The sequence below is a fragment of the Ursus maritimus genome, unplaced genomic scaffold (assembly GCF_017311325.1).
Source record: "Ursus maritimus isolate PB19 unplaced genomic scaffold, ASM1731132v1 scaffold_8, whole genome shotgun sequence".
In the NCBI taxonomy this organism is placed as follows: domain Eukaryota; kingdom Metazoa; phylum Chordata; class Mammalia; order Carnivora; family Ursidae; genus Ursus; species Ursus maritimus.
In genome coordinates, this window is record NW_024426996.1 from 45,354,898 (window position 1) to 45,478,197 (window position 123,300).

The 123,300-nt window shown below is 34.3% G+C and overlaps 1 protein-coding gene across 1 annotated transcript; it reads left to right on the plus strand.

The window, feature by feature from the left end:
* Positions 1–45,088: 45,088 nt before the first annotated feature.
* On the plus strand, positions 45,089–119,353 carry GABRG1 (gamma-aminobutyric acid type A receptor subunit gamma1). The gene is made up of 9 exons (XM_008701439.1): positions 45,089–45,192; positions 58,149–58,297; positions 74,728–74,795; positions 93,212–93,432; positions 94,241–94,323; positions 98,057–98,194; positions 98,311–98,463; positions 108,416–108,627; positions 119,084–119,353. Exons 1-9 carry the CDS (start codon positions 45,089–45,091, stop codon positions 119,351–119,353), a joined length of 1,398 nt encoding a protein of 465 aa, XP_008699661.1.
* The last annotated feature ends 3,947 nt before the right edge of the window (positions 119,354–123,300 follow it).

A 123,300-nucleotide genomic window follows, 5' to 3' on the forward strand; every position in this document is an offset into this window, starting at 1 on the left:
ATTCCTATCTTGCTTTAAATGTTTACTCTGGTCTTCAGTAGAGACATATCGTTCTTTTAAAAAGTTATTTCATGTTACGTGGTATATTTTAAGGATTATCTTGTCAGGAAATCTCTTAACATGCACTGTGGATGAAAAAAATGAAAAAAGAAAAGAGGAAAGTGAAAAATCATCTATAATCCCCTCATTACAGAAATAACTACTGTCAAGAAATCTTTGGATTAGAAAACAAAATTGCACTTAGTAGTAAGAGAGATGAAATTTTAGAAAATATAAAATCCTTTAAAACTTTCAGAATAATCAGAAAGTATTCTGATCATCAGAAGAACCATTTAAAACTCTCAGTTCTCACATAGTGTTATAGATAGAAACCACCAAAATGTGCACACAAATTGTCATAGAATATGGTCACTCATCCTTTTGGCACCCAGGTCCTCCTTTGAAATACAAAAATAGTAAGCCCTAGCCTATCTCTCTCGTGGATGTTTTAAGGATAAAATTAGATTATAAATGTGGTGGGTCTTTGAAATATCTTCCCTTGCTGAGTACTTCCCCACAACTATATTTTATTACTATGGCCTCTGACCTTTATTCTCACTTGAGAATCACTGTGTCTAAGTCGGGGCTCTCTTTGCCTCCTTCAACACAGCATGGAAAATCGCCGGACTACATACTCTCTAGGCTAATTTCTCATTCAGTACTATGATTTCTGGGAAGACATAAGTGACAAAGTTGCTAGGGAGAAAAAGGGATACAGAAAAATGTTGGAAAATAGTTTTAAGATGTTGCCATAGGTCCAATCTGCCCAGGTCCGTGCATCTCCCCTGAGTGGTAAGACTGGTTGGCAAATGATGAAGCACTGAATTATTTCCTACCCCCTATTTACTTTCTTTATTCTTGGGGCTCTCATTTTACTATTTCCCATTTTGTTTTATTTTCAAACTCTCTTTATTCCTGTATCTTTTCTACCAGTCTTTAAATATCTCATTTTTTTCTCGTCATTGTCTTATCTGATATCTTATTTCCACAAATAGTCTCTTCATACTGTTGTCCATATGCACTGATTCTACTTACTTCCCTCCTCAGGTATACTTTCTTAAAATCAGTTATGAAAGTAATATATGCAGTAATAACCATTTCAAGTTAAAAGAATTTATAATTATAATCCAGAATCTCAGTCTCACTTCCCAAAGTAATATTTTCAAAGTCAATCTCAGGTCCTAAAGTCCACCCATTGTCTCCAGGCATATGGCCCTCTCTCAGATCCTCTCACAGAGAGAGCTGAATTTTTCTAGGTGGGGCAGAGGAGCTCTGGTGCTTTGTGTCACTTCTTACAGGGAATGTCTGCCTTTTTATTTTCTTAATGGCTCATCTTTAGATCAGGACAGACTCATTTCCCTTTCGGTTAACTCAAAGTTGACCATCAGAACCCTAATTAAATTTGTAAAATCCATTCACCTTAGTCATATTCTATCAGAAGCAAATCACAAATTCCACATACATTTAAAGAGAAAGGAATTGTACAATCCTGTGGTTTTCAGAAGCTAGAAATCTTGGGAGCCATATTAGATAGAATTCTGCCTACCATAGATTCCTCAGTGTAATGTTTGCATTTGACTCTGTTTATGATGGTTTTTCTATAAATATATCAACATTTCATGTAAACTAAATTAGATAAGTCTTTTTCTTTCTATCTTTTGGATTTATGTCTTGTTAGTAAATCTTTTCCCATTCAGATATATGAGAACAACATATATGGTGGGGTTTTTTTTTCAAGTGTTTTTACAGTTTTATTTCCTTCTTTATTTTTTCTTATTGCATTTTTTGTATTCTTTGACACATCTAGATCTTTCTTTTCTTTTTTTCTTCCTCTTTTTTTGTAAATGTTGTTACTTGAAGATCTTCCCAATTGCCCCAGTGCTATTTATTTATGGATTAATGCATTTTTTACCTGCTGGCTTTAAATGTCACCTTTATCATAATAAATGTTGTGAGCAGTTCGTTTTTTGCTAAAAATCTCAATTCTATTTCATAAATCTGTCTATTTTTTTCTGCATCAAAAGAAAATACTTTTTTTAATTTCTGTGGCCTAATACATGTATCTACTGTCTTGGAGGAGTATTATCCACTATTTTCTTTTCTTGTACTCAGAATTTTCTTGGATATTTCCAAATGTTTATTTTTCCAAGTATATTTCAGAAACAGTTTCCCTAAGTAAAAATAGTATTGGTAATTTTAATAGGGTCATAATATGCTATAATAATTTATTAATAATTTACACTATAACAATATTACATGTTATATTGATGAATAATGGATTTGATTTAGTTAATTCTTTTGTATCCTTTAATAGTTTTACTTTTAGAGGTCTTTATGCATCGGTTCAGCAGATGTCCTGAGCTTTACTTTCATGTTTGATTTTATAAATGGAATATTTTTTCTTATACTTTTTTAAAGAAGTTGTTTATTTCCACTGATTTTTGTAAAATTACTTTGTGTCAACAATCATTTTTAAATGTCTTATTTTATTTTTAATAGTTTTTCATTAAATATTTTGAATTTTCCAGTTATATAATCAAATAAACTGGATGTGTTGATATTTTTGCCTCTTTCTTTTTTGACTATATTTCTCTTTATTCCTCTCTTGACAAATGACATTGGAAAGTACAGCCCCCAAAATATTAAATAATAATTATAGTTTTCTTGACTTTTTTTATCATGAGTATTATTTGTCAGAAATTAATCATTGTGCTAGAATTTGATCTAAATATATACATTATGAAACCAAATAAATAACCATCTGATCTTTCTTTTTTTCCTTTTTTTGTCATGATTTTATTTTATTTTACTTTTTAATGTTTATTACTGAAGTATAGTTCTATACAATACACAATCCTCACCAGGTAAGTATAGTTACCATTTGTCACAATACAGTGTTATTACAATATTATTGACTATGTTCCCTATGTGGTACTTTTTATCTCCATTACTTATTTATTTTATACCTGGAAGTTTGTACCTCTTAATCCCCTTCACGTATTTCACCCACTTCCCTACTACCCTCCCTTCTAGCAACCACCAGTGTGTTCTCTGTATTTATGAATCTATTTTTATTTATTTTTTTGTTTTTAGTTAGTTTTGTTTTTTAGATTCCACATGTAAGTGGAATCATATGGTATTTGTCTTTCTCTGTCTGACTTATATCACTTATTATAATATCCTCTAGGTCTACCCATGTTAGCAAGATTACATACTTTTTTATAGCTGAGTAACTTCCATTTTTATATATGCAGACATATATAATGATATATTTATACTTAAAGGTTATATATATAGATATAGATATATCTATATCTCATTTCTTCAACCATTCATCTATTGATGGATACTTGGGTCATTTTCATATCTTGGCTATTGTAAATAATGCTGCAACGAACATAAGGCTGCATATATCTTTTCAAATTACTGTTTTTGTTTTCTTTGGGTAAATAGTAGCAGTATCACGGGATCATATGAAAATTCTATTTTTAAGTTTTTGAGGACTCTCCATATTAATTTCAACTCTGATTGCACCAAATTACATTCCTACCAACAGTGCATGAGGGTACCTTTTTCTCCACAACCTCACCAGCACTTATTATTTCTTATCATTTTGATTCTAGTCATTTTGACTGGTGTGAGGTGATATCTTATTGTAGTTTTGATTTGCATTCCCCTGATGATTAGTGATGTTCAGCATCTTTTCATGTGTCCCTTGGCCATCTTTTTCTTCTTTGGAAAAATATCTATTCAGGTCCTCTGTCCATTTTTTAATCAGCTTGTGTTTTTGGTGTTGAGTTGTACAAGTTCTTTATACATTTTAGCTATTAACTCTTTACTGAGTATTTCAACTACTTATTGAATTTCTACGTATCTTCTCTCATTCATTAGGTTGCCCCTTTTTGTTTCATTGATGGATTCTTTTGCTGTGCAAAATCTTTTTATTTTGATGTAGTCCTGATAGTTTATTTTTGCTTTTGTTTCCCTTTCCTGAGGAGCCATATTCTCATATAAACCTGTTGCTAAGGCTGATATCCAAGAGATTATTGCCTATGCCTTCTTCTAGGAGTTTAATGGTTTCAGGACTCACATTTAGGTCTTTAATGCATTTTGAGTTTATTTTTGTGTGAAGTATGAGAAAGGGGTCCACTTTTATTCTTTTGCATGTGGCTGTCCAGTTTTCCAATACTATTTATTAAAGATAATATCTCTTATCCTATATATATTCTTGCCTCCTTTGTTATAGATTAATTTATCATATAAGCATGGGCTTATTTCTAGGTTTTCTATCCTATTCCATTGAGCTATGTGTCTATTTCTGTGCCAGTACAATACACTTTTTATTACTATAGGTTTGTAGTGTATCTTGAAATTTGGGATGGTGATATCTCCAGTTTTGTTCTTTCTCAAGATTGTTTTGGCTATTCAAGATCTTTTGTGGCTTCAAACAAATTTTAGGATTCTTTGCTGTAGTTCTGTGAAAAATCCTATTGAATCTGCAGATAGCTTTAGATAGTATGGGCATTTTAATAATATTATCCCTTCTAAGTCATGAGCATGGTATATTTTTCTATTTGCTTGTGTTGTCTTCAATGTAAAATTCATATTTTATGTATAAAATTCAAGTGTAAAAATGACAACACTTATTGATTTTACCATATTGGACATCTATTACCATAGATCAGTTTTAGAATATGTCACAATCCCAATTTAATACTACTTTTTAATTTAAAAAAATTGGAGTGTTTGACTACCAATTTTCCACTGTGCTCTTTTGCCTTATAATTTAATTTTTCTTAATGTTTTGTTAGTTATTTTATAATTTTAATCTTTATTTTTTTATTGACCAAATTTTTTATTAAGAAATAAGATATATTTAATGTCTCCATATTACTTGGGGGTGTATTTAATATTTATTAAATGAACTGTTATTTTCATTTTACTGTCTTGTATTTCCCAGGAAATCTAGAATCTAGAACATCAGTCACAGTTCTGGTATCGCCTATCTCTCTTTGCGCTATTTCTATGTTCCTCTAGCATTCTCCTTCCTCTGATCTTTTACATAATTTGTTTTTTGAGGAATTTATTCTTTTCCTTATTCTTTTTCTCTCTTTTAAAGCATATTTTGTTTGGGTATCACTCATCTACATGGCTTAATTACTATTCCTTTGCTGATAGCCTCATATCAACATGTTCACCTTGCACCCTTTGCCAATATGCACACTTGTGCAACAGTGTAGGAAGCTCTCCCTTGGAATAACATATAGGCAATTAAACTGAACAATGTTCGGGATAGAGTTCATTGAGTTCTTTTGCATCTTATCTCCTTACATCCCTCTGCCCTTTTTGCTCTTTGATCAGCCAAATAGATCGTAAGATACTAACTCTGTTACCTGCTTTACAAGGTTTTTTTTCTGTGCTTTGGGAATACTAGTTTAGAATGTGCTCTGCCCCACTTCTCTCTTCATTCATTTCCCTTTTGTTGCTACTCCGTTGTCAACTCCCTTTGTTTACATAATTTACAGAAAGACATTTCAGTGTGTGGTTAAAGGCATGGCCTCAGGCACCAGACTGCCTTCTTTCAAATCTGATTCAGTCACTCAGCTGTGTGATTTTGAGTCTCTCTGTGAGCTTAATCTCTCTCTGCCTCATAAAATAGTACATTCATTACAGGGTTGTAATAATGATTTAATCAGAAACGTATAAAGTAACAGTGCCTGCCAAAAAGTAAGAACCCAGTAGATGTTTGCTCTTATTTTAGGTCCTATGTAATCTATTTCTTATTACAAAATCCAAAAGGCTCTGGAAACAAGAGTTTGGAATTTATTTGGCAGGAAAATCAGACCCAACTTGCCCTATGCTTATTTGGAAGCAAGATCTGACTTGAATTAACGTGGTACTATTATTTACTAATTAAAGTGAACATTTACATTTCTTTGCTAAAATAGAAATATTTTAAACACTGGAGTGCTATCCAAATCCCATCAGAGATGTTACATAACACACTATATAATCACCGTATTACCTTTCTAAAATGTGAAAAATTCTGAAGTTGGAAACACATCTGGCTCCAGGATATCAGAAAAGGGAGCATGAACTATATTATAATTTAGACCTTAGATTCAGTATCACCTTCTTGTCAAAGCCTTCCCTGAATTCCAAAACTGATTTAAAAATACCTCTTACATGCTGGTAATTTTGTCTTAAGTTAACCCCATCATAGCACTTTTGAACTATTTTATTTGCTTGTAAAGTGTGGTCTTTACCTGGCAACTGGTAGGTATTTAGTAATTATTTATTGCAGACTATCTGAATAAATGTATTGGATAGAATATCCCAACACCAAAACAGTCATGTTAACATTTATTTAGTGTCTGTTGGGGATTAGATTTGATGCTGGGATAGTAAGAGCAAACGAGACACAGAATCGGCCTTTGAGTCAATTGTAATACAGTGGTTGAAACAAGAACATTGGCATGTAGGTCACTTCAAAGAGATTTATGCTTTGATAACAAAATCCACAGGTATATTGGGAAATTTGAGGAAGTATCTTTGGGATCATGGCAATATTCCCTACGAAAAAAGCATATTTGAGCTGAGGGTGAAGGAGGAAAAGTTGTTAGCTCTACAAAGACAGCACTCTGAGCAGTGAGAGCTAATGAGAAAAATTCGAAAGCCTGACATTGCTAGGTGAGTTTGAGGAATCAGAAAGCAAGATGATTTCCTGGAGACAAGGAAGGGTAGGAGAGTCAGGGTCAATTGATATATCTCCTGGAGACTAATTAATAATAATTGTTTTGCATTTGTAACTGGGGGAGCCAAAGTTCTAGTGAAACTGTGCTTGAGAATAAAAAACTGTGAGTCTGTACTAATCAACTGACTCTTCTAGTGAAGGTACCATAATCTGAGATTGTCTTCAAATTTAACCTTAACTAACCAGGGTTATTTCATGATCAATATCTATAAACTTTGGTTTCCTTATCTGAAAATTTTACTGCTCAATTTCTGCCTCTTACAAGGATGACATGAGAGGAAGTGCAAAATTATTTTTGTCTAAATAGAAGACTATAAAAAATCCGAGGTACAATAAATGTCTAAGTCATTATCAAGACTACTGAAGATTAGTACACCACCCATTGCAATAGTTTTGTTAGCAATATTCTGAGATAATATTTTAAAAGTTCAAATTACTGTTCTGAGGAAGGTTAACATTAGGGCTTCCTAGACAAACCTTAATATGAACAGCTAGACTAGTAAATTTTAGAAAGGAAAATATGATCACAATTAGATCTCTGGAGAAATCCTCTATGTTGTTGGCTTTTATAACTCCTGTATATAGCGTTCAAACTTATCCTATTGAAAATACAGTTATTTTAACAATATTGGCAACTTGAGGCATTTGAGTTAAAGTAGAAAAAAGGGATGACAAACACAGGGAGTGGACATTAGACCCCGCTGTAAATTCTATTTTCTTCTATTCTGGAATTGTAGGCTTCTGGTTCATAAATTCAAAATTGGGTATTGAAAATACAGATTTGGATTTTTTTTCTGGAATATTTGGAAACTTAATTTCTTCTTGTAAAGAAAACAATGAATTGTGTTTTAATATTTGATTCCTAGGCATAATGCTAGCTTTTAGGATTTAAAAGAACCACAGTAAGTCAGAGGCTATGTCCAGGTGATACCAATCAACCAATGGAAAACTGGTTGTATTGAGCAATAAGATAACAAATCTGTGGATGAATATAGAAACCTCCCTTCCCTATATATATTTTTACAAAATCTTTATTGGATGCTTCAACACTACTCAATATTAAAATGAGGTTATATCTATAAAATTATGAAAGGCAGAAGGTAATAGGGTACTTACTTCACTGAAGCAACACAGGAAAGGTAATTTATTTGGACATTACTTTCAACGAATTGATTACCAAAAGTTCAGGGTAGAAATCATGAAATCAAAAGTTTCATAAATGATTTTTTTCTTTTTAAGTGTATGGAGTCAATAAAACATAAGTTCCACAAGGGCAAATACTTTGCATGTGTTTTATTACACAAAGAATCCCCAGGGCCTGCATGTTATTTGGAAACTGACATGTGCTAAAAAATAAAATAGAACGTTGAATGAATAAATAAAGAATAACCATATAATGGGACATTTAATAAAGAGGCAGGAGTAGACTACTTACATGTTTTTGATAATTACCTTACTTAATCCTCACAGTAAGTCAATGAGGTAGATGTTAGTATCCTCATTCTATAAATGAGAAAATTAAAGCACAGGTAGAAAGTACATCATCCAAGTGTATATATATATGTAATATTTATGTACATATTATATATTATATTATGTATATTATATATATGTGCTTGTACACATGCACATACCTATCATCTTCCCTCTTACCTACCTGTCCACATGCCTCCCATCATGTCTAAAAGATAGTAGATGCTCAATAGATGTAATTCTGCTTCTCCATTTCTCTTATTAAAGATCCTATATTTAACATGCAGATTAAATAAAATCTTACAATGAATTAATATTTAGCTCAGTATAATATTCTAAGTTCATCAGATGATTTGAACAGTGAAACTTTCTCTCTCTCCCTCTCCTTTTCTCATATATGTAATAATAATTGATTTGTCTAGGTTTCTTTCCCAAAGACTTATAAAAAGATTTTTGTGTCTCAAAAATTATAGCCACCTTACTTGTTCAGAACTTTTATTCATTTCTATGAAAAACCCAACATTTCTCTGTATTTCACACAAATTACAATGTAATATACTTTACACATTATTTGAATCTGTATCTAGGGATGTCGAAAGACCAAGGGTTTAAAAGATAGATACAGTGAATCAGAGAGCGAAGGAGATATAAAATTTAAAGTAATATATTCATGTTGATTGTGCTAACCTTTCCCCACAGACTTTGAATAAAATTACTTCTGGAAAAGAACGAGTGTTCAGAGGCTTTAGGTTGTTGAGAAAATGAGGTCAATACATAAACGGTGGTTAAATGTATCCATAAAAATGATGACTGAAAATTCTGATATACTTGAAGGAAGTATTTATCAAGTCATATAGAAGATTTTCTTATAAAACTTAGGTATCTTAACATTGTCTATTTGGGGATTCTTTAGCAAGGCATATTTAAATATCTCAATATATCATTTTCAGAACTTATTCTTTATAAATAATTCAACTACTTCACTGTGATTTGTGGTCATTTGGAATAGATTTTAGGTCTTTTTGCCAAATATTGGGCCAAAGGTAGAATCTAGTTCATCTTTATTTTTCCAAAAATAAAAAATATTACAGATTTTTTAGAACAGAAACAAATCTGTTAGATAAATTGTGTCACTCAGACTGATTGCAAACTGTTTACTATGATACCACTAGCCAAAAAATACAGAAATTTTAGCTTTTTATGTAATACAATGCTTTGAAATGTTTTAATAGTATAATTTAAGTCATGGTGAATTATTTTGAGCCACTCCCATACACAAAGATTTTTAGGTCAAGTTGAAAAATTATCTCACGTATCTTTGTGGTATATATTTAGTTTTTCTTCCAAGTTTGATGTGGCTGTGTGATTTGCTTTGGCTAAAGTAATGTGTGTTTTTTTCTAAATAGAAGTGTTAAAATCCAGTGCATGGTTAATTCTATTTTATTCCTTCTGCTACAGTGAACTTGGGAACATGTCAAGCTGGAATCCTTGTCAGACAAGGTCTTTGAGTGACTACAATGAACAGAGCTCCTTTGCTGACCTAGTATGCATATGTAACATACATGAGAAATGTACCTATTGCCCAATTCTGCTCTTGTTTATTTCTGCATTATAATTTAGCATCTTATGACTGGTATGCTATTTGGGAAAAATATCGTTTATGTATATGAATGGCATTTATGTGTATTTAAAAGCATAGAGAAAGTTACACATGAAAATGAGTGTTGGTAGTTTTATCTAAAAAAAAAAAACGAGACACATATGGTGTTGGTAATTTTATCTAAAAAAAAAAAAAAGGAGACACACTGTGCTATAGTACCTAGGAATAAATAATTATTGTGATTTATGACTATGTTAATTAAAATCTAGTCTTCAAGGTTGTTGACAGAATTCAACCTAACAATGATTGTACAGCTAGTACAGTACAGGGGCATGGTGGGCACTCTTACAGAGGACACTCTTCTTTTTTTAGCTTTCCACCGGTAAGGCTCTAACTAGTTTTTTGAGCAACGATTTAAAACTTGACTAAAACCAGTATTGACTGTGAAAAACTTAAATTACTGAATTCTCAGATTACTGCATTAATAAATAGCCCTCACTCGCAAAAGATTATTAATTTTTTTCTCTTTTCTTTCTTTTTTATTTTATTTTAATGCCAATATAGTTAACATACAGTGTTATGTTAGTTTCAGTGTACAATATAGTGATTCAATAATTCAATACATCAAAGGGTTACAGTTTTTAATTAAAGCATAAAACCCTAAATTTTCAGTGATCTACTCCCTCTAGGATAAAATAATCATATTAGGTGGGTTTGTATGTATTGATCACTCACAAATTAATATAAATATTAAGTCATATGTGTATATGTGCCATAAAATGGTTGGTATGTCTGTTGATATATGATATATGCCATGTTTTCTCATAGCTACTTGCTTACACACAAGATGTTTAACACATATTCACCAAGTGCCTGATAAACTGCCACATACTACAATCAGATATAGTTGTTACTCCTCCAGAAGTGTCCATTTTTTCCACAACATTATGATTTTCTGGATTCATAAAAGAAGCTTCATTAACAATTTTATATATTTTAATGTTCAAAATAATGACTGATACTTAGAAATGACAGAAGCAACTAAACCTGATTGGGCTTTAACTTATTTCTGTATTTGACTTTTTTCTGTGATGAAACTGGCCATTTGTATCCACAAAATACCTAAAGTCTGACATAGTTCTGCCACATTTCCTCCTGCCATCACTTTAATCTTGACCTTTATCCTTTCACAGAAATTACTGCAGTAACTTTTAACTCACTGACTGCAGTCTGTCCCCCTCTTCTTATTAATTCTGCGTTAAAACACTGGAGTAAATCTCCTGTCTCTACTCTGTAGAATAGAATGAGCACAGCAATATTAGGGGACAGCACTCCTAAGACTATCCTTAAATCTCTCCCATATTTCTACATCCAAGTGGTATGAACCAAATATCCCTATGTCACCAGAGTGGTCAATGGCTGACCAGTGTCATAGCAAAGGTTTGTCTTTCTATATGCAGATTAAGTTCCATATTAAGTAATTTCTTCTCTCACTGAATCCTTAAATAACTTTTGTCCCATAAACCTCATTTGGTATTTATTATTTATTGCATGGTATTATGAATTCTTTTGTATTGCATCCTCACATTACATCTGTAACTAAATTTTAAACTCATAGAGAGAATGTTTTGTATCCTCCCAAAATAACTATGACACTTAATGGATATTTATCAATTTAATTCTAAAAATTGATATACTTTTTCAAAAAAAAGAACATTGAAAATTGTCACATTAGAAAGAATGTATATGAGAATTACCCTTGAAAATGATAAACTTATAAATAAATACATCCTGAGACTTAAAAAAAAACAGTTTTTATATTCTCTAATATTCAGAAAGTTTTAGTAGTCTCAAGATCTCTTTTTGGGAAAGCTAGTTAAGTAAGAGAGTTGATCTCTCCTCTCCAATGCCCAGCCTTCACCTTTTGGCATTTATAAATAATTATCCAAGCAAGGTGACTTCCATTTTAATGTGATACTATCTCAAAATGGAGAAAAATAAAAAAGATCCCCAAAATATCTTTTAGAAGAGAAATATGGTTAAAAATTTTAAAAAGAAGGAGAATGAAGGAACGGAAAGAAAGAAAGAAAGAAAGAAAGAAAGAAAGAAAGAAAGAAAGAAAGAAAGAAAGAGAAAAGAAAGAAAGAAAGAAAAAGGAGAATGTTTACTTTTGTCTGAGCAAACAACAAAGATAAAGTGGTAAAAGACTGCATTTGTTAGTGAGCAAATGGAGCCTCCATGTTAACAAAACAATGGAAGATGTGGTTGTAAACTTAGCTACAAAAATAAAGATAGAAAAAGATGAGAATTTATAAAATGTAAGGAACATAAACAGAATTTCAAGTCAAATTGTTGCCAGTGTGTGGGGAGTTAAAATTGCACATTGGGGAGGACCATGTCTTTCCCACTCTCTTGCACAAAGCTAGAAGCAGGAAACAGCAGAGTTAACATGTTAAAGTCCCAGATATTTTATGAGCAGAGTCAGTCTATTTTCTTCTCTAAGAATCTGGGAGGCCAGTGAAAAGAAGAAAGAAAATTCTCAGTCTACAAAGACTAACCACCCAATTGCTTAAATACTAGATGTTAAAAAGTAAGTCCTACAAATGATCACATACCTCTTGTTCTGTTTCCAGATCACCTTAAGAAATAATTTCAGGTTAATTTTTGTAAAAGATTTGGTAGCAGAAAGATAGAGTTAGTTTTGAGACTTTTAGAGAGATGACTAAAACTAATTTTTTTAAAAAGCTAACTAAATCTAACATAACAGTAAAAATGCTTTCAGAAAGGAATTATAAAGCAATTATATCATTTCCCTTCTCCTGGCACTAACCAAGGACAAGGACAGGATTCAACTCTGGTGAATCTTAGAGTTTATAGGCTAAAGACCCAGATTCCCCCTTGCCCAGTATACAGGGAGAACAAACTTGTTCCATGTTAGAGATGGTGTTCAATCATGAAGATGGTAAAATTTCAGTTCTTCGATTGGATTCCTGCTCTTGTGAGTATTTGGAAGCCCAAATTTGCCTTTGTTTTACCTCCTCACACCTCATTAAATTTCTGTACTGTGTAATAATCCCTCTCTGTCCCTCTTTCCTCCACTCTATCCAGTCCACAGGTTTCCTAAATTTAGATTGCTTGTCTCATTGTTCAACTGTAAATGCTCTTTCATGCCATGTGCCCAAACTAGAGATGATGGCTATGTGTCAAGTGACATAGGTCTCTAGTCAAGTATCAAGTCTTGTCATAGACAATTAACAGCCAGCAAGTTGGTTGCTCAAATAACACTGTTCACTGTGCTTGATAACAACACTATTTTTTGCTTTCTTTCAAATGGAAAGAACAATGCATTACTGTGAAGGATCTCCACATTTCCTATTCTCACGGCTCATCTTCAATAAAAAATATTAAAATATAATAGTGTCAGTAGCAAGATTTGTGTTTATACCAATAATGTGCTAAAATTACAAAGTATATGTGGCTTTAAATACTTCCATGTGCCCTAAAAACATGGAGATAATCCAATTCATCAAGAATACTCATCATTATAGCTGTGTGAATAGTACCTGGGAAAAGTTCATTGAACTTTCCATACTTACAAATGGTAGATCAGCAATTAATGGCGTGTATTAAATGCCAGATGGTGTGGAGAACACTGTCAATGCCCCAATCCACTGAGTTATTGCTCTTGTGACACAAATACTTGTATTTGGATCTTATTCTCTCAAATTCTCATTCTCTATCTTCTTTCTTTCTCTTTCCCTTTCTCTCTCTCTTTTTTTTTTTTTAATACAGAGTATGTTTTCAGTTGTGTGTATGTGTGTGTGTGTGTGTGTGTGTGTGTATACACACACATATGCTTGTTGTTATTTTGTTTCATTTAATATACTACATATGTATCTTTATTATAATGTAAACACATTGGCATTTTTATGTGTTTTCAAAACTGTTATTTCTCAACCTAAACATCCATAATCTGTTATTTTTCATAGGTCAGTCCCAGGTGCTAACCACGTTAGTGGTTCTTAACCTCTAGATTGCCATTATGTTATCTCCCTTTGTGCTTAGTACTTGCTCATCCTTAGCGTTGGATCCTCTCGTTTGGTTTTAGGTCAATTTTTATTTCTGTTATTCTTACGGGTCTGCCATATTGGCCATATCTGTAAAAGGAAGGCCATTTTTTCCTGTGTTCCATATTACCACTATTTACATAAACTATATTTATACATAATACTTCCTGGGAATGTGCAAGAGATTTTCTATTTAGGAAAAAAAGTGAATTCTGTTCACTATAGCTTTTTTTCTCTCTCTCTTTTTTTTTCTTTTATGCTCAGTTTTTAGTTTTTTTCTGTTTTATTGTTCCAGGCATATCTAGCCTTTCCTTCACCCCAATGCCACTTCTACCCAACTATCTCTCTAGTCCACAAATGCTATCTGCCATTATTTCTCTTTCTTAAAATATTTTCTAAAAAATTTTTGCTTCTTAACCTTGATGCATGACATCTTGAAATAATTACCAGTAGGTTTCCATGTTGGAACTTACCAGAACTAGAAGTACAAAGAGTAATTACAAAGTTTCAAAAATTGTTGCAAATCTAAATTGTGAAACATGATGCCCACTATTGCTCTAATGTACATTGCCTACTTTTATTATTATCTTTCCATTTGAGAGTATTTCTATATACTTATAAGCTAATTTTAGTAGTATTCACATCTTTATATTACAAGGATTTCCTATTCCAGAATATAAAATATTCTAATTTATTCCAGTTGTCTTATATGTCTTTAATTAAAGTGTCAGCAGTGTCTTTATATGGACCCTACACATTTGTAAGTTTTTTTTTAAATATTTTATTTATTATTTGACAGAGAGAGAGAGACAGCCAGCGAGAGAGGGAACACAAGCAGGGGAAGTGGGAAAGGAAGAAGCAGACTCCCAGCAGAGGAGCCTGATGTGGGGCTCGATCCCAGAACGCTGGGATCACGCCCTGAGCTGAAGGCAGACGCTTAATGACTGAGCCACACAGGCACCCCACATTTGTAAGTTTTATTCCTAAGTTTTTCATAAATTTGTTGCTATTTTTTTCACTTAATTTCCTCTATGTTGCATAAAGTTATCAATGTTTATATATCATTATTTTATTTGGTCACTTTAACACTTACGTAATATGTACTGCTATATGCAATGAAATTTCTAGTTTCTGGGGACAAAATAGTCCTTGTTCTTATAGAGTTTACACATCAGCTTATATGATGCACTTAATGACAGTTACAAATCTTCCTTTTCAATAGATATAATGTATGTGTCTTATCAAAGTACTCCCAAGTTCCCCCTCAATTTCTCCGTAAATCTTAAACTGCTCTAAAAAAATGTAAAGTCAATTTAAAAAATACTTCTAGAATAGTACTGAATAATAACATCATTCTTATCTAGTTCTTGACCATAACTGAAAATGTATCTAATTTTACATCAAGTTTGAAGTTTTTGATAGATTTCTGATAGATATTTTTATTACCTAAACAATTTACATTTAATTCTAAATTGTTACTATTTCTTTGTAATCACAAATGCATGTTAAATTTTCTCGAATACTTTTTCAATATCTATCAAGATTAAATGGGATTTCTCAACTGTATTCAGGAAGGATAATTAACCCTCTCTTCATTCCTGCAATTAACCATATTGTCATAATATATGATTACTTTAATCAGTTTGAGATTTTATGTCATAATCATCAACCATTTTAAAATATGGACTGTGATTGATAGCTTAATGTCTTTCATTAGGCTTAAAAAGTAATTTAGATTTTAAACTCTGGTTTAACCATTTTACATTGTAGCTAATGTTTACTGTATTCTCTATCTATCTCTTTATTTAAATTGCTTTGTAAAAAAAATCTGCCTTACATTCTCATGGAATTCTTTCAGAACTCTTTAAATGACAAGCTGATGTACTAACAATTAATATTTGAAGACTACTTTTTGACTGAAAATACATTTTATCTTCCAAAGTTAAATTATTACTGGGAATACAGCTTTTAGTTGGAAATAAATTTCATCCAGAAATTTAAAGACATTATTCTATTTCTAGTATCTAGTGTTGAAAAAGAGAAATTTGATGCAAATTTTATTCTTATTCCCTTACAGTTAATATTTTCTTTCTCTCTTAAAGCTTTTAAATCTTCTTTCATCTTAAGATTTCTATAATTTTGCCAGTTTGTTACTAGGTCAGAGTTAAAGGAAAGAATGAAATAATTCTCAGCTTTTGATAGATTCTTTCAATCTGAGGACTAGCTCTAAGGAAATTAACCCGTTAAAAAATAAAACAAGGGCAACAACAAACAAAAGCAACAAGAAAAGCAACATACATTTCTCCTCTTCCATTTTCTTTATTCTCTTCTTAAGGAAAACACATTAGATAGACCTTTAAATATCTCCTTTGGACTCATGCTCTATGTTCTGAAAAATTTCTGATTTTTCCTTTCAAGTAATAAATTTTATTTTTAGCCAAATCCATCTTTATTTAACTATATTTTTAAATCATAAGTGTATTATATTGGTTAATATTTTCTCCTTTATCCTAGCAGCCTTTTTTTTCTGGATTAATTTTTTCCCAAATCTTCTCGGAGGGACACCTGGGTGGCTCAGTCAGTTAAGCTTCCGACTCCTGATTTCGGCTCAGGTCATGATCTCAGCGTGGTGAAATCAGGCCCTGCTTGAGATTCTCTCTACCTCTCCCTCTGCCCCTCCCCCAAGCTCATATGCACAAGTGCATTCTCTAAATAAATTAATTAATAAATAAAATCTTTTTAAAAAACTTCTCTGAGGATTTCTAGGACTCAGGATTTTCTTTGGCTTATTTTGCTTTTTCTGGCTTCAGTTATTTTGGTCACTCACTTTTGTCCTTTTCTTTAGGTCTATTAATTACCTCAAAATTCTAGAAAAATTATTATATTAAGGAAAGAAAATGCAGATTTATTTATATAGGTACTTAATGTAGGTTTCCATTCAAGTAGTATGTGTTGATTTTGCAAACAAGTCTCATCCCAGAATTGAGGCAGAAAGAGGACGCTGTCTTCATACTCTGTATAAGTAAGTAAAGTGTTACCTGGTAGGTTTCACTCGAGACTATATGGGTGAAGCATAGAAAGCTTACTTATGTGCCTTCTTAACTGCCAAAATAAAGACAATTTTATTCTTTGGATATTGACTTTTTGAGGAGTCCCAAATTTCTAGGCTTTCTTATACTTTTTCTTTTACTCACCACCTCCCCCAGACCCTTGTCAACATACACACTAATAAAACTCTTTAGACAGTTATGCTGTTGTAACAAATTTAACTTCAAGGGAAGGTGTATTACTAATAAAATAGTAACTCTGAGAATTGACTAGGGAGTCCCTCTTGATCCCTTGTTTCTTTATGCTAATTGTGGAGTATCATGGAATTAAATAACCTCTGCAGTGGCTTGCTTTGTATTTCACATTGTGGTGGGTTTTCTTCGATCTTGTTTCTTCATCATTATGATCCTAAAGATTATCTATCTCCTAAAAGTTTTAAAAAATACATGGCCAATTTATGGTGTACTTTTGTTTTCCAGGGCTTTTAGGAGTTTTCCTTTAACAAAAATAGCATTTATGCCAATTCATGATACATAGGCTTGGAAGAGATATATAGGTTTTCTTGATCCTCTGCCTTGATCCAATTTTTGAACCAAGCAAACTTGACTTGTAAAATAATGCACTGTCCTAACATACAAAAGTAGTAATTGGGTTAGATTGGCCCACTTGAAACACTATTCCAATTTCCTTTAAGTGTGCTGAAACTATCTTTCCCAGTTTCCTAGGAGTTAGGACCTTGGATCTGATTTTAGTTTTGCCAACCAGATGATATAGTGTGAGATCTGAATTTGGAAATGAGCTAAGTGGGGCACGAGGTGTCCAAAGAATTATTTTTTTCTGCTAGGAGATTAGTGAAATGGCTCTGAAGCCAATATTCTAGAGGGCAATTCCTAATTCCAGGTTATAAGTGCAAGCCAGTTGCTCTTGGAGCTAATAACTGCAGTGGTGACTTTCTGATCTTAACAATTTCCTGGTCATGATAGTGGTTTAGGGAGTCCTTCCCAAGAGGCTTAGCCTTGAGTCTGCTAATTCCTTTCTGTTTAACATCTTTAAAAGTATTAGAACAGTGTCAGGCACAAGTTAAACACACTCGAAAAAACTTTTGGTATTATTATGAATTTAAATTTTACTTTCTGCTTACTATATAGCTTCCATAAAAACAAGGGCTGTGTTTACCTGAATCTTTTACACTAATTTTCTTTTCCTAAATATATAAGTACAAAAGGAATATATGAAACTTATTCAAAATAATATTTTTAATTCACAAATGTAAACTATAAAACCTATGTTAGGTTTAAATTATACATCTGAAACATACAACAGAGATTTTATTCTATTTCCTTATCAGTGAATAACTTCAGAAGAATGTTAATCTTCCATTTTCATAAAAGTCAAATAGTACTTTTAAGTGTATTCATCAGGACATACTACTAATATAAAGAATAATAGAGAGGAACTAAATATGTGAGATCACATTCAAGCCAAGATTGCAAAGTAATTATCAAGTAAAACACAACCTACACCATTTTTAAATAATGACAAACCTGTAATAGCAATTAAAAAATCATTTTTTGTTAATATTTTAAAGATTTTTTAGAGAAAATACTTACTATGGAACAGTATACCCATTAAATTCATGAGTATGGCAATGATTTAATTAGATTAAGAAAACTACCTTACAAAGTAGTTGAAGAGTAAACTGTGGAATTGAAAACGAACCACACTTGGGAAAGAATCTTCAATACTGAATTAACTTACTTGTTCTATATACTGGTTTAGTAGCTACAACTCGGTTAGACATTAAATAGAAGGTCTATTAAAAGAGGTCACACACAATTCTAAGATTGAGAACAAATTTGTTTAAAAGTAAGTAGAGAAATATATCATTCCTAATACTGCACTGATCATTTCAATGGTTTATATAGGAAATCCTGACAATCGCTCAATCACAGTAAGATAGGCATGCCAAGAACAGGGTTGGGTGATGGTATGTTATTTTAATTATAAAAACTATATTATTCTATTTTGTATGTTTTATTTAGCCTTTATATTTATATTTTATTTATTTACATTCAAAATGTTATATGATTTATATATTATATATTATATATTTTATTATTTACACACACACTTATAAATACAGTATTTTTTATCTACCCATTGCTTAAAGATCATGTAGTAGGATGATGGTTTTCGACTAGTCTCCTTGTAATTCTCATTTAAGAGATCAAGGATTGGGGCGCCTGGGTGGCACAGCGGTTAAGCGTCTGCCTTCGGCTCAGGGCGTGATCCCAGCGTTCTGGGATCGAGCCCCACATCAGGCTCCTCCGCTATGAGCCTGCTTCTTCCTCTCCCACTCCCCCTGCTTGTGTCCCCTCTCTCGCTGGCTAGCCAGTCTCTATCTCTGTCAAATAAATGAATAAAATCTTAAAAAAAAAAAAAAGAGATCAAGGATTGTTGTTGAATGGTACATGGTAAGAACAAACAGCAATGGAAGAAGCAGGCAGGGTTCCATTATCTATGCCCCTTATTTTATCCACTTCAGCTCTATCTTTACCTTTTTGATGTACTGGGATTTGTTAAGTTTTCCTCTGATAACAGGACTCTATAACTAAAAACAAACAAAAAAAATTTAAAAAAATAAACCAAATGTTTAAAAACAACTGATCTAGTTCAAGCTCTACAATGTCAGATGAAGGAACTTAAGCCTTAAAACATGCTTACATTAATGCCAGAATCACCATCTAAGACCAATTCCTAATCCATGCTCCAATCTTACTTATGCAATGACATACTGCTTCTCTTTATGTTAGTCTTTATTCATCCTACTTAATTGCTTACTTCAATGAAACTATTGTGCTACTCCTGTATTCCATGCATATATTAAGCTCTAGAGACATGAAGATGGATAATACACTATTTCCTCCCCTCCAAAATCTCAGTTTATTGAGAAGACAAGCAGTGAATATAGATTTTTCAGAATACACAAGTAAATGTTACTGTGAGGGGCATCATACTCAAATAGAATTAAAGCTCGTTATGGCAGAAATATTTGAGAAAGGGACTTTATTTCTGATTTTCTTCATTTTGGGAACAAAAATCTTAATTCTAACATTCAGAAAATATCCACACATTTCATATATCTATATGAAACAGTATTGGGGTGTTTTCATCTGTAACTCAGAAATTTCTGAAGTTGACAAAAGGATTTATTAGGCATAACCAAGTCTACACTCATTTATGAAAACTGTATGGGATTTACTATACCGTTATTATCCACATTCTCTAAAGGAGAAAGGCTTTTTAAATTGATTCCCAGTTTTTCTGCATTAAGTTACAAATAACATTTACACTTTTTTTTTTATAAAAAAGAAGCTGTCATCCAGTCTGGCGTGGTTTTTTTTTTTTTTTTTTTTTCTGGCATTCACCATGTTCTTTTCCACATCTTCCAGTCATTTCTGAAATGTTTACATTTCACTTCAAGACTGTTGTTACTAAAGTGTTTTCTCCCTGTCACTGTAATGACTGATCTCTATCTCTGATCTGAATAATTGTCTCTCGAGTCTCCATTGAATCTATGAGTTCCCAAAGGTATCAATGTTCTTCTGTCTGGTAGCTAGAGATGGGTTGTACTTTAAATCCCTTTGGCTAAAAGAGTTCTTCTGTTCAACATAAAACAAAGCTTCCATTTGCACAGATGACATTCCCAATGAATCATCATCAACAATATCTCAGGACCTGAGTTTTTAATCGTGTACTAGTCAATATCACATGTAATGCATAAGATGAAGCTCAGTGTAAGCTTAATTTATCAGAATTTGCTGCAGACTTCATTGGAAACTGTCTTACGAGGAAATATTGTAACCTGAGAGAACTCTTCTTTGCTTTGAGTTATATATAATACTAGCTTCAAATATCTTTGAGATATTACCAAGCATCTATTTTATTACTAGTGACTTAAAGATTCAGAGACCATGGTTCATGTTGCTTATATGAATGATTTTTATTTTCTAGTATTACTCTGTAGTCACCTTTACTGCTTGTACTTCTATACCTGATAAATTATGTTCGCCTCTGTAACATCATGATTATTTAATCTCGTCTTTGAGTAAGCCTAGGATCTCTTTAATGAGATGCTATAATAAAGACACTTGAGCTGATGTTGTGAGACTGATTTTCTTCATTAGCAGATTCTGATATCTTCAGTTTAATTTGCAATCATGAAGTATTGCCAATGAACCCATGCATCTAATAAATTAGAGTGAACAAAGAAAAGATTGAGAAGGTATCTTTAAATTTAGGTGGGAAACATGGTTTTAGTTATTTTGGGTATTCAAGTCCCAAGTTCCTCTTATGATTAAAGAGACCAGTGCTTTTTTACCACTGGTATCTAATTTGCAATTTCCTTCTTTGATGTTTTGCTGGCATCATGTTACTTAAATGAAGCAAATATGCTCTTAGCTTTAAGCAGCTACTTAAATCTTTTTGAAGTAGAGTAGAAAACAGCAGGGTTCTGGAGTTAGGAAGATCTGAGATTTAAATACCAGCTCTGCCATTAAGTAGCTGTGTAACCCTGGGCAAGTTATTTAACTTCTCTGAGTTTCCTTTATTTTGTCTATAAAATAAATATAATAATATTAAAGTGGAAGATTTCTTCTAGGGATTAAAAGAAATGAAAAATCTATCCAAAGAGATTTAATACAAATCCTACTAAAAAGTAATTGTTCCTTTAATGGTACGTATTATTAATTTTATATACTGACATAATTTTAATAATTTACTTTTCGTATACAAATATTTTAGAATACTATCTAATTTCAACTAATTTTTATTTAAAATGTTCTAGAAGCTTTCAATTAGTTCTTCTGATATAGTTTTTTTTTTTCCTATGTCTCAATCTTCTTTCTCAATTGTGAAATCTACTCCTTCTCTCCAGATGAAAGATATTTGACTAGGAAGTCAATTCACTAAATGCTAAACTAGTGTCCCAAAACTACCACGTTTGTGAAGGAAACAGGCAGAGAAGACAGTACAGCAAAGTCATTTTTTATTACAATAAAGTGTTTTGTAGAACATTCTATAGAATCATAAGCTGTGAGCTAATCTAAGAAAACAAACAAAACAAAACAAAAAATGAACATGGAGATCTTATAGATAATAATAAATATTAATGACCCTTCTTGGAAATTCATAGAACACATAAGCCTTTGAGAATCCCTACAAGATAGGAACCTCAAGTTTCTTGAGTCCAGTAGTATTTTCATTTATTTTTATCAAATGCTGTTGACCCTTAAACAACATGGATTTGAGCTGCATGGGTCCACTTCACAAGGGTTGGTGGTCCTACCTCCTACATCTTTCAAGAGTCACTATAACTATTTTTTTAATAAATTTTTGAAAATAAACAAAATCCTATGGAATTAGTGTTTGTGTGCAAAACACACTGGTAAATCCTGTCACATGGCTTTGACACCACACCTTTACGAAGAACATTGAGCTCTGATCAACAGGGTTGGATTATACATATTTGTATCAATGAGACTCTATGTATTCTTTTTCTATGGTCTTCATTAAGTATATTGAGTTACATCCTTGGCTCTTTTCTTAGGGACTCACAAATTTCAATCTTAATTCTTAATATTTTAATGGCAAGAAGAATAAACTAATGACAAACTCAAAGAAAAGGAGACAGGGAGCACAAAGTATATTTCTGATCTGAGTATTAAATACCAGATTTATAGTTTTGGAGATGGAGCAGTTAGGTGCAGAAATGGTGATGGGTCTCTGAATGAGTGGAGGCAGAGATCAAGAATCTAAGAGACCAGATGATAGATTTGTTAAAATGCAAACACTTGAAACATTTATTTTAAATGGAATAATTTCTGTAAAGTACATAAGAATATGCCTAGCATATAGTAGGCATATACTAAATGATATATACATTCATTGTTGTTATCCTCAATTTTGGTAATGATGATAACCAACAATTTCAAAGTATGCCTTAAACTGAAAAATGCATTTGCAAACCAATGTGTAAATTTGATATTTTTGTCCCCATTTTACAAATCTGCATATTGAACTCTGAGAGGTTAAGTAATTTGTTTACACTTACATATTTAGAAAAGCACAGTAACTGAGAAAAAATAAATAAAATGAATAAATAAAATATTTATCTAAAACTACACTAATTCTTTGGTCTCTTAGATTGTTCTCAAATGTCATAACTTTTCATTTGTTAATGTTCCTCTTTATTTAGAACAACCAGAATTAAAACGTACAAATGTAGTTTTCATTACTTCACCGTTCAGTTTAAACTTTATTTTCCTTGCTCTTCAAATAGGCTTTTATTAATTTAAATTTTGATATGTATTTACATAAAATCTGTGGTGTTTTGACTTCTTTTTCACATGGATTATAGTCATTCCAATCCTTACTTTTTCTGTCATTGTATGATTATTTTTGTATAGCTAAGTAGTAGACTTTCTTTTCTGCTTAGGATGCAGGAAGGTGCAGTGAATGTCCCTGTTACTGTAAAAACAAGAAAAAGATTATTAATCTAGAAAATCAATACTTTCTTTGAGCCCATCAGATTGCTAAGGTTAAAGGCAACTATGTAAACCAATTCCTAAAGAGGATAGACAGGACACAGAACTGTGTCACTTTTGACAAAGCTTGGAAGAAAGAGATCACCATACAATTGAGTAAGAAGAAATTAAAAAAATAATAATTACAGGTAAACTTGGGCCAACATACCAGTTTGGAATAGCTGGGGCCCCAGATAAAATGGGAGTCCATCTTAACTAGAAAGCTCTTCTTAACAGCACTTCACCTTATTTTCACAAGGAAGGTTGCGGACAAGATTAAAAAAATACTGAAGGAAGTTGTACTTTGTGGTGCCAGGGTACATGAAGTGATAGGAAACCAGAGGGTGACATGGTGGTGACAGGCTCCCTGCCTGTCTTCCTGGACCCTACTTTCCTGCAAACTAAAAGACTTACACCACTGGGAAAGAGGCAGCAAACAGTTTCACATCAAGATGCAGAAAAAGACTTATTGCTTCTGGGGGAGGAGTAGAAGCAAAACCTTCTACCCCTTAAGAGAGGAATAGGAGACTGGTGATCAAAATTGTATGTATTATGAAGCATACATTTGGTACTACTGGGAAAAGACAGGGAACGCTCCCCCAAGACCAACCATCTATAGAAGGAAGAGTTTGGCTGCCACAAGGAGGAAGAGAATAAATGCACAGAAAGTCTACTCCAAAGTCTAGTAACATAGGGTTAATCAAGACTGAGACTGGACTAAGGAAATAGCAAACCACCATCTGTGCACCTCACACAGTTTAAGCACCAAACATGCAGCAACAATCCGGCACTGAGAAAGGGGAAAAATGTGTAGAAAGATCCTACTTGGGGTGCAGGTGTGCAAAACTGACTAAAGTTGAAAAGGGAACAGAAACACCAAAAAAACGTCTAGCGCTCTACTCCTTGCTTTATATGCGTGGTAACAGCAGCCCAGTACTGGAGGAATTTGAAGACTATGTATCTGTATTAGTCAGGATTCTTAGAGAAACAGAATTAATAGAAATAGAATTAATATATATATATATATATAGATAGATAGATAGATAGATAGATAGATAGATAGATAGATGTGTAGGAAGAGTTACTATGAGAAATTGTCTCATGCTATTATGGAGATTGAGAAGTCCCATGATCTGTCATCTCCAAGCTGGAGGCCCAAGCTGGTGGAGTTTCAGTTCAAACCCAAAAGCCTGAGTACCAGGAGAACCAATGGTGTAAATCCTAATCTGAGTCCAGAGGCCCAAAGTCTCACTTTCAGCCCAGAAGTTCAAGAATCAGAAGAACTGATGTCCTAGGTCAGGAGAAGAGGGATGTCCCAGCTCAAGCAGAGAAAGCAGATGAATCTTGCCTTGCCTTACTCTGCCTTTTTGTTTTATTCAGGTCCTGAACAGATTAGATGATGCCTACCTGCTTTGGTGAAGATCATCTTTACTCAGTCCACCAATTCAAACACTAATCTCTTCTGGAACGATCCTCACAGACACATCTGGGAAAATGTTTTATCAACTATGTGGGCATCTCTTAGCCCAGTCAAGCTGACATATAACGTTAACCATCCTAGTATCCCTAAAGATAACAATAGCAATAACAAAACCCAAATTGAGTTCAATTACAAACTAAATAAGCACATCCCCTACACTAACAGCATACCTATTTCCAATAATAAATATTATTTTTAGTCTTTATCATTGTCTATACAATGCCTGATATTTACTTAAAAAATTGAGACAACCAAAAATGTAAGACAAAAAATTAAAATTATTGTCAAGAGATAAAGCAATCAATGAAATCAGACTCAGGAATGGCCTGATACTTTACTATGAGATCAGGACTTTTAAATAACTAAAAATATTACAGGATCTATTAGAAAAGGTAGACAATATAATGGTATGAGGAAATTTAACAAAATGTAGGATAATTTAAGAGAGTAAAATAAAAATGCTAGAATTTTTAAAAAACACTTTCAGAGATGAAGAATTCCTTTGATGGGTTTATTATTAGATTGGACACAAAAGAAGAGAGAAAAGAAAAAAGAGAGAATCCCAGAGTAGAAAAACAATAGGAAACAGGCAAACATATATGTAATTGGAGGACCAGAAGGAGGAGAGAGAATTGGGGTACAGAGAAAATATTTGAAGAGATAATGGCCAAGAAGATCATAGAATCCCCATCAGCATATATACTAAGAAAACAAACCAAAACCCACCTACCTAGACACATCTATTTCAAAATATGGGGGGGAAAAGAGAAAAAGAAAATCTTGAATGGAATGAAGGGGAAAAAAAGGAAACTTTATATACCAAGAACAATACAGAAATTGTCTTAAACATATTGACTAGAAATGATACAAGCCAGAAGAAAATTGATTTACATCATTACACCACTGGAAGAAAAAAAAAAAAACAAGGAAAGCAGAATTGTACGTAAAAATATATCTTCCGGTATTGTTAAAATATCAATGATCCCAAATTGATTTGTGAATCCAATGCAATTTCAAACAATATACCAGCAGGGGAGAGTTTGGTTTTGTTATAGATTGAAAAGTTTATTCTAAAATATTTATAGGCATGTAAAAAACCTAATATAGTCAAAGATTTTTGAAAACAAAGAATAAAGTAGAAGAACTTCCAAAACTTGATTTCAAGATTTAAATCTATAGTAATCCAAATACTTTGATATTGGCAAAAGGATAGACATGTAGATCACTGGACCAGAATAGAGAGTCCAGAAATAGGACTACATATATGTTAGAAATTTCCACCAGAAGATGGCAAAGTAATTCAATGGGAAAAGGATAGTCTTTCCAATAAATGGTGATGCAGTAATTTGGTACCTACACACAAAAAAGAAGATTTGATGCATAATTAGCAAAATAAAGAAAATTTAAATTTAACTCAAATCATAAAATTAAACACAAAACCCACAACTACTTCTAGAGAAGTCATATGAGAAAATCTTTTTGACTTTGGAAAAAGCAAAGTGTTTTTAGACAGGACACACACAGCAGAAACCATAGAAGAACCAATTTTCAACTGTACTTCATCAAACAAAAATTTTTGGTCTTCAAAGAACTAAAGAAAATAAAAAGATAAACTACATACTTGGAGAAAATATTTATAAATCATATACAGGCATACTTCAGAGACTGCAGGTTTGCTTCCAGACCACCTCAATAAAGTAAATATCACAATAAAGTGAGTCGAATGAGTTTTTTGGTTTCCTAGTGCATAAAAAAGTTATGTTTATAGTATACTGTAGTCTATTAACTGTGCAATATCATTATGTTTAAAAACACAATATACGTACCTTAATTAAAAAATGCTATGCTGCTAAAAAACACTAACCATCATCTGAGCTTTCAGTGAGTTGTAATCTTTTTGCCTCAATGTTGACGGCTGCTGACATCATGGCGGTGACCGCTGATGCTTGGGTGGCTGTGGTAATTTCTTAAAATAAGACAGCAATGGAAAAAAAAGACGATGAAGGCTGCTACATCTATTGATTCTTTTGTGACCAATTTCTCTGTAGCATACAATGCTGCTTTGATTACATTTTACCCACAGTAGAACTTTCAAAATTGGAATCCTCTCAAATCCTGTCACTTTTATCAACCACGTTTATGTGATATTCTAATTGTTTTGTTGTGATTTTAACAATCTTCACAGCATTTTCACCAGGAGAGAGAGAATCTCAAGCAGACTCCGTGCCAGACTCCGTGCTGAGTGCAGACCCGGATGCGAGCTCCATCTCAGGACCCTGAGATCCTGACCTGAACCAAAATGAAGAGTTGGGCACTTAACTGACTGAGCCACCCAGGTGCCCCAGGAGTAGATGCCATCTTGAGAAGCCACTTTCTTTGCTCATCCCTAAGAAGGAACCCCTCACCCATTAAAGTTTTATCATGAGATTGCAGCAATTCAGTCCCATCTTCAGGCCCCACTTCTCATTCTAGTTCTCTTGTTACATCTACCACATCTGCAGTTACTTCCTCCACTGAGTCTTGAACCCCTCAAAGTCCTCCATGAGGATTGGAATCCACTTCTTTTAAACTCCTGTTCATGTTGATATTTTGACCTTCTCCCACGAATCACAAATGTTCTTAACTGACATCTAGAATGCTGAGTACTTCCAGAAGATTTTCAATTTACTCACCATCAGAGGAATCACTACCTTGGGCAGCTATAGCCTTACAAAATATATATTTCTTAAATAATAAGCCTTTAATGTTGAAATTACTTTGTTTCATGGGCTGCAAAATGGATGCTGTGTTAGCAGGCAGGAAAACAACATTAATCTCGTTATACATCTCCATCCGAGCTCTGGGGTAACTAGGTTCACTGTCAACAAGCAGTAATATATATATATATATATAAAAACTATATATATAACTATATATATATAACATATATATAAAACTATATATAAAACTATATATATAACTATATAAAACTATATATAACTATATATATAAAACTATATATATAACTATATATATAACTATATGTAGACATGATCTCGGAAAGGTCGGGCTGGGGGAGAAGAGGCCGTGCAGCCAGTTGTTCTTCTGTGGTGGCTAAATAGCTTGAGGTATAATGGAATGGTGAAATGTCCACTAATGCCCACTTTCACCAGCACTGCCAGATCCCAATAGGTAGGATTGGGATTTCATTACCTACTTCTAATTTTAATACTGACCCAAGCTCATATTTAACACAATTTCCAAGCTCCTGTTTCTTTGAAACTTTTAACATCCCCTTGTCCCTATTATACTACCTGAGGCAGGGACTGACACGCGTAAGATAGTATTTGGAGACTTGGTTGAAAAACAAAAGGATTTTTGCAGAAGTATGTCAGTATAGAAAAAAGTCACTTTATTAAACTATATATAGTTATATATATATAGTTTTATATATATATAGTTATATTTTAGGTATCATTTTTAAGTAATCTCCACACCCAATGTGCAGCTTGAACTCACAACCCTGAGTCACATGCTCTATCAACTGAGACATCCAGGTACCCCTGAGCAGTAATATTTTGAAATAAATCTTATTTCTGAGCAGTAGATCTCGATAGTGGGCATAAAATATTCAGTAAACCATGTTGTAAACAGATGTGCTGTCATCCCGGCTTTGTTCCATTTATAGAGCACAGGCAGAGCAGACTTAGCATAATTCTTAAGGGCCCTCGAATTTTCGGAATGGTAAATGAGCCTTGGCTTCAACTTAAAGTTACCAGCTGCATTAGGCCCCTGAACAGGAGAGTCGACCTATCCTTTGAAACTTTGAAGCCACCATTGACTTCTCCTCTCTAGCTCTGAAAGTCTGAGCTGAGATGGCATCTTCTTCCAATATAAGGCTGTTTCATCTCTATTGAAAATCTGTTGTTTAGTGCCACCCCCTTCGTTAACTATTTTAGCTTGATCTTCTGAATAATTTGCTACAGCTTTTACATTAGCACTTGCTGCTCTACCTTGCACCTTTATGGTCTGGGCTTCTTTTCTTAAACCTCATGAACCAACCTCTGCTAGTTTCAGAGTTTTCTTCTGCAGCTTCCTCACCTCTCTCAGCCTTCATAGAGTTGAGAAGAGTTAGGGCCTTGCTCTGGATTAGCCTTTGGCTTAAGGGAATGTTGTGACTGGTGATCTTCCATTCAAACCACTCAAACTTTCTCCATATCAGCAGTAAGGCTGTTTCTCTTTCTTATCATTCATGTGTTCACTGGAATAGAACTTTTCATTTCCTTCAAGAACTTTTCCTTTGCATTCACAACTTGGCTAACTGGCACAAGAGGCTTAGCTTTCCACCTATCTTGCCTTTCGACGTGCCTTCCTCACCAAGTTTAATCATTTGTACCTTTTGATTTAAAGTGAGATACCTGCAGCTCTTTCTTTCATATAAACACTTAGAGACAATTATAGGGTTATTAACTGGCCTAATTTTAATACTGCTATATCTCAGGGAATAGGGAGTCCTGAGGAGAGGAGAAAGGAGGGGGAATGGCTAGTTGGTGGAGCAGTCAGAACCCACACAACATTTATCAATTAAATTTGCCATCTTAAATGGGCATGGTTTCTACTGCCCTGAAACAGTTACAATAGTAACATCGCCATAACAAATACAATAATAATGAAAAAAATTTGAAATATTGCAAGCGTTACCAAAATGTGACACAGAGACATAAAGGGAACAAATGTTGGGAAAATGGCACAAATGGACTGGCAGAGTTGTCACAAAACTTCAATTTGCAAAATACACAGTATCTATGAAGCACAATATGCCTATAGCCATTAAAAGGCTTGTATGAACTCTCACAATTCAATAATAATAACAATATTATATCCACTAAAAGTAGAAAAGAATTGAACAGACTCTTCCTTACAAGAAATATGGATGGCCAACAAACACATTCAGGAAGTTCAGTATCATTATTAATTGGGGAAATGCAAATGAAAACCTGAATGAGATTCATTACACACATATTAGCATGGCTAAAAAAATGGCAATGCCTAGTGTTGACAAGGATGCAGAGCCACTCTTATACATTGCATTCAGGAAAGCAAAATGGTACAGCCACTTTGGAGAGCAATTTAGCACTTCACATATAATATTTAAGATGCACATATTATGTATATAACATAATATAGATGTAATATGAAAATAATATAGATAATATAACTAATATAGTATAATATAATATGTAGCCAGCAATCCCCCTCCCAGGCATCTAGCTAAGAGAATGAAGACATATATCTGGAAAAAGACCTACACACAAATGTTTATAGCAGCAACTATATGTGTTAAGAAAAATATTCATCAACTGGTGAATGAATAAATAAATCTTGATACAGCCACACAATTAAATATTGTTCAGCAATAAAGGAACATAATATTGATAACACCTAATAAAGCAGAATGTTAAATTGATTATGCAAAATGAAAGGCACAGACACACAAGATTGCACACTTTAAGGTTCTATTTATATTACATTCTGGAAATGGCAAAGTATAGAGGTAGAAATCAAGTCAATAATTTCCAGGGCTGGGCGTGACACGGACTAACTACAAAGGTGCATGGGGAAACTTTGTAATAATGGAAATATTCTATATCTTCATAGCAACAGTGGTTACACAACTGTATCCATTTGTTAAAAACCTATATAATTGTACACCTAAATAGAAAATTTTACCATTTGTAAATTACATTTCAATTACCATGATTTAAAATAACTTAAATGGTGTTCTTTATGTTCATCTCTGCATCAAGGTTTTTCAAAACTTAATTCTGTCATTCAGCATATTAGTAAACTTTCTCTCCTAGCTCGTGTATTTCACTGTCTTGCAAAAAAGGCCTTTTAATCTCCCTTCAAGGTGACATTGATCAATTCAACCTATACCGTCCTTGTTTGGTTGACTAAACAACTTTAAACCCACAAAGACTGCAGCTACTAGACAGATTGAAGTAACATGGACTACAAGGACTTCAAAACTATGACCTTCCACCCTGTTGGCAGAAAGTTCTTGCAATGCAGGCAACTGAATTATAGAAGAAGGTTGATGTTGATGAAGTTATCTCAAAGTACTAATTTCTATCTTGAATTTCTTTATGAAAAAAAACAAAAACCTAAAACTTCTGTGGCTATTCCATGTGTAAATTAATGTGGATAAGTCTTATTGTCTGACTTTGTTTTTCGATCACACTTATCCTTTTTATTCTAAGGGTATATGAGTTCATGGTAATTGCACTATGCTTAAAATTTAAATGAGGTTGGTGGTAGGCCTAGAGGAAAGATCAGCATATATGCAAATCAACAGCTGTTATGAGTACTTTAGGCCAATAGCTCTTAACCTTTGAGGGAAGGAAATAAGGATCCCTGTAGGTAGTCACATATTTGCTGAACCAATGAGAATTAGATGGAACTTCTTCCCAGGGAGGAAAAAAAGCATGTATTTTGTGTAAAAAGGAGTTCAAAGACTGTGAATCCCATCCATCCTTTCATTATGAGGTCACCAAACCCTAAGAGAAGGATCACTATTATAATGGCTTATAAATACTTGCTAAGTTCTTGGAACTATTTTAACATTCTTAGGAAGGTGATAAATTTAGCAAAGCAGTAGTTTACTTGTATATTCACTGAACAAATATGTACCAATTTCATTTTGACATTGTATTTACTGATTTTTATGCAGGTTCTCATATCCTTTACTTACATATCTACTGAGAAGTTTCTTACAAATTTCAGGATTTTACCTACTGAAACTCTGAATCAGATTGTACAGAATTTCTATTTTTAAATGCTCTGCTAGGTTCTTCTGTTAAAAAGGCAGGTTTGGAAATATGGTTCAAAATTAGTAAGTCCTGTGTTACTTTTCAATGTTTATAAAGGCATGAGATTATCTAACATGTTCTTTATGTTAAACTTCTTTTCAATGCAAAAAATTGCTGATGAGAAATATATTTCTAAAGAACACGGCAGAAAATTCCATGCCTTCATAACCATTTTAAACATTTGTTCTGGGCAAAATAATTTTTAGATGCCTGTAGCAATAAGGAAGAAGCCATTACCAAGTGAAATACTGACTTCAGAGAACTAATAATGTAATAATAAAATAAAATATAATTTTCAAAGAATAACACAGATGTTCATAATTTTTGATGGGAAAGGATCACTGAAATTAATACTACAAAGACCTCTAAGAATCAGCACTATTAATCAAATATTCAATATTGGAGAAATCTTTAAAATATTATGCATATATGTTTTGTAAATTTTTTCCTTCCCATCTACTCATAAATATTTTAATATAAATTTGTTTCTATACTTATTGCCTCATAATTTGCCTTAGAGATTAATTGTCCATACTCCTGGTCTATGCCACCACTCTGTATATCCAGACAAATATATTCCTCTTTTTTACCCATGGAATCTGACACAATTTAGCTTTCAAGTCTTGTTTTGATCAACAAAAATGTAGTACACACAATTCTGAAGGGCTCAACTTGTACCAAATGTTTGTACCGTCTCTATTTCTGATGAGAAAGCTCTCCTCATATTAACCCTTACATATCCTATCCTGTGCACCCAAGTCTGTAACAAGTTTCCAATTCTTAATTATGTTTTTATGACTTAAATGTTGTTCTCATTACTATAGATAGACATAGTGACTGACAGATAATTTAAAAATTTACTCTTTTTCATTCAACAGTTACACTGTGTCAACTATAGCCAGATATTAGGAACACAAAGACAAAAAGGAGAGTCTCTGTCATAGAGAGTTTTCCATATAGTGACAAACACCATAATATAAAATAGAAACTGCTATCAATGGAATACAAATACAGTGTAAAAGTACAGAAAAAATAGATGTAGATATCTGACAATGATTGCTGTGTCATGTGAGACCTGTCCATATAGATTTTAATGTAAAAATACTTCAATACTGTGAGTCAACACATTAGACCTCATTTATTTTCAAATATTCTTGGAGACTTTTGTAATTTGGACCTTTTACTTTTGCTAAAAATGAGTCAGACTTCTGTAGAATTTTGTGGGTAGGACCAAAATGACTAGGTCATCAGGGATAGGAATTGCGGAAGAAGTGAAAGGATAGAGAGTGAGGAAAAACTGGAAACTGGGGTGTTTTTCACAACTTCCCATCCTGACAACTCAGCTAACTTGCAGAAGAAAATGGCATCCTTGGAAGGATCCCATTTAATCAACCTATTCCCAGGCAGCAAGTTGACACCCCTGGGGTATGATACCATATTGGGAGCTAAGTATTAGTATCTGTTATTAAAAAGCTGGGATATTGTTTGGGTGCCTGGGTGGCTCAATCAGTTAAGTGTCTGCCTTTGGCTCAGATCATAATCCCAGGGATGTGGGATCAATGGAGCCCTGCATCAGACTCCCTGCTCAGTGGGGAGTCTGCTTCTCCCTCTGCCCCTCCCCCAGCTTGTGCTCCCATTCTCTCTCAAATAAATAAGTAAAATCTTTAAAAGAAAAAAAAAAGCTGGGAAATTGTAAGTCAGACTGTATTTGTTGAATCTATGTTGTTGTTACTATGCATAACATTCATCCCTGCTGCCGTGTCCACTTTATGTAAGAGACAGTCTGTAAGGACAAAGGTGGCTGGAGAAAGAGGCTAACTGATAGTCAGATAAGACATCATCTTGTTCATGTGATTATAAACTTCTTATTCTGCTGAAACTACTCCTTGGTGAGCATTCACAGATGGATCAAAAAAAATTTTGATATTCTGTGCTCATTCAGAGACATTTGTCCAGATATCTCTTCCCATTTCTTCTTTTCGCTATTTTTCCAGTGTGTTTCTTCTAATCTCTGATCTTCAGTCACAACCTATGAATCAGTGTGGATCCTTCCTCTGACCATCTCTCATTTCAGGGAAAAAACAAAAAACCAAAAACCAAAAAAAACCTCAACAAAGCAGGTATACTACTCACAAGTTCTGCCTATTGGGAGGACTTTTCTTCCCCACTTTATTTGGAGGCGTCATGGAGTGAAACCATAAAGCTACTGTTGTCTGTTTGGGGTGGTTCTAGTCAATCCTTCAGAGCCACTTGTAAATAAGGCCTGATTTTTCCTTCCTCAGTTACTAGTCATAGGAAACTCCTAATGGGGTTCTAAGAATAATGATTGAGAGAGATGGGCAATAGAGCTGGATTATGGGCCATAGGCATCTGAACCATTTGCTCATGTGACTTAATCTACGCCTTCAGGTTTCACTCAAGCCTGACCTCATGTGTGTTGCTTTCATTTGGTGATAGACTTCTGTTCATGCCCAACAGCACCAATTGGTGAAGGGTAGCCCAGGTTGTATGGTAACTTGGTAACAGAATCTATTTCTTAAAAGAAGATAATAATCCCAAGAGAATGCCATTGCTTTGCTCTAAAATCTTAAAAGTCTGCTTTGTGATTTACCAACAGGAGTTTGTCCATCAGTGCCATACAGTATCCCTATCTGCTACCATCATTTCGAACATAATTGGATTTGCAGTATCCTATGGCCCAAGTGGTAGAGCAGTTTATGCAATAATCTAAACTTATGGCTGAATTTTCTCTTTTCTGCAGCCCTGATAAAAATAATAAAAGCCCTAATAAAGAACAGACTTTAAGTTTACCTGGCAAATGGGTTGGAGTAATAAACCCAAATAAGGAATCTGTTGCCTCTGAAATCCAGAGACATTGTGTACCTTCCTTAATAATAGAAAAGACCTGATAAAGCAAATTTCCTTTCACCTTTGCAGGGATATTGGGACATGTGCAGGCCATTGAACCCCTAGAAATTTCATCAAGGTTTTAAGGCCCTGAATTTTTGTGGAATTCTTTACCACCTTCAGTTAGCATGTGTCTTATCAAGGTGTTTAGAATAGTTCCTTGTTCTTTTTTACCAGGTCCAATCACTATGGTGTCATCAATATAACGGAGCAGTATGATGTCCTATACAATAGAAAGGCAACTGAAGTGCCTTTAGACTAGACGATGTCCTCAGGACGGATGTTAGATTTAGCCCTGAGGTAACTCAGCAACAGTGTATTGCTGACCCTTTCAGCTAAAAGTCAACTTCTAATGGTTTTCACCAATAAAAAATCTGCTAAATACCATGTGTCAGGGGATTGTGGAAACTCCAGCAATGAAAACACATGATAAAAACTCTAATTGGAATGATCACCTACTTAGATACTTTATAATCCACTGTTATTCTTTCATATACATCTGCCTTCAGCATCAGTGAACTAGGCAATCTGCGGATGTACGTCATAAGAAGCACTACTTCACCTCTTAAGTCCTTGATGTGGCACAAGTGAGTATTATATTTTGCTTATTATATTGGTAGATAAAGGTAGTTCTGTGGCTTTTACTTGGGTTTTTCTCCACAAGTCAAGGTATTAATCTGGCTTTCTGCAAGTTGCTGAGTTTGTGCCTCACAACCATGTATTTTATTGCGGGGATAAAATTACATGATGAGTTTAGGTGCACACTGTGGCCTACATCCAGTTGTCTGTATAGACATCTACTATGGCTACTGGACTACAGTTGCCTTTTGGATCTCCAGGAATTGCTTGTCAGAACCAAGGCGGTAGAGCCTCACAGCCTAGATATTCAACTTCTATAATACACAGTCACTCTGATAAATGTTAGCAGGGTTTCTTGGAGGAAGGCTAGAAGGTAGAATTACAGAATAAATTCTCGTCTGTGTGGCCACAACCTTTTTCAAGGGAATCCAGTATCCTCTTTATTAAGAGACTCTGGGTCCAGAAACTGTCTCAAGAGTAAAAGTTGGTTGAAGGGCTTGGACTACCTTGTGGCAATTCAAATCACATCTCTCCACCAGACCTAGTGTTTTTCTGACTATACATGTCAATATGATTCTATAGACTGACCATCTATTTTAGTTCTAAGGATACCATGATCAGTTGACTAACACCGAGGACCTCTACAGATCAAACTCTACTGATCACTGTGTTGCCTATACTTTCCATTTCTTTAAACCACTTTAATTCTGGTGATTAAGTGCTGCCACTCAGCTCCTGCTGTTTTGGGGTTTTATCACACTCACTGAATATAGGGAATCCCTGGGATCCCATTATCTCCATTGGATTTTGGGAATCCAGTTTGATGGCAGCATTTGCCACTGTCACCCCTGGCCTAAAGGTAATAGCCACCCCAGAATTCTTCAAAGCTGCTGGAGCTTCCCTGAGGAATACTTTAAGGTTAAAGAAGTGTCCCTGGACAAATTTAGGTGCATAGATTAGAGTTGGTGAGTGGGATAAATCTATGCTAACAACCATTTCTTCCTAAAACTTTGGATACCTACTTTTCAGTACCACACATGTTTTAACTCCATTATTTGTTACCTTTGGGTAAAAGGCTTAATCAACCATTACAGCAAACTGCTACAAATACTCTTAGCCCCTTGATTAAATATATTGAATCCAAAATCTTTGCTTAGTACTGTGGTCATTTAACACATTTTGACAATCCAGCATTATAATCCTTCTTCCTGATCGAACAAACTTAGAATTTATACTTATAAGGGCTCCCCAGATTTCTGTCAATAAAAATAATTCTTTTGGTGTGCATGGCACCTCGTTACAGAGCTAAGAGACTTGAAGACTATACAAGGTTTCCCAGTATTTACCTGTAGTTGCTGTGTTCTTTGCTGGAACAAGGGCTATAGTGAGACAATAGAGGGAGGAAATAAGCAAGTTGAAGGACCTCTGGACCTTAATGGCCATAGGAAACTATATTATTTTTTAGCTGCTAGTCAAAACCACACAAGTAGACACATTGCAGGCTATAAACTAGATTTTAAGGGAGTTAGGTATTGGACAGGGCCCATTCAAAGATGCTCTGCTGCTACTATTTCAATGCCAGTCCTGCCAGCAGGGCATTTTTTTAAATAAAATATATTAAACTAAGTGAGTAATTGATATAATAAAGCTCCATCAAGACCTTTAGGCTTTTCATTAAATGTCAGGCTTTGATGAATCTCCAACTGCTGGATCTCTTTCCTGTAAGTGTCTCATATCCTAAACAGGACTATATTCTTTTGAAACATGGCTGCTTAAGGGTCATTCTTCAAAACTCTTTCCCACCTTTGACATTTTTATAGGATGGCCCTTTAAAATAAAATATGAAAGGTTTTCAAAATAATGATGCCTTAGTATGTAGTCACTGAAATAACAGTGTTGGTTAACCTGAGAGGGGAAAGGTGTTTTGGCAGACATATGGACAATTTCCTTTAAAGCTGAGATCATGACTTATTGGTCATCTAAAAGACAATATCACATAGCAGGTCAAAACATGGGCTCTGGAACCTGAATCCCTAGGTTCAAATCCCAGCTCTACCACTTACTTGCTATGTGATATGGGGAAGTAAATCTCTGCTGTTCAGTTTTGCCATCTGTAAAATAAAGGAATTGTAATAGTAAATGTCTCCCAGGATTGTTATAGGCTTTCAGTAAGTTATCTAAATAAATTAAGACAGCCAATGTTTAGAAAACTGCAGGACTATATCATTGTTAGTTCTTGATATTTTGTATTTCTTTGTCATTTAATTACCATGATTTTGTATTGATCAATAATAATAATAATATCAACAGTGAATATTTCTATATCATTTAATGATTTATAAAGAGTAATACTAAAGTTATTTTTTTAATCTTCATATTTGTTTTGGTAGGAGTAATTATCTCTATTTTCTAATTGAAAAATCTGAGGTTACTGAGATAATTGAGAGATGTCATGGCTTGCTAAAAATCACCAAAAATAATTAATGTAGACAGGATTTAAATTTATGTGACCTAATTCTACATTCCATCTTTTTCCAAATGTAACTTAATTATATGATTCATGATGCATACAAGGGTTTACTTATGTAATTCCAACTTCGTGCACTTTCATTCCTTCATTCATTTATTCACTCAGGAAATGGCTCTGATGGGGCAGTATACCAGACACTGGGGACACTGTGCAAAAGGAAGAGATAAAATCTTTTGTTATCAAAGAGTGATAGCCTAAATAAGAGACAAAAATTAAACAAATGTTTATGAAAAATATGTTTAAGAATGAAGATATATGTAATTTATATTATAGAGAGCTCAATAAAACGCTAGCTCCATGAGAGTATGAAACTTTTGTTTATTATGATATCTTTAGTATATAGAAGAATGCTTGAAACCCTAGTGCTTAGTGACTACTTCTTAAATCAAATAAATCAGTGAATTATAAAATATAGCAAGTGGAAGGAAGGAAGGAAAAGTACTGAAGAAGGAAAGGAAAAGTACCGAGGGAAGGAAAGAAAGGAAGGAAAAGTACTGAGTGCTATTGGATGGAATAATGGAGAATTTAATTTAAATTGAGGAACTGGGGCTTGCTTGAAAATGTGCCAGTTAAGCTGAGACTGAAAAGAGGACAATAGCCAGATGAAGGGTGAAGGGTGAACGAAGTGATCCAGGTATGGGGAAATCACCTGCCAAGCCCAAAGGTACCAATGAGTCACAACAATGAAAAAACCAAAGGAGGATCATTCTGGCTGGAACACGTTGAAGGAAGGAAAGAGGTGCTAAGAGGGAGTAGGGGAGAGAGGGAAGGACCAGAAGCTAGAGGGTCTCAAAGGACGTAATAATATTACAGTTTTATCCTACAATAGGAAATCATTGAATGATTTGCACAGAACATAGTCAATTTTTTACTGTCTAGTAGTTATATAAAAAAAATAAATCAGAGGTAGGTATGATTGGAAAAGGAAGGTATTGTGGTAGTCCAAGTAAACGAGGATGGCTGCTTGGATTAATGGGCAGTAGAAATAGAAAGAAGTTGGAATTATAATAATAATAGTAATAATTAAGATTAACTGAGCACTTACTATGTGCCATCTACTGTTCTAAGAGCTTTATATAAATTGACTAATTTCATTTTTGCAGTAATCATATGGGAATTAAGGTATTAAAAAATAAGTAAGCTTCTGGGGCGCCTGGGTGGCACAGCGGTTGGGTGTCTGCCTTCGGCTCAGGGCGTGATCCTGCCGTTATGGGATAGAGCCCCACATCAGGCTCCTCCGCTATGAGCCTGCTTCTTCCTCTCCCACTCCCCCTGCTTGTGTTCCTTCTCTCGCTGGCTGTCTCTCTCTCTGTCAAATAAATAAATAAAATCTTAAAAAAAAATAAGTAAGCTTCTTATTCTTACACAGTTAGTAGTAGACAATCTTAAGTTTGAACAAGGGCTGTCTTATTTATGAGACCGTGGTTTCTGAAATCTATTTATACTGGATAGACTGGAGATAAGATCTGGGAATATTGAAGAGTTCATGATAGATTAGATGATGTGTATATCTAGAAAAACTGTGAGGTTTTGGTTTGACTAAGCTGGTTGGGCATATGTGTCTGAAGCCCAGTAGAAATTCCAGATTTGCAATGTGATTTGAAGGGAATCATTTCCTTTTTAATTTTTTTAAAGAATTTATTTATTTATTTATTTATTTATTTATTTATTTATTTATTTATTTTAGAGAGAGGGAGGAGGAGCAGACAGAGAGGGAAAGAGAATCTCAAGCAGACTCCCAGATGAGTGCAGAGCCTGATGTGGGACTCGATCTCACAACCCAGAGATCATGACCTGAGCTGAGATCAAGAGTCAGATACTTAACCAACTGAGCCATCCAGGTGCCCCTTTCCTTTTTTTAAAAGTTATATATAGATATAGATATAGATGATATAGATAAAGAGCTTGGGAAATAGATGAGGTTGCCTAATGTGAGAGTGTGATGCAAAAAGAAGTTGAACTGATATTTGAGCAATTTCACAATGTTGGGGCCAGATAAACATGTAAAGAAACTTAAAAAGAGTCAGCTAAAGATGCATGAGAAAAACCAAGAAAGCATGGTATCATGACACGTAGGAGTGTTTTGAGAAAGAGGAAACTGCCGACTGGATCAAATGCTGATGAAAGATCATACAAGGTGACTAAGCGGAACATCTACTGGAGTTAGCAACATAGAGGCATTGGTGTCATGGGGGCTGAAGGCAAACCATAGAGTTTGTTGAGTGATGGAGAACTAGGGAAGGATGGCTATTAATGAGAGTAAGCAATAAGCTTGGAAGACAGAGTGGGAAACGAGGTTAATATGTGTATATGCATATTTTAATGTTATACATGAGCATATTTGCATATTGGTGGGGAAATCAGAAAGAAAAATATGGAAGAAACAAGAAAAAGTAGAAATAACCAGCAGCAGAATGCCATATTAAGAAATTACAATACAGAACCAAACCAAAAAAATGGGATGAACTTAGGGTTAGAAGCTATAGATCCATTGCTGTCTGCCACCAAGGATCAGCTTTTGAACTCCCTCTCTTGGCTGCATTCCAGAGGCCACCTATAGGATTCAGGAGGTTGGACAGATTGACAAAGAAAGAGTCTATGCCTTCAGTCTTGAAATCTCTTTGTGCTGGCCCTCCCTTCTGTTTGATTTAAGTAATAACTTGATTATATAACATGACTTGGTTTGTTAATTTTGATCATATTGACCTGTAAATAGAAGTAATTAATTCTCATGCTCCCATGGGAAGGAATAAGTTAAGCAACAGAATCTAGATTTTGTCTACTTAGCAATGGGCACTTGAGACTTATACCGTTGAAGAGAGATCCCTTAAGGGCTCCAGAAATATATAAAAGGATTAAAGCCATTAATGTGTTTATTCATTTGATTATGCATTAAATACTTAACTATTCTGCAGATATGTATTGAGTGTCTATTACTTGCTAGCCACTGCTTTGAACAAAGGGGGTGATGAAAATAAATGAAATCTCTGGCTTCATTGTGCTACGTTCTAGAGAGAAATGTAAAGATACACATACTATCATAACATTAAATATATGCATATTATAATCAGAGGTCTGATAAGCACTATGACTCTTTAGTGTAAAACTTAAAACACAAAACCGACAGTTTGGGTAGCAATACAGATAGTTTCCAAAAATGGTGATATATTCTATGATACAAATATGAAGTGGTTGCTTGAAGTGAACAGAGGATTATATGCACCTATAATTTAGAACTGTTATATATAATGCCTGGTGACACACAGTAAACATTCAGTAGGTTTTAACTATTACTATACAACAGGAAAGACTATAAAACAGACGAGCATGGAGTGAATAATCGATAGGGTTTTTGGGGAAAAAATGAGCCCTAAACCTAACTAGGAAAATGAAGAGAGCAGGCAAATGAAGAGGAGGAAAAAGTCCTCCTAAGCTGAGGGAGGAGGATCTGACAAGACAAAACAAGGATGATACTGAGGGATATTTAGGAACCTGTTATTGTTGTGACTGAAGCACAGTTTGTGGCCATCTGAAGAGAAGGGAGAACTAAAACAGTACTCCAATGTCTTTACTGGCTCTGGAGAAACCAGGAATCATGATAATGTTGAGGGTGGGGTGAGAACAGCAGTGTCCCCTAATCCTCTCCACTCTCTCAACTAGACTATAGCTACTAGAAATAACTATCTGGTGCCAGGTATTATACTTAGGGCTGGAGTAAACAAATTAGATCTGAAACCTACTTTCAATGAGTTAACAACAATGACATTTTTTTGAGTAATTTCTAATATACACGTACTGTTTAAAGTGATCCCCATATATCCATCCGTTTAATCCTTAAAGCAACTCTGTCAGTTAAATAGAATTCTTACCTCCTTTTTATAAGTGAAGAAACTGAGGCACAAATAATTATAAGTCTTGTTCAGCATTGTATTCTTAAGGTCAGGCACAGCGTCTGACATCAGAACTTCTCAATACATATTTTTTAATGAATAAATCAATAATGGCCAGATGAATCATGTCAAAACCTGGCTTTGTTGGGGCCAGGGTTGCACATACATAATCAGGTCACTGTCTCACTGGTTATATTGTGAGATGATTATAGGGCAATGGTTTACAAACTTTCTGATGCATGATTATTTCCAGAGGTTCTTCTTAATATAATCATTAGGTCTGGAAAGAAGTCCATGAATCTGCATTTTTAATAGGGATCTCAAACGTTTTATTCTAAGATGATATCTGAACAAATTCTGGAAAACAGGAATTTGCTGTACACAATGAGTTGATACTCACTGCAGCTCGATACAAGATGGTGGTTGTGGCTCAGCCTATCAAAGGAAGGAGGAGGGGCATGGTGACTTCAATGACAGTATAAGGAAATCATCAACTGCAGTGGAATCTGGTTACCTTCATCTCCTTCATCCATATTGCAGGGCTTCTCAACTTCAGTATTATTGGCAATTTGAACTTCATAATTCTTTGCTGTAGGACAGCTTTCTTTTGAATTTTAGAATGTGTAGCAGCAACTCTGGACTCTACCCCTAGATGCCAGTAGCTTACCCCCACCCCCTAATTTGTGACAACTGAAAACATCTCCAGATATTGATAAATATCTCATGGGGTCAGATGCCTCGAGTTGGAAATGACTGCCACAATGGAAGACAGAGAGCTTTCTCCAGTCCCTTAGCTATAGCAATTTCTGGCCTTCTAAACTGGAATCATGCGTGACATCTGATCTGTTTTCTCTTGAGTATTACTCTGTGAGACACTATGTTTTCTTTCGTAAGTATAGTATACTTACTTGGCTTTTTCTAGGACGCAATATGTGTCATCCCCCTCCCAATATGGTTTATTAAATCAAATGAGACAGACTATCAGGGTCAAGACATGGCTGATATCCAAAATAATTACTCCTTCTTCAGTTTCCGGAGGGCTCAGATCCCTTTTACTCAGTTTACAGGGAATTATAATTAACTATGACAGCGGAATAGGATCAATTTTCCAGAAGATATATATTATAGAAAGGAAAAAAATCAAAGAGAGAGAAATAGATAAAATTGCTTGAAAGAAAGGAGTGAGATACATTTGAAAATATTTCAGCACAAAATTGTCAAAAATCTAGTTTGGAAAATACAGGAAATTTCCCAGTCTGGAAATTACTCCAGTCCTTTATCTTCCATAAGATTAAACAGACAACATGCAATTACCCAGGGGTATATCCTTCACCTTTCCTCTCCATTAATTTCTCTTGACTGTTCTCAGCATCTTTCAGTTATTATATGAGAACAGTAAGAGTGAAACCTTGTTAAGAATTTTGATGGAAGAAGTATCAACTACTATTGTATAACACTATGCAGTATCATATTCCCATTAATGTATGCAAAAATCTTACCTAATTTTAGCATAATGCAAAGAGTAACCAGGTAAGTATTTGCTATTCACTATATACTTCTGGTGAATTAATTCCCAGTTCACTGGCTAATCAGATCAGTGAATTAGTGTGGGCAACCAATGAAACAGTTAAATAGCTATTCAAAGCACATTCTTATTTAAAGCAGAAAAAAAAATCTACTCAGATTTATATTGACTTCAACTTTTAACTAAATTTATTCACCTCGAAATCTATTATAATGAAACTTTATTGTTAAATAAATTATTTGGTTTGAGCTAGCTTGACTAACATGCTTTGTTGAAGAGAATAATGCTGCCTAATTAACGTTTAGTAGGAGAAGAAAAACAAGGAGGTCAATACTATTTTCAGAGGAGACTAAAAAACGGAGAATCAGAGAGAAGAGAAAAGCCCAGCACTGCACCATCTGTTATTCTGGGCCAGGAAATATCTGTAACCTTGTTACCCCATCCAGTTCCTTTAAGGGATTTCAGAAGATAAGGTAGCAACAGTTACCTTATGCTTATGCACAAACACTGTTACTTCTGCCTTGAATTGTTTGCCCGGAGACAAATACTCTCAAGTAACTCGGTGGGTTTTACCTGCTGTTCACCCCTGAATCTGGTCAATTTCAGGTGGTTGTGGGGTGGGTGATTAATGAGATAGCCAAAGACCCCAGCTCCAGGTGGCTTCAGTGGGAAGCAGGGATTGAAGAAGGCATAAAGGCAGAAGATGGCTGGGCAGAGACAGCCTGCTTCTACCACCACCACCACCACCACCACCACTGTCTTCGCCTGTACAGTTGTTCAAGCTGCCAGAGGCTTCTGGTTGCCATGGCAACTGTTGGGCTCTGCTGCAAACTCAAAGCAGAGCCTCTGAAGTTAGGTACCAAACACCGGAGCTCAACAAACAGGAAGGCAACTGGGGAGGGAGCAGAGACCAAGGATTACCCAGGTACTAGGGCTCCAATTCCTATAGCTAAGAGGACCATTCTAAAATAGAATTTTTGTTAATGTTTCTGTAAAATGAGATAGTTCTTGCCAGACATTATTCATGAGCATCATTTGGTGCCCTGAGAGAGGAGACTGCCAATCCTCTCACTCATAAAGGCAGCGGAAGGGGGGTTGGAAACGTGATTACCAGGAATGCACCGAGCCCGCTCATTCATTTATTCAATTAGATATTCAGCATCTCCCGAGAGCTCATTTGTGCCGGGCACTGTGCCAGGTGCTGGGACTGCAAAGCGAAATGAGACACCGCCCAACACTCAAAATTAACAACGATAATTAACAAAAATTAGCAGAACCTTCGTGAGCCTGGGGAAAACTGATTAGGTACTGTAAGCTTGCCACGGGTCTCTCTGGGAAGGCAGATTCAGAATTCAAACGCGGGAGAGAAAGAGGCAGTGGCCCCCGAAATAGTGTCAGGCAGGAGGGAAGGCCAGGGGGAAGAGGGAGGCTTCTTTCCCTCAAACGTTTCTCCGAGGCTTCGAGAGAGAAGAGGTTTGTTTTTCTTTTGGAAAGACGGAGCCCTTTTCCCCACTGGGCTCGATTTCTAGTAGGAGAAGCCCCGCCTCTTTGGGCCGTAGATTGGCCCAACTCTTTTTCAGATAATTTATGCCAGCATCCTCTGGGTCTGATTGGCTCCCCGGCTCAGTTCCGCCGGGAGTCGCATCCTACCTGGTTGGGAGGTGTACAGCCTTGCTACACTCTCCCCCGCGGTACTCTCCTGGCTGCTGCTGAGGTGGGAGAAAAAGTCCTAGCTTGGAGAATTGAACGGAAAAAGCGATCCTGATGGGTTCTTGGAAGGCTTTTCTCTTCTCCCCCTTTCTTCTGTGGAGTCAAAGTAGAGTGGTGAGGCTGATGTTCTTGTTATTGACCCTGCATCTGGGAAACTGGTGAGTAAATTCAAGGACTTAAAACTACTCTTTGGGGTCAACCCCCTTCTCCCTCATTTCTTTTTCTTTAGAAAACCATTGTAAGTTAAGTAATTTGCATTTCTCTGGGCACAAGCCCGATATTTTACCATCATTTTATTTTCTGATTAGATATACTTATTTTCAGATAGGATGAGATGAACCTAAGTGTGAAAGCATGGAAGGCAGTTCAGTTTTGGATTTGTTTTGTTTTGTTTTGGCTTGTTTGACTTGGCACAGTGGAAACTAGTAAAGGTTCAGTTCCTGGGAGGGGGAGTAGAAATGATTTTGCTACTAAATTTAGTGAATGAATGTCATTGATGAACTTTCTGGATAATTCTGCATTTTAAAGAGAAAGTTATTTTAGAAACTTGTTACACAACATGGTATGTATGATGCTTTTCTATAAACAAATATTGCTTTTTCTCTTATTTATTTATTTTTTTTGTTTTCTATTCTGGAAAAACCCAAAGTTACATATGGAGAGAGATTATAAATATGGCTTAAAAATCAGGGTCGAGAGTGTGTTATATTTAAGTTAGAGATAACCATGTATATTTTATTGAGCTATCTGAATAATTTTAATTTTAATTGGTTGTCTACAAGGAAGTAAAAAATTGTATGGATATGAATGTGTGTGTGTGACAGAGAAAGAGAGACAGAGACATTAACAACTCCAAGCCTCCAATTTAACAGGAACAGGATTTGGGCTCCTTGGGCTGTAATATCTTCCAATAAAACTTTGAAATCATTCTGACAGAAAAATAAAATGCTCAGGTATTGTACCTGTATATAGGAGTAGTGGCTGAATGGAGTTAAAATATGTTAAGAGACAGGCACTATTAAGGTCTTGGACATACTGTTCATATCATGTAATTGTGTTTTATATAAATGCACATTTAACATTATATTATTGTATTATGTGATCATGTTTAGAACTCAAGAGTAAAATGCAATCATTATGCAGGTGGATACATATCTTTATAACTACTTGCATCATTACTAAAAAAAAATGATGATGATTAATTTTACTATATAGCTAGAATGAATATTTTTGTCATTGCCAGCAGATAGAACAACTGTATTTTCTCTCCAAAAACAGAGAATGGATTAAGCTATGCTAAGTAATATTAGACTTGTCAGAAAAGGTTTGACATGATTTTTTTTTTTAAAGTATTACAGTTTTAATTTATTTACCCTTTCAGCTTAGAAACTTAAATTCATTCTGCATGGGCACATACAACTGACTAATTATTTCTTGTATACAGATTGTAATATAATCGCTTATTTCTTTGAATATATTGTAAAATTATAGAAGACATTTTGGTCAATCATGTATCAGTGTTTTCATGCATCTTCATAATATTATAAATGAATCTGTATTCTCATAAGTAAAAACAGATTTACCCAGTGATTTTCTGAAATAACAACCTGTATGCTCCTTTGCCATTATAAGTGCAAGTTTCCCTTGGAACCTAATAGACAAGCTGATTATTGAGATATCTAAAACAAAACATCTAAAGAGATAGTAAAGAAATAATAGCTTTTGTTTTTGAGGATATTTACATTACAATTATCGTAATTGGCTCCAGAACTCTCTTCAAGCTCCTCAGAGTTAAAGAGTTATGTAGTATAGTGGACGGAGATGGGTTCTAGAAGTCTGGAGACATGATCTGTGTCAAGAGTTCTTACCCTCTTTGAACAGTTAATTCAGGTAGGAAATGAAGAGCAGTAAGAGATCATTTATGATTTCTACAATTTTTCATATTCTATGTGTTTTAGATTTGAACTGAAACATAAAACAACTCAGTGGTTGCTTTATTGGCTTTTCTTTGCAGTTTTCAAGAGTGAAATTCTAATTGGAATTCCACGTACTTTTTTTTTTTTTCACCATATGTAAGAGTGAGTGAGAGAGAAGTGTTACGCAGTTAAAATAGATAAATTATTCATTTTATCATAATGGTATAGACAATTTGGATTATTCTGGCCAATCAATAAAAGAATATTAAAAAATAAGGCTTTATGTTGCTGTTATAATTAGCTGTCAGGGCCTCCATGATGAGAGTTTATGTCTTCACTTTAAAGTAGCTACAGTTGTGGTAAAGTTTTCACCCTTTTAATATTTAGCTGGAGATAATGGGTGTCAACATGTATAAACCAGTTACATTCATATTTCCTTCTCCCTTTCTCCTTCTTTTGAGGGACCTTTCTTTTAAAACTCATCACAAATCGTTCTGTTTATAAGAATTTTATTGTCTTATGCTGGTTTCTAAAATAAATCTTCAAAGTCACCTATGTGGGGATTTACCAAACTGGAAGTTGTTATTTCTTATATTTAATCAGAGACAATAGCTCGTTTCCTCATTTGTTTCCATCAAATGGATAAAGGAGAGACACTATTGATTTTTATATTGCTGAACTATGAAAGCCTATGCTATTGTTGTAACTAAAAGCTGTAGTCAAGGTTCCTGTGTTTCGTTCTCTGTGAGGCTCTATGGCATCTTGACAAGTTGGTTAAACTCTAAAGCTTGATTTGACTTATTTATAATGTTGAAAAAACCTGGTTATAATCAGATTTTAAGAAGAGTTGAAAAAAGTGCTTGGAGGTTTTAGTTGTTCTAAAAAGTAATTTGTGATGAGATTTGGAAGAACCCAAAGAAAATAACTTGTTTTGTTTTTTCCAATTTCATGAGTCAATAATCATACAATTTAGCAGTTTCCCAAATAAAAATATTCAAATATACTTCCTTTATAAAATATGTTATTTTCAAGTAATTTCAGTAATGTATTTTGTGGAGGTGGTAGTGAATGATTTTTCTTGAGGCATTTAGAGTTTTGACTTAATTTTCTAATAAAATACTGATGTAAACTTGAGGACAAAACTATTGAGTAATGATGTTCCATGATAATAAAATATTCAAAGAAGGAACAAGAGACAAAATGTTTTTGAAACTAAAATGCAAATACTGAAATAGATAAATCCTCTGTCTATAGTCTTTTAGGTATATTCTTCTTCTATTTTGTTCCATTATATACTATGAGACATTCTTTTGCCTAAGCAACAAAAGGAAATGTTCGACTTTTCATTCAATCATTAAATAGGCTAATCTAATATTTTAGAGTTATATAAAGGTGATTAAAATTTGTCTAAGAAAATATTAATGAAGGAGGGTCCCAAAGGAGAGGAGACAAGGCAGGGTGGAAAAGTGGGGGAAAAAAAGCTCTTGAGATATTACCAAAATATGATAAATAACTGCCACAAGGGCAAGAGGAAAGGTGGGCATAAATTAAATGTATGGGCCTCAGGGGAATAATTCACATATACACAAGGTACCAATTGAGAATCCTGGACTTGGCCATTAGAATGTAAATTCTAGTTTTAGCTCCACCACTTCCCACTAGGGTGATTTCAGGAAAATCTCTGAGGCAGAGAGTCCTCATTTGTGAAAATGGAAATGACGTTCTCCTTTCCACTTGTTTCAAGACCAAGACAGAAAATCTGTACAAAGTACATAGCACTTAAAATTTTAACTGAAAAGATATAAAAACAGATATTCTGAGAATTACAGTGATTCTAGTATTATTTATACTGGTTAAAGTTGTCTCAAGCACAGTAAAGTCCTTGAACCCTTAAGCATTATCAGATATGTTTTGGATTCCGGAGAGATCATTCATTCTTTTATTCAACAAATATTTCTCGAATGCCTGTTGTGTGCCATACACAGTACAACACGCTGGGTTTACAGTGGCAAATAGACTAGACATGAGTACTACTTATTTGCAGTTTATCCTCACTGCTAAGGCCAAGATTTATGGTATTTATCAAAGCAAAACATCTTGTAGTCACAATAAGGAAACATAACATTCAGAACTCCAAGGATGAACAGAACGGTCTGCTATTAGAACAGATCTCAATCAAGGAAAGAGAATTAGAGAGCCATGAGATTTCCCATCACAATACCAGAAGACTATGGGGGAAATGTCTCCAAAATTATATAAAGACAAATGTTCAGTCTAGAATGTTACACTTAGCCAAGTAACCAATCAAGTATGAAGGGATAATACTGCTTAGATACTGTTTTTCTCCCCATCTTGCAGATGGGAAAACTGTAGCACAGCAATTTTTAGGAACTTGCTAAACATCTTCTTGCTGATAAATGCTGAATCCAAGACACAAGTCCATGTGTTCTATGCCCAGAGCCTACATTCTTAACCACCACACTTTCCAGATGACAAATGCAAACTAAGTCAAAGCAAATAACATGACTATGGATGAATGGGAAGGAAAGGAAAAGAGGGATGGAAGGAATGAGGAAGGGAAAGAACAGACAATGCAACTGATAGAAGCACGGTAGGTATAAAAGTCTACTCTGTACCTATCACATAATCTGGAATATTATGTGCAGTGCTAGATTAATTATTTTAGGAAAAACTTCAACAACGTGGAGTCCTTGATCTAGAAAAAATATCATAGGATAAAGAGTTAAAAGCAAGAATTTGGAATTCAGATAAGTTTTTTTGAGGACTCAGATAGCAACATATTTTTAAGAATGCTATATAAAATCATGGTTGAAATTACGACACATAGGTAGAGCAGACAAACCATAACCGAGTAGTGAAAGCTATGTGAAAGCTGATTTTCTTCCAACACAAAAGGTCTAACAAAATAATGGATGCCTTATCACTAGACTTCTTCAAGCAGAAGCTTGTTAGAGTTCTTGTACTCTGTGGGAGGCAGATGAAATTTATGTCTCTTTCTATTTTTAAATATCTCAGAATCTAATTCTATTTGTACTAAAATAGTTTAACCAACTGAAGCCTCATGTTTCAGGAAATAGTCTTAGCTATTAATTCACTCAGTAAACATTTATTGAGCATTAGCATTCATTCAACAAATACTTACTCAGTGCCTACTGTGTGTTAAGCAGAGTTCTAGCAATTGGGGATGCAGTGGTATGTAAGACAGAATCCTTGCCCTAATAGTGTTTGTATCCTGTATATAGGGCATATATGTAACAGAATATATGCTAGATGAGCAGGACAAAGAAAGCCGAGTCCCTGTCCCCAGTGAACCTGAACACTAGTAGTTTATGTTGATGATAAAATGCTATATTCACTATTCAGAATTCTAGAGGAGCTATAATGTAGACATCAAGGAAGCTGGCATAGTTGCAACTCTGGGGAAAGACTGAATGTTCTCAGCTGTGATGGGTGTATGTTTGGATCAGTATTAGTGAAGGAGAGAGAGATTGAGATTGAGAGAGAGAGAGATAACATTACTAGTCCGTGGCCAGTGTAATGGTCTCAGAGTTTAGTAGGCCTTTTGAAATTGAGAACTATTCCTATATCTTCTGGGAGATCCTTGACTCTGGTCCTCTAACCTGTGGCATTAAAATGGCAACATTCTGTTATAACCTGTATCATTTAGTTTAATAGTGAACTTCTGAAATGTAGGAATCCTTTTCTCCCAAATACAATGTATTTGGGGATTTTAAATTTCTCCTTATTTTTGGACAAATACATTGAGTAACAAATACATTGAGTAACACAGTAGTAGAGATTGCACTAGGCATTAAGGACAGAGAAGTAATGTTGATAAAGACCCTCCACTCTAACTTACAACTACATGGGCATATCAGAAAGGCTATGATTAGGATATAGTTAGCCTAATATAAATAGTTTAATACTGGTGTGATCAGGGTGTGATTTGGTTCTCTAGGTAGCTTTAAGACTGCCAGAATCAAGGATTCTGGACAAGTTAATATTCGAGTAGATTTCTAGGAGCATTACTTGCAGTTGCACAATTTGTGAATTGCTTAAATACAGGGCCATTACTCACCTCTCAGTCATCCTAGATATGTATAATTACCAGAATAATCTTCAACACATGGAGAAGAGTGTTTTGGGTAATGATTGCCTTTTCCACAGAATAGCCATATTGACTAGAACAAAGTAACCATATTGGCGAGATTAAATTTAAGTGTTACTCAGACATGTATGTTCTATAAACTATTTTGTGGTTCTGTGCAGGTGGCTTATGAGTGTATGTTTGGGTTGTCATTTCCTTAGTAACAGTTCTTTTTGAAAAACCTTCAAACTGTCACACCTGGAATGACTAGAAAGATAGTTTTGCTGTTTCTGTTCTATGCATTTGTATTCTCTCCTTTTTAAGTGAATGGGTCTGAAGGTATCCTTGTGTCAGTGAAAATATTTTAATCTCTCATTTTGTGATCCCAAGACTTAGGAAAAGAGGTATATTTTTCTGCATTCAGAGGAACTAATTGCCATTTCTTTCTTCAGTTTAATTTTAGGATCTTTCAATATGCTTTCTAATTTAATAAGCCTCCACTTTGCAAAATTTAAGCAGACTTATAGAATTTATCTGATGCATAAGAGCATTGAAGGCTTAGAGAATGCAAATGTCATAAAGAATTATATTGTTTCTAAGACTAATTTATATTCTGTCAGGACCTATGTATATAAGTTGGAACAATAGAGAATTTGGTGTTTAATATACTTTCAACCCAATGGTCATTTTTAATAGACTTAATGAAAATTATGGTTTATTTTCCCTCCTCTAAAAAATATGTTTTCTTTTTATTTTGGCAGGGCAAGTTTCATCTAACAATTCTCTTTTTCCATAATTTCTTGTAAACTCCCATATTGATTCTTCAACTTAGTTATGATTTTAACCTCTTACATCTGAATTATGGGATTCTGATTAAAACTTCATTAAACCTATAAGCTAATTTGGGGATAATATATTAACAATGTTGTTTCATAGCCAAAATGTTTATTTTGCCTTTATTTCTTTTCTGTTTTTACATTCTTCATTTTTTTTCACATAAGACTTATACCTTCCCTATTATGTTTCCTCTTAATAATTTTATAAGTCATACTGTTATTGTGAAAGAAATATTTTTGTTTTTATTTATGAGGGGTTAGTGCTAGTATCATAAAGTTACTTGGTTTTTTTAAAATTAATTTTATATTAAGTTAGCTATAATAATAAATTCTCCTATTAGGCCAATAGTGATAGTTTTTAGTTATTTATTTTCTTGATTCACTGTAATTTTACCTGCAAATAGCAAAATGAGTTTTAATATTCTTTCCATTTATTCAGTGAATATTTTTATTAGACACCTACCATGTGTTAGGCATTGGGCTATGTGCCAAAGATACCACATTGAAAACCTTAACCCTTACCTTCAATGAGCTTAGAGAAGGTCATAAATAAATAAGGTAGTTAATTAAGATGCAATGTGATCAATTTTTTGGGAGAGTTAAGCCCTGGACTTTTTAGAAACACAAAGTGGAACACACTTACTTAATATTCTAGGCTAGGCTCCCTTCTCCTTCCTCAAATTTCCTAAGTATTCTTCTCTATGTGTGTTAAATGATGGCTCCCATATTCCATTGTGCAAAAAAAAAAAAAAAAAAAAAAAACATTGAATTGAGTGGACTATCATTTCACCTCTCTAAAACTGAATGTTCAGATCTATAATCCTGTCATGCTTTTACTTCTTTTGCTTCCCTACTAACTTTTACAAATAATAAAAATGATTCAGAGCTACAATTGTAGAAAGGAGCTCTGTACAAAAGAATTTAGCAGCTAGACTATAAAGGAAAAAAGAAAACAAGAAAATTCATTTTTTAATTTTTTACTTTACTTTCTCGTCTTTTAATTTCAGATCTAAAATCAATAGCTATATCTACTCTTTAAAAGCTAGCTCCTGTGGACTTTGGCATTAGGATATCTTCTACTCAGAAACATTAGAACAGGTCTATTTCTTTCCTGGAACTTGTCACTTGACTTATGCTTACAGAAACATATCTGATGTTTATAAACAAATGCTAATCTGTCATGAGCAACAGCTCACAGATGAGGCCTGGCTTTGGAGTTTCATTTCCATCGTCTAAACAGATTAATGGAAGAATTTTCCGCAGGTGTCAGAACCAGGACATTTGCAGTCACCTTTATATGAACTATATAAAGGATGACTATATAATTTATCATCCAAATTAGGCCATTTTGTGAGTGAAAGAGGGTGCTATTATTATTGTAGGACAACAGGTGTAAATCAAAGCCATCCTGGGTAAACCCTGATGAATGTTTAGCCTTTTTATAAAAGACAGTTTATATTAATTGACTTGCTGTAGACTTATATTATTTTTCTCTAGCTATAAAGATGAATTCTCTTTATAATTGTATGGTGTAACATACCTTGTTTTACTTAGCCTGTCTTAGTTATTACTAGTTCAAAACTTTTGCTTGTTTTATTAGGAATAGTAATACACTCATTAAAGTACTTTTTCACATACAATAACTTATTGTATAAACATATTGATTTGTATAATGTCTTAAAATAGCTTAGACAAAAAAAAGACATACCAACACTGATGTAGGTGACTCAAAAATTTTCCTAAGTAAATAATTAGCACTGTCAATTAAAAAATGTGAGAAGCAGAAGCGTTGGAGAATCAGATGCCAAGATGAGATTAGACATGTAAGAGATTTTTTAAAGAAATGCCAGTGTAAGATAAACAGGAGGAAGAGGAAGTAAGCTGAGAGGAGCCTCAGATGATAATGGAGGTCTGACACCTCCATGGTGGTGGTGGTGGTGGTGGGGAGTTTGTGTCAAAAGAGTCTCAGACCATATAGCCCTTCTAATAAAGTTTTGACCAGGCCAGTGAGAGTTGTCCAACATGAGATGCCCTTTAGAGGAGTCCCTAGTCCTGCAGAAATGGGTGCGTACTAGGACTGCCTCTATGTTCAGTTATTGCGGGAAGCCCGGGGAAGCTTGGGTCTGGTGCGGATGCAGGTCTGGTCTGGAGGGCTGGCAGCTGGGTGTCGGTCAACTCTGTTCCCATGGAAGAACCAAGTAGCAGATTTTCAGGGCTGCCACTGTTGTTTTCTTGGCAGAACATAAAGTTCTGCTTCTCTCCATAAAAGTCTCTGTTTAATTATTTAATTTTATGATTAGAAATTTATTTCAAAACATTATCTGATTTATAGGAAAAGGCAGCTCATTTTTAGGTAGGCATTAATGACAAATTACCTCCTTTTCATGTATTTATATTACAAAATTCTACAGAAAGACTGTAGCATACTATTAATACACCAACAAAATTCAATTTTCTATTGCCCCACTAGTGTAGAATGCTCAGTGTACTTATTATGCCACTTTCCCATTAAATCTTCAGCCGTTTTGTATATAGGTTTTGGTAAAAACAAATTGTTGTATGTTATTTTCCATATAACATTAAAATATGAAAATATTTTTCTATTTTTTACAGACTACTCACAAAATCAGTCAAGAGGATATATCCATTACATCATAGGGTTATATAATTATTTATAGTATTTAAAATTTGTGCTATCATAGGTAATATTGTAATAAACATCTTTGCATATGATGGCTTTCTATACCATTTGTTTAAGTAGTTTTCTCTTTTATTAGAAAATAAGATAATTTAGATCAGGAATACAACTTTGTCTGCATTTTCAGAAGTTAGCACATTTGTACTACATGATATTTCCTCTATAAATGAATTAAAGTGTTGGATTGGAAGTTAATCACACATGTTAGAAAGTCTTTTTCATCAGAGAACGTGTGTGTGATTCCCTGAAATTATTATTCTAACCTTTCAGAATTCAAGGATGGAGATTAGCAACCTACCCATGCACAATCCAAATGTACTAATTACCTACCGTAAGTGTTGCTGCATTCTTATGAATTAGAAAACTCACAGTCCAACCACCCTGGATATTTTAATAAAGATAAAATGAGATGATGCTATGGAAACTTCCAAAAAAAAAAAAAGAGAGAGAGAGAGAGAGAGAGAACAGTCTTCAAATTAAGTTAATCTTCCTGGTTCTATTATTTCATAGGGTATGTCCTAGAAACTCTATAAGTCTATTTTTTCTCATCTGTAAAGTAGAAATGTTAATATTTATTTCAGGGGATTTCTCTGGATTAAATGACATGAAATGTGGAGAGAACATAGCACACAATTCCTGAAACATGGTAAGAACTTAATGGTGCTCTATAGGCACTCAGTGGTTGACAGTAACAATAAAAACATTAATCTTTAAAATAACAGTTACTAAAATTTTATACTCAGGGGTCTAAATGTATTTCCATTAATTATAAAATTATACTTATTCAAATTATTTAAAAGAAGTGCTTGAGCACGAGTCAAGAAAGTCACAGTGTTACCTAAGAAAATCATACTTCTTTCCCCAAAATGAAGTCACTCAATGTATATTAACATTACAAAAATCCCGCAGACTGGAAAGATATTGAGACATCAGATAAATTATGTGAACTATTTTTTAAATTATGACAAGTACTTTTTAATCACCAAAATAATACCAGTAAGACCTTAATGTAATTAATGAATATTCTGAAGGTAATTTAGAAAGCTTGGAGGGAAGATGTAGAAAAATTAACTATAATGAAATTTTCCTTCTATTATTGCCAAAAATGAGGGCAGTTAGCTTTGTGGTAGCACTGAGGTTCTCGTATTACCTCCGAGCTAGCTGGGAAGAGGGGAATATAAATCACTGTGAGCATGTGCTTTTGGATTATCAGGATGTTGCTACTGTTAAAAAATAGAAAAAGCTTTTTATTTTTTTTTCCTGGAAACTTCCATTTGACTACAATCATGTTTCAAAGAAAGATCAACTGCTTATATGTGCAGTGGCCTGCCTCTAACCACCAGATGTTTCATTCTATAAAACTGGGATTTAAAGCTAAATGGATGCTCTAAAATTTGGGTTGTTGCCAATATCTTAGCAATTCTAATTAGATAGGATAACTTTCCTGGAGGACACACCAGCAGGGATTCTTAATACCTCAGTATTTTCAGTGCTTTAGTTTATGAATGAATTTGTGTGTGTGTGTGTATGCATATATTTTACTGAAGGAAATAAATTATTTTAAATAAATCATATAACTATATTTCAGTAGTATATACATTTTAAAGTTAAATACAACAGAACAATTAATATAAATAAGCTCTTCATTAAAAACCTGTTAACTAAATGTACGGTAGGGGTCCACATATGAATTTAAATTGCGTCCTGGGTAGTAAACTACCCTCACATCTCAGTGGCTTACGACACTAAACGTTGATTTCTCACTCAGGCTACATGTCCATTGTAGGGCAACTGTGGCTCTGTCCATGGTGTCTTCACTCTGGGGGTGAAGTAATGAGATAGCCTCTGTGTATGGCTGGTCTTTTGGCAGAAGGACAAGAGAGATATGGTGAACTGTGCCCCAGTATTAAATCTGCTGCTTGGTAGTGATGCATGTCACATATATTCCATTAGCCAAAGCAAATCACAAGGCCACGCCTGAGTTCAATGAACAGGGAAGTATAATCCTCCGGCAGGAAGGAGCATTTCAGGTCACATGACCAAGTTAGAAGTCAGTGGAGTGAAAAGGATAATTCTCTGACAGAAAGGAGAGAAGAAATGTTGAGAATAATAGTCCACCCCATTATCTGTTGGTAATAATTATCAATAGAATTACTATGGAGAAGAAATGAGGTAGCAGATATCTTAAAGGTGGTTTTAATTTATAATGTTAATTTGTACTCATTAAGGATAAAAAGCGTGGATGTTAACAAACTTATTGTGGTAATCATTTTGCTATATATATATATATCAAATCATTCTGTTGTATACCTTAAATTTATGGTATAATATATGTCAATTATATCTCAATAAACCTGGAAATTTTTAAAAAAGATTTGTGTATATATTTGAGAGAGAGATAGAGAGAGTGCATGTGAATGGGGGGGGGGTGCAGAAAGAGAGGGAGAGAATCCTTAACCAGACTCTCTGCTAAGCTGGGAGCCTGAAGCAGGGCTTGATCTCAGGACCCTAGATCATGACCTGAGTCAAAATCAAGAGTGGGTCACTTAACTGACTGAGCCACCCAGGTGCCCCTGGAAAAATTTTTTTTTAAAAGATAAAGATGGTGAGGGCTGCATTAGCTAATAGTTTTAGGTCCAAAGCAAAAGAAATCTAAAAGGATACTGTAGAAAAATCAGCTCAAGATACTGAATTAAATTTGCATGTTTACTGCTAGGGGGAAGCCTATCTCTGAAACATATGTAAATAACTCATGTATTTTGGATTTATCTGATTTCACCAATGTAAGTGTTTAGTCTTTGAACACTTTTTCACTGGCGGACTGAGATTTACTAGAGTAGCTGTTAAGTCAAGGATGATCATACTCATTTGAAGATGGCATTCTTTATGAGTAATAAAGAAAAGTGTAGTCTGTTACTTTTGATGAATTGTAGATGAATATCTATATTGCTGCATTTTCTACCATGGTGCAGAATTAAGGTGAATCCATATGCTTGTTAAACACAGGGATATAGTGAGAAGCATTAACTGGAGAGTTGATTCTCGGTTTTGCTAATAAGTGAGTTTGTGGATTGGCTAGTTCCCTACTGTCTTTAGTTTTCTCATTTATAAAATAAGGGCAATGGTGTTATTTGATTTCTAAAGTCGCAGTTCTAGTCATAAAACTTGAGAGTCATGTCCTCCTCCATATATGGGGCAGCTGAGTCACCCATTCATGATTTGATGACAAGACGATCTCTGACAAAGTTATTACAATATGATGCCTGAGTTCTTCTGAATTGAAAGGAAGAAAGATAGATGTGTTCAATACTTTTTCCTTTATTCTCCTTTTCTACACATGCATTTTTAAATATCTCACTAGTTATTACAACTTTTCCTGTATTTATTCACCTTTTAATTTTGTATTTTTGGGTGTGGTGGTTTAGAGTCACCACATACAGTTGTGCAGATTGTGTACTGCACAAATCTATGACCATAAAAATTATGATTACCTTAAACTGTGTTTGTCAATACAAAATTTGGTTGAATTTCCTATCTTTTTTTTTTAATTATTTAGCGTTGATAAAGTAGATGATGAAGATGATGAGGATTTAACAGTGAACAAAACCTGGGTCTTGGCACCAAAGATTCATGAAGGAGATATAACACAAATTCTCAACTCATTGCTTCAAGGCTATGACAATAAACTTCGCCCAGATATAGGAGGTAAGTTAGAGTTATCTGTTTTGGATTTTGGTGACTATGAAAAGCTTATTTACTGACATTATTTTAATCATATAGCTCATATTCCTTGAGTATCTGATGTATGCCAGAGACTGCTAGGTTTGATAATTATTAAATTGGCACTGTTTTGAGAAATTCACAGTCTAATGTGGGAAGAAAGGCATATAAATATTTTTGATGTAATTATTTTACAACTGCTACCATAAAGGGAATAACAGCGAAGTTTTGATAAAACTGCCTGAAAAGCTGAGAGGTATTTCATAATAGAGAATATTTAAAAGGTAAGCAGTGTTCTAATTTTGTGCCGATGCAGCCCTGTTTTAATTAATTATAAGCCGGTAATGGTGCAGGTAATCCTACTTTGTTTTTCTTAGTCATTTGGATTTATGTATAAGTTTTACAGTAATTAACTTCTAAGCCCCCCCCCATGACTTATTAAAAACAAATAAAAATTGTAAACCAGCCAACATTTTCATTGGGATTGCATTAAATCTATGGTCAATATGGGGAAATTGAAATCATTACCATATTGAATTTTTACTATACTAAATTCATGAGCATCGTGCATTTCTCTATTTATACATATTTTTATTGTTTCTTGTGAAGAAGTGTTGAATATATTTTACTAGATTTAATTCTATATATTTGGAATTTTTTTTGCAAGTGTAAATAGACTTTTAAAAATTTATTTTCTAATTTTGTATTAGCAGTATATAGAAAAAATAGTTATTTTGCATATTTATTTTGTCTACAGAAGCCTTCTGAAATTTATCAATTTTAATTACTTATTTTTATATTCTTGTAGGTTTTCTACAAAGATAGGGTAATGACTTACAAATAATGACTGCATTGCAAATAGTGTCTATTTGCAAATAATGAGTATTTTATTTTATTTCCAAAATTATACTTTTTTCATGCCCTGTTGCATTGGCTAAGACTAGAGTAAATTTTGAATAGTTTTGGGTTGTTCCTGATATCGGGAAGAGCAATTCATCTTTCACTATTAGGTATGATTGCTGTAGGCTTCTTTTTTTTTTTAAGATTTTATTTATTTATTTATTTATTTATTTATTTATTTATTTATTTATTTGACAGAGACAGCCAGCGAGAGAGGGAACACAAGCAGGGGGAGTGGGAGAGGAAGAAGCAGGCTCCTCTGCTAGGAGCCTGATGTGGGGCTTGATTCCAGAAATCTGGGATCACGCCCTGAGACGAAGGTAGACGCTAAATGACTGTACCACCCAGGCACCCCATTAGGGCTTCTTTTTTAAAGCCACTCTTTGTAAATCCTTTCTCGTCTTATTTTGCTAGATTTTTTTTCCTCCTTAATGTTTCAAATAATTTCTGTACCTCTATTGAAATAATCATATCTATTGTATATTGCCCTCTATTCTACTTACCATTTGCTCTGCAAGTAACTGTCTGATTTTTAAACCTTAAACAAAATTTGCATTTCTGTAATAACTGGTACTTGGTTGTGATATGGTAACTTTAAAAAAATATCACTAGATTTAGTTTAATAATATTTTGTTTTGGAATTTTACATCTATGTTCATGAAGGACATTAGCCATTTATTTTACTTCCTGTAATGTCTCTTTCAGTTTTAGAACCAAGATCATGCTAACATCTACAAATGAGTTCTGTTTTCCCTCACTTTGCACCTTTGAAAGAGTTTATCTAAAATGAATGCTATTACTTCCTTAAATATTTGGGAGAATTATTTGGTGAAGTCATGCTAGCCTAGCATTTAATTTGGGAGGAATTTTTAATAATTCAATTACTTCCATAGTCAGTTTTAGTAAGCTGAACCTCTTAAGGAATATAAATTTTCAAATTTACTAGTGTTAAATTGTTTCATATTAACATTTGTGACATTTGTGATATTTTTAATGTTTTTAGTATCTGAGGTTTTTTTTCCTCTTTATCATTTCTGATATTAGTAATCTGTTCTTTCATTTATGAATCAATTTTGAAAGACTTTTTCAGTTCTATTAGTATTGTTATAAAATCAAAATTTGGTTTTGTCAATTTTCTCTGTTGAAAATTTTTCTTTTCTTTCTTTTTTTTTTTAAAGACTTATTTATTTGAGAGAGAGAGTGTGTGCACACATATGCAGGGGGAGGGGCAGAGGGAGGGAGAGAGAAAGAATCCACAAGTAGGCTATTGAGCGTGGGAGTGGGGCGGGTGGGCTCAATCCCAAGGCCCTGGGATCATGACCTGAGTGGAAACCAAGAGTCGGCAGCTTAACTGACTGAGCTGCCCATGGGCCCTGAAAAATTTTCTTAAATTTCATTGGTTTATGACATTTCGTTTACTATGTTAACCTAATTTCCTCATATCCAATTTGCTGTTTTCTTAGATTGTTTTAATTATTTAATTTTAAGGTAAAACTTAGACTTAATAAAATAGTATCCATACATGGAATTTCCACAAACCCTTTAACTATAATATTAACATTTTATATAACCATAAAAAGCCTAAATCAAGAAAATAATATCAAGAATACCATTAAATACTCTACAAACCTTCAAGTTATGGCAGGTGCCTCATTAATGTCTTTTTATCTGTTTCAGAACAACAACAAAGATCACACAATACATTTTGTTCTCATGTGTCCTTATTTTCCTCCAATCTGATGTAATTTCTGTTTTTCTGTTTGTTTCATGAACTTGATAAATTTCAAGAGAGCTGGCCAGTGGAATGTCTGTCAGTTTGACATTTTCGTTATTCCACTGAGTTTGCACCTTTTTACTAAGGATAACATAGAAGTGATGTTGTGCCCTTTCAGTGTGTTATATCAGGAGGTACATGATAGTATATCTTATTATTGGCAAAATTAATTTAAATCACTTGGTGTAGTGTAGTTTCTTCCAGGTTTCTTCATTGTAAAGTTATTATTTTTCCCCTTCTAGATTAATACATATGTTGTGAGGAGATACTGTCAGGAGGACAGTCAACTATGCAAAAATTTCTCAGCACGTTTGTCCATTAAGCTAGTATCCATCAATGATTCTTATCTGTAACAGTATTTATTACCGTGCTCTTTGCCAAATGGTGACTCACTATTATTATCACTCCTTCTATGCATATTATTTGTAATTCTACCATAAGGAAGAGCTGTGGCTTATCCTCATTTATTTATCTATTCATTTATACTCAGTATGGACTTACACATGTTTTATTTTATAGCTCTAACCCATTACTATTATTATTTTGTTGCTGAAAATAAATTTGGCACTGGTATTTCCTACAGTTTGGCTTCTGTGTCCCTTCATATGTCCCCATCATTTTCTGATCACATCCTTACACTTTAGTACATAAGATATTCCAGGCTCATCTTGATCCAAGCAATAAAATTCACCACTTCTCCAAGGTATTAGAAATCAAGATCAGGGCAGTAGGTATATTCATTAATATTGGATGTTACTGCTACTTAACCATTTCAGTGAGTAGAAGTAGAAAATATACGTTCTACAAACACATTCACAGGCATCTATATTTCTATATCTATCCCTTTTGACATGTATTATAAACCAAGAGTTCATATTGATATTTCTGCTTCCGAACTAAACACCATGGGGTTCATTCTAGTGTTTCCTCTTTATTTGTAATTCCTTTTTCCAACAGTGAGACACGTGGCTCTGATTATCCATAGTATATTTTCTTATTTTTTCAGTTCCAGTAAATACAAAATGTAGTTCTAAAATTTTGATATGTCACTTGTCTATGAAAACAAATTACCTAGATTAAACGCTCAAGTACAATTGTTTTCATCTTTAGCTTTACAGAGTATAATTAAAATATTGCTCAACAAAGTTAACTTAGGTTCTTATCTTTCCTATTCCCTTCAATGGTTATTTTATTCATTTTTAATACAGTTCGGCTCAAGTATTTTCTGGTTATATTCACTTTGAGTGGAATTCATCCATATCTACTTTTAGTACTTTCATGGTTTTTTGTTTATATTTAATTCCCTAATCCGTTTGGAGTTTATGGCATGGTACCAAGTATGAATCTAATTTTTCTCTTTACCGAATGCCTTTTCTGTTGGCTAAGCATCATTTATGAAAGAAATCAATCTTCGCTTCTGTTATTTGAGACACCCACTTTCTCATATATTACATTTTCTTATGAACTTTGGTTATTTCTGATCTTTCTGTTCCATTCTCTCATCTGTTTTTTTGCCACCACACTATATTAATAGTAGAGATTCAACAGTATATTTAGGCTAAAACATTTTTTTAAAAGATTTTATTTATTTATTTGTCAGAGAGAGCATGAGTAGGGGGAGCAGCAGGCAGAGGGAGAAGCAGGCTCCCCGCTGAGCAGAGAGCCAGATGCGGGACTTGATCCTAGGACCCTGGGATGGTGACCTGAGACAAGGCGGCCGCTTAACCGACTGAGCCACCCCAAGACTAAAACATTTTGTATTAGTGTCTTGTAAGGCTAGTTTCACCTCATATTTTCATTTTGTTTTGTTTTTCCTTTCAGTTTTTCTGGCTATTTTTGCTGTTTTTGTTTGTTTGTTTTTGAGAGGGAGAGAGGGGGTGGGAGGGGCAGAGAGAGAGAGAGAGAGGATCTTAAGCAGGCTCCACACCCAGGGCTGAGTCCCACATGGGGCTCGATCTCACAACCCTGAGATCATGACCAGAGCCAAAATCGAGTGGAATGCTTAACTGACTGAGCCACCCAGGCACCCTATTTTTGCATTTTTAAATAAAATATATGGGCTTTATTATCAATAAATTTAGCTCCATTAAAAAAAACCCCACAAAACTTGTTTGTATGTTTATTGGGATTGTGTTAAATTTGTAAATTAACTTTGGAAGAACTAACATCTTCATAATACTGAGTAATCTAATATGGGAATGATTTACTTTCACTCTAAGTTTTTGGCATATTACTATCCATGTTTTCTTACTTCTTTTGTAGGTTTTGCCTCAACAGTAGCTGTTTTGTTATTCGGTTTATAAGTATCTTGTGTGATATCTTCATAATGACTTACGGCTTTAAACATTAAAAGGAGACCTTAATTGTCACATTTAAAGCTTTTTGACTTAAATTATGCTTCATTGGAAGTATAATTTCCTGTTGCTTCTTATTGTTTCTAAATGCCTGGTATCTTTTTGCCTTCCCCATTAATTTTTGCCTTCGCGAATCACTTCATTTTAGCTGTGCCTCCTGTACACAGCATCTCATTAGGTCTTGCTTTGTGAGCTAAAATGAAAAGATCTTTTTCTTTTCATAGATAAATTAATTCCATTTCATTTGTGGATATGACTGATAAGTTTGTTCTCAACACTTCCATAATATTTTAGTTATATTTGCTGTGTTTCTGTGTGAGATGTAGATTACTTGCACTTCAACTGATAATACTTTTAGTTTACTATTTTGGAAGTTCTATGTTTTTGTTGTAGTTTACCTTCATATTTTTAACTTTCCCAATGGCATTAGTCCCTGTTTTTTTTTTTTTTTAACCTTTTGCTCTTTCGATTATCAGTTGTCATTGGTATCCTTTAAATCCCACCTACTGTGCATAGAACAGTGAGCTTTTTCTATTTTTTCCTCTCCTTTGCTCTATTATTTTTAGTCAACATATTTTCTGCTTTGCAAGAATTATAACAGTTGTAAATTAGTTTTAGTCTCTTGTTTTGATTTTTGTTTTAGTATTTAATCTGTCTTGACATATGTTAAAATACTCACCATCAGCCTTTTTTCTGAAGTTTTTCTAGTCCTGTCTTACACTAGTAGCTTTTTCAAGAAGTTTTTATATGCCAAAACCTTTTTTTCCATTGAATTGATGCTTGTGGGACAGACTGGCTGCATATGGCTTAAGCTTCCTTTCACTGTTTTCCTTTTATCAGGCTATTTCAAAGTTGCTTGCTTTGTGTATCATTTTTGAGAAATCTGATGCCAATCCAATTCTTTTGCCCTCATAACTTATTTCATCTTTTTGTTCCTGAAGGCCTTTTGAATTTTCTTTATTACAATTGAATACTTATACTAGGAATTTTCTTAGAGTTGTTCCTTTTGAGTAACTTTTCTTCTAGGTTACTGATGTGTCTTTTAAAAGTGCAATTTCTTTCTTTCTCTCTCTTCCTTTCCTTTCCTTTCCTTTCCTTTCCTTTCCTTTCCTTTCCTTTCCTTTCCTTTCCTTTCCTTTCCTTTCCTTTCTTCCTCTTTGTCTCTTTCTTTCTTTCTTTCTTTCTTTCTTTCTTTCTTTCTTTCTTTCTTTCTTTCTTTTCTTTTTCTTTCTTTCTTTCTTTTCTTTCTTTCTTTTCTTTTTTCCTCTTCCTTCCTTCCTTCCTTCCTTCCTTCCTTCCTTCCTTCCTTCCCCACTCTAGTGTTGAGTATTGGTTCTCTTCGTTGCTTTAGTTTCTTTTGCACGGGTCTCAATTATGCATATGCTAATCAATCATACTCTGCCTGCCTTCTGTTTGCCGCTCTTTCTCTGAATTCTCTCTTTATCTCACTTATATTCTCTTGATTCCCCCTGCCCTGCCTATTATTTGTTGTTTTAGTGTAATCATTCTTGATCATCTCGTAATTTTGTCTTTTTGTATTTCTTTCTTAAGTTCAGTCAATTCTCTGGTCATTTCTTCCTTTTTTTGTTTCATGTGTGTGATGGAAGGAGGACATTTCTTTACTCATTTTCTGAATTTCTGACTCAAGGGTTTTTTTCCTTATCCTCAAATTGTTGTTTGAATACATTTGACCGTTTAGAGTATTGTCTTACAACTTTTTTTTTTTTTTTTTTGGTTAGTATTTTTTGAAGAGATTTTCCATAGTTGATTTGTCCTGGGTCTTGATTTCTTATTTCTGCAACAATTTTGTATGGATCTCTTCCTTTTTTTCCCTACTGTGTTTCTAGTTTGTAAGTGTTTTTTAAGATTGCTAATTCATTGATGTTCTCTTATGTCATTATAGCAAAGCCAGATACTTTAAATGAATTTGCATTGTAGGTGGTGCATATTTGTTTCATGCTAGGAGATGGATGTTATGATTTCCAATTCACTGGTTCTCTTTTCTTGTAGGAACATGAAATTCCCCCCTTTGCTTCTTTTCCTGCTCACCACCTAATTTTTAAAGCCCACTTCTTTTTTCCTTTTTGACATTTTTTCCACCCAAAACTACTTATTTTGGAGACTGCTCTTTCACATCACATATATTTGTAGATAGCTTTCCTGTTAGTTCTGGTTCTGGTCATAGGACACATTTTAAACTATTTCAGAATTATGGCACTCATTCTCTCTACTTGTCCTCTTACATCTATAACTCTCTCCTCTCTTCCCCTGTTTATCTTAGTCTGCTTTGCTTACCACAAATTCTTGCATTAGAACAGAGATGAGAAAGAGCTTGAGAGAGATTTTTGCCAGGATTTGGTCATTTTTGTTTTTTATTTTTCTTTTACGGTTGTTTTAGAATTTGGGCATTCTCTGTCTTCAAGTTATGCTGAGGCCACAGTTTTTGTGTACTTGTATTTTTCCCTTTTTGTTGTTCTACATGTTTTTGGAGGAAATATTAGGAATTGAAAACATAACAAACTTATACAAGTTACCTCTAAACCTTGCTTTAGCTTTTCAATTTATTCCTTTATAATTACTTCTTGGACACATTGACTAGTTTAAGTGAATAATGCTTAATTTAAAAAACTGGGTTGTGTTGGGGCGCCTGGGTGGCACAGCGGTTGGGCGTCTGCCTTTGGCTCAGGGCGTGATCCCGGCATTATGGGATCGAGCCCCACATCAGGCTCTTCTGCTATGAGCCTGCTTCTTCCTCTCCCACTCCCCCTGCTTGTGTTCCCTCTCTCGCTGGCTGTCTCTATCTCTGTCAAATAAATAAAGAAAATCTTAAAAAAAAAAAAAACTGGGTTGTGTTCTGGATATATTTTTGTTATTGATACCTAACTTAATGTGATTTTTCCACCAAGAACATACTCAAGTCAAGTTTATTATTCTTGTTACTCAAATGACCTATATATCAGCTTTTTTGTGTTTTTTTATATTTTTATATTAAAAATATCTAACTGAAACTATTAATTTTTCTATTTTTCTTAAGTCATTCAGTTTTTGCTTAATACATAATGAAACTGTTTAGATACATACAAATTTAGGATTTTTATGATTTTTTATTGAATAGAAGTTTTATATTTGGATTTTGTTTACTTAAGTAATACAATCTTTTTCTTTTAAACAAAGTGGCTAGTACAGATAAATTTAAGATAATTATTGTATATATATTTTAAAATCTACTGCTTTTATATTTGTTTTGTTTTTCTAATCTGCTTAATTTGCTCTACACCAGTTTTTATTTTTCCTCTATTCTTTCCCTCATTTGAATTCATCATGTAGTTATAGTTTTATTTTCTCTTTATATTATCTTATTAAATATAATATGATTTATCATGTTTAGTGATTAAAATGGGTATTCTTACTTTATTAGATTTAATCATAAGCCAATAACTTTATCACAATTCAAGGACATTTCAAGCCATTTACCACAGAAATTCTAGTCTTTTTATGATATTATATCCACGTATTTTTATGCTGTACTTTGAAATAACAAAATTATTTTAAGGTGTTTAAAAACAATTACATTTACCAAGAGATTACTCCCTTTGATAGTCTTTTCTTTCTTCATACTGTGTTTCCATTTAGAAAAATATTCCTTTCAGTATTTCTTTCAGTGTAAATCTCATGGCAAAAATTATTTCAGTTTTTATTGAAAATATTTTTATATCACCTTCATTGAATGATATTTTCAATGAATATTTAAACCCATGATAGCTGCTGTTTCCTTTCCAAACTTTATAAATCTCACTCCATTTTCTTCTCAATTCTATTATTTCTGTTGAAAAAAATCACTTTTCAACAACAATGTTGCTGTTTTAGAAATAAACTATTTTTTATCTCTGTTTGTAGGTTTTCTTTGTCTTCGGTTTTCTGCAGTTTCATATAAGTTGCCATACTTTTTTGTTGTGTTTTTGGTATTTGCAGGATTTCTTGAATCTATTTGTTGGAATCTCTGATTGCTTCTGGAAATTCTTTTTTTTTTTTTTAAAGATTTTATTTATTTATTCAACAGGATAGAGACAGCCAGCTAGAGAGGGAACACAAGCAGGGGGAGTGGGAGAGGAAGAAGCAGGCTCATAGCGGAGGAGCCTGATGTGGGGCTCGATCCCATAACGCCCCTGGGATCACGCCCTGAGCCGAAGGCAGACGCTTAACCTCTGTGCCACCCAGGCGCCCCTGCTTCTGGAAAATTCTTGGCCAATATTTCTTCAAATATTTTTTGTGTCTCAATTTCTCTGTGACTCCAATTGCCCACCTTTGACACTTCCCTATGTCCAGTATGTCTCATACACTTTTATATAATTTTCATTGATTCTCTCTGCATTTATTCTCTTTCTTATTACTGACCCCTTTTCTAGTTTCATAATTCTTACTTGTAGTATTTGCATCTGATTTTTAAAGTATTTCAAGTATTTTATCAAATTTGCCATCTTTTCATCATTTTCTTATATATATTAACTGTAATTATTTTAAAGTCTGATAATCACAATATCTAGATCACTTGTGTGACTTTTTAAAAAATTTCTTTATCAGGGCACCTGTGTGGCTCAGTCAGTTAAGCATCTGCCTGCCACTCAGGTCATGATCTTGAGGTCTTGGATCGAGCCCGTATCTGGCTCCCTGCTCAGCAAAGAGCCTGTTTCTCTTCCTTTGCTGCTCCCCCGACTTGTGCTCTCTTTCTATCTGTCTCTCTCTGTGTCAAATAAATAAATAAATAAATCTTTTAAGAAATTTTTCTTTTTCATTTTATCTCCTGCTTTAAGGTGATTTGTCTCAGTTTCATTTACTGTATGTTAATTTTTTATTGAATGTAGATTATATTAAAAATAATGGAGATTTAGATGTGTTATTTCTTTCCAGAGAGGATTTTAATTAAGTTTCGATAGTAGGGTCAAGTAAAGGAAATCGCCTTCATTTGGCTCAAACCGGTGTATTTCCTTTTGTAAAACTTTCCTTTTTCCCAGGGCATAGCCATTTGAAGTCTCTCAACAGATATCCTGAGGTTTGTACTAGGAACCCCTCTCCTTAATGGCCCCAGAGATGCCGGAAATAGCTGAAATCTCTCCATATTATTTTAGACACTTAGCAGCTGATTTATATTTGGTTTCTTAGCATCACACTGTGCATATGCACAATTTAAGAATTAGTAAATACCTTGAGGGGAAATTGCATGTAGAATGTCTGATTGAAGCCTCTGTTGTTCATTTTATTGCAGGGAAGTCTTGGCTGTCTTGACAGCCCTTAACTCCAATTTTGTCTCTCCAGCCCAATGAGACAGATGCAAGTTCTAAGCCACTGTCCTTTTTCAATTCTTATGCCGTAGAACAGCAAATTCACCAAAGGGGAAAAGTAGCCAGTATAATGCAAAGCTTACATTACTGCGTCTACATTCCTTCCAGGAAATTATTGCATCAAATCCTGATTTTGTTAGCTGCTGTGAGATTTTCAATAATTTTTAAAAAAATTTTAAGTAAATCATATAGTCATGTTCATTGAGATGGTTAATTTGATACCAATTATTCATCGTAAGAAGCAGAAATCTGTACTTCCATTTTACTCATCATACTTCACTATTATTCGTTGATACTCTCTTTTCTTCCTGTAAATAAGTTTCCTGAAAGTAGACAGCACCATATCCCTGGTCACTAAAACAATGCCTGAAGCATAAACTTAAAGTTTCACTTACTGTTTGCTGAGTGAATATTTGCTGAATAAAAGCCAGTGTATATAATATTTCTTTATTCCATGTGTAGGTATTTTGACAGTTCTACTTCATCAATTTAGCATTTTAAGTACATTATTACAGATCAAGATATGGACTTTCAAATTCCATGTACATCTGTGAAAATCATCACTTTGTTTAATAGTATAGATTAAACATGTCCTAAGAACCGTGATAATCATACTGTGCATAGTAGCATTTTATCTGTGCACCTCAGAGTATACATAGTGAATGTCTTACTTGTTGAGGTGCTCTTTGCAGGCATTCCTTTCTGTCCAAAATTTCATTAGCATCTTTACTCTTCATTGATGCTATGAAAACTTATACAATCAACTTACTGAGGACTTCTAAATTTAATGGCAAATTGATATTAACGTTGTATAATTCCAGTAAATTTTCAACTACTATATATTGAGTCTTTTTCTATTTCTTAACAACTTTTCAGGTAGAGTCTATGGCTTTCCAAGCAATTTTAGTAATTCATATAGTTTGATCTAATCCAGGAATTAATATCTTAACAGAATTAATGCTATCACTCTCCCAAGACACAGGGCAGACAAATGCCATTAGAGAGGGACTTGGTGGTGTGAGGAAGGGAGGTGTGATCTGCTCTTTTATTCTGTTTAACTCTTCTAGATTCCTAGTGATGGGAATATGCAGGAGATACGAAGAGGAATGGTCTTTATGTTCATTTAGTTGGGTGCAGTTAAAACATTTGTTTTGTTAGTTTTCACTTCATTTCCAGCACACATGAACCGGCCCTTGACATACTTTGAGAGGCAGTTGTATAAATAACAAGTTTTATGGGTAGGAGGGTAGGATTGTTTTTTGTTGTTTGTTCATAGGCATTTTGTACTGTTTACTTCCTTGACATAGGAAATCGAAATGGTTCTATCTTCCATCCTCCTTAGCTCCTTTCATCAACAAGATCATGCTCCTGGTGTACAACTTTCTTGCATCAAAAAACTGGTGAGATCCCTCTAGCCCAGTCAGTTTTTTTTTTTGATGTGAGTTATTCCCACGAGAAATTAAAATATCCTAAACACACTAAAGAGTGGGCATGCAGATACTACACTGCTTTTCTTTCTTTAGATCTCATCGTTCCTTTCTAACTTTCTTATACCCCCGATCAGATACAGCAGCAGGAATAGGTTAAGTCTGCTGCCTAAAGAAATGTTTAACTATAGAACAAGAGGCCCAACTTCCATTTTTCTAAGAAGATATTTCCAATAACTTAATTAAATATATGTATAAATTAAGTTATATTAAAATAGATAAATATATATATTAAAATTGTCGTATGTATGTGTATTAAATACTTGAAATTGGTTATTGGTTACTGATTATTTGAAATATGGTTAGTATGGCTAAGAGAATACATTTTTACTTTAACTTAATTAATTTCTATTTAAATTTCAGTAGGCATATGTACCATGCATAGTAGCATTTTATCTGTTCATCTCAGAGCATACGTAATAAATGACTTAACTGTTGAAGAGCTCTTTGTAGGCATTTTTTTCTATCCAAAACTTGTGTTAGTATCGTTTCTGGCTTTCTGTGTTAGTATCTATTGGCTAAAGTATTAGACTACACTTAAGAACTTATATCCATATGTACCTTTTCATCCATATGTATCCAAATATCTATGTGTCCATGTGTAACCTGTAGAAGGAGATGGTACTAGTTGACATTCCCCTGTTAGCAAGGCCTGGGAAGAAGTATCTGTACCCAAATGTGATCTCTTTGGGATGAAAAACCCTGCTGTCTATTCTCGGGCAAGAAAAACATATTAGTTATGCTTTTTTTCAAATTCTGTGTATTATAATGGTAACATATAAATCAGTGGGGTTATTTCTTTATTTAATGCTTATTCTGTTACAACAGAAAAGACTGTTAAACTTATATTCCAGGATTAGAGATTTTAATTGACCTGAGTTAATTTTTAATTAGCCTTAATTAATTAATCTGAATTAATATACAAAAGTAACCCAGAAGCTACATAATCTGCTAAAGGTATCTTAGAGTAATTTGAATGTGTCATCTAAGAAAGCATGGTTAAAAATAATTATGAAGAAAGTATTTTAAAAATCAGTTTTATTTTATATCTTCTGATTAAAAACTGATTACCCATTTCTACAGTTGGCTGTCTTCAGTTTTGCCTTAGCTATGTGGAAGCTGAGTGTGGAAACTTCACTGATCACACTGCTTTCTTCTTTTTAAATTCTTTTTTGCTTCTTCTTACTGTTCCCTGCATTTTCTTTAAGTTGCTCGGAATGTCCATTCTTCTTATATTCATTCCCACTGAGAGTTTATCTTATATTCTGCTGAGATACTTAAAGCAAAGTACTTAGAACCACAATGCAGAAAGAGGCCTTGCAAATATAATCCAGTGTCCTCTCTACCTGCCTTTCATCTATCAAAAATATAATTTGCTATGATAGTACGTTTTTATCCGCCACTGTTATGCTGTTACAAAAAAGGCGATCTTTTTTCTCCATGTGCATTGAAAAATTAAACGTAGTCTGTGCCCACTTCCTAAATATCATTTAATGAGCCCGAAATGACAATTCCCTTTCAGTCTCTTTTTTTATTTTTGAATGAAATCTGATGTTTTCTTTTTTAAATATCACTCAAATCCTCCCATTGAACAAACTCTGTACTGAGAAAATCATAGAGCTAAGAAAATGTACTTACTCTACCAAGAAGCCCATATTTTAAGTGATTTCAGCCACAAGTATTGTTCACAGTGTGAATCGATAAAAGTGGTGATGAGTCATTACTAAGGAACAATGACAGCTTTCTGTTGTTTTCCTCTTTATTGTATATTTTGAAGCATATAATCTCTAGCTGGTGTTTTAAAATTAATCTGAAATATTTTAGTTCACTTTCAGGATTATTTATTCTTCCTTGTGTTTTAGAGCTGATGTTTAAAGAACTAGATAAAATATCAGCAGTCCTAAGTTATAAAATGGGGTACATAATAACTAAGGAAATACTCATAGTTTGCAAATATATATTTATTAAGTTATTTATTGAATATCTTCATCAATAGCAATGTTCTACATTGGACTCACTAATGTGATTCTTTTTTTGTCCTATCCCAGATGAACTTGATTTCTGTTGCTCATGAAATATTTCAGTGTGGCTTATGCCCTAATGCAAGAGTTAATACTTTTCTAATATTATATATTTGTTTCATGATTGGTTAAGGAAATACTGATATCAGGAAATCAAGATAGATGACTCATATCTAAAACTTTCTCTACTATAAATGTGAAAAGTATGTCCTATAAATAAAAAAGCCCCCATGAATCATTTATTTCTCAGCATAGACAATGTTCAGCCCTAACTATCATGCAATAAAGAGGTGTTCAGTGTTTGTTGATTTATCAGATGAACTGAAAAAAAACTAATTAAATAAGTTTGGTAAGTTGCACTTAATTGCTTATAACTGGCAATAAGTATACTTACATATGGAACTAATAAACCTATTTTTTTTAATTAATTGGCTTTCATAAAATCCATTCTGTAAATCTAGCTAAAACTAGCTTAATTATATGATATTTATTGGCTTCAATTCATTGTCAAAAATAAATAGCAAATAATTAAAGCAAATCATCTCAGAAGTCATCAGCCTAAGTTAAATTATAAAGCCTTCTATAAATCATGTGACCTACTTTTATTTAAGGAATCTAATTGTTGGTTAGCAGATTGAATTACATTGTCATGCACTGCATAGGTCTAGAGACCTATGCTTTTGCATACTAAAACTATTTTTAACAAATCTTATTTACTTTTCTAGCTAAAAAATGTATATATACCATGTAATAAAATCTTTACTTGAAGAAAACCAAACTGTGTAAATATTATTATGCTTTTCTAAGTGTAATTTGTTTTTTAATTGCAAAAGGTAAAATTAAATATTGTTTTAAAATTATATAAGCACTGTTTTTCAAAATACCTCAAGTTTTCCACTGAATTCTTGCTAGCATGGGAAATCTGCCAGATTGGAAGTTTCCAAGGGGACCTGGGGCTGGATAGAGACTTTGACAGGCAGGCTTAGCTATGTGTTAGAGAGGGAGGTGGTCCTACCAGGTTGAGCATAATGTCTGCATTGCAAGAATGATAAATATTTGGCCAGAAATGGGAAGTCAGATAAAATTTAGAAAAGAGAACTGAGTGTTACTAAACATGCCACTTTAGTATAGACACTTTCAATCCACAAGGAGGTTTTTCTGGTTTATTTTGTTTGCATCATCTCTATATAAATCTCTGTGAGATATGATAGGTTTTCTTCTTGAAATGGTTTTCTTCTTGTCTATGTTGTGAACTCTTTACATTCACTCTTCAACAAGTATTTGCTAAATTAATAAAAGAAACCTTTGTATTTTATTTGGTGGGACAGGGGGAATAAAATGAACTATGTGAAAATATTTTTCATAGCAAACAAAAAATCATAATCCAATATGGTGGTATTTCAAGTATTCATAAATCGTGTCATTTGATAAACATGTAAAAGGCTGATATGCGCTACACCTTTTGATAGACTATAAAAATACTGATATACAGTATACACCATTTAAGACTCACTGTGCAAAACACAACAGACGAAATCCATAGTGACATCTATACAATATACTCTGTGGAATTTAGATAAAAATACACCCAAGTCTGGGGCCAACAAAAACAACCTAAAGGAATGTTGTTAACAGGGGAGAAAGAAGTAAGAACAAACATTTATGACGCTCCTCATAAGAATCAGACCTGAAGGTGGATGTTTTATAGATATTATCTCCTTTAATCCTCATAACCAGGCTTCAAGTCCCATTGTGTGCTAAACATACTTATACTGGTTCACAATAGCTACTTAGATACTGTCCCAACTCTGCATTCAGTAACTTCACATTTGTATCCTTAAACCAGTCATTGTGGGAATATTGGATATCGACAAAAGCTACAAATCATGGCTTCCCCCTGACCCACTATGGGAGTAAGGCTGTTAAACAGTTACCAGCACACCACTGATAGGCATTAGGTAGAACTGCATGATATTTAGGTTCTAATATCCATTCAGATTCTAAAATCCTATCATATTGCAGAGAGCAAACTATCTAGCAAATTTTATTGAATTAACTTCCTTAATTTTAATGAAGGATTTAAATATTTATAACATTTTTAGGTTGTACATTAAAACGTTTTTAGGGATGCCTGGGTGACTCAGTTGGTTAAGCATCCAACTCTTGATTTCAGCTCAGGTCATGATCTTAGGGTCCTGGGATCAAGCCTCGAGTCAGTCTCCATACTCAGCATGCAGTCTGCTTGGAATTATCCCTCTCCCTCTGCCCCTTCTCTTGCTCATGCTCTCTCTCTCTCTCTCCCTCTATAATTAAAAAAAAATGTTTTCAGTTAAAAATGCTAACTTTTACACACGTAATTGATTTGTGAACTGAAAAGACATTTGTGTTTTTGTAATGGTGATGTTTCTTCATTTCCTAATGAGGAATATTTTATTATTTAAATGGTAAATGTTATTTGTGAAGATTTATTTAAAGCTAAGATTTATTTAACACAACCTATGATCATATCTTTGACCATTCTTTGTGTTGGTATTTTGCAGTAAGGCCCACAGTAATTGAAACTGATGTTTATGTAAACAGCATTGGACCAGTTGATCCCATAAATATGGTGAGTAATGAATATTAAAAATAATTGTCTGCCATAGAGTTCTTGTGTATATACCTCAATAATAGAATGGTTATGTGACAAATTCTGATAGCTTATCATGAAAGAGTTCAGGGCGACTGTGAAATGACGGTGTGCCAGGTTCAGGGACTAAAGCTAAAATATCCCATATCTAAGAATGTGTTGCCCCTTACTCCAATGTGCTGTGGTTGGTAGGAACTATGCTAGGGCATGAAAAATTATCACCTGATTCATCAAGAGTAGATCCCTGAAGAAATCTAGAGAGAGATAACCAGAAGGACTGAGGGGAAAATAGAGAAGGAAAAGGACTTATTGGCAGAGGGGGAGCATGCTCAACCTGATAAGATCAGAGGAACTTCTAGCGGTTTCATGACATTGGAACATAAAGTGCAAGTAAGGAAGTAAGGCTGACAGAATGCTTATGGCCCTTATTAAGGAGGGTCTTCCCAGTCATAATAGGAAGCTGTGTGTTGTATGAACTGTATCCCCTTATATTAGAGAAATGACTGGAAGCTTTTCATCAGGAGGTTTTCACAGGTGAATTTATATTTTTAATAGATCACTCTTTCAACAATGTAGATAGACAAGACCATTAAGAGGGTTAGAGATAACAGTTAAGAAGTTGCTGTAGTCTGGGTAATAGATCTTCTATTCTGAGGTAATCCCAAATTCATGTTCTGAGGTACTGGAGTTCAGGGCTTCAACATATGAATTTTAGGGGGACACGATTCAGCCCATAACACCATCGAAAGATAATTCTCGAAATTTTGCTGATTTTCTCTCTTACCTCATTTATTCATTAGCACAACTGTCAAATCACCCCCTTATTACATGCCTTAACCACTTTTTTATGAACAGCTATCATGCCTAACAATTGCCTGTGTCTGCTGATTCCTACAGTATTACTGTCAGCCTCTGTTTTTCTCTTACTTAATATGACGTTCACATGATTGTCATTAACTTTCACAGCTGCCTGCATTGACTACTGTACTGACAGCATTTTGGCCACACCATAACTGACATCTTTGTCTCATTGCAAATGAATATGAATTGGCTGTGGAAATAAGTTGAGTATGAGAATCTGAAATGAGGAGCTCTCAGGAGAGTTAGAGCCAGAGCAAATATTTGTCAGAAATTAGCTAAACCTCTTAGAGATGGGAACAATAGTCTTAAAGAGAATAAAAAAGGAGTAAATATCAGACCTTAAGGAACACATACATTTAAGGACCTCAAAGATAAAGCTGAGGTGGTAAAAGAATCAGCAAGGTTGGCAAGAAAATGGAAGTAAAACAATGGCAAAGAAACCAAGGAAAAAGAGAGTTCCAATACGTTTTTGAGTATTGGCTCTGCCCCAATTGAATTCCTAAACAAACCACTGATTTTTGTAAAGATAAATATTCTATATACCTGTGTGTATTAATTTAACATTATGCAAGTATAAAATTTTATAAAGTGATACATTACTAAAATGCTAATTTTCTCCTAAGGAGATTCTTAAAATGCTTAGTTTCCAATTAACCAATGCTTAAAGAAGATAAGCCCGTTAGAGCTTATGGACATCTACATTTTCTGAATTGCATATATTTTGTCTTGGGCTCTTGTTTTTAATTTGAATGAATTCATTTTAAAAAATGTGGTCATTAAAGAGAAATAGCATTCAAGGCTGTATTAGTATTCCAGAGATACTTTGACAAGGATGGCTACTGAGAAGCTTCCATGATGATCTTCCTGCATAAAAGTTTCATGGTATTAAGGATTTAGTTTTCCCAGTAGGACAAACTACACACTTGTAACCTTGGCCAGTGATAGTTTTTTAAAAAGCTAATTAAATGAAATTGCTATTAAAACTGGTGATACTAAAGCATATACAAGAGAAAAAGACATAGAATACTTGATAGTGTTCATTAAAAGAGAAACATTGTCATACTGGGGATTAATAAGGAGCAGTTTACATAGACGACTTTTAACTAAACAATGCAGGAAAATTAGATTTCAGTTTTCATAAAATGAACAAAATTGCTTTGAATATGAGTGTAATCAAGCAAGCAGATTTGAGTGTAATTAAGCAACCAAGAGGATAGGTTTTTTCCCCCCTTAATGATTCATACAATTTAAGTTACTGGTAAGGAACAAAATTAATATATTAGCTTAATGGTTTTATTTTTTTTTAATTAGCCAAAATCTGGCTTCATGAAAAATGGTTATTTATTTTTAAGCTTGGCTACGTAAAGTAATATCTCTTTAGATTACTGATAAGACCTAAAACAACGTTATTTTATAATAAGATATGTTTTTCCTCGCTTTTTTTCAGGGTCAGATTAATGACTTCAATCTTGGTGTCACTACCAAAAAATAGGATGTTCAATTATTGAACACTGAATAAATGTATAATTTAGTCAATAAATAGATTAATTCTATAGTTTACATTTTGAGAATTTAAATTCAAAATGAGTAAGAGATGCACTAATGAAGACTGAACAAAATAATTTAGATAAAGGCTGTTCAACTATGTATGCTATAATTAAAACTCTGAGTTACATATGAGCACTGAGTAATGTATAGAATTGCTGAATCACTAGATTATACACCTGAAAGTAATATAACACTGTATCTTAACTATACTGGAATTAAAACTTTAAAAAACTTAATGATAAAAAAAATCTTAAATATAAACAGAACAAAAATATATAATCAGAACTGAAGGCAAAAAAAAATGTTAATAGAGGTTATTAGTCTGGGATTAAAATGTTTTTTAACCTCTTAATTTTGGGGGCTTTCGAGAAGTTTTATGATTTTACTCTTTTGGGTAAGCGTCTCAGGATAATAAAACAATAGCAGCTTACCCTCTGACTAGCTACTACAACATTCAAGGGGCATAGCAATTCTCTGAATCAAGTCAAAATCAATAACACATCTAGGGAATCCAAGATGAAATTATGGGTAACCTACAGGAAGCTAAAGACAAGGGGAATAAGGGGGCACCTGGGTGGCTCAGCTGGTTAAGAGTCTGACTTCAGCTCAGGTCATGATCTTGGGGTCCTGAGATTGAGCCCCAAGGCAGGCTCCCTGCTCAGCAGGGAGTCTGCTTCTCCCTCTCCCTCTGTGCCTCCTGCCTCGTGCTCTCTCTCTCCCTCCCTCTGTCTCTCCCTCAAATAAATAAAAATCCTTATATATAAAAAACACATAGGGGAGTAAGTACAGAAACAGTGATAGATGAAAATTCCTGGTATAACTTGGAGCGAAAGGCCAAGCAGGCTCTGCACGAGGTGGTAGAAATGGACTGGGCAATTGCGTAGGCATGCACCATGACCTCCCTAGAAGACACACTGACCATTGTCACTGCAGACCACTCCCATGTCTTCATCTTTGGCAGGTACACCCCCCTGGCAACTCTATCTTTGGTCTGGCCCCCACAGTGAGTGATACAGACAAGAAGCCCTTCACTGCCATCCTGTATGGCAATGGGCCTGGCTATAAGGTGGTAGGTCATTAGCAAGAGAATGTCTCCATGGTGGGCTATGCTCACAGCAATTACCAGGTTCAGTCTCCCGTGCCTCTGAGCCATGAGACCTATGACAGGAAGGACGCAGCAGTCTTCACCAAGGGTCCCATGGCATACTTGCTGCGTGGCATCCAGAGCAGAACTACATTCCTTCATGTGATAGCTCATGTGGCCTGCATCAGTGCCAACCATGACCACTGTGCCTTGGCCAGCTTGGCAGCTAGCCCTTCCCCAGGCCCCCTATTTCTCCAGCTAGCTCTGCTCCCCTTGGGCATGCTATTCTGAGGACCCACGGCCTGGGCACCCACCAACCTATGACAGATGGCCAGCCTTCCTCTTTGAGCACTGCCCACAATTTGGGAGCCCACACCTCAAGCACCAGATAGGTGAGGGGTCTTCACGGACCCCTGTACAGCTGCCAGAAAGCTGCCAGAAAGAGGACCCAGGAAACCAAAGACTGCTGCCTGTCTCACTCCCCTCTGGAATCCTCCACTGAGGACAGACCAGTTCCTGGCCTCTAGCCGCTGCTCCCTCCCTGCTGCTCCTTTGGCCAACAGAGTAGCTTTCTCATGGGTAGGTGGAAAACACAGACTGCAGAAATTCTCAAAGCATCTTATTTTTCTAGCAAACATATTTTCCAGACCTGGAGGTCCTGGAGCTTCCATGGAACATTCCGGATCTAACCTTTCCACTCCCTTCCCCTCTGGAACCATCGGGCCCCACATGCTCATGTCTCTACCTGCAGAGGAGACCAAGTCCTTCTCTGCAGGGTGGGGGTTTGCTCCCTCACTCATTCCAAGGCCTCCTAGGGCTCCCAGAAAGTAAACTCCCTGGACTGGCCATCCAACCCCAGGGTGGCAGGGCTGGGAAGAGCAGCCTGGAGAAGCAGACACTTCCTAGCTTTCAGTATGCATGCCCACTCCTCTCTGAAGTAACACTCCTGTGTGGAAAGATGAAATTATTTTTCTCTTTTTGGTGTTGGTTAAAAGGGAACACAAAACATTTAAATAAAACTTTTTAAAAAACCCAACCTTTCTTAATATTTCTGGCAATAAAAAAAAAGAAAGAAAATTATAGGTATAATTTGAACATGGGTTTACTTATAGAAACTGGTACACCCTTATATAGTTCAATATTAAGAGATTACTGATATGAGCACTTGGAAAGCATGGACCCAGAGAGGGAAGCAAACTCAACGACATGGATGGATCTGAGGATGTTATGCTAAGCAAAGTGTCATTCAGAGAAAGATAAATACCACATGATTTCACTCATGTGGAATTTAAGAAACAAAACCAATGAGCAAAGGGCAATAAAAGAGACAGAAAGGCAAACCAAGACACAGACTCTTAGCTAGAGGGAACAAACTGATGGTTATCAGAGAGGAGGGGGAGGAGGGATGGGGGAAATGGGTGACGGGCAGCAGGTGTTGTATGGAAATAATGAATCACTCTGTTGTACGCTTGAAACAAATATTACACTGTAGGTTAACTAGTTGGAATAAAAACTAAAAAAAAGAATGAGGTCCCAGTTCATGTCTGAAGAACTTTATATCATTCTAACTGCCAGAGTGATACATCACACAGTCCTAGAGTATAGAACTGCATAGATTCTTCCTGCATTAAATTACAATTTATCTTGGTAATGGAGGCAAAACAGAGGAATCAGAGCACCAGTTATGAGGAGCACAACTTAGAAAGTAGCTGGGGCACCAGCTGGGCTGGACTCCAAAACAACTACTGGCTGGAGATGACTACAAGAGGGTCAGCAGTACACAAACAATTAAGTAAACTTAGCAAAAACCAGAGAGAGAGTGTAAGCACAAGCAGGGGGAGGGGCAGGCAGAAGGAGAAGCAGGCTCCCTGCCAAGCAAGGAACCCCATGTGGGGCTTGATTCCAGGGTCCTGGGACCATCACTTGAGCTGAAGGCAGATGCTAAAGGACTGATCCACTGAGGCATCCCAAAACAAAACACTCTTAAACAAAAGTATATGTAGAAATACAAAAGTCATAAACATGTTTATTATGGACTGGAAATGAAGGATTTTCCCAGCAATCAAATTTTGTTCCATTCATTTAAGTGGATCGGCCATGTATCAAGTGTGTGTGTAGGGGGGTGAGGGGGGTATAGTTAATAATCTGCGTGAAAATGGTGAGGGCCGACTTTTAAGTCTTTTTTTACTTTATCTTATCACTCATTTTTGATAATAAACTCCTCAGGTATATAACTTGTGTTTAAACATTCTAGATATATTGAGAAAGCTGGCGCCCACACAGAGATTTTTCTTCAAGAATTTCTTACATTGCAAGGAACACGTTTTTTCAGTATCTCATGCAATTGGTGTAAATGTTCAACTGGTTTCTCTCCCTCTCTCTCTCTGTCATTCTCTCTCTTTTTTATCCCTGCTGCTTCTAGATTCAAGGAGATAATGCCTTAGGCATAGCTTCTACATATCAAAGAAACGCTGTTTATTCCTTTTACTATATTAACAGGAATTAGTCATTCCTTGCCAAGTACATTAAGTTAAGGAATTAATGAAACAGCAAAAGCATGGGAAAAAAATATATATATATAGGGAAAAAAATTATATATATATACTTTTGTATCTGGATAATTGACCTGAATATGCTAATGGAGGGAAGACAAAGAGTTTTTGTTTTCTTGGCTGTGATGAATTAAAGTACTTGAAGAAATGCATTTATATTTAACGATTTTATTTGCTTGGTTTGTACAATATTTTAAGGCTTGTTTCCATGGATTTAATTTTTTTATTTCTGCATATTATGTTAATTTTCTTGGCATTAGATACTCTAAAATCTATTTCTTTTTGCAAGCTTCATCTTAAAACAGCCATAAAATTTAGGTACTTTTTGATTTAACACTAGCAGAGATAAAATTAAAAATTTTAAATGGATGAGTGTTATTTTCATCTCTATGCTTCTTTGATCCAGTATGTTCATTTACCCCATAAATAGGAAGTTAAAGTTCCAAGATTAGGAAATTAATTTAACCTCTGAATCTCTAAAACTTATTAAAATAATTTTATTATTTATTGATGTAAACAAATAATTTTAATTTTTATTTTGTGGTTTTGTTTGTCTTACATTTATTTGCTACCTGTATTGTGACAGTTGGTGCACTGGCTGCTAAGTTATAAAAGATACGACCTCCTTCCTTCAGAGAAGCATAACACCTAATAGGGAAGATGGCTAAAAAATGCAAATCAGATCAAAACAGCAGGGGAAATGCCAGGAAGAATGCCATGTATGAACCCATATTTGTTTTAAGTTACAAATGGTGACCCTATGCTTTTTTTTTCTTCTGATTTTGATTCAGTAATTCATGTCAGGGTCTTGGAATTAGAATGCTGAAATGCTCTTCAAAGACTTCTGGTCAACCAAGTTTGGCGGCCATTGCCTGAAGCCATTTTCAATAACCAATTTAGTGGAAATTAAGTGGGATTAAATGAAAGTAACAAAAACACCTATAGCTCAGAAGTATTTTTATGAGGAAAGGTCACTGAAGGACATCATGTCCATTTAGTCTTTATCCTTGTTTATGTTTAAAACATCTTTAAAATTAATTTCTAACATTTTATAACATTCTCATGATCAACAATGTTCTCATGATCACTGGGCTTTAGAGCTCAGGATGATCATAGTAATGATCTTGCCTAGTGCCTTCATTTTTCCAGTGAGACAGAATAAGTGACTTGATCAGCATTATATTCTAGAATGTCACAGATTTGGAACTATAGTACGATTTCCAGATTCCATCCAACCAGTGTTTTTCACACTACATCACAACTCACTACAATACTCTCTTTCAATGTATCGGTAATCATTTTGTTGATTATCTGACATGTATTTAAAATTGTTCATATAATTAGAAGACAATGCCTTATCTCTTATTCAATGTGTTATTTTTATATTTTTTAGTGAAAAGGATTTTAACAAAATATTAAAGTTTTAGGTCTTAGGTTGGCAGTGAATCTGAACTAACATCAATTGCTCTGCAATTTAATTAAAATGTGAAGGAGAAAAAAACTTGTTGAAATGTCTTGACATTTGATGTTTTGCTATTATGGAAATTATGACAAATTTCTATGATGGAAATTCTGCAAATTGTGTGCTAAACCTTGGATTTTCTCATAAGACCACTAAGCTTTGTGATATGCACAATTATATCCAAGCTACTGAGTTAAACACTGAAAGTCAGTGCTTCTAAAGCAGTACAAACAATGCCATTCAAACAGCAGACTGACTGTCAGAAAATTCATTTTCTGCATTAAGAATATGGACAATAGAAAGAATCTACAAGGTGGTAATTAGTATAAATAATTTAAAACACGAGACATGCAGATTCTCTCTAAATATATCATTTCCAAATATAATGTTCCATCTTGCTTAGATAGAAAGACAAATTTTAACAGCAAGAAATGTTTTTTCAGTCTTATTGAGGTAAAATTGACAAATAAAAATTGTATATATTTAAGGTGTATCACTTGATGTTTTGATATACATACACCTTCAGAAGTGATTACCATAATCGAGCTAATTAACATATCCTTCACCTCACATAGTTACCTTTTCTCTTTTTCTTTGTGTGTGTGTATACGTGCGCACGCGCGTGTGTATGTGTGTGTGTGTGTGTGTGTGTGTGTGTGTGTGTGTGGTGAGAGCTCTTAAGATCTATCCTTTTTTTTTTTTTTTTTAGATTTTATTCATTTATTTATTTGGTGGGGGAGAGAATCTGAAGCAGGATCCACTCTGAATAAGGAGCCCAATGTGGGGCTTGATCCCACAACTGCAAGAACATGACCTGAGCTGAACCAAGAGTCAGATGCTTAACCGACTGAGCCACCTAGGCATTCTGAGATCTATCCTTTTAACAAATTTCAAGTATACAAATATTGAGGAATATATTTTTAATACAGTGTAACTTCAGATGCAGGAATACTTGTCACATTCAGACCACAGAGCAAAGAATCTAGCTATCTAGCACTGAACCAATCAATGGAAAATGTTGCCCATGTAGATAGAACACAGATGGTTCATCGGTGATAGGGCTTCTCTAGAAAGCAGTCTTCACTTGAGTATCAATCATCTGTTGCAGAGAATTCTTTACCATGCTTTTAATAGTAACCATGAATATTATTTCTTTCCAGATGTCATGCTGTGTATTTATAGGTTCCCCATTTAGAATGTAATCTTCTCTAATATATTACAGAGGTAACAGTATTTGACCTGTATTTGTATAACTCTAGTTTAGATCATAGACCTGTAACTATGAACTTAGTTTAGATCATAGGTGTGTGTAACTATGAACTCAGCCATGAATTTATGAAATTTTGGCTAATTCTTGAAGATTAATTCAAATGCATTATAGATGGCAGGGATTAAAATATATGTATAGTCCATTTATCCCATAAACAACTATTTATTGTCTTTTATATGCCAGACCCTATTTTTAAGAGTTGAGGTTACAGGTCTGATTCTGCTTTTTGTTTGTTTATTCATTTGTTCTGTTTTTTAGATTCCACATGTAAGTGAAATCATATGGTATTTGTCTTTCTCTGTCTGGCTTATTTCACTTAGCATACTTCTAGGTCCATCCATATTGTCACAAATGGCAAGATTTCATCCTTTTTATGAGTAACATTCCATAGTGTGTTGTGTGATATACACACATATCTCACATCTTCTTTATCCATTCATCTATCAATGGATACTTGAGCTGCTTCTATATCTTGGCTATTGTAAATAATGCTGCAATAAATGTAGGGGTGCACATATTTTTTCAAATTAGTGTTTTTGGTTGTTTTGTTTTGCTTTGTTTTTTTTTTTTTAGTAAATACCCAGTAGTGGAATTATTGGATCATACTGTATTTCTATTTTTAATTTTTTGAGGAAGTGCCATAACATTTCTTCAGCGGCTATAGAAATTCCCACCAATAGTGCACAAGGGTTGCCAGAGGGGAGGGATGTAGAAATGGGTAAAGGGCGCAATGGGAGATTGTCTTCCAACTATGGGATGAATAAGATATAGGAATACAAGGTACAGCATAGGGAATATAGTCCACAGTATTGTAATAGTGTTGTGTGGTGACAGAAGGTAGCTACTCTTGAGGTGATTTGAGTATAACACATAGAGTTGTTGAATCACTATGTTATATGCTTGAAACTAATGTAACATCGTGTGTCAGTTATACTCAATTAAAAAAATAAATAATAAAAGAAGAATGCTTGATTAAAAAAAGTTCAGATTATAGTATTGAATAATCAATACAATAATTTTCCCTTATGGAGCTTACATTCTAGTTGGTAGGCACTATAAAATAAGTAAATATATAATATATGAAGTGTTAATGAATGAAATAAAGAGAAATGAGGGAAAGCACATGATAGGAAGGGTCAGGATGGTGGTGATGTTTTAGCGTATGTAGTAGCAAAGCATCACTCATTAGGTGACATTTGAATAGAAATCAGCAGTGTTAAAGGAGAAAGTCAGGCAGACACCTGGAGAGTGATTTGCCAGAGGAAATAGCAGGAGCAAAGTCTCTGAGATAAGAATGTGCATGGAACAGCAACAAGAACAGTAATGTTCGTAATAAAATTAACAAGGGTTAAAGAGGTAGGAGAAGCTGGTTTAATTAGGGTTCAAATCATCTGGAGTCCTTAATACATTGAAAGGATATTGGGTTTTTTTGTCTGAATGAATATGAGAATGTGATAGAACAGTGTTGATTAGTGGAGTGATAAGATATGACTTAATATTTTCAGTGAGACTGTTATCCTTCTGAGTGAAGAATTAACTATAGGAAGTCAATTGTGGAAGCAGGGAAACTAGTTACAAGTAATTGGAATAAACAAAGAAAAAGTTGATGATGGTGAAACAAATGAGAATTTATCAGAATCTGTAAGTAACTTGAAAGTGGTGAGGCCAAGATATTTTGAAGACCAGATGTGGAATTAAGAGAAAAAGAGGAATCAAGAATGACTCCAAGATTTTTTTCACCAAAAACTTGGAAGGATAAAGTTGTTATTTAATGAGATCAAGAGTTCTGTTTTGAAATTTTAAGGTTGAGGTGTCTATTAGCTATCCAAATGAAAACTTTAAGGAGGCAGTTACACACCCAAGTTGGGATTTCAGGGGAAGTATTTGCACTTGGAATATAGCTTTTGCATTCTTCAGGCTCTATACATGATACTTAGTCATAAGATTGGATGAGATTATCTTGGGAGTGAAGAGAAGGGAACTGAGTGTTATTAAACGGGAGCACTGCTTTGCCAAGGCACGTGAAAGATGCAGGGGAACTAGCAAAGGACACTGAGAAGGAGTGGACACTGAGGGAGAAGGAAAACAAGACTCAGTTGGTATCCCAAGTTTTGAGTGGGCCAAATATTTCATGAAACAGAAATTGATTAACTGATTCAAATTCTGCAAATGAGCTAATAATATGAATATTTGTAGCTTTCCAGAAGCTAGAGAATTTTTATGACTTAGAATCTTGGTATTGGAACTGGCTGTCTCTATACATGAAGAAATTTCCTCAAAAATAAAACTATGTCCATAAAATGTTCATGTCTTCCGGAGGAGGCATTACATGGCTGTGTCTTATAATCTTTGTAAATTGGAATGTTTGCAAAGGCCCTGTTACCCCCTTTTTAAAATGAGAAGTCTTTCCTTCATTATTATAACTATAATATTATAGAATGCTTACTATGTGTGAAATCATTGTTTTAAGAAATATACATTAAATATAAGCAAGAACCTTATGTACTATAGACTTGAGAAATTTACTCAAGGTCACCTGAAAATTGTTATAGTCAGAATTCAAACCCCAGAAGTCTTCCCAATAATAGTATTCACCCCTAATCACTACACTAGACTGTCCCCCTTTAAATGCAGTCTCACCTCATGGGCTCAGAATAGTCCAACTACCCATACTGAGAAGAATTTGGATTTATCTTGACTATATGTCAGCTTCTTCACTTGGGTGCTTTTCTCCAGCCATTTATATTTCTGTCTTTGTGCTTGATGCAGTGCTATGGTGAATCTAGAAAGCCTTTCTTTTGCCTTCCAGATTGTCTTTGTTTCTCACTTCAGCTCCCTCTGTTGCAGATGCCACACAATTCATGTGCATATCCATTCCTCTTTTATATCCATCTCAGAAAAGCGGGGTGATAGTAAACATCCTTTTGATGCCTGTGCATTTGGGAAGTTCCTAGAATTTTTTCAAGAAATTGTCCTTCCCAGTGATATTTGGTATCAATAGGCCATAATTTTGATGAAACTTCTCAAGGCACGCATAAATGTGGAAGGTTAAATTCACAAATTTATAAATGCTTAGAAGACCTTATTGTTTAAAATTTCAAGATCTGAAGTAACAGATTTTCATGGTAAACTGATAGAAAGAGATATTATTGACATGTCCAAGATTTTTCTCATCCTAGCAGTAGATGCCCTGGAAGAGGACAGCCACACCTCTTATTCTCCTATGAATGGTACAGGGAATAGGCAATATTGTATGTTTGATCCCATACAGTAATCTTAAGGCAGGTAACATCCTGGAATTACTTTGCAAAACATATGACATAAAAAAACATAAATTGTATGACTTAATTTGGGAGTCTTCCAGTTGAAAAATAGAATTCCAAATTTTATTACCTTTAGGCAAAGCCAAAGTTGAATCCGAGAACTTCTTAACAAGCGGATATCTGTATGGGGAAAAAAATGGTAATCTATATGTTCTGGAGCATATTTGATGATTGAAAGGACCAAAAAATCTCCTACTTTTATCCCTCTGTAGGCATTCTGAATCCACTGACAAATAGGCATAGAAGACAGGCAAACAAACCTTTCTAATTAGTAATTGAAGTGGGGATGTAGAATAGGGTTAGGGATGTGGACCCATAGCTTTGCCAGCACTCCTGTGCACCTGCTGACTCCAACTTTCCATTAAGACTTTGAGAAAGTTTATTTGAATCAAGTTTGGAGTTCAGAGAATGAAAAAGAGACAAAATTTATTAAGAAATGATTTTTTTATATATTACATTTAGCCAATTGAGAAATATGGAACAGACTTCTCTGAGAGGTAGAGTAAGTAAGAGATGGGACAAAATGAAGAGTATAGATTTACATAGAAACATGAGCTGGGGAAATATGATTCTTCCTACCACAAAAATTAGTCATTTTAATTTGTCTAGCAAAAACACAGATGCATAATTTTTTAAGGCTTCCTGAATCAATGTATGGCCATTCCTACTGTTATAGCTCTGTAATGGTCTATTTTATGTGTCCACTTGGCTAAGCTGTGGTACCCAGGTATTTGTCTAGATGTTGCTGTAAAGACATTTTTTAGATGTGAGAATTAGCAGACTTTGGGTAAATCAGCTCATCCTTTATAAGGTGGATGGGCTTCATTCAATCAGGTAAGGCTTTATGAGAAAAGACTGAGGTCCCTCATGGAAGAAGAGTTTCTGCCACCAGTCTGGCCTCTGACTCAAGACTGAAACATCGATTCTTCTCTGTTCTTCAGTCTGCTGGCCTGCCCTCCAAGATTTTGCCTTTGAGGTCCCCACAATTTCCTGAGTCAAACTTTAAGATAAATCTATCTACTCTGTCTGTCTGTCTGTCGATCCATCCATCCATCCACCCATCCATCCATCTTATGGCTTCTGTTTCTCTGGAGAACCCTGACTGAAACAGGTTCATAAGGATTGTTCCCACCCCAGATTTTAGGTTACTTATTATATACATCTAGAATCTAACTCTATCTTCTCTAGTATATTTTAAACTTTTTAAGGGCTGGAAATTTTTTTTATTTGTATCCTTTGTAGGGTTTAGCTTTCTGTGATTATTTAAGTTTGATGTTTTATCTTTGAAATTGTATATTGAATATTATAGAATAAATATCTAATAGGAAATGTATGATTAAGTATGGTGCATAAAATTAACACATGAAGTATTAGGACTTTCAGTTCATGATACTCAGTTCAGCAATGCATGGAGATGGAGCTGTGTCTAGGTTCCAGAGTCAATTATTGGTAATTGGTAATTTTAGATAATTGTTTTCAAAAACTCTTCCAGATATAGAATTTTTTGTATATCTGAGGAATGCACATTCCCTGGTGGACAGAAAATACATGACATTTTTCATTATATGACTTACAGTCTTTTTTCCCATTATGCTCTACATTTTACTACCTTTACTTCCTCCCCACTTTTATTATTTGACCCCAGCATGTATCTGAATTTCACATATGCTTCGGGGCTCAGGCTAAATACAACTTCTGTCATATAGTCTTCCTTAAGCTTCTCTAGATGAAAATAACCTCTACTATTTCCATTTCTCTTCAACTGTACCTTTCCTAAGTTTTATTAATTTCTAATTTGTATTTTATGTATAGTATATTCATAACAGGTAGGATCCATTTTCATCTTTGTAAACTCAGAACAACATAGAAGTAACTTAAACACTGAAAAATGTTTGTTGAAAAGTTAATTGATGAGTGCACACGATTTTACGTTCTTTTAGCAATTTACACTTAGAGACAAAAAAGTAAGAGCCCAAAAGTTTGGTAACTGAACCCAAGATTCATGTCTACTTTTTAAATATCTCTCAGTGTTTTTCTAGATTGATTCAATGGTTTATCCTGACATATCATCTTTGCTCCTTATCTCTTTTTCTATTTGAAAAATAGAATAACACCAAGATTTTACTTACCATATTGTGATAGTATCAAGAACTGGTGCTTTTATAATAACTGAGCAAAGTGGAGCAGCTACCTATGCACTTTTACCACTCAAGCGATTTGTACTGTGGATTAGCTATGCCTGCACCCTTTCTCTACACGTCCATGGCCTTAGTATCTAATGTACTGTAAACCATTATTTGGCCCAGCATGCTATTTCGGCCACAGGAATAGCTAGTTTAGGGAGAGATTAATGACAAGGTGTGAAGACCAGATCAGGATCAAACAAACTTCATGATGCAATTATGCACCTATATTAATTACTTAGGTAGGTCTGCATTTTGTGTGAAGTTTCTTCCATCAGTAGAAAGACAATAATGTTGAATGAACTAGTTCTATTAAATGTGAGACACAGTGCATTATTGCAAGTCTGACCATGTTGTAAGAAGACTATGGGACACACACTTCCATCAACTATGTTTTGATTTGATTGAGTTAGAAGTCAAGATGACTCACTTCTTCACTTTTATTCACTAATGCTGTTTTCTCAGCTAACTTGCAAGAAAAGTGTCATAATGTACATTGGAAATTGACTGTTAAATGCACTGTTCCTTCCTTATTTCAAAATGCTTATACTGGAAGCTATTGTACTTGTCCTGAGTGAATGGACATTCCTTTTCATGTTTCTTTTGCATATTTCTTATGCAGATAATTAAAACCTCTAAATAAGAGCATGAAGAACAATAACACCAATTTGATCATTTTCTGGAAGTTATACTAATATAAATGAGTAAACAAAATTGGAACTTTGGATTACATATAAAATAGCGCAGCAAACTTTAATGACCTTCTTATCTTAGTGAAGCACTTATTAAGGATTAGCAATTTAAAAGAGCTTGGAAGTATTAGCATCTGCAAAGGGTTTAGGAAGGTTGGATTATCAAGACACATGCTCTATATCTTTCTCTTCTTGGTCCTAGATTGAGGGAATAATTATGGGTAGAAAAATTTTCCCATTTCCCCTAAGACTTTCTGCTCAGAGAGCTTACTCTTAAGAAATCATAACTCTTGGGGCGCCTGGGTGGCTCAGCCGTTAAGCGTCTGCCTTTGGCTCAGGTCATGATCCCAGGATCCTGGGATCAAGCCCCACATCAGGCTCCCTGCTCCGCAGGAAGCCTGCTTCTCCCTTTCACACTCCCCTTGCTTGTGTTCCCTCTCTCGGTGTCTCTGTCAAATAAATAAGTAAAATCTTAAAAAAAAAAAAAAGAAAAAAAGAAAAGAAATCATAACTCTTTCAATGGAGATTAACACTTTATCAATAGGTATTCTAAAAAAGATCCTGTCAGCTGCTAAGCCGGATTCAAAGCTGCTTGCTAAATCCCACCTCTATACATTGTTAGTTCTCTCTCAAGTGCAGTCTTTAATGCCCTATTAGTTAGGAACACTGCAGCCAAGTGTCATCAGGTAGCATGATGGTCTCTTTACCAACCAATGTTGGATCTTTGACAAGCCATAATCCTGGCAGGTATGTAAGCCTCATCCTTTATCTTAAGAAGTTTCTACTGTTTGATTCCATACAAAAGTACAAAGTAATTCTGCCACATAATGTTATTAAATACTCTTTTTTAGGATCCACCGTAGAATGAGTATAAGGCTTCCTTCTATTTGCACTTACTATTAAAACCAGAAACTATGTCATTAACACAGGTTACACTGCTAGACTCTGAATGGTTAATTATTTGTGTCAGTTGAAGGGTTTGTTTAGATAAATCATAATTTATTCCAAAGAAAAGACATCTGGCCTAAGAAGCAGGAGGTCAGAATAAGGGTTCAAGATAACTGTTTTAAAGCCATCCAAGGATTTTCCACAAGATTAAGGGAGAAAGTACACCAGTGATATATTATATGAAGGCCCATTGGCCCACCTAAATGCATGCCTAATCCATTAATATTACTAAATAAGATGATTAAGCATCTACAGAATAAATATATTCATTATTATGAGTTATGAGATATATTTTGCATTATGACTCAGCTTGAGTTATGAACAGTACATCGGCAAGTTGGTGGCTACGGAATGTATAGAGCTTACCTGGTTGCAAAAGTACCTTCAGCCTCTATTCCACTGCACAATTTGATTCTGTGCCATTCCAAACAAAGTTGGAAAAAACTAAATTTTAGTCATGTCTCTCTCTAAATTACTCTGGCAAACTCACGGCGATCAAGACTACGTCGGGAGGGGATCATGATGCAAGTGTGTTTGTGCTTAAGGACTTCATGTCTTCACTTCCATGCAAAACAGTGACACACAGTACAGGCTAACTATATGGATAGATTATTGAATGATCACATATTACATTATAATATGGACAAATTATTCATAGTAGTTTATCTAGTAGTTTATCTATTTATATTGCTTAATCCCTTCAGAAAGCACACCTCATACTCAACTGCATAATGTCTAGGCCTTTGTTGGATTTTAAATAATTATTAATACGTGTGTGCCTTTTCCAAATTGCAACACTGTTCATCCGAAATAGATAAGATGATGGTGTTTAAGGATACAAACTTATAATTAGTATTTACTACTTATAAGTAGTAAATAAGCCATAGAGATCTAGTGCATAGTATAATGAATATAGACAGTAATGTAGCATAATTATGTAATCTGATAGATATTGCTACAATGTCAGATTATAGTATATAAATGTATCAAAGTAACTTTATGTATGCTGTATGTTGTACATCTTAAAATTATATAATGGTACATGTCAAATTTATTCAATAAATAAAAAGTAAAAAAAAAAAACCCAAAATACATAAAAGAAGGTTTTCCTTTCTAGTCTATATTCCTTCTCTATTCCGTTTCCTCTATATTCTAGTCAAGTAAATTATAATTATAAATATTTTGCCTGGAAACTAGGATTTGATATAACTTCTCTATTAACAAGTTGACTCCAGTCTGTTTATTATTCTCCTTACCTTTTTTCAAATCTTCATTCATTTGTTAAACTCCCAATACACTTCCATTTCTTATACTAAATATGTCCATTCAGGTAAATTGGCCAATTGCTGGCATTAAATCAGGAGTGAGCAACCAATCTCTCCCACCACAAGTAACTCATATAATACCTCATATTTTTCAATTTACTCTTTTATTTCTCTCTTAATATCAAAGTTATACCCACACATATATATAATCACTTTCCTCAATAGCATTGATAATTACTGCATTCTTTAATTCTTTAATTTTATTAAATCAATTTTAATGCTTATAATATGGCAGGCATTTTGTCAGGATACAAAGTTAAATAATACCTAATCACTTCCTCGAAGTTTCTCTCATAACCATGCATTTTCTTAGTTACAGGCACTTGCTGATAATGGGCACAACCTGTGCTCTAATCCTAGCACCCATCAGGCTCCACCAGGACCACCATTACATGTGGTTGTTGTGGATGTGGATTTGGGATTCAGCCTGTGGTGACTCAATCTCCTTATCATCTGCTTATTCACCTCTGTGATGTGGGGAGAATTATTTTACTTCTGTATTGCTCAATAAATGTGATTTAAAAATAAAGATTATAGCAGTACCTATTTCACGGGGTTGCAATAAAGCTTTAATGACAGGATACATTCAAAACCCAATGTAGTGCTTGGCATGTTATACCTGCTTAATAGGGGTATTTGCATGTGTGATTGCTTTGAAACATTTGAAAACGGTGGATCTACATAATTGTAATTAATTTTTTGAACAAAAGACAATATAAGGTCTTTTAGATAATTTGGTGAGTATTTGCATCTTGATTTTTTTGTACTATTTGTGATTTTTTTTAACTTCAGCCACATGTAAATATTACAAAAATTAATATAATTGTTAACATTAAGATAATTTGCTTTTATATTAAATGACTCTATCTTACATATTACAAAATCTTGAGTAAAATTTACAAAACAATTATAAAGCCACACTGGGAAGCAGTTATTACTAGAAATTTTGGATTTTATTTTACATGATTTCAGGTAAACAATTAAAGAGGAAGGTTAAGATAATGGCATAGTTTTTTATTTGAAAGGACTGAGTTTAAGGGCTATTTACTTACAGAAACTTTATAATATAAAAATGTAAACATCTGAAGGAAACATCTAAATAGTGACTTTACTATTATAGGTTGTTACCCTTCTTTCTATCTTTCAGGAATACACAATAGATATAATTTTTGCCCAAACCTGGTTTGACAGTCGTTTAAAATTCAACAGTACCATGAAAGTGCTTATGCTTAACAGTAATATGGTAGGAAAAATTTGGATTCCTGACACGTTCTTCAGAAACTCAAGAAAATCTGATGCACATTGGATAACAACTCCTAATCGTCTGCTTCGAATTTGGAATGATGGACGAGTTTTATATACTCTAAGGTAAAACTATTTTAAAAAATGTAGCTGTTCTAATTTATTTTCCATACTAATACTTAATCAACTCACAAATTTTCTTTTTTCAGTTTTACAAAGAAAGAAATATAGAGTTCCTTTCATATACTAAAATGGTGGAATATTTCGGAAATTTTCTTTTTTAAGTTCAGAGTAACTGGTATACGAAAGGGACTAAAAGCAAAGAAAAAAAAAAAACCTCTTGATATCCCCCTCCTCTGAAATGGAAGATGGTGTGGTGTGACCATTATGTGTTTAAACTCATAATGCAAATGGCTGACTGAGATTTTCTCTAGGAGCCAATCCTGCTATATAATTCAATAATGTACCAAAACATCCTTAAGAAGGATTAAATGAAGATTCAAGTTTATTTAATTCATTGTCTTGAACATAACATATCAAGAGTCATACCAATCTTATTAAGAATCATCCTTAATGGAAAGAAATTCATGAAAATTTAAGAGAAAACAATCACCATGCTTAACCATATATACTCTGTTAGTTGTGTGTGTGTGTGTGTTTTGATCCTGAAGTGTAAATTTTTAACTGTAAACAAATTATACTGAATTGTACAGTGACAGCTTTGTTGGCTGGAGAGGAAAATGTTAGAATTTTCTTACTCACTTGTGAATGCTATATTACCACTTAAAACTTTGAGACATTACAATTATTATTATTTTCTAATATATCACTATCTGTTCTTGTAGGCCAAAATCATTCTTAAAAATTAGACAAAGGATTTTTAATGCTTGAAATTATTTCTTATTATTTAATATTTATTTTTTCATTTAAATAGATTGACAATTAATGCAGAATGTTATCTTCAGCTTCATAACTTTCCAATGGATGAACATTCCTGTCCACTGGAATTTTCAAGCTGTAAGTGACAAAATATGTGATAATTTCAAGAATTTTAGCTTCAGACTCTGTTTATTTAAAAGTGTAAAATAAAACGAGAGAAACTATAATTTATATAATTTTCAGAAGTGTGGATTATGTTCATCTCTCAGACAAAATAATTACAAATGTTGTACTTTTCTTGCTTTTAAATTAAAAAGTGACAATAAATGCATAGTAAGTGTATGTTTTTAATTATATCAGTGCTTACAAATTTTGGGTTTATCCAAGTGCCTTTTTCCTATTTTGATTAAATAAAGTAGTCCTGAAGATAGGTTTGTGTTCAAATGTTTTAACAGTGCCATGAATAAAATATTGATTCAAATTTTATTCATCTCCCTGAGGCAAGATTTAACTTTATTACATTGGATTTTAAAGTATGTTTCAAAGATTGGTTTGGTGAATAATATTTACTACATGAATAGCAAATCTTTGAGAAGACTTTAATGAATTAGAAAAGCCAAGGTAGAAATAGGCTTATTTTATACAAAAGAAACATGGAAACACAGAGAAATGATTAGAGCTAAATAATTTGAATATAAAAACTATTTTGTTCCAAGAAAATAATTATTTTCTATATGAATATCAATTTTATTTCATATTTATTAACATGTTTACATATATTTTTATAAAAACATTTTTCTAGGTAATATATAATGAACAAGTCTTGAAAACATGTAAAATGAGTTTTAAAAATGTTATTGCCTATATCCACAAATCGTGTGCTCTTTTCCTTCTATTGAAACCTGACTTTTTTATATATCACATTCTAAAGTTTATTCACTGTAGATTTTATGTATTCACAGGTATTATCCTGCTTCTTCACTTACAAAATTCCCAAATATCTCTTGTTGCTTTTATTAATGATTTTGACTTTTCTTAATGATCTTTGTCTCATTAAAATGTCCTTTTAAATTTATAATCTATCTCACTGCTTTAATTTTCTAACATTAACTTCTCAATGAATAAAACAGCCAAATCATAACATAGACTTGATTAATCCAAGCACTCAAGGAATAGTTGATATGCAAATATTTGAAATGTAGCAATTATTGTACTTCCCTCCTAGACACCATGACTAAATTCTTGGTATGATATCTCTTTGGCTTTGATTGTCATTGCTGGAAATTAATAATCTGTCCCTGTGAATGCAATTGGTTATCGCTGACATAAACAATGTAATCTTAGCTAACTTTTCATGTATTCTACATGGGTCCCACAGAGAATTAAGGTTTCTGTTGGGTTTGGCCAGCAAACCCTGAGGCGGTGAATGAAAAGATTACTCCAGATACCTTAGTAGGAGAAAGGAGAGGCCTGGGGACCAGACGTTCTATCGGGGAAAGGCCCTGAGCCAAGCTTTGTCTCTACTTGTATATTGATGTCTTAGTAATATATCAGGCGCAAGAGCAAAGGAAGGAGGAAAGTGTAACTTTAATGGTCAGGATAATAATATATGGGGCAGTGTGTGATAAGAGCAAGGAGGCAAGGAGTTCGTGAAGTACGTGACTACCACAGGTGCCTGTGGTAAATTTTTCTTCAAAATTTAAACATTTACTCCTTAGATGAGAACCTTGAGACACAGTAAGAATCTGGCCATTTTCAGCCAAAAAACTTCAAAGGAGGTCCAGGGTTCCAGGCACTCCTCCTTTGCTTTTCAATTAGTCTCATCCAGGGAGGCATATACAAGTCAGAATTTGTCTATCCCGGCACTGTGAATTCCCACAGGTTTCTATACCTAATATTTCACAACAAATATATTAAAAAGATTTCAGCACATCCCCGTTTTAAAAGTCAATATCATAAAATCTAGAATAGTTAAGTAATGAGCTTACTATTTTTATTTGTGCCCACACTCCTATATTCTATATTGAAAATATTGAGAATATTACTATATTCTAGGGCAATGATAATGATAATTTAAAAAATTACAAAATATGGAAAAGTAGGATGGTTAGAGCCCTATAGAACAAGAAAGTAGACATGAAAAAATAAAAGAGAGAACAGATTTTTAATAGGTTGATGGAAAAATGAGCTATTTCATTGAATGACAGATGAGGAGATCCTGGTACAAAGTGATAAAATATTTTGGAAATTTTTTAAGTTGATAGTGAATTCTGTTCCTAGAATGTAGTAGACCAATTCTTCTGTTGAAAACAATTTAAAACTTTATGATATTAAAAATTTTCTCAAAAACATGTAAGTGAAATCACCAGGAAGGAATTAAAGCATAAAAAAATGAAGCCAGAAGGTTTATTATAGTCACTTTGATCCAAGGACATTTGCCAAACAAGGTAAATTTAAGCTTTGACTTTGCCTTGTGGATTAGAGTTCTAATAGAACATAATTTCTACACACACCTGGGTTACAAAGGCTGGACGCTTAGGGTATCATGAAGAAGCACCTCCCCCCACGTACACAAACACACACATATACATGTACACACACAACCACTAAAGTCTTAAAGAAAAGTTGCCTCTGCAATCAGCATACTAGGATGAAGTAACTCCTTGAGAGGATATAATTACAAACCCACCCTCACATGAATTTGCAGCCCAAATTTCCTTCACTTGATTACTCCCAAAAGTCCTTGTGGATTTTTCTGACATGTGGCAGAAACACAAATTTTTTTTGAAAGAATGCACCTCAATATTAAGCAACTTCCAAGATGAAAAAAGACATTTTCAACACAAATAACTAACAAAATCTAGTATTCAGGGTTTATAACTAATTCAGACCAAAAAAGAGAGAGAGAGAGAGAAAAAAAAAAAACCCATAAAGGAACAGGTGATTCAACAAGCAATTCTCCAAAGAAGAAACCTAAGAATCTAATAAACATATGAAAAAATTACTAGGTTTCATTCATAACCAGGAAAATGTGAAATAAAATATGCTTACAGACCAATAAAAATAGACTGTCTACATCAAGTTAAATGAGAATATGGATCCAAGTATATTTCCATACTCTGGCTGGTGAGAGAATTTATTGGTATACTCTTTATGAAAAGAAGATTGGCATTGTCTCATAAAGTAGAAATTATATGCAATCCATGACCCCAGCTATTCCACACTTAGGTATATATGCCAGAGAAACTTGCATATATGTATTTTGTGAGGCACGTATAGTAATGTTACTAGTAGCAATGTTACTAATGACCAACAAAAAACATTATAGGTGTCTACAACAGTAAAATAGATAAATATCAGTACATCTTTACAATGGAACAAATTTACTAAAGCTACATACATTAGCATGGATGACTATTACAAATATCAAAAGAAGTAAAATATACAGTAATGGATCTAGTATGGCAACAATCAAGAAGAATTCAAAAAGAACCTAAAATAAGCTATATGTTTCAGAAATGCATATCAGAAAATCTATAACAAAAACATAAGGGAAGGATTATCACAGAAATCAAGTTAGTGGTTACCTCTAATCGTGAGAGGGAATATGATATCGGGGTGGACACATGAGTTTTCCTAGACACGAGCATGATTCTATTTCTTGATTTAAGTGGAGTTAACTGGATATCATTATTTAATCATTATGTGATTACTTTTAAACTATACACATATATTTTATGCCATGTTTTCTATATTTGACATACCTATAATACAAAAATGAATTTCAAAGAACTTGTCTTGGAATGATGTTGGTATTGAAATAGTAACAGATTTGAATCTTGCTAATCTATTTATTTTTATTTTTATCTAGATGGGTACCCTAAAAATGAAATTGAGTATAAGTGGAAAAAACCTTCTGTAGAAGTGGCCGATCCTAAATACTGGAGATTATATCAGTTTGCATTTGTCGGGTTACGGAACTCAACTGAAATTTCTCACACAATCTCTGGTAATAAGGAACAGTGAATGATGCTAGCATCATATGACTTTGTATTTAAATCTATAGGTTGGAATCCATACTTTTATATATTTTAATAGCAAAAATAAAACTCTTTTTTCTTCCAGGGGATTATATTATCATGACCATTTTTTTTGACCTGAGCAGACGAATGGGATATTTCACTATTCAAACCTACATTCCATGTATTCTGACAGTTGTTCTTTCTTGGGTGTCTTTTTGGATCAATAAAGATGCAGTACCTGCAAGAACATCACTTGGTATGATATGAATATTATGCTATAGTATCATAGGACTGTTAAAATTTTATAGTTTATAATGTATAGTATTTTATAGTTAAATATATTAGAAGTTTATAGTTGAATATATTAGACTATTACTCTACATTACAATCAAGCAAAAATTTTAAACTACTCTAGTGCTTTATAAAATTTTAAACTACTCTAGTACTTTATAAAATGTTGAAATGAATATGACAAACAAGTAGGCAACAGAATCACAAAGAATTTAAAATTTCAGAATTTAAAAAATTTTTCCTGCTAATAAAGTTCGAATGAAACATAAATATTCAGCAGGAATTAATAAATGAAAATCACATAATCCCTGAATCTCAATTTGGTCTATATTTTTAATCACTGTTCATCAAGATTTTATTTTATTTTTTAGCTGAATCACTGATAGCCAGCATTTATTGACCTATGTGTGTTTAGAAGGCTTTGAAATCCCCTGCTCTTACAATGGTGCTAATCAACAGTGAACTTTTCTAAAGGGCAAGTCACTGAAAGGGACAAGAAACTTCTGGGCTTCTGTAATCTATAAAATGTGTAATTAGTCTATGAATATTTTGAGAGTTGCCTGTACAATAACCCTGATTAAAAGGGTAATTTGTAATTCATACTTGAAAAAATAGACTTTTGGTTTCTTTCTTTAGCAATCAATTGCAATAATCAAAATCATAAGAAAATGTGTCTAATTACTGTACATTTGTTTAAAAGAAAATAACATCCATTTATATATTGATATACAAAGACAACTTATTGATCAATTTCATTCCCAAGATCAGTGCAAGACATGAATCACACTACTGATAATTGTGTCTTAAAAAATATAAAGTTGGGACAGTCTAATTTCATGTGGTTTCTATGCTAGCTGGTGAATAACCTCATTTAGTAAATACAGTAAAATGCAAATCACATAAAAATGGCAAGATAAAACCTGACGCACCCACCTCTATACTTGGAAAACGTAGTCCCCTTGGGAGTCTAAAGAGAAATGTACATAGAGCCAGTGGATAAAATGTATTCAATACCTGAGTTTTGTTTCCTATCTAAACTATTATTATTATTTCAAATTATTTTATGTTCTAAAGTAAACAAACTATTTCAGATTCTTTGTATGCTACCATGAGTAGGACTTAAATATTACATTTTTATTTTTAAACAGTATTCTCATATTTTTCCCAAAGAGAATTTGAATGGATTATTTCTACCATGATATTTGTATGAAGCTGTTTAAAAACCATGCCATAGTGTCATCAAAGTGAATATAGCCAATTGTGGAATTGTGCTGTTACATGAATTCATATTTTTTAATATTAGCATATCAACTATAAAGATAATCCATAGCTAGATCTAACTTGAAGAATATCTCTTATAATTGTGGTCCCTATGTATTTGGAGCTCAAGATTTTTTTAAACAAGTATATGCACATAAATACATATATACATACATACGTACATACATACATGTCATTGAAGTACAATTTCCTGAGCTTATTTATTTCACGTTGTGCTTTAGCAAACATTTACCAAATGCTTTTCTGTGAAACAGGTATTGTTCTAAGTGCTTAAGTGTTAATAGTGAACGGTCGCTATAAAATCCCCATGTTCATGGCATTTATGTTTTAGTGGGGTGTGCAGGTAATGTACAAATATAAAGAGTGTATAATGTCAGTCAGTAATAAAAGCTATGGAGAGAAAGCAAAATCAATGGCAAGAGAATTGCAGGGGATGTGCGTAAATATGATGTTTGCTATTTTATCCTGTGGAGTCAGGCTATACCTCTTTGAGGAGGTAGCAGAGACCCACTGAAGCCTGGGAGCTAGCCTGGTGGATATGTGGTAGAAAGATAGGACAGACAGGGAGAACCAGTAGATCCTAAAGTGGGATCTTCTTTTCTATCATGCTTGAAGGTCATAAAAAAGACAACTATGGCTAGAACTGACTGAAAAGTGGTAGAAAATGAGATTGGAGATATGGCTAATAGTTAGATCATGTAGGTTTAGTAGGTCACTTTACAGACTTTGGATTTTATTCTCAATCTGACTTGTAGGATTTTGAGCAGGAAATATCAATGCATCTGCTAAATAACCCAAATATTTTCTTATTATCATGGATTCAAAGATATTTTAGTAAGAAATCCACTTATTTTTAAGCTAAACACTGTGATGGTATGTACTAAATTAAAGAAATAATTGTCTGAAAGCTAAGTTCTGTAGTTTTCATTGCTTTACAAATAGAAATGTAATAGTATTTTAGTAAAGTGAAATTTAATGCAGTCGTTGATATTGAAATCAAAACACACATTGTCTTTAAGGGTTTCTCTAGTAAATTGGGACTCAAGTATGGAAGGCAGGAATACATTTGGAAATCTGCCTTTGTGTGAGTGTGGCAATGTAATGACTTAGTAAGTTACCAGAAAAAAATGCATAAGGTGAGGAAGAAGAAAGATCTGTTTATTCATGGAAATCATTTAGCGCTTACCATATGCCTAGCCTTTATAGTTTTGGCTTAAAAATAATTGAAGCATTATCTCCTCCAGTGCTGTCCATGTTGCAGCAAATTTTGAGAAATCGTTCTTTTTGACAGCTGAGTAATATTCCATTGTATATAGGGACCACAACTTCTTAATCCAATCATCTGTTGAAGGGCATCTCAGCTCCTTCCACGATTTAGCTATTGTGGACAAAGCTGCTATGAACATTGGGGTGCATATGGCCCTTCTCTTCACTACATCTGTATCTTTGGGGTAAATACCCAGTAGTGCAATGGCTGGATCATAGGGTAGCTCAATTTTTAACTTTTTAAGGGACCTCCACACTGTTTTCCAAAGTGGCTGTACCAACATGCATTCCCACCAACAGTGCAAGAGGGATCCCCTTTTTCCACATCCTCTCCAACATTTGTTGTTTCCTGCCTTGTCCATTTTTGCCATTCTAACTGGCGTAAGGTGGTATCTCAAGGTGGTTTTGATTTGACTTTCCCTGATGGCTAATGATTTTGAACATTTTTTCATGTGTCTGTGAGCCATTTGTATGTCTTCATTGGAAAAGTGTCTGTTCATATCTTCTGCCCATTTTTTGATTTGATTATTTGTTTCTCGTGTATTGAGTTTGAGAGGTTATTTATAGATCTTGGATACTATTCTTTTATCTGTAGTGTCATTTGAAAATATCGTCTCCCATTCCGTGGGCTGCCTCTTAGTTTTTTTGACTGTTTCCTTGGCTGTGCAGAAGCTCTTTATCTTGATGATTCCCACAAGTTCATTTTATCTTTTGTTTCTCTTGCCTTTGGAGATGTGTCATGAAATAAGTTGCTGTGGCCGATGTCAAAGAGGTTGCAGCCTATGTTCTCCTCTAGGATTTTGATGGATTCCTGTCTCACATCGAGGTCTTTACAACCATTTGGAGTTTATCTTTGTATATGGTTTGATAGAGTGGTCAAGTTTCATTCTTTTGCATATAGCTGTCCAATTTTCCCAGCACCATTTATTGAAGAGACTGTCTTTTTTCCACTGGATGTTTTTCCTACTTTGTCAAAAATTAGTTGCCCAAAGAGCCAAGGGTCCATTTCTGGGTTCTCTGTTCTGTTCCATTGGTCTATGTGTCTGTTTTTCTGCCAGTACCATGCTGTCTTTGTGATCACAGCTTTGTAGTATAGCTTGAAATCCGGCAACATGATGCCCCGAGCTTTGTTTTTCCTTCTCAACAATTTCTTGGCAATTCAGGGCCTCTTCTGGTTCCACACAAATTTGAGGGCTGTTTGTTCCAGTTCTTTGAAAAATGTCATTGGTATTTTGATTGGGATGGCATTGAAAGTGTAGATTGCTCTGGGTAGCATAGACATTTTAACTATGTTTATTCTTCTGATCCATGAGCATGGAATATTTTTCCATCTTTTTGTGTATTCTTCAATGTCTTTCAAGAGTGATTTGTAGTTTCTAGAATATAGATCCTTTACGTCTCTGCTTAAGTAATTCCAAGATAACGTATGATTTTTGGTGCTATTGTAATTGGAATGGATTTGCTAATTTCTCTTTCTTCAGTCTCATTGTTCGTGTATAGAAATGCAACTGATTTCTGAGCTTTGATTTTGTATCCTGCCACATTACTGAATTGCTCTATAACTTCTAGTAGTTTTGGGGTGGAGTCTCTTGGTTTTCTATATAGAGTATCATGTCATCTGCGAAGAGAGACAGTTTGACCTCTTCTTTGCTGATTTGGATACCTTTTATCCCTTTTTGTTGTCTGATTGCTGTTGCTAGGACTTCTAGTACTATGTTGAATAATAATGGTGAGAGTGGGCATCCTTGTCATGTTCCTGATCTTATGGGAAAGGCTTGAGGCTTTTCCCCGTTGAGAATGATATTCGCTGTAGGCTTTTCATAGATGGTTTTTATGAAATTGAGGAATATATCCTCTATCCCTACACTCTGAGGGTTATAATCAGGAAAGGATGCTGTATTTTGTAAAAGGCTTTTTCTTCATCAATTGACAGGATCATATGGTTCTTGACTCTTCTTGTTGATATGATCTACCACACTGATCGATTTGCAAATGTTGAAACACCTTTGCATCCCAGGGATGAATCCCACTTGGTCATGATGGATAATCCTTTTAATGTACTCTTGGATCCTATTTGCTAGGATCTTGTTGAGAATTTTGGCGTCCATATTCATCAGGGAAATTGGTCTGTAATTCTCCTTTTTGATGGGGTCTTTGCCTGGTTTGGGGATCAAGGTAAGACTGGCCTCATAGAATGAGTTTGGTAGTTTTCCTTCTGTTTCTATTTTTTGAAACAGCTTCAGGAGAATAGGTATTATTTCTTCTTTGAATGTTTAGTAGAATTCCCCGGGGAATCCGTTAGGCCCTGGACTCTTGTTTTTGGGGAGGTTTTTGATCACTGCTTCAATCTCTTCATAATTAATAGGTCTGTTTAAATAATCAATTTCTTCCTGTTTCATTCTTGGTAGTTTATAGGTTTCCAGGAAGGCACTCATTTCTTTCAGGTTGTTTCATTTTTTGGCATAAAGCTGTTCATAAAAGTTTCTAATGATCCTTCCTATTTCATCGGTGTTAGTTGTGATCTCTCCCCTTTCATTCATAATTTTATTAATTTGGGTCCTTTCTCTTTTCTTTTGAATAAGTCTGGCCAGTGGCTTATCGATCTTATTTATTCTTTCAAAGAACCAGCTTCTAGTTTTATTGATCTGCTCTACTGTGCTCCTGGTTTCTAATTCATTGATCTCTGCTCTAAACTTGATTACCTGCTTTCTCGTGCGTGGGTTAGGCCTGTTCTTCTGTTCCAGCTCCAGCTTCTTTGAGGTGAGAATATAAAAACTGCATTTTAGGTTTTTCTATTCTTTTGAGTGAAGCTTGGATGGCTATGTATTTTCCCCTTAGGACCAGCTTTGCAGTGTCCCATAGGTTTTGGACCAATGTGTTTTCATTTTCATTGGTCTCCAAAAATTGTTTAAACTGATTTTTAATTTCCTGGTTTACCCAATCATTCTTGAGCAGGATGGTTCTTAGTTTCCCAGTGTTTGAGTTTCTTCCAAATTTTTCCTTGTGACTGAGTTCCAGTTTCAAAGCATTGTGGTCTGAGAATATGCAGGGAATAATCTCAGTCTTTTGGTATCGGTTGAGACCTGTTTTGTGACCCAATATATGGTCTATTCTGGAGAAAGTTCCATGTGCATGCAAAAAGAATGAATCTTCTGTTGTTCTGGGGTGTAGTGTTCTATATATATGAATGAGGTCCATCTGATCCAGTATGTCATTCAATGCTCTTGTTTCTTTGTGATTTTTTGCTTAGGTGATCTGTCTATTATTGAGAGTGGAGTGTTGAGGTCTCCTACTATTAACGTAGTATTATCTATATGTCTCTTTATTCTGGTTAAGAGTTGGCTTGTGTATCTAGCTGCTCCCCTGTTGGGGGTATAGATATTTATAATTGTCATATCCACTTGTTGGATACATCCTTTAAGAATAATATAGTGTCCTTCTGTATCTCTAACAACAGTCTTTAGTTTAAAATCTAATCTGTCCAATATGACAATTGCTACCCCAGCTTTCTTTTGAGGTCCATTGGCATGAAAAATGGTTTTCCATCCCTTCACTTTCAGTCTGGATGTATCTTTAGTTTCAAAATGACTCCCTTGTAGGCAGCAAATGGATGGGTCATGTCTTTTTATCCAATCTGCAGCCCTGTGGCATTTATGGGAGCATTTAGGCCATTCACATTGAGAGTGATTATTGAGAGATATGATTTTAATGATGTCATGTTACCTGTGAAGTCTTTGTTTCTATAGATTGTGACTTTCTGTTCTGTATCATTCTTGGGGCCTTTTTACTTTTATAGAACCTCCTTTAATATCTCATGTACGGCTGGTTTGGTGGTTACGAATTCTTACAGTTTCTGTCGATCCTGGAAGGTCCTTATCTCTCCATCAATTCTGAGTGACAGCCTTGCTGGATAAAGGATCCTTGGCTGCATGTTCTTCTAGCTAGAGCTTTGAAAATACCCTGCCAACCCTTCCTGGCCTGCCAGGTCTGTGCAGACAGGTCTGACGTTATTCTGATATTTTTCCCTCCATACGTGAGGATTTTCTTCCCCCTGGCCATTTTCAAGACTGTAACCTTGGATCTAATATTTGCGAAATGCACTATGATGTGACGTGGTGTAGGTCTGTTCTCATTGACCTTGGCAGGTGTCCTCCGGGTCCTCCCTGCCTCTTGGACATGAATGCTTGTTTCCTTTGCCAGATTAGGGAAGTTCTCAGCTACAATTTGTTCAAATATCTCTTCTAGACCTCTCTTTTTCTCCACCCCCTCAGGGATGCCGATGATTCTGACATTGGAATGTTTCATTGAGTCAGAAATCTCCCGTAATCTACATTATTGAGGTAGGATTTTTTTGAGCCAAGTTTCTGTTTTAATTTTCTCTTCTATCATCCCATCCTCTAATTCACTAATTCGTTCTTCTGCCTCACTTACCCTGGCCGTCAGAGCATCTAGTTTAGAATGCATTTGATTCATAGCATTTTTAATTTCTGCCAGATTCGCTCTCATTTCTTCCCTTAGAGATTCTATATTCTTGTTAATATTTTCCTTAATATTTTTTTTCAAGCCTACACATCATCTTGACCATTTTTACTCTGAACTCCATTTCTGACAATTTGGTTATATCCATATCCATCAGTTCTGTGGCAGCGGCCACAGACTCATTATCTTTTTTCTTTGCTGGGGGGATTTCTCCTTCTCGTCATTCTGATGAGGAGAGGTTGCGGGAATGCCCAGAGCCCAAATTATTGACCAGGACCCAGGCAGTGTGCACTTGTTTTATAGGGACCTTAGGGATGTGGGCTTCTTAATTTTTCAGCCTGCCTTCTGGGGGAGGGGGCCTGCCATGCTGATACTCAGGCAATCCTGTTTGAGTAGAGTCGCCCTGTCCCCTGCAAGGGGGGATGGGGATGGGCACAATGTAAGCTGGTATTTCTGGGCTTTTGTTCTCTGGTGGCTTTCCCTGGTGGTTTTCTGTGACTCTTCTGAGAGTCAGAGCAGCAGTGGCCGGATCCTAGCCTCTGTCTCAGAACAGAGAGATTGCAGTCCGCTCTCCACTGAGCTGTCCTGACCACTTTAACTCTGTTTCTGTCGGTGCTGCTAAAAACCCTGTAGCATCTGGGTTGTGAGCCCCACAGCTGCTCTCCCAGCCCTCACTTCCAGGGCCGGCACATCTCTGTCCTTTGTGTTTCTAATGCCGCCAGCCACCCCCAGTTCCCGCGCGGGCTCCCAAGCTCTCTGTTTCAGTGTGGTTCACGCACAACTCCTGAGTGCTGGTTTTTAGTCTGGTCACGCACGCGCTCCCAAGCTCCCATTATCAGTCCAGTTCGAGTGTGCGCTCCGGAGCTCCGGTTTTCAGTCTGGTAGCATGCATGTTCCCAGGCTCACAGTCTCAGTCTGCTCACTCATGGGTGCCAGCCCGTAAGTCCAGCCCACTCCCCAGTGCAAGTGGCTACTGCTTTCTGGTGCCCAAGCGCAGCGTTTCCCTCCTCCTTCCGTTTATCTTCTGATATCTGTGTGTGGATTCATGGCTTCCTGCTTCGTACCTCAATACTCATCGCTGGAGATGTTCACTTGTAGAGATCAGATGTATCTTCCTGCATCTCAGGCTGATTCCATGGGTTTTCAGGATGGTCTGGTAGATACCCAGCTTGACTCGGGGACCAGCTGAGAAAGGGGTCCCCTACTCCTCTGCCATCTTTTCTCCTCCTTCCTAAGAAAATTCTTTAAGGTCACAGGGCTAATAGATGGAAGAGTCAGAATTTGAACCTAAATTTGCCACCATGACTCCCAATCCATCATACCCCTTTCTTTACTTTTTTTTTCAAGCCTAAGTGATGATAAAAGTAAAAAGAGGCGTGTATAAGAGAAATCATTAGGGCATGTTTCAAAGGAGACATGAGGGGTAAATGTGGTATTGCCCTTAGTATATCAAAGAGACCCTTTCTATTTTTTTTTCATCAGAGATGTTGCCACTGTATAATAATTGGCCAAATTAAGAAGAGTTTGGCATTACATTAAGTCCTCTTTGGAGAGGACATAATTCCACTCATGGGGCCATATTTGGTGGACATAGAATGAGAATTATAGCAGGTTAGGTAAGAAAAGATACAGCATGTACAGCTGTGAGGTAGAGGTGTCAAGATTAGCAGTTCTAAGAACCACAAGAAAATCAAGACTAAAGAAAAACAGACACATGCACAGAGATACATACACAAGGCTGAGGCCCCAGGAGATACCTAATTTTATATGTTGAACTCTGTAAAATATGAAGATTTTCTCTGTGCTTTTTGAGTATTCCATTGACATAATTTTGCCATATTTTTTGCTTAAACTTTGAGATTAAAAAATAGCCTCAATTCAAGTTATTGTATGAGAAAACACTGTACTAGTTTGGATTAATTTTAACTGTGTGTGGCAGAAAACCTCAAATCACTGTAGCTTAAATTAGGTAGAAGAGTATTTTGTTTTTCATGTGAGAATCCCAGAGGTATGTAGTCAAAGGGTGACTGCAGTGTGAGGGGCTCAGGCTCCCTCTGGTTCTCTGCTGTGCTGTGGATGATTTTAATTCTCATGGTGATGTAATGTTCTATGATGGCTGTTGGTGCTCTGGCCATTACGTTCCAGCAGAAAGCTATGAGGAAGAAGGAAACCCAGGCATTTTCTGTCTCTTTAATGCCATCTTTTATTTTTATGGATATACAATTGGTATTATATTGGTTCTAGGAGTATAGTTTAATGATTCAGTATTTGTATATATTGCAAAATGATCACCACCGTAAGTCCAGTTAACATACATAATCACAAAATTTATTTTCTTGTGATGAGAACCTTGGAGATCTACTCTCAGCAAGTTTTAAATATACAACACAGTCTTATTAACTATAATCAACATGCTTTTTGCATTACATCCCTATGACTTATTTATTTTACAATTGGAAATTTGAAACTTTTGATTCCCTTTTTGCATTGTTAATGCTGTCTCTGGACATTGTTTACACCCTTGACTTAATACTCCTTGGCTAGATCACAGCCTGTGTCCACACATAGCTGAGAGAGGTGGCAAAGAAGTTCTTCCATGAGCCTCATGCCAGCTAAAAACTGGATAGTCTCTTGCTATGGAGGAATGGAAGTATGGGTGTGGGGAGTCAGCTATTTGTAGTCCACAAATTTAGATGATTAAAATTCATTACAGACACGAAGAGTACATTGAATGTAATGTAGCTATGGTTACCGGTCATTTTTTTCCTGTAAATCACGAATAATCATCTCCTTTTATTTCTATTGTTTCTTTCTGCTCCCAACATTGCCAAATCATATGGAAGAATAAAAATGGGGTGCTATTTATTATCTTGTATTTTCCCCTTCCACAGGTATCACTACAGTTCTGACTATGACAACTCTGAGCACAATCGCCAGGAAGTCATTACCTAAGGTTTCTTATGTGACTGCGATGGATCTCTTTGTTTCTGTTTGTTTCATTTTTGTTTTTGCAGCCTTAATGGAATATGGCACCTTGCATTATTTTACCAGCAACAAAAAAGGAAATACAACTAGAGACAGAAAGCTAAAGAATAAAAGCTCGGTATGTTAAAAATTTCTATTGTTATAAACAGCAACTTACTATCAGAGATACTGTTTTGAATACTCATGTTATACTTGCTTAGACTAATAGGGATTCTTGAGGTATTCTAACAAAAGCCAAATACCATTAAGATGAAACTGGAGGTTTCAATGACTGTTAGGTCATTGCTCACCAGGAAAAATATATTAATAGTTCCCCTTAGAAAAGACTCTTGGATCCCCCTTGTAAAGAGCGGTTTCTTATGCTGTGAATTTTTCTCAAGTGGTAGATTCTTTGTACCTAAAAAATTACTTAAGATCTCTCTTTGATTCCTTTTTGTTGTTGTTGTTAAGATTTGGGTGCTAACAACAAGTGGCCCACAAAATTGCCTCATTTTTAGAGATAAAGAACCCTCTTTAATGTTAGTATTCAGCTGTGTTTAAAAGTCATAGCTAAAAAGCGGTTTTGGTTTGTGTATATTTGTGTGCTCTTACTCTCCCTTCCCTGTCATATATCTACCTCAACATATATAACATCAAATTGATATATTAGAATTGGTTCTATTAATTCTAAGATACTTAAGTGTTAGATGATCGGCTATAAATTCTTATTATAATGGCAATTACAACAACCTCAAAATAATATCCAGCACTTACTGAGTATGCCAGGTGTTTTACATGCATGATTTCATCTATGCTCCTATGAGTACAAGTTCAGTAGTTTGCACAAGGACAGCCTGTGTAAGTGAAAAATCCAAGACTCATACCCAGGTCTTTTTTGGTGCCAGAGCAGAAGCTTGTAATCCTTCCTTTAAATTTCTGTTCTCATAGGACTCAGAAAAGCAAACATTTGTTTCTCCAATATTGACCAAAAAGGCACTTTACTGCTGATTCTAGTAAATGTTTTCAAAGCAGATTTGTTCCCAAATACCTAAAAAAATGAGAACTATATACAACAGCTATGCTTGAATGGCAAGATTGTAAGCCTACCACAGAGTGTATACAATGAGGCATGGAGTTCTCCATATTATCTCCTAACTTAGTAAGTTCTAGGATGCAAGGCTTTTCCTCCCTCCTCCCATTTGTCATTAATTTCTTTATAGAACTTTGACATATTTTTAAATTACATTTTACTGTTCATGTTATACTCCAAGGACCAAACCCTATGTGCATTTGCTTTCGGTTTCCCATAGTATTCCAAGAGAGCAGAGCACATCGCTGGCAGTACACATTAGATAACTTACATTACAGAATTAGCCTGTGACTTTCTCAATTTGACTTATTTTAGCTTATCGATGGGACATATTGTAGCCCCCGAAGGGACAAACCATCAGAAGGCAATGATGTCAATTTCAATATCTGTTTGCTAAATTTTTAGGTAAAGAAAAATGCAGGTTTTTTACTATTTTCCTTTAACCAAAGCCAAATATCCTTTCTGGATTTTCCATTTCATTATTTACTCATCCGTAGCTATGTTCAATTACTACTTTGAAAATTTAACTTCTGGAAATTGTAAATAAAATCAGGAAATGTATAATCTCACATAGATTCTCTAATTTCATTCTAAGAATATATAACGTACATAATATTATTATATTATCAAAGACATCAACCAAGTATCTACTCTGGGACTACATCTAATCAGTTTGGCTGTCACATTTACTCAGTAAGCTTAAACACTGGAGTGCATACCTTAAAATTATGATGTTTTTAAATCTTTCATTTACCAAATATTTATTAAGGATACCCATGTCCTAAGCAATGTTCTACAATAATTATTTAAGAAAAAAAATCTATATTGAGTATTCAAAATTAAGCATCAAGCCCAAGAGGCAAATAATAAAGATGGAAAACTACAGAATAAAAATTAAATAAGAGGTTTGAAACACTCAATTTCAAGCATCAAAAGTTAAATTGATATATACAACTGATTACCGGGGTACAAAAAAATATTTTCTTTAGAGCCAAAATAATGTTCTATAGTCTTTCCTTTCTGCTCAGTTATGTGATTTATGAGTTCTTTTAATAGTAAAAGACATTTTGATTGAAAAACTGGGATCAGTAATCAAATCTGACTCCCTGCTTGGTTCAGTGTTCAGCCATCTGGTCTTGCTAATCAAGTAAATCAGAATGCACTTTTATGAAGAATAAACAGCTCTGCTTGTTGTCTCAAGTGCTCTATTTAATGGTTTGGTGGAGTCTGCTTTTCCTTCTGCTAGCCAAGACAAACACAAACCTAGACCTAGAACTCTTGCAGAGTTTTGCTCTTACACATTTTCCAATGTTTCTTTGTTGTTGTTCTTCTTTCTGTTCTTCTTCTTCCTCTTCCTCTTTTTCCCTTACCCCCAACCCCTTCCCTCCACTTCCTCCTTCTTCTTCCTCTTCTCCTCCTCTCTCTTTTTCTTCCTTTGATATCCACCCTTTCTTTCATAAGCTCAAAATTCTGAGTAGTTGAAAATCTAGCATTTCCCCCTTTTGTTCTCTAGATGACTTACAGCAGTAGTCAGGTCAGAAACAAAGACCTTGACTATAGTCACTGAAAGATCAACATGTCTCTTATTAAGCAAAATCAGAATCACCTTCTCGAGGTCTGACTGCTTAACTGAGAATCCCAGAATATTCCAAATTATTTTAAAAAGAGATAATATTTGGATGTGTCCAAATTTAGATTTTTAGCTTCCATGAATCCTCTTAAAAAACATAAATGAATAAAAATGCTTTTTACCTTATCTACACATGATATATTAGGCCCTTTCTCTCCCTCTCTCCCTCACTTTCTCTGTCCCCCCCCCCTTGCCTCCCACCTTCCTTCCTTCCTTTGATCTTTCTTTCCATATCTTCCTTTCCTCTTTATTTTCTTACTGTGGATATCAATGACATTTTAATTTGGTCCATATTTCCATCCCATCTAATACATATTATTGTGTTTTTATTTATACTCATTAAGAATATGATTCAGGTGTGTTTATGTCAATATCTATTTTTTTTTAAATCTAAGAAGTTAAGAATGTTGGAGCATGGAATCAAGACTCTGAAACAGATAAAGGTCATAAAAATGTAATTGTGCTAAGCCACTCATTATTAACTAAACAGTAGACATGTTAAAACTAGAATATTCCTCCCATAGATGATTAGGAATTTCAGAAAACTATGTTATACATACCTATATCAGGGTCCTGTTTTGCCCAGTTGAGGACAGACTGACATATATAATCTCTCAATTTGGTTAAAATGTACAATGATGGAAATTTATTTCACCAACCAATGACAAGGCACAGCAATAGCATGTGTTTTTGCCTTCATAAATCTTTAAATCTAGTTATGGAAAAATATACTATACACGAAGTACAATACAAATTAAAATCAAAAGTAAACAAAGGTACTATAGGGGAATCAGCTCAATTAGATGACTGGTTTCAAATACTTTTTCAGAAGCAGAATATTTTCTAAAATTAATATAAATAAAAAAAAATTAGGGGCACCTGGGTGACTCAGTGGGTTAAGCATCTGCCTTTGGCTCAGGTCATGATCCCAGGGTCCTGGGATCAAGCCTCATGTCAGGCTATCCATTCAGTGGGAGCCTGCTTCTCCCTCTCCCTCTGCCTACTGCTCCCCCTGCTTGTGTGTACTCTCTCTCTGTCAAATAAATAAATAAAATATTTTTAAAAAACCATCTTATTTATTTTTTTACTTTTTTAAAAGACTTATTTATTTATCTGAGAGAGAGAGAGAAAAGAAACATGGGGGGAGAGGTGGAGGGAGAGAGAGAAGGGAAGCAGACTCCCTGCTGAGTGTGGAGCCTGACACAGGGCTCAGTTTCAAGATCCCAAGATCATGACCTGAACCAAAACTGAGTCAGATGCTTGACCAACCGAGCTACCCAGGTGCTCCAGTAAAAAACATTTTTAAAGGAGATGTTCATATTGAAATAGAGATAGGTACCACAAAGCCTGAGCTATGTGGTCTATCCCTTGCACTGAGGAGACCTTCAGACACAATGTGGTGCAGTCTGTGAAACACTGACTTAAGCACTTAACACTGAGAAGAGGCTATGTCAATGTGAGCCACAGTGGAGTGGGAGGGCTTCCTTTCATTTCAGGTGTAAATAATTCATTCAAAAAGCTGTAAACTAATTCTTTCAAAGGGGATTTGACAGAAAATTACAGAGATCATTGAAGTAGTTCCTTGAAGAATAAGTTGCAAATTTCAGGAGAACAAATAAGGAAGAGCATTTAAGATAGAAAGAACCACATGAGCCAAGTTGAGTCTTACATATGAGAATAAAATATAGACTGTTATTTGTTCCAAGCTGTATTGTCCAATGCAGCAGCCATTAGCCATATATGGCTAGGTTGATTTAAATGAATTAAAATTAACCAAAATTTAAAATTCAGTATATTAGTATCATTAGTCACATTTCAAGTGCTCAATAGCTGCATGTGACCAGTAGCTACCATATTGGACTGTGCAGATGTAGAACATTTTTATCATCTTAGAAAGTTGTATTGGACAGTGGTGGTCTAGAAAATGGGAATCTTCAGAAAGAAAATAACCTAGGTTGAGGATAGAAAAGTGTTTATCGCCAAGTTGTGGAAAGTCTCCAGTATCATGGTAAAACTTTACGTTCTGTCCTGTCAGCACTATTAAGCCTTGCATGTTTTTAAAAGCAAGATGGCATATTCAGGGGGCGTCTGGGTGGCGCAGTCATTAAGCGTCTGCCTTCGGCTCAGGGCGTGATCCCGGCGTTCTGGGATTGAGCCCCACATCAGGTTCCTCTGCTAAGAGCCTGCTTCTTCCTCTCCCACTCCCCTGGCTTGTGTTCCCTCTCTCACTGCCTGTCTCTCTCTGTCAAATAAATAAATAAAATCTTTAAAAAAAAGATGGCATATTCATATCTATGTTTCTGAAGGATAAGTAGGAGCAGAATAGAATATACAATTGAATGGCAAAAGAGGCAGGGAGATAAATTTGGAAACTATTGCAATAGTTCAAGAATATATTACTGAAGCAGGAACCAGGGTATTAGAGTGAAGATAATGTGTAGGAAAGTTTTTGTTTTGCCCACAATCCCCAACCTGCAGCCCCTTCTCTGCAAAGAAAAGATCTTATTTTCAGTTAGTTCATATATATATATGAATAAACATTTGTCTACCTTTCAGAATACTAAAATAATGAAAAGCCATATCAATATAAAGTTTCACAAATTATAAATCTTTCCTGTAATGATATTTGGCAAAGCCTCCAGGAGGGATTATTTGATATTGATGAGATGTGAAAAACAAGGTTATTTAAATAATTGTAAAGAGTTGGTGGATGTGGGATGTTTTCAATGGATAGAATAGCCATTTAAGATCAGTTGTGACAATGGTCATATAATGCTTCTGTAGAGGTATATAAATACCACCACCAACAGCTTCTTTTTTTTTTTTAACCTTGATTTCCAAATAACACTCCTTGATATTTCTCTTCCTACTAAAACCATCATATTACAGCTGAAAGGGACCAGATTAATCACAAGTAAAAATTCTCATTTAAAAAATTAAATTTAATAGTTATATACATGCATGGTTGAAACACATGAACAAATTGAGCAATGCAAAATGTATAAGTAAAGAATAAAATTATTTGCCTTGAAACTCTGCTCTCTTGTCTTCAGAATTAACCACATTTTAACAATTTTTGCCCTTACTTTCCTCTGATGATTATTTCCACTATAGTTCTGATTCTTGAGGTACCAGACTTCAATATAGTCATAACTCTTTGGTGTAAAAAAAAAAAATACAGCTTTCCCACTGTCTCCTTCTTATTCTTTCCTTAATATTTTATCTTACCTTTAATAATTATTGGTTAATTTTTGAATTTTAAATAATATACTTGAATATCTACTTCTTAATTCATTATTATCACCAATTATAATGCCAATCTGATTATTTCTTTGTCAGTAAAGCTTTTTCTTTTCCTACCTGAAAATATTTATCTTCATATCTTTTTCCACGGTGATAAAATTTCTTACGGATCAGTACACTTTCTGTTTTTTTTTTTTTACCTTATTCATTTCCTCATTGCTTAATATTCCTAGCTTTCATTTCTGGGAATTTTCTTAATTCTTTAATTCAATTTATTTCTGTTTTCTCCTCTAAAATTCTTATTAGATGGATTTTAGACCTTTTGGTTAATTATCCACATATTTCAGATTTTCTTTTTATCATATTTTTTATTGAGGTATATTTTGTTTGTATATTGTGGGCAACTTCCTTCCTCAAGATTTTATTTAACAATGCTTTAGTTTTTTTTTCTTAAATTTACAATAACTTCTTGAATTTCTGAGAGCTCTCATTTTCTATCTGTTCTCCCACCTGTTTTCCTTAAGTGGACACAACATACCTTCAAGTATTTCTGAGTGAACTAATTCAAATTTTAATATTCTTTTATGTTTCCTGAATTATTAGAATCAGTCTTCATGTTTTTCCTTTATACTGTTAGTTTACCTTGAAAGTTCTTGGTGATTTTTCTCCAGTAGGCCCTGCAAGCTTGGCCTGTAACTATTGAATGTTCAACTGTCACATTTCATTTTCATGTGTGTGGATGGGGAGCATGACATCTTACTGCTTCCAGACATAATACACACATTCTAAATGATGATGAGGGTCTCACTAGAACATTCCAATACTAACTCCACGAGTCATAATCGTCCCTGGAATGGCATGAATTCATCTGTCTATTTATTTTTGGAAGTTACAGAGTTCTAAACGTGAGCAGACACCAACCTGTCAGCATCTCTACTTCTTTACATGCACAGATGAGCAATGGTTCAAACAGCTGTAGCTATTCTGAAAAATGGACATTAATTAACGCCATGTTTTCCATCCTGCTTATCATTTCCATTCGTCCTGCATTAAAGTGTTTCTGAGGCATCCTGGGTGGGAACAATAGCTCCCACACTCAGGTTTCCATTTTCTGAGCCTCTTCTGAAGTGTGGCTTCCTTTGGTCTACCTTACCTGTCGGCCTATTTTCACCTGTTCTTTGTCTTTCAAAAACTTAGTACGAATTCTGACATGCTGATTGGCTGCTCAGCATCACCAAGATCCACCTCATGTCTGTTTTTAACACCGATGTGGATTTTATAGTCTTTAAAATCCCGACTGATACTTAAATGGGATTTTATAAAAGTGGAGTGGAGAAAACCCGTGCCTAGGCTTGTATTCTCGCATGCAAAGTTTTAAATGGGACACTAATAATGGTGATATTAGTTAATATTTCATAATATCAGTAACATGACCGAATAATGTTTGATATTCATATTACTAATATTTAATAACATTGATGATATCAGTATATGATACAATAATTATAATATACAAACACATACATATAATTTGTACATAAATGTTTTCTTTACTACTTAATATTTCTTTGGCATTAGTGTATCTTGGTGCCTGAAATATACTTTGTACACTTTACTCTATTACTAATATATAAATAATGTAGCATTTACTCTCTCTCTCTCAAATAATAAATAAATCTTAAAAAAGTAAAGGTGGGGGGCATGTGGGTGGCTTAGTCAGTTGAGCATTGGACTTGGTTTCTGCTCAGGTCATGATATTAGAGACCAAGCCCCATGTTGGGCTCCGCACTGTATAGGGAGTCTGCTTGAGACTCTCTCCCTTTCTCTGTCTCCCTCTGCCCCTAACCCCCCCTCAAATAATAAATAAATAAACCTTTAATATATAAATAATGTAACATTTAATAAATAATCAGACAAACGTATCTTTAATAATGAGAATGGGATCAATTTCTCATAATGTTAAATTCAGCTATATTCTTAGTGACTTTTCCAAATAACGACAAAATGGTATATTCTCAAAACTATATTATTTAATGTAAAAGAGACTCCTATTCAGTTATGTAGTTTCTTTTTATATTACGTAAACTGATTTATTTTTTATTTTTTTCAATGCTTGCTATTTTGGGGGGCAAGAGAAGTTTTATTTGAGAAATTATAAGATGGGTAAAACAGCTGCACTTCAGATAAATAAGGTTTGGAATGTATATATTCTTCTGGTTACTCTTTTAGTGGTTTCCAGGTCACAATCTATGTGTCAAAATAGTTTATTTTATTGCTACTGTGTCAGCTCTTGGGATATTTTTCTGAGCATCTATAAAGGCTATGTCTAGTCACATCCATCATTCATTAAAGTGTAGCTTCTTTCACTATATGAACTTGTGGTGTTTTGAGGGGGCAGCAGGAAACTGGAAAATTGTCAGTTGACAGTGTCACTGTAGTAGAAACTCTCCATGATTTTGACCACCAGAGGTTAGTCCAGCTTTAAAATGAACCACTTACAGTTTTTCTCCACTTTTGGGCACTTTCATATTTAATTATCCCCCTCATGCACAATTGATATCTTCCAACAAACACACCGTCTTCCTATTTATGGCAGTGCTGAGTGATATATGGAATGTATTTTGTGCCATATAACCTTGAAATTGCCAACTAACAAACTTGTATTTTAATCACTTTTCACTCTGATCAACATTTGAACATATGCTATTTAAGTATTAAGTGACAAGGAAATGAATACCAATTGGCCTCATTTTGTACTTAATTTTACTGTTCCACTAAAATTTTGGAGTCTAGTCAAGTATCCCCAAGGGTCAAGCTCAAAAGATATGTCATTAACATTTAATAATATACTGCTTCTGCTTTTTATGATATATCCAGGCAAGAGGAGTCATGAATTTATTTGTGTTTAGGGCATTGCTCCTTATCTTCAGGCTGCACATTTTGTTTTTAATATTATGACTTGTGTGATGCATTTATCTTTTTAAAATATCACTAAACATGATTATTTGCTACTTTTACATCTACTGAATTTTAATATTTAGTGGTTTGGATTCAAAATAAAATGGATTTGAATATAGGTCCAACTTTTTAAAAATTCTCTTTTGCGTTTAATTTTTAAAAGCTTTTCTACACAATGTTTGATTTTCATGGCTTTGAAATTTCTTTATTTCAAAATGCAGGATGAAAAAATGATGTAAACATTTTCGTTAGGAAGAATTTAAGATATGGTTAAAGTAATTTTTATAATCTCAGCATTATATTTAGTATTTAGATGATAAAGCCACCAATTATAATAAGTTGTAAGATTCACATTTTAAGATAACCCCTAAAATACGCAGAAATTCTGAAGGAAGGGTTATTAAAGCTGCAGTCTTCATTAATGTTTTAATTGCCATTTTATTCAAGAGTCCATTAATGGGTTTTATTTTCCAGTAGCATTTTTTATGAGGTCCATATTGTTGTTGTTACTGTTCCTTGTTTAAGCATGCATTTTATACCAAATGGTGGTATTTCTTCTTCAAGCATCAACACTAGCATGACAATGAAAACAACAATAAGATTACCTATGATGAATACTTACTATGTTTCAAATGTTTTGCTTTGTGCTTTATGTACATCTTCTCATTTAATTATCAAATGGATCTATGAATTATTGTGACTTTTGTATAGGAGAAGACACAGAGATAGAAAGAAGAGCACTAACATTTTCTGTTCAGAGTGACTTAACTCTCCTGGGCAGAGCTGGAATTTCTGTCCAAGCCTGTCTGACCCCAAAGTGATTGCTTTAGTGTTTCATGGCATCCCAGATTTGCTTGATTTTTTTAAACATTTTTTTTTAAATCTTTTTATTATGTAAGTATTATTCAGAACCTGGTATCATAAAAAGTTAATCTGGTATGTGTCTCAAATAATCCTGATAATAGTAACTATTATAACTGGGCAAGATGGAGCACTCATCATTTAAATAAACCATGACATTTACTCATCGCAGCCATCACAAAGATTAGGTGCCAATATAATTCCAGCTGTAAGGATAGCTATATTGGTAGAATGAGTGGAATTTTGGACACAGTTGTTCTCTAACCTGAGTTTTTAACTCCTGCATATTCTGTCTCCCAAATATGATGCCTTCTCCACTGCTACAAACCCAACCCATGTCTTTTTTATTCATTCACAGCTCCCCAAAGCTTTTCTGCATTATCAAATTGTCATCTCTGCTATTTGTTCTCATTATCACTAAAATAAGTTACATAATATAATAATAGCAAACAGATACATATAGCACTGTGAATGTTTTAGTGTAAAATAGAGAAATATAGAGTTTATTTTTGTTTTAGAATTAGATTCATGGTTAACAATATTTTAGTGGGTCAGTTTTCTAAAGCTATAAGATATATTGCATATTTGAAGGGTATATTTTCTGCACGGTCTTTGGAATGTAAAATAATACTAAGTTATGTCTTACAAAGTAAATTATAATCTAAAAACACATTAGGATTGACCACCTCTTTGATTTCTGTAAACTAAGATTATTTTTATTGCATATCAGTCTTTTAGACTTTGCCTTGAGGAGACAAATTGATCTTTCTTTACGGTATTTTTTCTCAAAAACTCATTTATTATTTTACTCAGGTGTCTCCTGGACTCCATCCTGGATCCACTCTGATTCCAATGAATAGCATTTCTCTGCCACATGGAGAAGAGGATTATGGGTATCAGTGTTTGGAGGGTAAAGATTGTGCCAGCTTTTTCTGTTGCTTTGAAGACTGCAGAACAGGGTCATGGAGGGAAGGAAGGATACACATACGCATTGCTAAAATTGACTCCTATTCTCGAATATTTTTCCCAACAGCTTTTGCCCTGTTCAATCTGGTTTATTGGGTTGGTTATCTTTACTTGTAAGTTCTATTTACCAGGCAAAAATCATAAGAAGTTTAACTAAATCCAATATAATCTATTGCACTTCAATAATATGAAGTTTAAATTTAAAATGCAGAGAAATCAATGGTTAAAATGTAAAAGCGTTGTAACTATTCAATTGATTCACAGGTAAATAAAGTAGCAGCCTTCATGTTAATTTACTTAAATGTATGTAAAAGAAGTAAGTTGCAAAATTCAGTATAGTAAAATACTATTATATATTTTTACTTTAATCTTATTTATTTTATGTGTATCCCATTAGGATTTTGAATTCATAAGTTCTGTCATTCATATTTTAAAGATGGAATACTTTAATAACTTTAATAATATTTTATTTAAATATAATCTATCATAGTTTGTAATGGGAACCTAATCTCATGTCTAATGTTTACATAGTAATTTTTTGCTTAGAAAATATTGTTATTTTGATTTTTTTTCTTACTTTTTATTTGTATGCCCAGTTTGGAATAGAGCTAATTAAAACCAGAAAGCGATGATTTCCCGGCATTTCTATCCAGATGTTTTACTCCCAAGAACAAATCAAATTAGGAGAAAAGGCCAATTTTTTTACCTTATTAAAAGGCCAATTTTTATCTGTATTTTAATCAAGTCCATTTCCTGATTCAATATTAAATAGAACTGTAGTTACTTTAGTTTTGGTGATTTACAAACTAGGATGGAAACCGCCAAAGTAATTTCTTTTAAATACAGACCAAAAAAAAGTTACACGTAACCATTTTATTCTCTGCCTCACAGCATTTATGAAGTATGAAGTTAACACTGAAACGTTTAGATATTCCAACACTGAAATTAAATACAGGAAGAATTGATTTTTTCTTTATGTTCTACAAAAGTGTTACATTCTCTAAATTGACAAAAACACTGAAGAACAGTGCTTGTATTTACTCATTGTGGGCAAAGAATTATTATCTAGCAAATTGAGTAACAGTTCATACTGAGGATATGGTCTTAAATATGTACTATTAATAATTGTCAGACTAAAAACATCCTAGAAATATAGTTTTAGGTGTGTGTCGTATATTGTCTTTGCCAGGTCCTATGTTTGGACACTGTCGGTTTTATATCTTTGCTGTAAATTGTTATGATGTTCTCTTTTTAAAAAAATGAGAGCAGGCTCAAAGATCATGTTAAAAGTGGAGTTCCTTTAGAGGTACCTCTAAGGAACATGAGTGTTGGAGCTCTCTAAATTCTTAAGATAGGAACAGAGCAAGACACACTATAGTGTAAAGCCTATTGGTTAATAGTTTCCCCAATGCCTCTTTCATTAAAAGGAGAGTTAAATTTAGGCTTAATTATTACATTCCTGTAAATAGTTTGGCATATCAATTGTTTATAAGAACTCCACATTCATTCACCACCACCTAATTTTTCAGGAAATCACCAAGGTGATCTTGGAGAAAACCTTTAAAAATTGTTTCCATTGCCAAGAGCAAGTATGAGGATAAAGAGTTTTGTGATCAAAGCTTATCCTATGGTATGTGGAGGGAGATAATACCTGAGCATTTGATACTAGTTTTTAATACAGTGATTCCCCCACATGGTCAGTGAATACATGAGTAAGGCTCTGGCATGGGTATGCTTATCTTTATAGAATATATAGGTTTTTTTTTTTTAATCTAAATACATTTCATTGTACATTCCTCAACTAAATCAGAATTTTTTTAAATTTGATTATAAACCTCTGAAAAAATGTAAGCATGAATTGAGTGATAATGCCCCAATATCCACCGACACTACCTTTTTTGAATGGAGAGCCAAATTAAACTTTGGCCATGTATATATTCACTTACAAATTATTCATGCATTCATTTTTATAACTATTGATGGATATTCTTAATGTGAACATTCATTTATGGATAAATGGAAAATGAAGTATCCATGAAGAATAAAACACTTCACTAAAATGTATTATGGCTATTTCCATGTTCTAAGCTATAATCTGTTCATTTTCATGAAGGCAATTTTAATTCTGGGATTCTTCAACTCTATCTGAGCATGACTGTATTTTAAAATACTTAAAATGCTTAATATAAATAGCTTTGATTTTTTCATTGGTGTTCCATTAACTTGGCTTTAAATGTTGGCAATATTAACAAGTGGAAATTAAATTAATAAAAATATGAAAGATGCTTTACTATATACATTCATTGTATAGATCATCGAAACAAGCACTTTGTTTTCAAAACAAGTGGAATTTTGAGCAGCTTTATTCAAATATATAGATCAGAAAGAAAGGTGCACAAATCTTAGTATTTCTAAAAATGAGAACAAAAAGGTGAAAATGCAGCTAGACTCTTTACAGGAAATATGCGGAACTTATTTTCAAAGGGAATGCAGTCTAATTCCTGTCCCTCTCTTCTTTCAAGAAGTTTTACCATCTTGAGAAACAAATTTCTAAAAAATCTTCCTTTCAGAGTTATATCTGAATTTATTGGTCACTGGAATTTGCGCTTCTTAGCTGCTTTAAATGGTTTTAACACTAACATAGACCAAAGAAGAGGGTATAGAGGCTAGGAAGGATAAATGGAACAGAAGGATTTAGAATCATTTGGGAAAACATTAATTCATATAGACCCATCCTTTAAATATGTGACCAGGATCTGAAGTTCTGAGAAGGGAAATTGTGACTGGCACAATTTTATTCTCTCGAGTTCAGAATTGCATGATAATATTTTATTTATCCTTGAATTGCACAGAAAAACTTAGGCTCGCTTGAAATTAATTCCTAAAATGCCAGGTAGTTTCTGAGGAAAAAAAAAGACAGAAAGAAAGAAGGAAGGAAAGCAAGAGAAAAGAAAAGAAAAAAAGAACTTAGCCTCCTTGAGAATTTGGTAGGGAAAGGGCAAAATTCCTCAGTAAATCTAAGTATAAAGTTTTGATGTAAATAGAAATCAGACAATTTATTGGATGTTTTTAAAGACATAGATTTCATTAAGGACTTACTAAAACTGATCAAATATAGGTTAAAACACAGTAACTGTGTGTAACTATAAAATCACCAGGTTGTTTTTTCCTTTAGTATTCCCATATCTGACTTTAATATACAGTCATAAAATATGCTGCAATTTTGCTTTATAGCAAGGCCAAAATTGAGGGCTGCATGCTTGTCAATGATCTAGCTTCAAAAAGAATGATTGATAGTACTCTCAAGGGGCCCATAACTGTAAAATGGGAAATTGTATTCCAAGTCAATATGTTGTTTTTTGTTTTGTTTTGTTTTGTTTTTAAGATTTTATGTATTTATTTGAGAGAGAGAGAGAGAGAGAGAGAAGGAGTACAAGCAAGGGGAGGGGCAGAGGGAGACAGAGAAGCAGACTTGCCACTGAGCAGGGACCCTGACACAGGGCTTGATCCTGGGACTCCAGATCAGGACCTGAGCTGAAGGCAGAAGCTTAAGGGGCTCCCCCAAGTCATTATATTGTAACAAAATGCATTTTGTACTTTGATTACACAAATGGGGCTTTAGATATGATCATTTGCTCAAGTAAAATTTAAATTAATAACTAATAATTGAATAAGCACCTAATAAATGAATAAGTACATACATAAAATTATCAAACTTCTATATCAGGGCCCATTTTCACTTGGAAAATTTCCTATAGCAAGATACCACATTTCAATTATTTCATTGATCTTACTTAGCACTGGAATTGAAGTGATTCAGTGGACATTTAATGAGTTAACATTTGTCCCACTAAAAACATTTTTGAAAATAATTTCTGACCAAGCTATTTTTCTTTACATCATCAAATTTACTTAATTTCTCAATGTCTTGCCATATGAAGTCCAGACATACTTGGTCTCATGTTTCTCTCGGTCATCATTTTTTTTTTCAGTGTTATAAAGCCCTTGATAAGTCACAGTAAAGTCACAGAAACCATTACCAAATCACTGCCAAAAACACTCCA

Bases quoted from the DNA above. Each gene is read 5' to 3' on its own strand.
- GABRG1 (XM_008701439.1), top strand. From the start codon at position 45,089: ATGGGTTCTTGGAAGGCTTTTCTCTTCTCCCCCTTTCTTCTGTGGAGT. The intron at 58,298-74,727 runs GTAAGTTAGAGT...GGTATTTTGCAG, and splicing joins ACTTCGCCCAGATATAGGAG to TAAGGCCCACAGTAATTGAA. The intron at 98,464-108,415 runs GTATGATATGAA...CCCCTTCCACAG, and splicing joins ACCTGCAAGAACATCACTTG to GTATCACTACAGTTCTGACT.